Below are 116,467 nucleotides of genomic sequence, written 5' to 3' on the forward strand. Positions count from 1 at the left end.
ATAGTATACTAACTCACTCTTCCAGGTCCATAATGACTGTTAAAAGTGAAATTAAGCCAGTGGTATGCAGTCATCCCTGTGAAGTTCGGCAAATGTTGTATTTATACTTAAATTTGGCAACTGGGAGACCGTAATCAGAGCTACTTTCATTTTGAAAAAAAAAACAAAATTATTTTTATAAAGATGACTTAGCTATGAATACAAATGACTAAAAAGTGGTGCCCTAGTTTCGACTGGAGCTGCTTCAGGAATGCCAGCATCAGCGCTGGCACCACTCTGCAGCCGCGGTTTAATAAACATTGCGAAGTCCTGATCTTGCATCAAAACCCAGAGCTCTGCCACAGCTCTTTATTTTTACACGATTTGCATGTGAACTGACCCGACAAGTCAAGCCTGCACAACACCGGGGGGGGGGGGGGAAGAGGAAGCTTTGAGGAAAATACTGGAAAAAGAACGTTTTTTTCTGAGGTCGAGGGAGGGCCTGGTGCTTAGAGAAGCCCGAGGACTCGAACCTCCCCGCCCCGTGGGGTAACAGCAGGCCCGGCGGGAGGCCCTGGCCGCCGCCGCCGCCCCGAGGCCGGGAGCCGCCGCCGGCCGCCTCGCCCGAAGCCAGGCGCGCCGTTGCGTGGGCTTCCCGGGCACCATGAAAGCTGCGCTCGGCCGGCGCCGCCCTCAGCCCTTCCCGCCGCCCGGGCTGCACCTACGGCGCGCCGGGCTCCTCTCCTCACCTCAGCCCGGCCTCGGCTTCAGCAAGGTAGGCGGGCTGCGGGGCCGCCGCCGGGCGGCTGGCGGAGGCGCCCCGGGGGTAGAAGCGCGCCGACCCGCTGAGGCGCTGGGGCAGGGAGGCCGCGCCGCACCCAACATGGCCGCCGCCGGGGATGAGGCGCGGATAGTGGGGAGGGGGAGCGGCGGGGCACCGCCATGTTGGGAAGGTCGGCGGCGGGCCGGTTCTCGCGAGACTTGGCCGGTCGCTCCCGCCCTGCCCCGCGCCGCCGCTCTCGCCGCCGCCGCTGCTCCGTGTCAGTCGTTGGCCGGTAATGGCGGCGGGCTGGCGCCGCTGAGGGGGCTGTGCGCCGGCGGGTCAGCGGAGCCGGGCTCGGGGCGCCGCCAGTTCCCGCCGCCCTTCTCTCTCCTTCTTCTGCGGGATGTGCCGGGACCTGCCCCTGGAGCGGCGGGCGTCGATCGCCGCCGCCGCCACCAGGTGAGGAGGTGCCGGGAGCAGCCTGTGCCGCCGCTGCCGCCCCAGGCCGCGCTCGGCCCGGCGCCGCTGGCGGCTGCCCTCCCGCAAGGGGCCGGGGCGCCGAACGAGGTGGAGCTGGGGCGGGGCCGGCGGCGGGGGCCGGGTTCGGCTGCTCGCGGGGGCTCGGCGGGCCCGGCCGGCGGCCGGGCGGTGCTGCCGGCTGTCACTTGGCTCGGCCTCTGCTGGCGCCGCCGGGCTCCGACGTCCTCTGCTGTACCCGTCTTATCCGTTAAGTCTCTTTCTCTTTCTAGTTTTCATTTGTGTTCTACTGCTTGTTGTATCGGGGGGTGGCGGAGGAAGGGAGAGGGTAGGGGAGCTCTGGTTTCACTGTTGTCTTTTCGCCTTGTATGGGAAAACCGCCGAAACCGGGTTTTTGGGTGAAGCTCCGGCTCGCTGTCCGCCTCCCCGAGCTCGGGCGGGCCGGCCAGGGCTCGGCCGGGACCCGCTCCCCTCCGACGCCGCCGCGTTGTTCCGGGTCAGGCGACTGCCGGCGGTTTTAAAGTTTAAATGTACGCTCTGCTTGTGTCTCCTGCCCCGGGACCGGGGCTGGCCAGGCTGCGGGAAGAGGACTGGGATCGCTCGGCGCCTGTCCGCTGAAAGTGTTTCTTACATCCCTGGGTAACATCTGCCCCAAGCGTTTTCTGACTTCATTGGTGCCATTCATTTGGGCTGTTGCTGGCATAAAGGTTTTTATACTAGTGTGAGTGGGGCTTTTTTTTTTTTTTTTTTTTTCCTCTGGATGCAGTTTTTTGTGACATAATGCCTACTGTTGATGTAGTTTTTCTGGAATAGTTTGTCTCTTTCTGTCTTTGGATGGAAGCTGTATTTCAACAACCAAGTCTCCCTGGCACATTGTGTATGTACGTGCTTATAGACGTTTATGTGTCAAAGAGCTTAATCGTGTAAATGAACGATCCAGTGTCTCGCAATTGAAAATTTACAGCTTGACCGGTCAGTTCTGTATTTTGTCATCCTAAACTATTTCACAGGGCTACAGAATGTATGGGCTTGAAGACTCATTCAAGAGTCTATGGTGACCAAAAGTGTCGTACTTGTGGGACAAACATATGTCGAGCTGTAGGCTGTTGGATGCTTGTTTGTTGTGTTGCATCTGAGCTCAAAATGTGCTGTCAGACCGTCTGCATGGAGAAGCTAAGTTATGTGAACTGCTCACTCTTTCGTGTAGTTCTGGTTGCTACAACAGTTTCATTAGGTAGTGCTTTAGAAAATTAAATCTAACTGAAGGTGTGGCCACACAAACGCTGTAAACTGTCGAAGGCTTCAGTTTCTGTGGGTGACGCTACCTTAAATAAAGGTATGTTGCATCCACTAAATAGAGCAACTTAATTTATGTAGTAATGACACATTTCTACAAGGGGCCAGGGTACTGAAGAAATTACACTGCTGATTGATGTACATCTTCTGGTAGACTCCCTAGGCTAGGTGTGGCTGCAGCTGAAAGAACATGACTTTAAAAGCTGTAAAACATTTTGTTTGCGTGAATTTGTTTTACTCAGCTGGTGCATAGCTTAAGTTTGCCACTGTACCACTGGGAAGATTTTACAGATACAACAGTCCCGTATATGTTGACAGATACAACAGTGGATGCTGTCTTTAATGTCTTGAAATAACTTTATCGGCAATTTGTGCCACCATATTAAAAGCATCCCTTAAATGGATGAGAGTTCAATCTTGGAATTTCTTCCACTCTAAAGGTTTTGTTAACTCAGGTATGATGATTTTTCTGCATCTCCTTACCCCCCCTACCAGACCTACTGCTTGTTTCTGCTAGAAAGTTATATCAAACATGCTTGTGTAGAAAGCCATTGATGCGATTAGTCTCACTGACTTCAGTGTGCCCAGACGAGGCAGTAGTCCTATTAATGTCTTTAAAGTTAGGCATGTATTTGGCATCAGGAGCGTTAGTGCACATAGTGCTACATCTATTTTATATTGCTGTATGCATGGCAGTTAGGTGAAGCTGCACAATGTAAAGTGAGTGAGCACGATGTTTTGCTGCTGCTTCTTTTCCCCCCTTTCGACCAGTTCCAGCATTGACCATGCAGCAGCCTGATTCAATTTGATAAACCGGTAGAAAACTAACACACAAAAAAAAGAAAAAGAATTTTCTGCTGGGTTAGTGAGTTGATCTGGCTTGTGACTCAGTAGATGAGCACTGCATCTATCACAGAGGAGTGGCAAGATTGCTAGGGAAAGCAGGGAAGAATATAGGCATTCCTTCATCACTGTCAAGGTACTAAATCTGCTTAACTCAACCTTAGAAATTTGCATCAGGAGTGTGACTTTTTTATCAATACAGCAGCGCTGTTTGAACTGTGCTACTGATGTGCCTAAACTAATAAAATTCATGATATTCAAACAAATATGAGAACAGGTATAGTGGTATGATAATGATGACAGAAGGGTTTTGGTAGTTGGTTGCAGAGAGACGACTTTCCCAGTACAGTTAATATATTAGGCATGTGGCTGGATCAGAACATCTGAGTGTAAAATTTTTCCATAGATGTAAGTGCTTGTAAGATATATGTGTATCATTGTGCTAATGATAAAATAGACTTTAATGGACTACTCAATTGAGAATAGAATTACTTGTGTGCACAAGGCTGAAATCTTTGTCAATATACTAGAGAAAGAATAGAGCAAATAAATTAACTAATCAATTATACTAGGTCAATTGAAACTTACTGAATGCGAACAGAAATTCTGGCTGTGTTTTAGCTTTGTAAGAACACTCCTCACTGAGGGCTGAATTTCACACTAAGTCTGATCCATGGCAAAAGAGTATAAAAGTTTAAAAACCAGTTGCATTTTTCTCTGATATTTTCAAGTCATATTAACATGATGCCTTATGTTTGCTAATAGCAAATACATCATGCGGAATTGTCATACTGGAACAGAAAAGTCTGGATTTTTAGGGTTTAGGCACTTACAACATTTAATGGGATGGAATTATTTAAATATGAGAAAATATTCCATTGCTCTTTGTAGCTAGTTCAAGGAAAAAGCGTTCTCAGCAGAGTCCTGGTACCAGTCTTTGTAATGCCAGGTCAGAGACAGCAACTGGTGGTGACTGTTCTGCTTGTTGTGGGGTCTTGTTGTTTTTTTTTTTGTTTGTTTGTTTGTTTTTTTTTAATGTCTCATCTTGTTATTGAGACATTTTTCAGACACTGCTTCTGAATGCAGTTTCAGAGCAAAGGCATCAAACTCGAGGAAGTAACATTTAGAACATTTTCTCTTAAGTTTTCACACACTTTATTTTGCTTTGGAAGAAAATAGTCATCAGTCTGTCTGCAGTTGACACAGCTGCAGATGGAATTGGTGCTCTGCTCGTACACCCTTGGTATTGTTGAACAGCTGAAAGCTGTTGTCTTAGACTCTCAAAATTGGCAGGTCTGGTTCTTGTACCTGGCTGAGAGGATTGCCTATAAGTTCTAAGATGACTCCCGCGCAGTGTTCCTTGTGAGATCAGACAGGACTTGTTGAAGAATTTGATTATATTCTGATGAATGGATTTATTATGGGCTGCAAAAATTGAAATCTTCTAATGTGCAGTTTCTAGTAACTGGAAATAGAAGGAGTGAACTTTTATTTTGGAGGCCAAGGAAACAAATTCAGGACTGCACTATTTGTTCTTGAAACTAGGATATGCTGCCTATTTTCTTTTCTGTCATAAATGCAAAGATCTTTGAAGTCAAAGAAAATACAGAACTTCTGAATGGAAAGGCAAATCCTCATGTGCATCTCCTTAATAAATGGATGCATTCTCTATGCCTCTGTACTCTGATTTCTTCACGAACAATGAATCAACTTACGCTAGCTGTCACAACATTCATTTCAATAGATTTCCTCAGAGTACCTCCTAGCATGTGATGCAGCAGAAAAAGACATTAAATGCATTTTACTTTCAGTAAAACTACTAATCTATTTTTTTAATGTCAGGTGTTTTTTGTTTTTTTTTTCATCACTTTTATATCACTTGTGATGAAACAGAGATACTTTTGCAAGTTGCCATGTCGTCTCGTAGCAGAAGGGCTTTGTAAGTGTCCATCCTCAGCGTACAACTGGAGAGAATCAAATTCAGTAACGTTTCATTTATAGGAAAATCTTTACTATAGTTTGAATGCAAATTTAGTAGCTGACTGATGCCAGTGATTTAATCTTAGAGCTCATGAAACATATTTGTACTTTTCTACTGTATTTTCTGACATGTGATGGATATATGGCTTGATGTCATTTATCTTCCTGGTTAACAGTTAGAGGTAGTGACATGTGCTTTGAAATTCTTTACTACTTTTCTGTCTGCAAGTGTGTGTTATATCTTGATTGCTCTTTTTTTTTTTTTCTGTACTACCTTAATATCCCTGTGAGCTTTTTTATGGTTTTCTAGTTTAAGACAGGTAAAATTTTATTAGCATATTTCTTTTACTTTGGAAGCTTTTTTGGTTATAATTATTATTTTCCAAATTCATAATGATGGGAACGTGATTTCTTCTGGTATATTTACTGTTTCCATTACAAGACAAAATACTGAATATTATTTAAAATTTTACTCCTTTAGAGAGCTAATGTTCACAAGCCCCTTGGACATTGTTGCTGTTTGTTACAGCTTTACATAGTTGAATTCATTGTCATTACATACAGCCTCACTCTTGGGATGCAGCACAATCTGGACCAGTAAAATATTTCTAAGTCAAATCATATTAGCAGCCAGTCAGATTAAATACCTGCAAAATTACCTGTGAAGGCACTCTGAATAGTTTGAACCCATTGACCTTTTAGCTCACCACTACGAGAAGAAAAATCCCCAACTTTGTAGCAGAAATAATTTTGGAGGATCAAAGCAGAGATTCCAGACTCGAGATAATATGATGGAGAAGTGTTAAGATGAAGTTTGCGTCCATGAAGCATTGTGCAGTTGGAGTTGTACTTGGATTTTGAATATTAACTTCCTTTCAGAACCTTTGCCCCTGAAACACATTTCATTTGAAGGCTTATTATATAAATGAGCATGGAGAGAAGGTGTGGGGAGGACCTGTCTGATTCTGCAGAGTCGGCTGTAGATTCTGGAGATGTGGCGCTTTTTTGACAAATAACGTCATGCATTTGTTTGTTGCGCTGGAACTTGTCCTTAGTCCCGAGGAAGGTCAGTAAATCACCAGCGTGTACTTGCTTTCAGAGACAAAGTTTTCTCAAAATATGTTGAAGAACAAGAAGTTTGTTACTCTTGTATCAAAAAGATTTTTAAAAGCCTATAAACGTAACAAAAAAAAAAAAGCCTTAGAACAATGTAGTAGTTTTAGCTCTCATTTAAATGGGATAATGCAATATGGTAACAGCTCGGATTCCATAAAAATGAGTGGGTAAATGTATTTGTATTCCAGACTCAAGCATATAATCATAAATTGTATTCTGTGGTATTTGAGGAGACACAGAAAGTGTTTCTGGTGTCTTTAAATAGAAATTCCATCACTTTCAGTGGGGTGGCTCAGAAAAATAGTTTGCTTGACTAGGTCTGATTGTATGTCTGTTATTGCTACTAATGCAGAAGTGTAGCTGCACAGACAGGAGCTCCAGAAGGTCTTTAGGATTCAGAAGTCAACTTTGAATCATTTGTATATGGAAACTTAAAATATTTTTGTAAACGGGAAACAACATCCTTAAAACCTTTTATTTGTCTCTATGCCCATTTCCCCCACGGACAAGTTGTCTGCACTGTGCAAGGCGTGGGTTTAGCGGGACCCACTGCAGCAGGGCATATAGACTCCTGTGGTACCCTTGAGCTCCAGTGGTATCTCTACGGGTAAGAAGAAGGTGATGGGAATGGCTTTTGTTTTCCCTAGTCCCACTCACTGTGCTTGAGGTAAAGGCAACAGCAGCTTCAAGCGTTTGCTCTTGGGGCACGACTGTAGATTATGATACGTGACAGCAGCTAGTACAGGACTGGGGCTGATCCAGCTGTTCCCCAACGTTTCCATTCCTTCTCCTGCTTGCACAGAGTTTGTAGTTTATGGCACAACATAGCTAATACTAATAAAGCAAAAAGAACAAAAAAGCTACTTTCAGGCTTTACCACATTCCCAGTCCGCTTTGCTTTGCCACATAATTCTGTTGACTTTCTGCCTGAATAAGGCAAGAGAGACCAAGGCATAAAGGAAGGAAAAGATGGCTTCTTTTGTCGGCACTGCTGCCTTGTACCTTAAACTGTGTGAAGTGCTGGCCTCACGCACAGCATACCCAGTTTGTAGCAAAACCTGCCACTTTGGGGATTACACATTTTAAAATATCTCATAGAAGTCAATATTAATCATTTATTTCTTTCCTTACTCTTAGCAAAACTTCATCTTTTGTAGTATCCCTTTCATTTGGTATCCCTTGTATTATACAAAACAAAGTCTTGAAGAATACTGTTCCCTAGGCATACTGGTGTCGCTGGTTTTTTTTGCATAACCACTAAATATTAGTGAAAATAACAGTGGGAGATCTCTTGCTCACGTTCTCTGCCTTCTCTGAATCTGTATGATCCAGGTTCCTCTCCCGTTTCCTCATTTCAGTGTCATGACTTCTGAGTTTCCTCTTTCCTTATCTTACTGAGGCTGTGCTAGGAAAAAAATCATACTGAGGATGCTTGGAAAAACTTTACAATTGGACCAATATACCAGTTTACTTTCTTCCTTTTTGTCACTCTGTGCCAGTCTTTCTAACATTCATTCTATTTCTCTCCCCTTCCTGTTTTTCTCCATTCTCTTCCTTTTATATCCTGTTTCTCTCTCACCACTTTTCTTTCTCTTTTTCCCAGCCCTGCTTTTAATCTCTTTACATTTTTGTTGTACCTTTGTTAAGCAGATTCTACTTTCATGTTTCCCATTCCTTTGAAACGCTGTCCTCTTGCTATGTTGACTTGTTGTTTTATTATCTGTTGTACCTTTCAATGCCATCCTTGGTATGCTTGGTAGTAAATGTAGAGCTGGTTTCTCACCTTGCTTTTTTTATTCGGCAGTGGTTTTCTCTTTGTTTCCATTTCCTCCTTTCTGGTGTGTTTTCATGTGCTTTCTGATCTGTCAGTTCTCTTCAGTATCTTCCTGTAGGAACAGTGTGTGTGGAAGAGAGTGACAGTCATGTTCCATGTCCATCCCCACCCCCAGTTTCTTCCAGGAGTTTGGAGTATACCAATTCCTTACTCGTTTCCTTTTAGGTCCTTATCTGCAGCAGTTCTGCCGTGCCTCCTCTTGTGTGCTTTTTGGTTCTTTTGCCTTGGACAAACGAGTAAAGGATGAGATGGGCACTTGACGTGGGATTGAAGTCTCAGAACACAATGGTGTTTGTATCTTAACATTCACCCAAGACGAGGCTCGGCAACCAGCCTTTAACGAACACATGTAGGATGTCTATGCCTATCAGCGAGCAATCAAATAACCGGGAGATCAATTCTGCTGATTCTGCAGTCTTCCACCTTTTTTCAAGATCCTCATAGCCTTATCCAGCCTTTTGCCATCACTGCTGTCCCCTCAGTTCTTTGGCATTTCATCTGTTGGGCTCAGCCTCTTTGTTTAAGCTTCATATTATATAGTGGTGAGTCATATAGTTTAGCAAAAAAAAAAAAAAAAACCACCAAAACTTTTTGAAGCAGTCATTTCAGAATGTAATTTTTACAGTGTGTTTCTTCTTAAAGTTGTTCATGGGACATTGAGACAACTTTTATATTGACGTAAAATGAATTTTAAAAATAAGTTGGACTTCCATTGGATTTTTTAGTTTAGTATTATTTTCTGATCAGTAGTAATTTCAGTGAATTTTATTGTTTAACTGGTCCACTGCCCTGCATGCAAGTCCTATAAATAGACATGGCAACTGTGTCCTGATTTATTTCTTTTTTCTCCCTCATCCCCAAGCTGTACTCTTGATAGCATTAAAGTGTCTTATCTGTCTGGTTTAACTTCTTGCAGAGACAGGGTATTGAATTATACAAATACTTCCTTTTTGTAGGGTGCTGCTTATTCGTGTAAACTATAGCAATCCAAAAGAAGTTATTTTAGTAATCTGTAGGAATTCAAAGGTTGGTGGGAATCAACATAATTTTTGTTAGGTTTTGAAAAGCTGATAAATTTCTCCCACCTTTTCAAAGGAGGGGGAGAGGGACATCTAAAATCCAAACCCTTACAGTTACAGAGATTCTGAAGTCTGAAAACTACTGCAGTGTTGCCCTCCTGAAACTGCCGACAGCTCCAGAATGCTCAGTTCTTAACGTGTCTTTTTTTCAAACAGCCGCAACCTGAGTTAAGCAAAACTGCTGGTGGATCTCGGCTGGCTGCACTGAAGCCAGTAAGAGTAATATTGTACCCTTGGAGCCAGTGCTGCAGGTATTTGGTAGGAGAAACACAGCAGGATGCTTTGTGATTGCTTCCCAATTTACACAGAAAGGAGGAGAGTTTGAGTGGCCTCCTATAAACTATGTATATTGGTGTGTGTATAATGAGAACAATTCTAGTCCCTCACTAAGTTCTTCTATCTATAGTGGTAATTCTAAGGATAAGAATAAATCCCAGTTACCTGAAGAGGGATACTTAATCTCATAAGAAATGGTTGCTTGTCTAGAAGTTATGCTAAATGTGCATATTGAGCATATTTTGTTATGTTTTGTTATTTTTGGTCAAGAAACCTGATAACGGTATGATATGATGTTTCCAGCAGCTCTAAAAATTGGTTCTTTATGGAAAATCCCCCCATTATTGTTAATGCTTTTTTTCTACTTTTCTAGCACAGCAGCTTTTTGCTCTGGTGATGGAGAAGATCAATTAGATGATTTCCAGGGCAGGGCAGTGTTACAATTTACAGCATAAGTGATGCGAGGCAAAAAGCTGTGGTTCTGCATGAATGAGTTCTGCAGCACCTGTCCTAGAAACGGAATTTTCTAACTTCGCTTGGCTCACTGCCGATAACTAGATACTTAAAAAACAAGACACCCCCCACTTCTTTCTTGAATTTCTACGTGATTGTGGACTGCACTAAAGTGTGTGTATGCGTGTTTTTCTGGACCTACATATATAAGCTCACATACCTTTTCCAAGGTCTTTTGAACATTTATTTGGATTCTTTGAAGAGAGTCAGAACTAAAGGTCTTTTGAACACCTGTGTTCCTTATTGTTGATAGTCTTTCTTGGGGCATAAGAGCAATTTTGTTGGATAACTCACTGCTGTAAATACAAGCTATATGACCAAATGTGAGGACCAAACTTCACTGTTGTATCCTTAAAAACAGTGTATGATAAAAATCCTTGTCACAAAATGTACAGGCAATGATCTGTTCCAGTAAGTAGTATACAGTGTTAATTTTATGGGATGTTTGGTCAACTTCTATCAGAAGAATGACCTTTATATTTGAATGCCCTTTTATGTGGCACACTATGTAGGGAAGTGAAAGCAAAAGAAATTTTCAGAAAATAAGAAAAATTGTATCTGGGAGTGCATGAGAGAAGAGAGAGGAAAACGTGCCTTTGTGACTCTTTCAGAGGTCCAGAACTTCCTGTATGAATTCTGTGGTCACCTAATTTATGCTTTCTGTAACAGAAATGGCCTCATGTTGTCCCAAAGCAGGGTCATCTACTCCATGTGCAGAGGCCAGTACACACACAGAGTAGAGGTATTTTCTATTTATTGCATTTCTGCAGGGATGGGTGCTGGGTGGTAATCCACAAAGCTAGCACCCCAGCCTAAAAACTCTTAGGAATATTCATACGGTTCAAAACACAGAAATACACACCCTTAATTATAATTATTGGTTAGTACCTTATCTTAACAATTTCTATTGGTTAGTACAGTCTGTCACTTTCATTTAAAGTTACAAGGCCCTTTAATTGATGTGCGCATACTCCAGCACTGCGGCAGGGTAGTCCCAATTCAGCCCCAATTGAGTTGGTGGTCACGATCTCCCGCTGCCACCTTTACCTTTCCCCCAGTTACTGCAAATTCTTGTTGACTTTACGCCTTACCCAGCAGCTGTCTGGTTTTCAGCTGATTTCAGAGCCTTGTGTTGTGGAATGTTCCTTATTATCAGCATTCTGTTCTTCTACAAGGGTATATTCATTAGCAAGGCATTTATTGTTTATACCAAGTGTCTGGTTTCACAGGGCCTTGTGACTCTTTTACAGCTCTTCATTCTTACCTAATGAGAGGTTCTACCTTCTAAAATATATTTTACTTTTTTAAAAGTACATTCTGCCTTCTTAAAGTACATCACTCAGTCCGTTGCGAAGACAGCTCAATAAGCCCATGCCACCAGATAGGAGGTCCTTGGTGAGCGGGTAGTGGCAGTACTGACTAATCGGAGTTCTTGTTCACTGTGTGAGCTCCTCTTAGATATCTTAAACTGACTTTTTTTTTTCTTACATAGCACTTCTTTAAAGTCCATTACAACTTTACCAGTAACAGCCCATCTTTTGCAATGAATGTAATGAGAAATAACTTTTTGTGTAAATTACCTGCCTTTTCTTTTAAAAATTATCTTTCCTGATTGAGCTTTTTTTTTTCTCTTCCTCTCCTTTATTAAAAGCTCCTTTGGTGATAGTGTCTGCCTGGTTTGTTACTCAGAGCTCACACTTTTTCAGATTCACTGTGAGTCTTGCCTTTGAATTTCCCAGGAAAACAATGGCAGTTCCAGACTGATCTTTTTACCTGGCTGTAGCGTCCTCCCGTGCAGTTCTGTTCTGCCTTTTTCTTTATCAGAGATAGGCGACACATTCATCTGCCATTGGCACCATTGGGTATTTTTGCCAAACGTTTATAAGATTCAAGCCATGTAGTTCTGCCTCTATTGCCCCTTCACGTGCAATATTTCAGTGTGGTCATCTTTGGACTTGATGTAATACTTATTACTATGGTCTAAATTGCGTGACCTCTGGATTTCCTTTTATCAAATTCATTCTTTGTAACAAATAAGAACAAAAGCAAACCCCTCTATATACAAAATTAGGTGGTTTCTGAAAAACTGCAATCTGGAAACACATTTGTGATTTGGTGCAGATTTTCTGATCTTGTTCGTGATGTGCATTTGAAATCATCATATGAGGTGAACATTCATCATAGTGATCAAGGTTATGTTGTCTTTAGCATAAGATCCATGTGTTCCTACTTTATACCTCTTTAATTCTTACATGACTTTTTGTTTTTGTAGATAAATTGACACAATGTGGAGCAACAAGTCGAATGAGGTGCCTCTACAAAATCCGAGGCATAACCAAAACAAGGATTCTACCAGAGGTATGGATTTTCTCTGTTTTATTGCCTTGTTTTGGAGGATGTTTTATTCTGAGTTATTTGAAACTTTGGGGAGTTTTTACAGAAAGCATTCTTCTGCCTCAATTTGGAAGCTGAGACCATGTGTTACATGGCTTCCTTTTTGCAGAGGTAGCAGTTTCATACTCTGATCTGGAGAGTATTTGCTGGTCTGCATTAGGAATTGCCAGCCGAAGATATGGTTGCCAAGATGGCACAGAGACAGAATTTTTTTTTTTTGAGTGCTGTAGAGGAGCAGCAGTGCAGGAACAGAAATTTGGAACTGTAGGCTCTTGAATGAAGTGAAGAAGAGCCTGAGAGGCAGTTGCTCCTGACTCTTGCTCAGTTCCAAAGTGATGAAGGGCTAAAGACACTTGAAGAGCAGCAGTACATTATCACTAAGATGACTTGCAGAACTTTTGTCTCCCGGAACTGGAGAAAGCCTGTTAGCTTTTTACTGTCATGATTACTCTTTAATTTAGGAAGGAGGCGGGAGGAAGGGAAGTTAAAGTACATCCCTGAGAAGAGGAAAGCTCTAGTCTGTAGAACAGCTGAGTCGCATGTTAAGTCTGTGGTTCAAGATCAGTCTTATGATCTCCACTATGACAAAACTGGGCTCCAGAAGTTATTTTGAAAGTAGAGACAGATTTTTATTTTTTTCTGTAAGAGGACGTTATTGCTGATATGTTCAGTTTATTTTAAAATTACGTATCATGTGAAACTGAGGTGTTCTATAGACATCTCTTGGAGTCAAAGCAAAGGTGTTTCTATCCTACTTCCTTAATCCTCTTCCTTTGTGTTATCACATCTTACCTGAAATGAAATTGGCAGATTTTTTACTAGAAGGAAAAGACTTTTTTTTTTTTTGTGAACTCTCTAATGTTACTACTCTCCGTGGTTCTGACGCACATTAAGGTTTTGGATATTGCATTATGCAAACCATTAGATTAGAAGAAACCCGTTTGAAACCAAAAGAAGGGGGGAACTGATGGAGTAAATAGTTTTAAAGGAAAATACTACTGCATTCTACTGAACTGGATTATGCATAGAGCACGTGCTGTCTGTTTAGATTATAAGGCTGAAGTTGATTAGTGCCTCCTGTCTGTTCTTTGCAAACATTGCTTCTGTTTTGTTTATAGAGTGTAAATTCAAAAAGATTACTATTCAAAATTCACATGTTCAAAGCTTGGTTTTTAAGTAGAGTCTTTCAGTGACCATGTATTCATGCTTAGTTTATGGACGAAGAAAATGAAAGGGTTGGGGGGAAAGAAGTAGTTAAACCATAGCATGATGGAAAAATGTAAGATATTTGTGTTGGGGTAGATAACCAGCTTTATTTTATATTCTAAACATCTTCTATAATGTGTGGTAGATACAATTTCAAGTGTATTAATGCATTCAACCCAACTTAGTGAACTCATTAAATTTTACACTAAATATTTTATTGCTTTGTTAAGATGAGTCTTGACTAATAACAGCCTCTCATAGAGAAGATTTACAGGCTAAAATTGAGTCACTAAAAGAACTTCATTAGTGAGCCCATGAAAATTGTTTTGAAGCAACGTTTTATTTCCTTGTTTTCCCTGTACTAATGAGAAATTTTTTTCTTTGTTCTGCTCTATAAGATCTAACTGCAGCATGGGCTACTTTTTCTCAGACTAAGGCTGCTGTAAGTACTGATGTTTTCTTTTTTCTTTTTTTTTTTCCTTATTCCTTTTCAAATCAGGCTACAAAAGCTTTATCCAAAGTAGTATTTTGCTCAGTGATTGTATGTTAAACAAGTTCAAAATAGGGCAAGCGGGTGGAGTACATGCATGTTGAACATTGGATCTTGGAAAAAGTTTTCCACACACAGTCCATCACTGAGTCCAGCCTGGGACTTTTCCAGTGCCTGCCAGAAATGTGATAATGGTCCTGGGAGCTTGATATGGGTTGTATATATTGTATATATGTCATTGTTTTCTTATTAATATTATCATATTATTATTATTTGTTATTAATATTTCTCTCTCTCATTCTCTCTCTTCTCCGAAGGAAGAGAGGTTAAAGAGAGCATCTATCATTTGTCTTAAGGGCCAAGAAATTTTTGCCACAGCAAGCTTAGTCTTGAGTATAGTAATACCTGCTAAGTCTTGACTGTGATATTACCTTTCTATTTAAGAAAGCAATGACTTCTTATTTTTCTGAAAACTTGAAAAAATAAGTCTCCCCTGCTTGCCCAAACCAGTCAGAAACTGGATTAACACCAGCATATTTCATAATTTTCCATCTTTGAGCATTGCAATTGCTGTCTTTCTGTGGCAACCTAAGTGCTTAGATATCACACTAGTTTCTAAAACCTGGCTTCAGTGAAGTCAAACAGCTTGGTTTTTTGGGGAATTCATGTCTTTCCCATAGCTTTGTCCCTCTCTTTTATAATAGCTGAGCATCAGTGTGGGGTTTTACGCGTGGAATCTTGTATCATGCTCCATTTTGAATAGAGTATTAAGAATTTATTCCAAGTGGAATTAATATTTCATTCAGGCCAAGCGTTAAGACTCTGAATGGCATGTTATTATTAATTTTTTTCACAACAGCCTACTTATAGAAACAATACTACACAACAAAACCTAATTTAGATAATATTTTTAAACCAAACATCAATCTGATGTAGTTGCTGGCTGTAAGGCTATACAGTTTTGCAACATCAGCCTTGTGAAGTTGTTTTTGCCAGCAGTTTTATTCTTCATGAAAATGAGGAAGAATTTGTCACATTGAGGGGAAAAAATTGTAGCTTAAAAATTGAAAACAATATTCTAATTTGCATTACCTTCAAATTCTAGCTACGTCATATAGAGAACAAATTGGAAATAGCTCCCACCAGCACGGCTGTATTCGATTCTGTCATGGATGCCAAGAAGCCCTCTGCTAGCTCGAGCAGGAAAATAAGCAGAAAGGGTATGTATTATTGAGGCCACTGTGTGTAAGGCAGGATAAAGCCACTGCGTTCTGGGAAAATTTGATTTCTCTTTCCTGCCTCCCAAGTTGTCTCCTGCTAACGATCTTTATTTGTGAAACTCTAATTGCCCAGGATAAACTAATGTTTTCTTCCCTTAGCTTAGGAAGGAAAGTGTTCTATCATAGTCACTTGGTTAGAGGGAGTGACAGGACTTGCCCCGTGCTGTAAGTGAGCAGTGCTTATTCCATTCTGATACCATGTTTTTGTGGGGGTTTTGGATAACAATTGTATATTCCTATGTTTACACTGGACTAGCTGTTTATATTTATTAATGTTTGTCAACTGTTACACCCTGATAGAATGCTAAATCTGATGCTTCCTTTATTCCATTTAAGGAGTTCATTTGCTTGTAAGAAATAAGCCCTCGTTTTAAAAATTTAACTGTTTAGAGCATTCTGGTAGTGTGCTGCTGGGGAAGAACAGACAGATCGACCTCTAGTGGCAACACAGTCAAATTTCACAGATTTAATTCTCATTAATATTTAAGCATTATTATCTCTCTTTAAATATGATCATTGTTTCAAACACCTACCACATTGCTCCTAGTAGTTGAAATCAGCTTGTTAAAAAAGAGATGGAAATGCTGTTTTGGATTGCTGCTCAAACCCAAGAAAAACTGTGTTCTTAATTGTTCTGGCCCCGAGAGCTTTCTCTTTCTGGAGAGATAGGTACATAGAGGATTCTTTGGTTTCTCTTTCAGCTTCCCGGTCCTCCAGCCAAAATAAATCAAGCAAGGACAAGTCCTCACGCAGCCCTCTTCGAGCAACCACCCTTGAAAGCAATGTGAAAAAAAGCAATCGTGTAGAATTTCGTGAACCATTGGCTTCATACAGGTTAGTGCTTGGACAGTTGACTATTAAAAAAATATGCTAAGATCAGAATTAAGCTAATAGTGATGTTTTTGACAACTCCTCAAAAATTGATTTGCTCACCCACCTCCATGAGCAGCATGTGATGTTGGACAAAAATGTCTTCCTTTTAAAAAAAATTTTACAAATTTATTTTTTGTCCAATGAGTATGAGTTTGAAGTTGAATGTGTTGAAAAGGTCATCAAGTTGATGTGGCTGTGGCCTTCGTGGCCTGATAGGTTTGATAGGTATTTAGTTTCAGTAACAAGGACCAAAAAGGTATTTCCTCATCCTTTTTTGACTTTGTTTCATTAGTTCTTCAGCACATGCTCCCCAATGTATTACCATAAGACAGCGTAGAGCAAGAACATCTAGTACTAAAGATGCATTCAGTTTTTGTGTGTGTGAGAAATCCAAATAAAAACAATGGTATCAAAAAGAAAAAGTGGCAAAAAAGCCTTACAGGCCACAGAACATGGTGGGATGGGAGGAATGAAGGAAAACACGGAAAGACTCTTTTTCCTAGCCTGTGTTAAGTAATGTAGTGAATATAAGATGCCTCGAAAGCTTTCATAAAGAAACAGAACCTGCAGCAGAAATAAATGAGTTATAAATTGCTGTAATATCACAGCCTAGAAGACTTTTACCATAACTCCTCCAATTCCTTGTGTTTTATAAGCAGTGTGTGTTCTTTGCACAGGCATCCCTGATGAATAGCTTGGTAATATTTTTTTTTTAATGGGATTCTAACACACACTTTTTTTTTTTCTAAATGTTCTCCCAGTGAAATCAAATTGCTGTTGACTGATTAGAGTGGGACAGTGGTGGGTTTCTTTTAGTACCACTACATCTACATTAATAAATGTTATCCTGACATCTGAGTTTTGGTCATCTTTTCCACTTCTTGTGTCAGTTGTAAGGTTCTTCTCCTTCCTTGTTGCATGGGAGGCTGATTTGGATCAGTTGTGTAGTCTTGGGTAGGTTTTGTTAATTGAGTAGCTCTGTTGTCTACCCTGTCTGAAATAACTTACTTGCATCAGTTATTTGTTTTAAAAACATGTAGTAAATTTAACAGACTTCATTATATCCAATTATATCTAATTGAAAGAATAGCTTTCTTACAGTAAGAAGACTGTGTGGCATTGGGGAGATTAATTTGGCGATTAACATTAGAGCTGCTACGGTAACACGTTACTCCTTTACTGAGAACAGCATGTAGTCAATGCTTAAAGTGTACATAGGAAAGCAAAACCAGAATAATGGGTAGAACCATCTCTCTGTGTGTATATTTATATACGCTTTTGGTGAAATTCTATGCAATTAAACCACTCAACTTTTATGTGTATTGGTAATGATTACTACACTATATAAGAGGAGTGTGCTACTAGAGAGAGGTAGACGGTTTCGTAAGTACAATGTTATAACCTGTCTTAAATGAGTTCTTTAAACACGCTTGCTGAGGAAGCAAGCCAGGTATCTTAGGTGCTGGATTTTCACATCTTCAGCCCCTCATCAGTAAAAATATTAAATACATTTTTGTCCTAACAACATAGGTACCATGTGTCTATTCAAATATAGAGTCTGTTTGGTTTTTTTTTGTGGAAAAAATGCTAAGAGGTCCTTTGTTGAATTTCTAAGCTCTCAGTAAATTTTACATTTGTTGCAATACAGCCAGTTCACTCTGAAGTTCTTGCCAGGGATTGCCTCTTTACTGCTCAAATACAGGGCAGGAGGTTTTGGTGCAATTTATTTATTTTCCCAACTAATGAATGTGCTGTTGAGGAGCTGTGCTTGTGTGCATTGCTTTGTTTTAGAGCACATAAAATAATTATGCATCTTTTAAATTTTACATTTTGGTTTTTATTTAAAGCTTTTTTAAATTGAAGGGCAACATTACTGCTTGCTGATTTTCTAAATGCCCTAATTTCAGCTCTTCAACTTTATATATAGTCCTGTTCAGACAGAGAGTGCAGAAATTGAGATTTGGAACAGAAACCTTTCAGTTTCATCAGACTTGCACTATTAAATGTGTGGTGATCAGACTTTAAAAGAACTTGCTTTTAAAGTGGAGACAAGGTATAGGAAGTAATTCTTTTAGTTAATGAACATGCTGATTGCTGGGTTGGAAGGTCCTACAGTTGTGTTTCTGATGGTGGCTTTTTTTGGTTTTCCTTCTATGACATCAGGGATACATATAGTTCTCTGCCTTATCACAGTTCTAGCCAGCTTGAGGCCAAGCAACTGCTCTCTGGTTTGGACTTCAGCGAAGCAGAAGGGAAGACTGAAGTAACAGGCCGTATGATACATGACCAAGATGAACGGGATCTACACAGCAGAGATTTTGAAAGCCCGTGTTCTTCGGCTGCAGATGAGACTGTTGTTAGGTATTTGAATGACCGACCAGCAATTGATGCCTTGCAGAATAATGAGGCATTTCTTAAGGTTGCAATCCCTCCAAGATTGGAAGAGGAAAAAGCTAGTGGCTCCAGAGGAGATTCGAGTAGCACTAAAACTCCTCAGAGTAACACATCCCAGGACAGTGAACTGAAAGTGTCTTCCCCTTCTGCCACGAGTACTTCTAGTGCTCATAGGCTGGAAATCTTGAAACGGCGGCAGCATGATGCTAAGTTGGAGAAGCTGAAGGAGCGGATTCGAAAGCAGTGGGAGCATTCTGAAGAACTAGGTGGCAGAGGGCAGCGCTTGGGATATGCTGAGCAACCTGTCGTGATCACAAATGTGGAGAATGCGGTGACTCCCAAAGTCAGGAAAGTGACAGCTGCACCTGCTGCTCCATCATACAGAGGTACGGAGGTGCAGAATCCCTCTCCGTTGGTTATACGTGGTGGAGGAGTGGAGTTCGATTCATTGAGCAACATCTTAAAGCATGAACACGACTCATAGCTGTGTTTGGGCAACATGGGAGGGGATAGCATGGTTTGATAATAGATATGGGCAAGAAAGAAAATAAATTCTTGCCAATTTACAGAAGTGTGGATTATTTTGAAATTCTTCCTGTCTCTTCTTACAAATTACTATTAAAAAAGCAGCTCTCTGTATTAGTGTTTGGGTTTATTTCAATGTGGTTTTTTTATGGTCCCAGAGTTTAGTAACATTGTATTGATTGAGAAAGCCTTTTACATTTTTAATGATCTCTTCTTCACCCAGTCAGATGTTTTTCAACTATGAGCAATTGGCAGACTGGTATATTGCTTTCTTCTAACTTAGCATTAGAAATTCAAGTAGTTCCTTTCTTACTTGGCAGTTTCCCGCCCTGCCCACCCTGAAAAAGCTTTATTTACATTTTATGCACATACTTTAAACTGTTGAATTGTTTACTTTCAGGTTTCAATCCCACTGAAACGAAGATTCGCACTCCAGATGGAAAGATCTGGCGTGAGCAAGAATTTCACATTAGTCGGGAGCTATATAGAGATATAGCACTCCAGTTAACAGGTGAGACACAAACTGAATTGATTAAACCGCACAACCTTCTTGAAGAGGCAGAGAAATATATTTTGTATGAGTAATGAAAACAAAACATCGAAGCAATGAGTGTTAAATATATTGTACTTCTCTCCACAGGAGGAGTAACTTGTTGAACCCTAAAATTAATTATAAAAGCCCTTCTACCCATTCTCTCATTAAAATACTTTTAGTAGAAAGCCAATACTGAAAAGAATCAAATTAAGGCTTCTTTGAAACAAGAAAACAAAAAGTCTTCATTAGAACAATTTTTGTTTAACTTTGTAACATTTTTATACATGTTAGCATGAATGAATGCAGTTTCCTGTTTTAAAGGACAAAACCAAATCACTTTTGGCTTTGATGAAACCTGTATTATCCCATGGGAACAATTTAGGTATTTCTGAATTCTGCTTCTTTCAATATGGTGTTAACAAATTGTCGGTCCTCAAGCTTCTGTAGGAATTGTTAGTGATTTAGTAGGAACGTATAGGTAGCTAATTGGGAGATGGGGGGCATCTGCTGTGGAAAGTCTCTGGGAATACTTATTTAAAATGAAGCAGGTAGCCTGCAGTAAAGGGGTATGCCTTCAGCTATGTGTGGTGGTGAGACTCTATGGAATTAGGTTGGTTTATTATCTCTGAACTTGTAGAACTTTATTGCTTTATATCAGAATTATCCAAGTCTTGAAGTTCTTGGAGAAATCTGTGTCCCAGGGATTTGTACACATTACACATGGATTATTTTTTTTTAGAGTTCTTACCCACAGGAGGGGGAGAACTGGTAGACCAGAAGAAGATTGAAGAAACTTTTTAAATAATTTAGATTTCATTTCTTCTACAACTCTTTTACCTTCAATATTATGAGGCTTGAATATGATATGGGAAGGGAGACTGGGTAACTTTGCAGTGGTAAATTAACAGAACATTACATTTTGGGGTTTATTCTACGTGAAGATGTAGGAGGGGATGTTGAATGCTAGAAGCTCAGAAAACTGTTACTCATTCCTCTTTGCTTAATGGTCTTTTGAAAAACATTAAATATAGTTACTGCAAAATAGCAACACAGGAAAAGAGATCTTTTTTAGGTGATGAACTCATTTAGCAATGCTGTCTTCTGACGCTTAAAAGTGTGAGCAAAGATGATAAAAAAAAACCAAACTGTATATTTGCTTGACAGTTATGCTGCTAAAAGACCAAAACAGTAATACATGCTTTATGTTTTCAAACGTACTGCTTCAAGATACACTCTTTATTAATTTTTCACTCTGGAAAACTGTGGTACCATTGGCAGCTCCTTTCTCTGGATGATGTAGGGTAGAATGCCCAAGTGTGTTTTTTGATTTACTAGGCTGGTTACAGTGGAGCGCTGTAAGGTTGAATTGCTTTTGACTGACTGAGTTGGGGGAAGGGGAGGAGATCAGATGAATAAAAAGGAAGGGAATGGAAAATAAAATCCCTTGAGAACCTCCAGTTGTGCAGCTTAAGACTTTGCTTATTTAAAATAACATTTCTCATTGGTCAAAACATTTAGGATTGGAGGACAATGTGATGAGATTGTAAACCTGTAGGTGTCTTTGTTGATAGTATAGTGGCTGATATAGGAACAATATAGACTTCAGTTTTCTTTTGGTTATACAGCTTGACAAGGTGCTGAGGAATTTTTCTGGGATCACTCATTAAAAACGTTCAGAAAGAAGAGCCACTTCTTTTCAGTAAAAGTGTTTTTCAAATACTCTATTCAGCATCAGTCCATGACAGTAATGCTATATTTCTAAAGACTTTTCATCTATGCTAGCTTTTTTCAATTTTTTTTTTTTTTTAATTTTTATAAGCATAATGTGATTCATGAGCTCTTTATAGAAATCCAAATTTTTGAAAAATTTCATTGAAGAGGTCCAATTAAAAAGGTGTTTAGATCATGTGTTCAGTGGACTTCTATTTACAAAAGGAAGGAGCTGTGTGTGTGTGTCCAGCCGTACGCCTGTCCTGATGGCCCGTGTAGAACAGCTGTCATGGAACGTGTCTTCTTTCTGACCTGAAAAGATTATATTGAATAGCTGATTCCAAGTAATCAAGTGCTGGTGCTGCACATAATACATACTGTAGAAGTATTTTTAGGTTGTCAGATTATCTATCCATGTGTTAATTCTGTATTAAAGTTACAGCATGTGGAGTTTTGTGTGTGTACAGTCAGTTTTATCAAAACTGTTCCATGCTCTCTAGTGCTAAAATAAGCTATAAAATCTCTAATATCTACAGAAGCATTGTTCTCTACTACAACATGACTTTTACAAGGAGCGTAGACCATGCAGAATGTCTGTATCTTGGTTTAGTAGTTAGACTAAAAGATATTGTATGGACCTTGAGCTTCCAGTAATTCTGTCTTAAAGATATTCGGGATTTGCTGTACTAGAACAAAATTGCTATAATATGAATAGATTGAGTGGGAAGCAGCCTGCAGTTTCCTGGTATCGGGAACTGTTTGTGACTGAAAAGAGGCGAGGAGGCAGTCTAGATTTCTGCAGATGCAGTCACTGAGGCCTCTGGTACTTGATGCATTGATTCTGTCTTCCTTGTGCTTGTTGTCAGCCTCAAAGAGAACTGGAAAATTTGTAAGGGAAGGATATTGAGAGGGAGAAAGACTCTTAAATTTCCATTCTCGCATCCTTTAATACAACCTGTTATTTTGTCTCTGATATTTTTATGGGCATCCATCAGAGAGTGGATTCAGCTGAAATTAAGGGCTGTTAAAACTAGTATTGATACCTAAATAATAAAGCTTCAGATCTGTCTGTGGGGGGGTTTAGGTTGTCTAATCAAATTCTTTATAGAAGAGGAGCAAGCAAACAATGGTAACGGTAGCCTTAGCTTTGGGGGGATTAAGAATAGAGCATCTTCAAGGCAGGTAAATTAAAGTACTTGAACAAAATCTTTGAAAATATCTAGCATTGACTGCTGAGACTGAGCAGACAGCTTGTCTGTCCTTCTTGAGCAATGCTTGTCTCTGCTTTGTACCTTAGGCAGCTGTGGCAATTGAGCCACATCCCAGGTCTTCTTTTTGTTCTTTACCCTAACGTGAAAACATGGTAAATTATGACACTATCTTTGGTAAGTGTTCCTAGCATCTCTAAAGCCTAGAATCTAATTGTCTTGTAGATGAGGGCTTAGGTGATTCAGAATAATTCTGCATCACTGAGTGGATTCTGCGATAGGTTTTGCGGGAAGTAGAGCGCACAGGTATCCTGTCTTTCATGCTCTGGCATGGAGGCAACGAGTGAATGTGCTCTCATGCGTTAATGTGGAAGCAGCAGCCCGTGTGTTTCAGGAGTGAAGGGACTACGTGTCCTTGTGGAACATTAATACTGTAAAATGTAGTAGATACTACAGATAGATAGAACCAACAATTGTTCTTGTCAAACTGTCAACATTTCTTTTAAAACTGGAAATGAATTTTGTAAAGATCTGCTGTGGTGTTGCTGTGGCTTCTCTGTGTTCCAGTGCATAGGTAAACACCACTTGATTCAAAATTTTAATGCTATGAGAATTTTAAAATGCTGGACTGGAAGTAATCTATCTCAGTATTTGCTCTGGGAGAGTCAGTGAATTTTCATGTATTTCTCTGAGTTCTGCTTTTTCGAAGTAAATGTTGAAGCAAGCTTGTTATTCTGTGTTCTTTCCTGTGGGGTATCACTTAACAGCTTCTGTTTGTTTTTAGAGGATTCAACAGTGAAAGAAAAACCCAGTGAGAGAAACAAAGAGAAAAAAGCATCCAGACCAGTGCGGAAGGTGCAAAAACTGACACGGTTGTCAAGCTCAGAGTCCAAACAAGGTGACTAGCTCTACTGTAGAAGGAAGACTGTCACTTGTCCTTCAGATACGAGTTTTGTCTCAAGAAATAAAGAAAAATTAAAGCGTATTGCTTTCAAAGTCTTCTCCGATATGCAACAATGCTGTTGTAGTGTGTTTGTAGACTGTACGCTGCACTGGGGTTATGTATGTTTTTGTTGTTGGTTGGTTGGCTGTGTGTGCTTTTTTGGGTTTGTTTTAATTTTCTGCCTTTCCACTTGCTCTTTGTGCCTTATGGAAACTGCTGAAGAGTGTGTGTGTCTTTGCAGGGCCAACACAGACAAAAAGTAGCAGTAGCCCTGTTGTGGATCCTGCTTCTGTTTTGCTTGTGTTGAAGAGGGTTAGCGCCAGACTTACAGCTCCAAGAATAATGCTGAGAGGAGGAACGGAGATGATATTAAAATCAGTGCCAGTGAGACTTGCCGAGTTGCCCTCATCTGCGAGGAGGGGCTGCAGTGAAAGCTCTTCTCTTGTACAGTTTCTCAATGGGGAAGCAGAGGTTGTCTTTCTGGCTCTTCTCTGGCTGTTGTTCTTCTATGCCTTATGTCAAGTTGTTGCTGTCCTGCAACTTCAGTTATGGCTTGACCCATTCCTATTTTTTCCAGTTAGTAAAAGAATATAAAAGCACGTTCCCTGGCAAGTCTTACAAATCTTGATATTTATAAAGGAAAAGTTTCTTTCTTTTACTAATTAAGATTTTATGATTTTTTTTTTTTTAAATTTCCACTGTTGTATGACATTTCCACTGTCTATTAAATAAAATTAAAGTACTTAGAGAAGGTCAGGTGAGCCGATTACTGTAGAGTAGTACCTTATAGGAGAAAATCAAATTAACTGCAGTGGAATTCTCTCAGTGCCTCTTAGTTTTCCAGTCGCATTATTGTTTGATATTGTAAGTAGCAAAAGGATTGGGAGGAATTCCATACCTGCTTCATGTTTGGTTTTAGTTTTCATACAAAGTAAACATTTATGACTGCAGTCACACTACAGAGTAAATTTTTTTCCCCTTTAAATATCTGCAATGTTAATCTTGCACCCTTTAAGATTTTATATTTCTCTTTACATAAAGTGACCCATAATCAGTAAAGGCTTTGAAGGAGGCCTATTAAGGAAAAAAAAAGCTGCTTTTAAAAAGTTGCTGCAAAGGGTTTTTGAGAGTAAATATGCGCTTCTGCATGCTGTAAGTCATGAAGCTGCATGTAAATATTTTGTTCTGATAATGAATGCAAATATTTAAAAGTAAGTGATAAGCATGGATTTGCTCCTTCCTGTAAGGAACTCTACTAAACTAACTTATATTTTTGTGACAGTTCCAAGTGAGGGAGGAGCACAGAGAGCGTTTGGCAATGGTTATTCTCCGTAATGGATTAAATGTGAGGAGAATGATGGCCTGAAATCCCTAGAAGATAAGAACCAGATCTAAGTGGCGTATCCATGATGGTCTGTCCTCCTCCAGTCATAGCAATAATAAACTGCTTAACATAGCCAAGGCTATAAATAGCCACAGCTCATATTCTGCTCCGTTAGCGTGTTTTAGTTCAAACAGCTGACTTGAAATGGAAGATGAGACTTTACGCTGCCTTTTTAAACGCACACAGAAGTAATTGATAACAGCGGGTCAGGCAAGAGTACCCCTTGAGTTGATAAGTCTGTTTCAAAGAGGCTTGTAGTGATGTGTTTCAACTGACAGATTTATAAAATACTTACATAATTTACAATGCAAGCAAGGAGTACTGTTAGTAAATGAATGAATAGTGGGCTACAGTTCTGACTGAACAGGTTTCCTCCTCCTGATTTAAAATAACAAAAAGAAAATAAAGGTGGGGGCTGGGACTGAGGACTGGGATTACCAAAACACTGTTGGTCTGCTGTTCTGGATTTCACTTGAAGTTGCTTTGGTATCATGTCTTTGAAGTCCTGTTGGGCCCAGAATACGGTGCTCTGTTGTTTGCTGTGTTGTGTTCATGCTGCTGTGTCTGCGTTTGTGAAGGCAGTGCTGTCAGAGGTAGAAACTGAAACTGACTGGTTAGACATCAGCTGTCTAACTGACAGTTACTGACATCAAATCGGGTACTCGGCTACTTTTCTAGCAATAAAAATACTGCTAAATGGTCTGAATTAGATTTTTAATACTTTTTATATGATGCTTTTCTTCAAAGATCTTTAAGGTCATTATTTCCAAAAAAGATTAATAATATTGGAAGTTAGTGAGATGAAAGCTGAGTTGAATAAACCCAGCATTTAATCTAACCAATATTAGGTAAAGATGCAACTGTACCCAGTTTTTATCATTTAATTATATGTAGGATGATAAAATAATACTATTAACATTTTGATTGGGTTTCTGTCACCTGCAAGGTAGCCTGTTCTTGAATTAAGGGGTGTATCTTAACTATTTTCAGTTATGGTACAGAAATCCCAGCTAGAGGACATTGAGTTAGTACTGGCACAGAAAAACTGCTGCTTGGTATTTTTTTAACCTCCTCAGAAGACACCTGTCTCAACAACTAATGATCTGTAAAAAAATCTCTGAAGTTGTTTTTTTTTTCTAGAATATCATCTAATATTCTTTTAATATGAAGGTGAATTGTTTTTTCATCTCCCATCTTCATTTTGTTCTCCTTAAAACATTTTAGATACTTTTATCTTTTTTTTGTTTGTTTTTTAAGTGGAGGTGAACAGCTGCTTCTCAGACCTCTACAAATATTTCAGGTCTCCCCCAGTAACGTTTGCTTGTATGTTTTAGACCTGTATAACCCTTTTTTCTTTTTCTAAATGAGTTTTGTAGGGCTTTAATGTGCTTACAGTATATCTTGGATTTTTACGTTGTGTTCTGTGTAGGCATGAAGCACTGATAGTTGTGTGATTCAGCTGTTGAGTGGTACATCACTGTTACGACTGTTTTGTGTAACTGCAGCCATATGACTTACGCAGAACCAAATGGTATAGAAATGATTAACGGTTGCAATAAATGCTTCTTTTGGACATGTTGGAAAATCTCTCCAGTGCTTGACTTTTATTTATTACTTATTGCGCAGGTGGAAACTATGTAATAAGTGCATCCTCCTGGCGGGAGGGACAAAAGCTAGTAAAAAAGATACTGGGTCCAGCTCCCAGAATAGAACAGGACAGAAGAGCTGTATCTAGTGACAGAACGGGACGAGAGAGAGCTGCCAAGTCTGGTAAGTTGTACTTTTATCACTGGACTTTTTTCATTGTTCTTAATTTATTATATAACACTGCATGTCTGGAAAATAAAACAGACTTCTGAGGTAGAATGTAATCAGTTTCTCATTAAAACAACTCCTATTTTTAACCTAGGATTCGAGGGGGGATACTTTTGTTCACATCCGTGACTGGGATGCTTAACCTCTCTTCCTGAGTAGATTATGAACTTTTCTTGGTGTCATGGGAAGCCTGCCCTGCCCATGTGACTTGACAATCAGTACGTGCTTTTCCAGCGCTCAGGAGCTCTGGAAAAGGTGGGAAGAAGGTTGCAACCAAAAATATTGCGTCACCTGCAATCTCTGTTTGCCTCTTGAAGCCAGTGGGGAGAAGAACGGCTAGAAGTGGTCCACAGACCACACGAATTTTCCAGATGTGCTGCATATAATATGTAAGATATGGTTGGTCATCCCTGTTTTACAGACATTGTGGTTCTTCCAGATACTATGTAATGACATGCATGTGCATCATAAATCTTCATTGATTTCTCCACCAGCCCTTTTCAGAATTTATCCAGAATCTCAGAGAGGGCAATTAAAGGATGATGTTAGCTGCTGTGCTTATAATGCCTGTGAGGTGGTGAGGCTGGTAGGAGTATAAAGGATGTGAGCTCAGTCTAAGCAAAGGCTGCTATATTCAGACCATGACACTGAATGGAGCAAAAGCATGTTTACTGTGAGATCTGCACTCCTCCCTCATCCTCACTTTTGCAGCTGTTTCAGTGATGGCACGTGGTTCCTAAATTTGATTTTTACCTGAAATATTTGACAAATCTTATTCTTTAGCAGGCTGTATTGGAAGGACAGGTTCAGATTCTAGACTGGATGTTACCCGTAAAACCTCTTCAAGAAGTTCTGAAAGGCCAAGGATTAAAGTACGGTCTGAGAACAACCTGAAGAAACTGGAAGCTGCTCTTCCAGATGGTAACCAAGAAGATCATGGCTCTGTAAATAAGGACTTCCTGCCTGTGGAGATACGTGGAATTCTCGATGACTTGCAGTTGGATTCCATGAGTACAAAGCAAGAGAAAGATGTGGAAAAGCAGAATCAGAAATCTGTTTTGCCTGCTCAAAATGCCAGGAGCCACAGTCCAACCAAAAGGAAACCGGACAAGATAGCTGCCAGTGAAGAGCCTCAGGTGATCTCTAAGAAACGTCACTATGATACGGATGAGGTTCGTCAGTATATCATCAGGCAGCAAGAAGAGAGGAAGAAGAAGCAGAACGAAGAGAAGAAAGCACAAAAGGAGGCAACGGAACAGAAGAACAAAAGGCTCCAGGAGCTCTACAGAAAGCAGAAGGAGGCTTTTACTAAAGTGAAGAACGTGCCTCCTACTGAACCTTCAGCAGCCAAACGGTTACAGGAAACCTATTCTAAACTATTGCTGGAACGTACACTTTTAGAAGAGCCACCTCAGCTGCCTACAGTGCAAGAAGCACAGGTATAGCTGATTCACTAACTTAATGTGTTGCAGTTGTTTGCAGGAATAGGAGGTCATATGTTTAGGAAGGTCATGACTTGTTCTGGTCTGGCTATCAGTTAAGAGAAAGGATACAAAGAAAACTGTAATTTTTGCTTAAACGTAACGGTTTTGATCCAGAGCCTCTTTGCTAGTGGCCGCTTCTTGGCACAGCAAGGCCTATTAGAAAGGTGAATGGAAATATTTTTATTATAAATAGAAGTAAAATTATGGATATTAGTTAACAGTAGCTAGAAATGTTGGCTTTTAAGAAAACTGTAAATATCAGTAAAGCTATGAATGGAAGAGCTTTGTTTGAAGTTGCTTTCAATCAGTGGACAAAATTCATCAGCAGTGAGTTAAATAAGTTTGCTAATCAGAAACTGAATGTAAAAGAAGATTAGTGTATAGTAAAAGGCTAATATCATTTTGATGTGTTTGGCTGAACTCGTTCAGTATGTGAGCAAAGCTTTTTTTCCCAGTACATTCTGCTGAAGCAAAAGCGTGTCTTCTTTTTTTAAGTCTTCGTGTGGTAGGAAAGATGTGATACTACACTGAGACATGCAAGCCTTTTCACTTTTAATGAGACAAGAGCTTCTAAACTCCTGCAGACTTCTGAAAATGCGTTTTTCTGGTTGTCTTTGTTTCTAGCCCAGACCTGGTTATCAACCATCTGGGGAATCTGACAAAGAAAACAAGGCTCAAGAGCGTCCTCCTAGTGCATCTTCAAGCAGTGACATGTCGCTTTCAGAACCACAGCAACCGCTACTGAGGTGAGCCATTGTGATCCTTTTGAGAGAGAGGTGAAAATAGACTAGACTCTTAACGTTCGTGTTCTAGTGAGAGAGTAGTTACCTTTATGGCAATTTTAACATTTTCTGGCAGTAAAGAGGAATCTGATGCAGGAAAGCAGATGACAATTTTGGCTATGGGTATTTAATAAAGAGATAAAGTGAATGGTGGTTGCTGTTAATCTTTTGCTGACATCAAGGGCATGTGCATTTCATATTGGGAGACTGCATTTCCTCTGTCATTGCTATCGAGCAAGAGAAGCTGATCATACGAATACATCTGTTGATTTTTCTTATTTGTTTTGTTCAATGTTTCTATTTAATCTATTGTCTTGGATTCAGGCCTTTAGTTACTGTACCAAAACCCTCTGCTTCTCTTTGGAGCTAGCCTTTTCCTATTTCCTTTCATGCTGCTTTCCCCATTTTTAATTGTTCAGTGTATTATCAGTTTGTCTTGCTGTAAGTCAAGGTGCCTAACCAAACACTTAAATATAAGGTACTAAAAATCATAAAGTTTCTTGCATATCCTTAAGATCCCCGTTGTGCAAGTGTGTCTTCATTTCTAATTACATAATGAATGTCTGCTTCTTAAATATATACTTGCTTCATTACCTGTACCTTAACTTGGTCAAATCCATGCTGACTTAGAAAATTCAATAAGATCTGTTTCCTTTCTGGAAGAGTTCAAGGAAGCACTAGGAATGCTATGTGTACAGAATAGGCTGCTAAACCATATGGTAGTAAATATTGTTAGTGTAACATTACAAGGAAAAATTGTAAGTACTAATAGTAGGGGAGAGATGAGACTTAAAGGACTGCATAAGTTATTTGGAGAGCCTTATAGTAAGCAGTTTTTTGTGAGAGACTTCCCAGATTTCCTAGTATTCAGAATATGTGCAAGTGATATTAGCCAAGGAAGGTCTCTACAGAGCTCCTGTTCTTGCAAATGGGAACTATCTGGAAATAAAAAAGATGTCTTACAGAACTTCAAACATCCTCGTATTTCCAGTCCTCCTTTTCTCTAAGTGTTCTTTATGCCTAGCTTAAGTGACAGCTCCAGTGAAACATGGAGTGGTTTCATCTGGAGAGGAAGGCTGGGGCTAAGAAATTCCAAGGGGGGAAAAAAAAAAAAAGTGTTGCCTCCCTTCTGAACTCAGGAAACTTTTGGAAAAGGCTTACTGATGATGATGAAAACACTCAGCTTGTTACAGCTCTAAAACACAGTACACCATAAAAGGCATTTCAAATTTGGAAGGTGCTATGTTGCTTTATATTTCTTTTTTTTTTAAATAACATTCTGTAACTGTTTACTGTCCCGTTCCCTGCCTCTCTGACTCCACCAAAAAGTATTTCTTCCTGAAATATAAATTTGTGGCAATGATACTTTCATGTAAAATAACAGTACTTGTATAAGCCATCAACTTAAATGTTGACTTTTCATTTCAGGAGTGATTTGCTGGAGCCTCCATGGGTACAGCCAGACAGGTTGAGCCCAAGAATCCAGCTTTCTCACCCACAAGCTCTCATGGGCTCAAGTGGAGGCCCATGCTCCCAACACTGGAACCTGGAGCAGATGGACCTTTTGTCAAAGGAGTGTGATGCAATGTTGGCAGGCAGGAGGAGCCATCCTGCACCCGTGGGATCGCTGACCTTAATGCCTCAGCCATACCTGAATTCACCCACCGCACAGCAAAATCTCTTAGTAAAACCTACTGCTAACCAATATAAGAGCAAGTTAGATCGAATTGAAGCTTTGAAAGCTACAGCTGCTTCCCTTTCTAGTAGGATTGAAAGTGAAGCTAAAAAATTGGCTGGGGCTGGTATCAATTATGGTACCATGTGGAACTCAGACTATGAATTTATGCAAGAAAACCAGGATGATGGGCGGTGGGCAAAGGCTGTGAGTCCTCCTGTGAGAGAGGAAAATGAAGATGCTTTTTCAGCCAGAATCCAAAAAATGCTGGGTACCTGTGTGTCTCATACAGCCTTTGATGACAACCTTCCCGGGGTAGGCAACCTTAGTGAATTTAAAAAGCTCCCCGAGACCATCAGGCCTCATACTGCTGCAGTCAGCCTTGGAATGAGGTCCCCCGCTGCTAACAGGCATGAGGGGATACTAGGACATTTATCTAAGAGACAGACTGACTCCCCGGGGCGTGAAAACCAGGCTTATGGTCCAAACAAAGCTGTAATTCCTCATGAGTCCAGCATTGACTCCATCAGCGAAGGGCCTCTCCTGAGTGATGGAAGCCTCTCTGAAGAGGAAGGAGGCCACCACAAACAATTGCCACTGAAGATGCTGGAGACATTAAAAGAGAAGGATTTCTGTATGCGGGAGAGAAATGCTTTTGAGCCCATAAGGGAGTTTCAGAAAGAAGCTGAGAAGTATTTACCACTTTTCACTCAGACAAGTGGTGCACACAGCAAGGGGCCGTGGGAGGAACTAGCGAAGGGAAGTCCCCACAGTGTCATCAACATTTTTGCAAAAAGTTATCAGCTTCATGGAAAAGGTAAAAACGGAAAAAATTCTCAAAGCTCTTGTGAATTACTCTTTTCACAGTCTTACTACTCCTTACACTTTATACTTCACAGGTAATGAGTGTTCTTTTAGGTGTCTCAAACATGAATATGCGTAGGGCTTTCTCACTTTGCTTTTGGATGATTAATGTTTTGCCCTGCCTTCTTTTGCCTTCCTGTCGAAGGAAAAAATCCCCCACGCTTCTGGGCTGGAGAAGATTATTTTTGTATTGGATTGCTTTTCGTTTCTAGATCAGTAACCAATTCATATGCTGGGTTACGTGTATTAAGGACACCCATACTTACAGAATTGTAAATACGAAGTTTACATTAATTGAATCCAAAATTGCATACTAAATCTAAGTTGCCCAGAGTGCGTTTGGAAATGGTTCTCTCCACCATGGAGAACAGACCCTCTAGATTGGCACATGTATGTTCCTACTATCTATGCACTCCAGATCATCTGTAATAACACATCATTCCTCTTTCAGTTAAGGCAGAAAGATGAAATTCATGCTTTGTGCAGCACTTACTTCGTGACATAACCGTGAGTGCCTGCATATATCCTGAGTTCTTGCTACAGAAGAATAATACAGCTTTACTATGTTATTTGAAACATGTAACTTCAGTGGATGAATGATATGGACTTTCCTTTTGCATCTTTGCTTATATGAGTTATTCGACAATGTGTCAAAGTAGTGCAACAATTAAAACTCCAGTAACAGCATTTGATTTTGAGAACGTAAGGTTTTGGTGTATGGGTAGGGAAGTCTCTTGCTTAAACAAGCCCATGTCAAGTGTTAGTGCCTTAGGACATGCTTTACAAGTGTCTCCTGCAGGATGATTAATTTAATTTTCAGTTTTTGTACAAATTTATTCTACATTTTATGAGGACTGCTTCTCTTGCCTTGAGTTCCTCATTTTGAGGGGGAATGTTTTCTGAGAAGGTGGTTTTTATCTTGTGGGTTTTCTTGATTCTTTTTTCCTTCATTTAATTTCCCTTAAAGACAATTGCTTTTAAATATTCTGCAGATATCTCTACTCTCAAGCACTGTGTTCTTCAAGAATGTTTTAACTGGAGTGTGTTAATGAAGTAGAGTATTCAATAATTAACAAAAAGACCGTGTATGTTATATTGTGTTGTGTTAAAACTGCCATGGGATGCCTATTGTTGTTTTCCTGATGCTTTTGTGTTTGAAAGGAAGTTTTTGTAACTTGTGGTTGGGAGCATTTTAATTCCTGCAGCCTTATTACCTGCTTGATGCACATTTGTATTTGGTATCACTTTTGTCTCTTCCCGTCTTTGTCCACACTCTAGTGTTTGATGAAAGGTCGAGTGGAGGGTCTACTCTTCTGCGCCCTTTGCTCCCTGCCATGAGCCCTCCAGAAAGCCTGGTTTCTTACGAAGATGATTTTGCCTCGTCGCAGGGAAGTGGCACTTTAACAGACAAAAAAATTGCACGTGACCTCAGGTAACTGTGTGTTAGACTTCTTGTAAAAATCAAAATGCAGAATTCAACAGAAAATAGTTAATGCAAAATTTGTTTCATAATATGCTGGGTACCTTTTCTTTTATGCTGTATTGTAATACTAGTCAAAGTGATGAGGTGTTTCATCAGGACCTTGCAGTTAATATAGCAACCAGTATCGTTAAGACATAAAGATTAGAGTCACGTATTTCTGTTCTCTGTCTAATTTTTGTTCTTATTTAGTCTGGCAGGTAGCTTTAGGCAAGGTGCTTAGCCTTTGTAGTTAGGTGAAAATTAGTTCTTCAACTTGTGTGGCTGTTAGAACGCACAATTGGTTAGTCTTTGTAATTCAGAAAAAAAGAAAATATGTTTGAAAGTGTTAAAATACCTTCAGTACTCAAAATTTTGTAAAAAGCCTATAATTGCTTTCAGTGAAGATTCAGTAATGCTTAGTAATGGATACATAAATTGTCTGTAGGAACTTTTAACACCTTTTGTTCAGACTGAAATTTGAAGACTGTAAATCCCAGACCCCATGTTACTACTGAATTCATGTGGTTTCCTGAATTTCCTAAGACCCTTTTTTGTAATTATATATATTTACATCTTTTGGGCACCTTGGGGAAGGCCACAAGTACCGTGTTTATATTAGTGGTACTTTACCTCAGAAGAAAGGAGAGTAAAAGCACTTTGAACACTGAAAACGTTGGCTGCAAAAAAATGCTTTCTTACTGATTAAACTTCTTGATAGGTCTTCTGTTGGTATTATTTACAAATCTTTCGTAATCGTTTCTTGAAAATCACTCATATGTCTGTTAATTTACTGATAATATCTGTATGTATGCCCAGAGATTATCTAAAATGCAGCCATATTTGGAGTCATTCTTATGTTGTTCAAGCCTGTAGTCAAATACCTCTTAAGAGTTAGCATTGGAAAGTTGGTTGTTACCGATCTTTTACTGTTTCTTATTATCAGAAGTATGTTTCAATATGTTCAGTATCATGTCAAACTTCCTATTGTTTTAGCTGTCACAGTTTTTAATCTGAAAATCAATGCTTTTCAAGATGGGCTAATTAGTGCAGGTTTAGCCATCTGTCTCTAATTCGAAGCGTGGTGGATTTCTTGTGCACGGTGCAATGCAGGAGTTGGAAGTCCTTAGTTAATCACTGTCAATGTGCTCCTTTTTAGTGTTGCTGGCAGCAGTAATTCAAGCATTCAGGAAGAAGTTACAAGCAGGAAGTCTCCCCATGAACCTCGATCTGTAGAGCTTGCTTCTCAGCATTCATCTGGACCACGGTCTGCAGCATCCTCTCGCTCATCTGCTTCCTCTAAAAAGAGAGGGAAAAAGGAACGTAAGTACCATACTCAACTGTAGGGTATTTGTTTGGAAGGAGTTTTTAGGGTTTTCTTGTTAAGAAAATTGCAGTCTTTCTACATACCTCGAAACTGCAATCTAATACTGATCGGAGGATTTATGTATTTCTCCCGTGATTCCTTCCTAAATTCTTGTTGACTCTGATTATTCTCTGACCTTAAAATGCAGTCATCTGAAGTTAAATAGGCAAAAATATTGAAAATGTTTCCTTTCCTAAACCAGCCTTCTCACAAATAAGTTGATTTTAATAGTGCGTGGGAACTATCCTCAGATTCTATACAGAGAAAACTCCAATAGGCTGCCAAGAAATCTGAGTAATGCTACATTTATGAAGGCAACAATAAGTTTGCTTGTATATGCTTCATCTTTTGGATCGCTGGCAGTTTTCGTAATGTACAAATTAATGAATGCACTTCTCCCTACAGTAACTTGTACATTACAAAAACATGAAGAAACTTGGTATTTGGTACACCCTTACTATGTAAGGAATGGATGACATAAGGAAAAACTATTTTTAAAGTGAATAAAAAGGTGAGAAGAATAAGACTGAGCATGCCAAATTATCTCTACCCAAAGAAAGCTAGGCTTTATTCTAATTGTCAGTATTGAAGAGTCAAATGCTTGTTTTCTTCATTTAAACTGATAGTGTGCTGAAATGAAAGCTGAGTTGACAGTTTTGTTGGCAGTGGACACAATATACAGAAGAGAACTTAAACCTCCTGTAGAAAGCTGCCAAATTTATGTTTCTTGCATGTTGAATTCATAGACTTCTAACTCAAAGGCATCTTTAAGTATGGAAGAAAGTTCTCAATTAATTGTTTTGGGGCTCCTGGTGGCTAAGATATTCATACTTAGAATACCAAATGTGAACTTTTTGCAATGTTGTTGCTTCTTAGGGTTGGAGTCTTTCAATGGAAGTTCTCACCACTTTCCTGTGGAAGAAGATAAAATGTTATCTGAATTAGAATGGGGATCCCAACAGACAAAAAAGTCCTTATCAAGTAGCAGAATTTCTAGTAAAGATCACGAGCAGAACCCAGATACAGACAGCACATTAGAAAACTTGTCTGGACACTCCCTAATGAGGTAACATGAACCTTATAAGACTGTATGCAAGTATAACTAAGCTTGGTAGTGTTATGGCATGCTATAAAAATGGCTCTGTCTTTGGATATGCAAAAGGAAAATAACAGAAATGATCGAATGTTACTAAGATGGGCATGCAGAAAACGTTTCTCCCCCTGTATTTTAAATATGAAAGCCCAAAGTAGATGGCTGTAGTAAGAGAATAAACAAAACAGTGATTCCTCCCCAAATGACCCCTCTGTTTTTGTAAGGGTAACTGGCCAATATAGGTATCCTGTCAGGTTCAGTATCTTAAGCATTGAAGTACAATTTTGTTTTCCACTTCTAGAAATGGTCTGTAAGAAGTGTGTGTGTGTGGAATTGCTAGTCAACCTGTGCAGTCATCTTGCTCTTTTCAGTAGGATCCACAGACATTTTTGGCTAGACTTGTGTTCAGCTAATACTCATAAGCATATCCAGCTCTCTGAGTTGATGATTTTTGAGAGATGAACTGATCCTCAGAAAAGAGTGTAGAAAAAGAGAAAAAAATACTAATTTTCTGTTGTATCCTCTGTATGTCTGGCAGTGAAGATGGTTATGAAATACTCAACTTAGTTTTCACTGCACTTTTTCCTAAAAAGCAACAAATAGTACAAATGGTCTGTCACTCATTCTGTGTCAGTATAGAGCAGTTCTGAGGTAGTGACTTAGATTGGTGACTTTCACTGATACTGTCTGTTGGTTTGATTTTTGAGTTTTGGGTTTGAATGGTCCTGTGACCTCCTAAGATGTGCCAAGTAAAGCAGAATGTCTTCCTAAGGGATTTAAGCAGCCACTGTTAATCTTCTTTGGCTTAATAAAATCGGGATAGTAAATTTAAAAAACATCTGCATCATTTTCTGTATGTTTGCAAAGGAGTGTCTTCAGCTGTCTCTTAAGAAGAAATGTTTCTGTAGTATTTTACTGTTTAAGTCAAGTTTTGGTCTTCAAGTGTTTCATTGCATTTTGGTGAAAGAGATTGAGACTCAGGGCGGTGGCTCATCACAGTGGCATCCATATGCTGATAGTAACCTGTTTGCTTTTTAAAAATACTGTTCATCGTGTTCTGATATCAAAATATTGCCCAAATTTCCTGTGAGTAAAACAAAGTTCTTCACTCAGACTCTTAAAACATACATTTTTTGACACATGCAGGTGATTGCATCCTGCAAGGCCAGCTTCCTAACAGGAGGCATTGAAGCTCCTTGTCTGGCCATGTAGAACATGTAGATACTATGTTGGTCTTCAATTTTGTGTGTGTGTGTGCTAACAAGGTTTAATACTTGGGGCAAAATAAGGTGCTCTAGAAACTTAACCCTGAACTGAGATATAGATACAAAACCCATTCCTAAAGGCAGACTGAGCCTGTGCAAACCATAAAAGACTGTGCCTTTTGTGTGGTTCTATTTGGTGTATATAAATGGAAGAACTAGGTTATTGCTTTATTGTCTTCTTAAGTGGCTGGACTTAGGAGAATATTGACTCCTTTCCTTTTTCGTTTCGCTGTCAGTTTCTCAGACAAGGGAAGATCCCAGAAGACGCCAGCTTCTTCCCCATCTGGTTCCCAAAAAATGTTGCAGTTTGATTCTACAGGCAATGCAGCAGAAAGAGTCAAGTCACCTGCTGGCTCTTCTGGAAGTACAGCATCAGGGCTGAAGCCTAACGTAGCCTTCCCTGACCTGAGCCTGGGAACTGGCAGGTCCGTAGCAGGAGCAGCCTCAGCAAGCGGTGAGTTGTTTTGTTGAAACCATACTAATCTCAGAGCAGTTACATTATTTTTTTCTTTGTTTTTTGATGTGGGACACTAAATTCTATGGAGGTTGACTAGTAAGTCTTACCCTGCAGGATGTATGCGCTTCTCCCCTGCTGGTCTTCAGCATCGTTTATCAGCAGAATTGAACTACCTTAATGCTATTGAGGAGTCCGTGCGCCAGCTTTCAGATGTGGAGCGAGTACGAGGCATATCACTTGCCCAGCAGGAGAGCGTTTCTTTGGCTCAAATTCTAAAGGTAATGGAAAAATACTTTCTTGTCTTAACCTTCTTTTTTTCTTTTTTTTTAATTTGCAGGAAAATTAATGAAATTAGGGTGAGTTATGCTTTTGTTAGAAATGCAGAGAAATTGTAATGGACATAATGGAGCATCTCTGATAATGTCCATTTTTTAGGCTTACTGCCTGTTATCTTTCTAATTTTAAGTTGACAACAAGGAACTGGTGACTCTAGAATATCTGTCATTAATGTACCATTAGCTGGAGTCACTGCTTTGGTTGTGTACGTTAGTAAAATAGAAACTGGATTATTTACTGGGTTTGATTTTTGGGTCCCAGTGCCATGCAGTATAGTTGTTCAGGCTGAATCATTTGTCTTATTCCACGAAAAGGGTATTTTTGGTTGAAATTTCCTTATGGTGACAAGATTTCTTGTTCTAGTCTGTTGAATTAATTGGTCTCCTAAGTCCTCTTTCTTTTTACATTGTGGTGGAAGAGTATGGGGAGTGTGCATTGTCTACTGTGTACATAAAAAAGGAGAGGGTCAGCTGGTAGGCTGAAAATTTTACTTCAGCAGAAGAGGCACCACTAGTAGAGTATATCTAGATTTTTCAGAGGTAGTTGCAGCCAGTGGCTGAGGCAAAAAAAGGTCTTTACATTTAACTTGCATGATTAGAACTTGTTTTCCTGATCTGTAGGCACAGCAGCAGCGCCATGAACGGGATTTGGCTCTTTTGAAAATCAAGGCCGAACAAGAAGCTTTAGAAAGTCAGAGACAACTGGAGGAGGCAAGGCAAAAGGCAGCTCAGGTAATGCTGCCCTTCAAAAAATGTGGAGTGTGTAAGAGGCAAAATGCTGTAAGTAAATCGTGCCTATGAGTATTCTTCATTTGAAGCTGTGATCATGTGGAAGTGGTGAAGGGGTTTAATATAGCTGAAAAAAGCTCTTAGGTGCCAATTTTGAAATTTTTCCCCCAGATTTTTAGAAATAAAACTGTAGTTGTTATAGCCAGAAAATTTTGAAGAGTTGAACTGGCTGTGTTTTCTGCACAGGTCCATGCAGAGTCACTGCAGCATCTGGTCCAGTCACGGCAGGAGGCTGCACAAGAGACCCCATGCAAGTCTGTAGCCAAACAGGCGGAAACTGCACTTCTCGCTACAGATGCAGCTCACCAGATCCGGGAGGTGAGGTCCCGAATGAAAGGAAAATGCTGATCTAATTTCAGTATTTTGAATACTTTTTTGCCTCTAGGTTTTTCTCTGTTCAGTGTCATTCTCAGTGCAACTTCTTACTTTCATAATGTGACAAATGATAGGACTTTAAAGGAGCTTTTATGACATCCTAACTTAGAAGTCAGTCAGCAGCCTTAAATACCTGTTTGCCGTTCTTATGATCTTCCAGTTAGTGAACTGTTAAGAAGTTTGTTCTTCCAGGAGAGACTGATGATAGTGAACACAACATCTTTAATTTGTAAGAGTTGCACTCCATCAGGGATCGGTCCTGTATATGTTTCATATGCAAATCGAATTAGAGAAGCAGGGAAATTGCAATATTGCTTACTTTTGAAGGTAGGAGGCCAACAAATAAAAAAAAAAGAGTGGGGAGGATCTTCAGCAGAGCTTTTAACTTGGTTCAGAGTTTGAAGTTTTCTTTTTTTGAGTCTCTTTTCATCCTTCTTGTGGCATACAGAATATTTATCAGTTTTATTGATCAGTTTATTAGTTTTTCTACTTCTTGTTTCTAACATGTAACAGCTGTTTCACATATAGGTAAGAAGCACAGTAACCAAAAAGTGCTTTTGCTTCTTTGTAGTTTAGCAATCGCAGTAACTGTGGATTAGGGTTATGGGATGGAGTGCAGAAGGCTGACGGATATGAACATTACTGTTTCTTCACAGCTTATGCACATGCTAGTGCTTAGCAAGGCTGTTTTTATGATATGGGACTGATGTACTTGTTCTGGACTTTGCCAAATATGTGGAGTTTAAATCAATTTTTAATAGAGAAGAATGGGTTACATTAAAGGAGCAGAAAAGGTCAGGCATCTGAGATACATGCAGCGGCTGTTGATATCAGGTAGTCAAGTCTTGGATAAAGACAAAGAAATATTTATTTTTTTATAGTGCTGAAGTGGGTAGAAACCAATTAAGAAACAAGGTAGGAAAAAAAGAGACAGCTTTTATTTGGTGTAAGGTTTTCATCTCATGTCTTGCTTTAAGTTTGAAATCCAAGAGTAAGAGGTGCCAGTGGAGAGGTTGATGGGGATGACCTGGCCAGTGAAGACGGACTAGCAGAGTAGCTTTTCTGTCCTGATACTCAGTTGAATAACCATTTATTTTAACAGCAATGGAAATGCTGATCACCAATGTGCTGGGATATTTTTGGATGTACACTGAAATTTCTTATGTATAAAGGAATGGAGTTAATTTTCTGCATTGCTTTCAATTAGAAGTTTATCTTACGCAAAAGAGATAATATAGCATGCTACTATATAAGTTTGTTTGCTTAGAGTTTACTGTCGTAATAATGAAGGATAAGATAGTGGGTGATGTATACAAACAATCCTTTTTTTAAAAAAAATCATTCACTTTTTTTAATAAAATTTTATGCATTACAATTAATTTATACATTAATTGAAGAATTAATGGAGAAACTCAGTATGTGCATTGAAAGTTATTGAAATGCAGCTTATTCCTAGCTTTGAAACCCACCAGAGTTGCCTGCTCTGCAAGAAGCAGAGCTTTGAACAAGAAGAAAAATATTAAATTCTAAAGCTTCTAAAAATCAGTGTCCTCTGCTGTGATTCCTGAAGAACTACTTATTTCTAGTCAGGTACACAATGACTGCCATACATTAAAAAGGAGATATTTATGGCTATTTGTTGGTTTAATGCTGCCAATTTTAGACCTGGCAGTTTGCATGATATTGGAACTTAAACCTGTTGCCTCTTTTAGAATGGAAATAATATTTCTTGCTCTTTGGACAGAATGCTCTTTGAAATGAAAAAGAAAACATTGTTTCTGGTATTTGTTGGGTTTTTTTTATAATTAATTGTTATGGTAAGTCTGGAATGTCTTATTATGTGGGGATCATTCTATTGATCAGAGTTTGGTTAAGTTGATTAGAATGATACAATAAATAATATCTTGCATGTCTGTAGTTTCGTATCAATAATTCCACTCTGAATAAATTAAGGAGTATGTAATTACAGAGCAGTATGCACCTCCTACAACCTAAATCGACATGTATGTAATCACAAACCATCTCAAAACAGCATCTTACACATCTGTTCAATAAATCAGTAAATTGCCTGCGAGGATAACTATTTTCTCTTTCAAAAAACATTTTGAAGCTGATAAGCTTTGTTTTTTATTGTATCCAGATGACAGAGTTAGCACGAGCACAGATCTCGGATACTGTCAGCGCTCCAGCTGCTCCAGTCACCACCTTGTTTGACCACCAGCGGCAGCATCATTCAGAGTTCATGAAACAACTGAGAGCCCGAACTGATACAAACAGGTTTTGCCTTATATTTCACATCTTAGGAAGGGGGAAGTTTTGCTTCACCTATTCCTGAAGAAAATTTTAAGATGTCATAATGAGTGACCATTTAAGAAGAATTTAGATTCCATCTTTATGCCCGTAATACTGTACACCAAAGGTGACACTAACTGGTTCTGTGAAACTCTATACGTAGAAAAAGATGCTCTAAATGTTTTGTGGGATGGTATAACTAGTCTGAGCTTTAAGTGATCTTTTTAGAAATTTTAGCTGTTACATCTAGTAAAGTGATGAAAGCTTGTGCAAACTGTATTCCTCTTTGGTTTGAGACAACGCAGATTTACCCAAAACACTTCCATTTCTCAGGAAATGTGAGCCGTCTGGTGCCATATCACATGGTAAAGAGGAGAGAGGTGACTCAAAACAGACATACTCACCGATGTTTGATAGTTATTCAGAGTCCTCAAGATCGAAGGTTCATGATCAGAGGTAAGAAGAGATTAGATTACACAGGGTTTTTTCTGTTATAAATAAGAACTAAAGTACAACGGAATATAAAGATAATTCCTTCAGTGTATTTTTTTAAAAAGAGGGAAAGTCAGTATTAAACCTTCAACAGGTAAACTTGTCTTATTTTCATGAGCTTGAAGGTTTACGTGCCTACCAGGATTTGCTTTGTCTTTAATTAAAAATCTACTACATTGTGGTCCACAGTGTAATAGTATGTTGTGCGTTAGTATCTTCAGTTTTGAATTTGCTGTATTTGTTCTAATTGGACGCTTTTCTCTTTCCTAACTTAAGAGTAATTGAGTTCCACATCTGCTTTCTCATTAGCAAGAGTCTAGCAAGCAGGTGAAGGGAAGTGGTTATTCCCCTCTGTTTAGCTCTTGTGAGACTGTATCTGGAATACAGTGTCCAGTTTTGGGCTCCTTGATAGAGAGAAGACATGAACATATTGATGCAAGTCTGGTGGTGTAAAAGAGAGACTGAAGGAACTGGTCTAACTTAACCTAGAAAAGAGAAGGCTTGAGAGACCAGGGATCTAGTTGCCATATCCTAAAGGTGGGTTGTTACGGGACTTGAGGCTAGACTCTTCTTGGAGGTGCACAGTGGGATGACAAAAGGCAATGGTGACGTTCCAGAAAGGGGAAAATCATTGAAGGGGGAAAAAAGCTCCCTGTGAGAGTGGTCAAACAGTGGAATGGAGGGGGAGGGAGGTTGTGGGATCCTCTGTCCTTGCAAGTGTTCAGAACTTGGATGTGGCCTTCACTTTGATTGGATGAAATACCTCCAGAAGTTGTTGAGCTGAGATTATTCTGATTTCTGTGCTGTGGCCTACTTGTGTATTTCTGTTGCATCACCTTTGTAACCTAAAAGTCACTTTAAGTCTCTGTTTATCTGAGGTTTTTTTCCTTGTCCTAAATATTTCCATTTTGTCCCTTTCTCATTTTGCTCTGTGTCATTTTGAAATGGACTAGAGCATAGACTGGAGCATACATTTTGAAAACACAGTGCAGGGACCTGTAGAACTGCCTACTCTCTAATGTGTGTTACTTTCTATTCTGTTCTCTGTGTATCTGGCCATTTTGTTTGGGTTTTTGTTTTCACTGATGCTTTGCACTGGCTTGATATTTTACATGAGGTGCCTGGAACTCTGCTTGCCTGAGATTTTGATTCATTTCTGGTGTTACTTTTCAGTATCTTGCTTGTATTTAATACTGTAGTTTAGCTTTTTGTTTCCTTTTCACTTACCTTATCTAGTTAGGTCCCATGAAGTTTCTCACAGCCCTTCTCTGATCTTGACCAGCTGAAATGCTTTTGCCCTCTGTAGCTCTGCTGATTTAAAACAGTATTGCTGCCTTGCTCATATCCTTTTAAACACTGTAAAGAGAGATGTTTGCAATGGTTTATCATCAGTACTCATTGCCAGGTAGATGGTGTGCATACCTACAAACAACTTGCGTTCTAAGGTAGAATAAAAATAGCAAGTTCTGCTGTCATTCAGCAGCTCGATGAAGCTTGGAATTTTAAGGTAGCCAGGCTGCGTTTTAAAGACAAAAGAAAGCCTCTGCATGTCGATTATTGCTGGGATGTTAATCATGGTATGTACAGTAGTAATGTAATATAAATATTTTGAAATGTGCAAAGTAATTTTTTTTAAAAATTATCTGTTAATAACACAGTAGTACCAGCAGTCGCCAAGAGAGTCCTTCAGTTCCATCTTCTAAGGAGAATGAGAAAAAGCTTTCCCGTCGTGAGAAGATAACTAGCAGTATTGAAGAGCAGGCTCATACTGGTGTTGATGACTCCTTGCCAAGTGATAGTGTTTTGTCACTGCCAGATGAAAAAGGTTAGCTGTATTGTTTGTATGTGATGAATCTGAAGGTGGTGAGGAGGGAGGGAGGGAGGTGCCGTTTCAGAATTAGTTTCTGAAATAAATGAGGGAATGTGTGTGAAGAAAGCTGAGCCCCAGGTGAATTGGTAGCTTCTTAAGAGGTAACAGAGGATGGCACAGTGAGATGGGAACCTTTGAAATTCTGCACATCAGAGTGATGGAGTCTGTGGGCCATTCTACTTTCTGCTGTGCTAGCTGTAGCCAAATGTTCACTTGCTGAATATGCAGGCTGAATGCCAAATACTTTTGCAGCCCCAGAAATACGGTTATATCTGTGTACAGAATTTAAGTCTTTTGAAGCTAGACAACAGTATTTCATGATGTCTTCTACCTCAAGGTCACTCTTTTCTAAATGCCCATTTTTCTGCATTAGAGTAGTTATCTCCCTTTCTTTCCTGCCCCGGCCCGATTTTACTGAAATGAGGCAGAGTAAAACAGAGCTGATACATACCTGAGCGTAAAAACACTTCCCTGATTTCTCCCTCAGATTCCGCTTCTGTTGCAACAGAGTATTCCCTGAAATTTGATGAGTCCATGACAGAGGATGAGATTGAGGAAAAGTCGTTTCGTTCTTTGCTGCCCTCTGAGAGTCATCGCAGAAATAATTTGGAGAAGAAACGGGGTAATCGCGATGATTCTGATGAGGAAGTCTCCCCAGAAAAAACAGCTCTGTCATCTATCAAGGTAGGTCAAGCAGCTGTGGTTAAGGTAAATTAACTGAACTGAAATGACTGAGCTCATGAGCTTCAAGTGAGCTGTTTTTAGTTGTGTTTGCAAACTTTAGGGTTCTTTTCCTTGCTGTGGTTCTTTGAGCATCTCAAAACATTGAGTTGTATGAATCATGCTGTATGTCACTGTTGTACAAGTGCGATGACTTGACTTATGGAACAGTCCATCCAGGCCTCTACCTGTTCTATTGTGGCTTTGGAGAAGAGGAGTGACTTCTTGAGGTAGGTTATAAAAGCCCAGTGGATTACGTCTTCCTACTATGCCTACACACAGCTATGAAGATGCTTCATCTCTTTGGCCCAAGAGGGGACGTTCCAAAACTGTCATGCAGTCCAAGGCAAAAAAAGCTGGTCTGCAAAAAAACTCAGAGAAAAAACAGCTTTTATTCTTGTTTTTGTGTGTGTGTATATATATACACACACACTTCGTAATTGGAAAAATCCTTGGAATTTCTGTATTACCAAATCATGCCAAATTTGTCTTGCCTTCTAGGAGCTAAGCATGCCATTCTCAGGAGGGCAGGATAGTTTCTCTAAATTTACCATGGAGATGGTAAGACAGTACATGAAAGAAGAGGAAATGCGAGCAGCTCATCAGTCCTCACTGCTTCGGCTCCGGGAGAAGGCTCTGAAAGAGAAGACCAAAGCTGAATTAGCTTGGCTGGAACACCAAAAGAAGTAAGGCAGCTCTAAATATACACTGTTGCTGATTGACCATTTTTGTGTACTTCTACTTGAATTTTCTTTGTACAATTTTGCTTCTGCCTCCCCCCTCCCTTATTAAGTATCAATGGTTGAACTAATGTTCTGACATCAGTAATCTACACAAATGTTATTGTCACTTGGAAAGAATAGAACCCAGTTTGTAAGTGTGCTTTGATGTTCACATTGAATGTAGTTTGATAACAGCAAATTTCATTGAAACAGTAAAACATCAGATGTTCACTGTCAGTTAGAGAAGGCAGTTCCCAACCATTACTCTACAAGTCTAAAATCAAGAAGATATAAAACTGTCCGTTTGACCTTTATTTGCTTGATGTCTATCTGAGGTCTTTTTAGTTGCCTCAGGCCAAATTTTGTGAATCTGGATATGTGTTGTACTTAATGATTTGTTTCCAACCTAACATATGCTTTGTCCTGGAATGCCACTTGAAGTATGTAGTGATACTACTAAGCAGTGGTCACTCTCTGCGTGAGAGTACCATTGTTCACCAGATGTTTTCTTCCAATTTCTTGTCATTGTGGGTTTGACGTAGGATGTTGAGGTAGTGACTCAAGTGGTCCTTCCTTTTGTCTTTCTCAAATGGTGAGCGTGCTACCTCTGCAGAGCTTCTGCCTGTTCATGTGAGATCTCATATTACCTGCACTGGCCTTTTCACTGTGCGTGCCTGACTAAACAGTACAAAATATTCCACTATAGAGCATGCCGATGATGAAGTACAGGCATATACTCTTCTGCAGGTTAGGAAAACTAAACTCTTTTTTTCCACTTTATAGAGTAAAAGGCTTATTGATTTGCACTTTTTTCTTACTTAATTCTTTCTTTAATCGCAGGCATTTGCGAGACAAGGGAGAGGATGATAAGATGCCTCCCATTCGAAAGAGGCAGCGTGGTCTGCTCCTGAGATTACAGCAGGAAAAGGTAACTGATGCCCTCTAGGGAAATCCTGTTGAAACACCTGTGTAGCCATTAAATGTTTCAGACACTGTAAAAGCTAAGAATTGAGAAATCCATACTAGGCTTTTGGATAAGAAGCTAGCAGTATTTCTTGCCAATAAGTTATATTTTCATTTCAGTAGTATTTAACACATTGTTTTAAAGGGTCCTTCTGTATCAGTAATTTCACCGCTTGAGACTTTATGTCTTCTTTTCTGCTGAAGTTCAGGCTAGTTACTTCGCCATACAATTGCAGTAATTTTAAACCCATAGCAAAGACACTGCGGCAGCTTTAGGGTGTGTTCTTGAGAGCTGTCACGGTTCTTATGCTTAATCTTTTATACCTAAAAGGCAGAAATTAAGCGCCTTCAAGAGGCTAACAAGGCTGCTCGGAAAGAGAGACAGCTGATCCTTAAACAGCAGGCAGAAATAGAACGAATCCGTCAGACTACAATGAAACTGCAGGAAAAACTAAAGTCTGCAGGAGAAAACAAGCTGGTAAGTGTTCAGTACAGAAGCTGGAGTCTTCCCTCTTCGGCCATGCAGCTGATATTTTACTTCGGTGTTTATAAGAATGGAAAGCTGCTAGATTAGACCTATCACTTCAAAGTTTTGTCTGCCTCAAATGATCTCATCCTCTATCTCAGCAATTTTATGTTTAATTTCTTTAAAGGAAATGCATGTGGAGAAGTTATAAAATGTTTTAACTGGGCAGTAGATGATGTTTGTTAATGTTCAAGCTTAACTAATAACTTTGGAAATAACAGTTTTTTGATGCTTAGATCTCTTGGGCTCTGATTTTGTTTGATATTTGTCAGATTCCAAAGTATTAAATGTAAGTGCTAAACTCAAAACTTGCTGCTTTGTGTGCGTGTTAGATGCAAGAAACTTAGTTGTAATGACACTTATGAGATAGCAAGACAGGATTTTGGTAATGGTCTGCCTCCTTACAAAATTTTGAGGAGATACAAGTTTAATGACAGTAGTATAGAAAGGACTGGTTTCCTGTTTGGGTAACTGAATTCTGGTGGGTTTTTTTGTTCTAGATACAGTTAGGGGAGAACTTAAATTATGGAGAAACAGAGTGTACTAAAAAACTTTGTGTCAAATAAAAACGAAGTTGGAAAATGAAGTTAAATCTGCAGGTGGACAGACCTACCTGAAGTAGTATTTGATGTACTCTGGGGAAAAGTAAGCTAAATTAACAAAATTTTCAAAAAGATGGTGGAGTAACTTTTCCTACTTCCAGTATTGATTGTGGTTTTTTAACACTTAATTGCAGGAACTTCACAGTGAGGATGACATCAAGCAGAGCAATGGTTCTAGCCCGCTTCCAACTGATGCAGAAACACGCAGCCCTTCCCCAATCTCAATCTCCAGCAGTGAGACTAGTAGCATTATGCAGAAACTTAAAAAAATGCGCAGCAGAATGGATGAAAAGTAACTAATTTTCTTATTTCTTATACAAAAATTTATTATTTTAGTAGGATGAGTTGGTTTGGCCAGTATCTGCACTAACAATGGCCATGAGAAAAATTACAGAGGTAATCATATACACTTTGATCTGAGTTACCTGGAAAATAGTTGATTTGAAGCATTAATAGAACTATATTGATCTGTGAATATACTATTTTAAAAGCTACAGTTCTTGCATTAATAGTGAGAGTCAAACATTGTTAGCTGGAAGACCGTGTGGTCAAGGCTTTTTTATTGTAGAAGATTGGTTTTTAATGTTCCTTGTACTTTATCGATGGAGTCAGTAAAAGTAAAAGTTTAAAAGATATTCATGTTTGTACAAACAAGGAACTTGAACGGGCTCAAACTTGATGGTACATCTTGTCAGAGTTCCTCTTGCAATGAGAGACCTGAAGTCAAATGGTTAAAGTGGTGCCTGTATTTTGTATCTCTCCCTTTATTTTAAAGGGGAGAAAATACAGGGAGTGAGTCTCCGGAATTACAGTACCAATTTTTATCTTTAATTGAAGCATGAGTTATAAATAGCAAAGGTCTTATGCAAAACCTACTAACTGAGTTTGAGATTTGGCTCACAGAAAGTCATTGAGCTTGGTGGGTGTGTGATTTCTACCTTATTATACAGCTACTGAATTTCAATTCTAATTGCATTAAAATCAGCTAGGGGTGAGTTCTGTGAATATTTTCTTAATTAATGGAGATGGCATGTGTGTGACTGCAGACTGGCAGTTAAGAAGAACTTTCTTGGGTCTGAAAACTAAGACTGTATCTGTTGATTTCACCTATTAATTGTTTTGAATGAAAAACTTTTTGCATCTTTTCAGTGTAGGAATTGCTTTGTCTGCACGAAATATCCCAAATGCTTTACCAGCATGTGCTCAGTAGTCTAAAGTCTTCAATTCTTATTTGAGACTAATCCATTAAAAGTCTGGCCTCTGCCAGTTACTGCAAGGAATAGTCTTTGCTTAAACAATTTTTTTTGAACTTATAACCAAGGTAGTTTGCTATATTTTAATCCATATGTACTTGTATATGATGAAGATAAAAACCAGTAGTAGTAGTAAGGATTTGGTGTAGCTAGAATAAACCCAAAACCATTGTTCTAGTTACATGGTCGTCGTGTTCTAGCCTGAATTGATTGCTATTATTCAGACTCTTCTGATAGGATCTGGTAAACTCAAAAACCAAAATAGCAAATTCTTTCAAGTTTGTGAAGCGCCATATTACCAAAACTAGACTCTTGGCATTCCAAGTGATGTGAAAACCATGCCATTGTTACAGCATTATACTTTCTCAAAGTATATTCTGAGGTTGGTTAATGGCTTAAGATGGGGACTTAAGAAGGATGTGCTCCGTAGGCCATGTTGGTTTTTAGGGTTTCAAGAAAAGAAGATTTTTCTTCTGATCCTATTTATTTTTGTTAAAAAAAGGGTCTTTATCTTGTTTTTTCCACCCGAGATTCAGCATACAAAATTTCAAATGGTGATATAGTGTTACAAAATCAAGGTACAGCTTATGAATTTTGACAATTTTATTAATACTGTATTAATACTATAAGAGATGACAAGTACGCTTTTATATTCAAGACTTCCTATGCTTTTTTATCAAGTAGTGGTTTTGTCAATATTTTTTTTTAAATCTTATTTTTGCCAAGTACCTTCATTTTTAAGCAACACCTAATGATTGCAGAATGAATTACATATTAATAAAAAATTATTCTTACTATTACAAGGGATAGTAGTAGATATGAAGTATGTTCTGCTCTTAAAGATATTTTAATTGTCAGTCCAATATATTGCTCACCTGGAAAATACTTTTCAAAAGGTGGATACCAGGATTTGGGCTGAAACAACTGCTTTGAGGAGAAACAAGTGGACATTGTGTGTGATGTAATCTATGTGGTTGTGTGGTTTTGTTTTTATGGTTTTGTCTTGGATTGCTGTATATGCTCAAAGGAAGTAGTATCTTGTGTAAACATAAATGATTCTCTAGAACTAGATCTTCCTAATTGTATAGCTTTGGCACACCTTTTGCAGGTATTTTGACAATGATAGCAGTGCTTATGGATTGAAAAACAGTGCCAACTTGGTATCTTTTTTTTTCTAATGTCCTTATTTTTAAAAAAAAGCATAGGGATTACTATTAAGATAATGGACTAAGTTGTTTGGTTTGGGATTTAATGATAGGAAATGGCTGTTTGAAGGGAATCAGTCAGGTTGTGATATACAGCAAAAGGAAAGGAACTGAATGACAAGTAAACTACAAAGCAACTAGAGGAACGAATATGGAAAGCCTCCTGTGCTGGATTTGCTGTGCTCCATAGCAAGGTGGAAATCCTTTGGCTTTTTTACTTATGAGGCAGCTTTAATATTTCCCTTTTGCTAAAGGGGGAGTGAAAGAGTAGTTCTGTTTTAATTAATCGATCTGTGTAGCCTGCATGTGAACAGGAGCATGCTCTGTCAAAGAGAATTAACCACTTCCCCTTGCTTTCCTTGCATATGCAACTTTAATGATAATCTGAGCAATATGAGAACTGATTACACACTCATTTTCTTTTGCTTTTCCTTAATATGCTTCTTAGCTTGCGTTGTAGTTAATAGAGCTATATGGAGCATGCTATTTTTCTATAAATATGATAATTCGTTAGGAATTAACTTAAAATGGTAATTCTTTAGGAAATACCATTTTAAGCACAGCTGTAAGTTTATGTAGATACTCTTTTAAAAAACAATAGGCATTATCTTTCCGCAGTTAGTACTTCAAATGAAAGAGGCAGTACGTGAGTATTCTGAGACCGAAGTCTGTTGCAAAAAAACCAAAATAGCAGCTAGAAGTTGAATTACAGGTATATCTCAGACTTTTCCTGGAATTGGTCATGTTTTAAAAATACGATATTTAATCTGTTGGGTTTTTTTTTTTCCCCTTTCACTGGTGCTTACCTTTGAAGAAGTAATTTTACTGAGGTTTCGCCAGGTGAATGAAAACGTGTTTTAAGTTTCAGACTAGCAAAGGTGTTCATATTGCAAAACCAGTGTTCTATTTGATGCTAATAATATACTCTATCAATAGTTAGAATAGCAGGAGTTGCAAAAAGATCAGGTTGAGAAATGTCAGCTGGTGCATATTAAAGTCTGCATCAAAGTAATAAAAATCCTTCCAAAATTTAAAGAAAAATATAGCAGTGTGAAAGTAGCTTGCCTTTAATTAACAGAAAATAAAGTGTTATAAGTGTATGTGTTCTATTACCTTCTCCATAACAGTGTATAGTTTTTCTACTTCAGATGTTGGGTAATAACTATACAATGTTAAATGCAATTAATTTTAAAGTTCTTTGCTAGATGCTATCCTTTTCTCGTTCTTTCTGCCTTTTTTGCTATCTTAGTTTTAAACTCTTCCTCCTTATTTTGTAGACACTGCTCTCCTGTTCACTACTTCTTCTCTGTCTTTACGTCTCACCACTGGGCTTCTCTCAGTGTCTGTTTTCCCAACCTACACCCCAAATTCCAGCTGTATATCTACAACCAATTGGTCAGGTAACTGTATCTTTCTCAAGTGATAGACTCTTTGATAGAGCATGCTCTGTTCAGTCCTAGAAAGTCAAGAGGTTCTTCATCAGTGAAGGTTTTTGACACTTTCCTCACTGTTTCCAGATCTTTATTAATGACATGGACAGTGGGATTGGGTGCACCCTCAGCAAGTTTGCGGATGACACCAAGCTGAGTGGTGCAGTTCATTTGCTAGAGGGAAGGGATGCCATCCAGAGGGCCCTTGACAGGCTTGAGGAGTGGGTCAGTATGAACCTCATGAAGGCCAACAAAGCCAAATGCGAGGTCCTGCATCTAGATCAAGGTAATCCCAGTATCAGTGCAGACTGGGTGATGAATGGATTGAGAGCAGCCCTGCAGAGAAGCACTTAGGGGGATGCTGGTGGACAAAAAAATTGGATGTGAGCTGGCAATGTGCACTTGCAGTCCAGAAAGCCAGCTGTATCCTGGGCTGCATCAGAACAAGTATGGCCAGCAGGTCGAGGGAGGTGATGCTCCCCTTCTACTCTGCTCTCATGAGATTCCCATCTGGACTACTGCATCTACTTCTGGGGTCTCTAGTACAAGAAAGACATGGACCTGTTCAAGTGGGTCCAGAGGAGGGTCACAAAAATCAGAGGGTTGGAACACCTCTTCTTTGAGGACAGACTGAGAGAGCTGGGGTTGTTCAGCCTTGACAAGAGAAGGCTCTGGGGAGACCTTATTACAGCTTTTCAATATATAAAGTGGGCTTATAAGAAAAACGGAGAGGGACTTTTTACTGGGGCCTGTAGTGATAGGACAAGGGGTAACGGTTTTAAACTGAAAGAGGTCTAGGTTAAATATAAGGAAGAATTTTTTTACAGTGAGGGTGGTGAGACACTGGAACAGGCTGCCCAGAGAAGCTGTGGATGCCCCATCCCTGGAAGTGTTCAAGGTCAGGCTGGACGGGGCTTTGAACAACATGGTCTAGTGAAAGATGGCCCATGACAAGGGGGGGTGGAACTAGGTGATCTTTAAGGTCCCTTCCAACCTAAACCATTCTGTTATTCTAGTATCTTACTCCTATGGTGTTCTGAGTGGTAGATGGATGGTTCACTTTGCTTCTGCTATCTGGCCACTACTTACAGCTGCTGAAACTGTGTAGTTTGGGCTTAAAGTCAGTATGCCTTGATGTACAAGTACAGGTTAGAGCACCAGGTTAGTACTTCCAGCTTAGTATCTGGAATGGATGGATAAAACGTTTGATGTTAGCACCAGAGAAATAGTTAGACTTTGAAATCATGCTGATGTAATCTGAGTGCTGCTGCTTCCTCTTTGCTCCCCCAGATTTCCAGCTTCATAGATGCAAGATGTGGTTTTACTTTTCTTTTTTCTGTAAAGCTGCCCCTGCTTTTGAGGATAAATGTGTGTACCCTTGGTGTTGCAACTGGAACCCTCTAGACTGCAGTAAATATTAAGGCAGTATGTGTGCTACCTTGTGACTCTGACCTTTTAAACCCCAGGGTTATAAAAGCGTCCGCATCTTTGGCCGTGCTGCTTTAATCATTCTCTTATAGGTTGGAACCCTCTTTCTCTCCTATCTCTTCTTTTGACTTATCTTTCTTATTCAAAAGTCTTTGTGTGGTAATTAGTTTCATGGTCATTTAGTTAATTCTCCTCCTGTTTGTGGTCTTCTGGGTTAATTCATTTGACATCTGCTTTTAAGGAGTCCTCTTTCGAATCCACTTATTTCAGTCTTTCTCTTGTATTTGTTTCAACTGGACTTGCCTCCCTCAAGATCCAGTCAACTGTGAAGATTCAGACATTCTTATGAAATCAGTGGGTGAAGGAAGAAGAAAAAGTTGCCTTTTACATTGAGTTCATTGTAATAACAACCTCAATAAAGAGTTCCAAATACATGATCTGCTAGACTAAATTGGAACTGATGTGTGTCTGAAATTAAGGGTGGATAAATCTGATAGTGCTGGTGAAAGACACAACACAAGCATGTCATGCTGTCCATGTCATGTCTGTAGTGCAATTAATGTTGGTAGTCTAGTTTCTTAATTATATTAATCTGTCAGTTTTGCCTAAGAGTAGATGATGTTTCATGTTTTTCTATAGAAAGGGATAAAGTAATGCATAAAATCATGGAATCTGTCAGCTTGAAGGTGGCAGGTGTTCCAGAGGCTCTGAGGTGCTTCTGTTTTTCACCTGCTCGTGTTTTGACCATAGGAAAGAAGATTGTGGGCACGTCTTACTGGCTTTTGAAACTTTTATCTTCATGTCATAACTTGTCTACTTTATCTGATCTGTCTTAGAGAAGGACTTATCTGAATCTTAACCTTTCTGATCAACTGCCAGCTCACTTTTCCAGGGAGCAGAATGGACATTAAGTGAGCTAACAAGAAATGTCCCTTAGCAGGCAAGACCTGCAGATTAGCCAGTTGTTCATTCCAGTCTCTGTAAATAAAAGGTTTTTTGAAACATGAGAGATTAAAAAGCACAAATGAAATTATTATCTGCTTTGTAGCTTAAAAACTTTGATGCTAAGTGTTTTGGGTGGCTTGAAAATTACAAAGACATTTGCAAAGCAAAATATCACAGATCTTTGAAGACTGCCTTTTTAAGCATCACACCTCTTGTACCAATGACAAACTCTCGCTCTAGCTGGCAAACCATTTATCTTGTACAGAGTAATTCTGTGACATCTTAAAAATTCCAGTGTAGGAGATGAATGGATTGAAGTATGCTCTTCTCTAGACTTGTCATGTCAGAGGAAGTGTGTGCAATTGATGTTGAACTTGCTTCCATTTACTGTCTTAAAGATTAAATGCTATGGTCTTGGTTACTTCAATGTTTAAAAATAAAACCAGAGATACTGTTGTTCAGTAACTGGCAAAGAGAACTAGCATATGCATGTATGACAAACCTGTTCATACCTACAGAGTTATCTAAGAATTTCCCCATTTCTAAGGTTTCATGGATCACTTAAGAAATCTTTATCAGAAAGAAAAAAGTTGCTAATTTTCAGCATGATCTTTACTTTTTATCTACTCTTAAACTAGCAGCTGGATCTGTTAGTAGCTGTGAAAAACAGTCCTGCATCCTTTTTTCTTAATGCTGTCAGCTGACAATTAACATTCCAAGGGTGGCAATCCATAGAGATGATGCTTAAAGGAAGAGGGATAAAAGTTCTAGTAATTCAGGAGAACTATTAATACATGATCACCTTCTCTTATAATTATGTATTTGGAAAGAACTGTGGGGCAACTGGGGTTACAATTTTTCTGTCCTTGGGATTAGCAAAAAGGAAAGATCCATTTTTCAAACAGTTACTGCTTCCTTGGGGGTTCCAGTTTAACATCACAGGTACTTTTTACATCCTGAAACTGGGAACTTATCCTGTTCATTTTAGTGAATAATTAGTAGCACCTTTAATGATTTTGAAGATCTTCAAAGTGTAAGCAGTGTGTTTACAATATGTTGTAGAAATTACTTACTTTAAAGGAAAAAAACCAAACCTTTTGTCTGCTTATTTGGGATTTTATTCAGCAGCACATCAGAAGTCTAGGAGACATTAGTGTTGATATTATCCTAGAAAACAATTTGAAAAGCTAAAATTCTGGGAATTGTGGCAATAGAGCATCTATTGGGACCTTTGATTGTGGTTGGTTGTTTTACCATTGTCTTCTGCACTGTCAGGTTCCTAACTAAGCGAGAACAGAAGCTGATGCAGCGTCGACAACATGCTGAAGAATTGTTGGAGTGGAAACGCCGCCTGGATGCAGAGGAAGCAGAGATACGGCAGATAGAAAAGCAGGCTCTTGCTGCCTGGGACAAAGAACTGCTCAAAACCAAAATAGCCAAGAAAGACCTGGGAGATCAGAGAACTGAGCCCAAAGGTAGTAGGAAGTGGGGGGGAATTGTTGCAAATGACAAGAGTAAAACATAATTTGACACAATGGTTGCTTAGGTTTGTACTTCCTTTCTTTTGTTGGTGTTTTGGTGGTGGTGGTTCTTCTCTGGACACTCTTAGAATCTCGATTTCTGCAGTCTTCACCATCTTCTGTTGCCTTGTTCTTTTAGCCCTATTTTACACCTTAGTTATATGTGTATTCCTCTTTTTCTATGTATTTTCTCAAGTGAGGAGTGCCACATAGGCCCATCAGATGTTTCCACATACAATTTAAGCTATATTTCTGTCTTTTCAAAACAAAAATACTGCACGATCTTTTGCTGATCTTCTGAACTTACTCCATTAAAACAATTTTCCCCTGTAGTGCTGTTTGTCTATTCTATTAGCGTTATTACTATTGCGGAGGATGGCTCTTACCAAGGGCTGCTTTCCCCTCATCTGCAGTTTCAAAAAATTGAAAGCCTTTTTTTCTTCTCTCTGTTGTTCATGCAGTACAACTGTTTGAAATCTGCAACTGTGTTAAAGTGTGCTAGGATGTAATTAGTATAAATGATGCTATGGTGAGGAAAAAATAAGTTCTCACATGTTGGGAGCTACAGCTTTACTGTTCTGTCTTAAGTGGACCCTGCTTTCAGCATGAAGCACAGAGAACGGGATTGCACTGGGAGAAAATAATGAAACTTCAGGGATTGTTCTAAAAACAATCCATTTTCTTCTTTTTCCCACTTTGCTGAAAGCAGGCAGCACGTCCTTTGAATGTGCGAAGGGAATTCAGAATTATGCCCTATTACATTTGTTGCCAAAAAGTCATGTGGATTTTAGGCGTCGTAAGACATTTTAAAGATGGTATGTATATGAGTCATTAAGTTCCAATGAACAGAAGTTCAGCATGAATGCTGAATTCTCATCCACAGATGAGAAAATACACTTGCTTTCAATTAATTGTATCTACCAGTAAGCATTGGAGCACAGCCCTGCTTCAGAAGTGCCTCCCTCTCCCCCAGCCTTTGCTCAAATATTGAGTAGTTCTCCATGGCTGCTTCAGTAATGCTGTGACTCCTGCGGAATTTAGTAAACAGGAATATTGAAAACCCAACTTATTATTTTACTTGTTGCCAGTTGAGAGACTCATGATGAAATCATAACATTAAAATGTTTTCTGCAGCTACTGTAAAGGAAGCAATCAATTCTAAATTCAAGATCTGGCTTGCAGATTATATGCTCCTCCATGACTTCTTCAGACTAATAGTGACTCTTGCTGGGGTATGGTCAACTGGAAGGACAGGTTTCCCTAATAATCTTTTTGGAGTGTGTTGTCCGGAAAACGTTAGAATATCCTGAAAACCTCTTTATTTTATATATTCAGCAATCACTAAGAACATGTGGCAGTCTGAAATCATAGTTCTATACTAAACATGCTTGTTCTTGCTCAATATTCCACCCTTGGTGTCTAGGTCACTGAAATAACACTTAGAATTTGACATGTATTGGTAGCAATTACTCTTTTATATGCAGGCAGCAGTATCTCTGAAGGCATATAAGTCAGTGCAAGTTCTTACACGCTTTGTTTTTTCTCTCTTTATTCAATTTCAGAAATGGCTAGTGAAGAAGAGTCTCCAGTGCCTTCTTGCTCTCATCTAAACAGTGAAAGCTCTATCCCAGAAGATCTTGGCAGTCTACCTGCTGAGTCTGTCCCATCAGAGAATATGGGCCACGAACAGCCAGAAAGCCCCGGTCAGAGTACAGCTAACGAAGAAATGGTTTATTCTGAAGAGTTCAAGTCCTCTACCTCACCTGGCAAACTTGTGAGTGAGCTTTTTATGCTATATGTATTCTTAGAGTTGTAAAAGGCTATCAGAAAAGTAGTAAGTATAGCCATCCCAGTGGTCAAAGCAGAGATTAAACTATTCTCTGTTTGCAGTACCATTTGACATTACTGTGAGTAAACATTGCAATCAGATATGTTTGTTGAAGTCTTGAGAAAAAGTTGCTTCAGCACAGAGTTTAGATATTTTTAAACTTGTGGGTAGTCTTGCAAAATGTTTTGCGTATGTCACGTAGGTATGCAATATTAAGTGGTGGAACACTGACCCAGTTTACCAGTGTGAATTAGCTGTAGGCTAGCTGGTTACCATTGTATAAATTCTTTCAGGCCATGGAAACTATGCTCTGTTTTTCTGCTTTGCTTTATTTGCAAGTAATGTATCCCAAAGTATAGTTATAGGATGAAGAAGCAGAGCTGTAACTTCATGTGCAATCCTTTGGGTTTCAGATTATGTCTGCTTGCTAGCTAATTCTGCCTTGTTCTCTTCTAACTATTACTTCTGCTTCGTTGATAATTTTGTTAAGCTTCGTCCTGTTAACTTTGTCCTGTGCTCAATGAGACAGGAAAAGCAGTGTCTGTGGGGTAAAAGAAGTGCTCATCCAGATTTATTACAAATGCTTTCTTGGAAGGTTTGCTGAGAAGATCGTGGGGTAAAATGTCTAATATGTGCCAGAGGTTATGTTCAAGGTGTGTAAAAGGTTGTGGTATAACGTTGAAGCAGTAAGTAGCATTTTGGAAGAATATTTGCACTTAGAACTTTTTGCTTGGCCTCAGACCAATAGTGCTGTGTTGTTTTACTGATTGAGAATGTCAGCGTGCACCCTTTATGTGGAATGGTCCTTTTGATTTCACAGATGTATTTACTAGGAATTCTATTGCCGTGGTTGTTACCAAATAAGATTACATAAACTGTATTGAACACCTGTGAGTCAGAACCCTGTCAGTTCACTTAGGTGGTAACAGAGTAGTCTAAGCAGGTTTACTGAAATCTAGGCTCGAAATAAGCAGTCAGCTATTGCTGCTCTTTGTATTTTTGTTTTATTTTCTAGTGAATTAAGATTAAATTCTTCTTAATTAGCAGTGGATAGGTACCATTGCTTATGAGGTGTTCTCTAGTCATGCTGTTCTTCCCTTGTAACTAGCTCCTGATGACAACCATCTCCTACTTTCAAACTAAGCTTTACAAGCAATTACTTATTTGTCCTTTTCTCCTATAGTCTCCTCCCAAAAGCAGCATATCTGTATCAAAGCAAGATTCCAGCAAAAGTAGCCATAGAACTGGAGGACAGCTACGTTCACCTGTGAAGTCTCATCAGATATCTCACAACTGGTCTGATGAATCTTTATCTATGACACAGTCAGGTAAGTGTAATGCCTGCTTGGGTTTAAATTGCTTTTTCAAAGCTTTTCCTTTTAACGAGTAAACTTGAAATGAAGGCACAGATGTGGGGAGGCAGACAGAAATTCATGGAAATTGCCAAGGTTTGGGGATTTGTGGAAGTATTTTCCCATGATGTAATTTGATCACTTCAGCTTAAGAAGGTCTTAATAGTTAGGTTAGGAGGTCTATATAGAATTTCTTCTTTCAGAAAGCAACACTGGTTCCTTCAGACAGGTATGAAGAAGATAAGAGTCAAAGTTGAGGTAGTCCTAGAATTTAAACATACCAAAGTTAGCTGTGCTTTTAACAGGTGACATGCCTCCACCCTTCTCCTTGTAAGAAAGCAAAATATGGTTCAGCAGCATATGATCATCTTCCTCCTGAACACAACCTGGCTGCAGAAGCAATTTAGCTCTGTTACCGTGGCAATATGAGTGAGCCTGTTGGGCCTGCACTGGCGTGTGCAGAACAAATGGATACTTCAGGACATATGCTTTTATTTCTGAAGGAGGGTTTGAACTGTGTGCAGTAAAATAAAGCCTAAGCTTGCATTCTGAGCTATAAAATACAAGATCTAGTATACGGACTTATTATCGGAGGTCTTTTATCGAGTATCCAAGCTGGCTACCAGTAAATGCCGAGGGAGACAATATTAGAGGTGAACTGGTACAGAGCGGTCCTTTCCCTGGTGTGCTCTCACAGTCTGTTAGTCATGTGGATTGCAGGGCTTCCTGAGCCATCGTTCAGTGGGTCACCATCGTCAGCTCTGTTAAGCTGTGAAGTCTGTTTTGAACCTTTCTGTAAAGCACAGAAATCTCTGAAATGTCTTGTATTCCCAGTGCAGTTGATACAGCATCATAAAATACTTCTTAGCAAATGACATACCATTTTCCTGCTAGTTTGGATTTTTTTTTTTAAGTCCCTAAATGATCAATAAGTCTTTGATGGAAAAAGAATTAGGTGGTTCTATTGTATGTACTGGCTGTTGTTTGTGATCGGTGGATAACTTACTGGCATGTGTACATATGCAGTCTTCATGGTGCTTGATGTAGCAAGCTTAATAATATTTTATGTTGGTTTTTTTATTTGGTTAATATGTATGTAAGTGCAATAGAAACTCAGTAATTTTGAGGCAGCTGTTCTCCTGCTGGATGGAGAAATGAATATGTAACACCTAGATATTTGCACTGAGTAATTTGTATTGGGGTTCTGCCTGGTGAGCAGTTTGCAACGCAATGAAGCATTCACCAACTTGATAAAGTTATTTTCAAATTCTGACTGAGAAACCACGTAAGGAAGCCATTATGAAAAGTCGAGCAGGCAACAGTGGTTATGAAAATAAAACTTTTTAGAACTAAAGTATTTGATTTCAAATGCTGAAGAAAGGTGTAAGAGGTGGGAAGTCCAACAAGGTGGTGCAGGTTTCACAATAAATCATTCCATTGTAAAGAGACAAATCTTCCAAGCTGCTGAGTAGTCATGAAGTCATTGCTATGTCAGTCCAATGCATGCGTACACAAGATCGTCAAAGATGAAAGCATGTGCAGATCTTTCCCTTATGAGTTGATCAAGAAAAGCTATAATTACATAGTGGTCACTTACTATTTGGGAGGAGTTGTTAATTACAGTGGCATCATAAAGTACTTCTGATTAGCAAGTGAGATTCCATTGTTTTTGTGCTGTGTTGTTGTGGTGGTGTGTTTGGGTTTTTTTAATTCTCTAAATGGTTAACAACAGTTGTTAATGGAAAAAGAGTATAGTAGTTTGATGTTATTTACTGGCTGTTGTTGATGGTGAAATCCTTCACTATCGTGGTTTGTTGTCTTGAGAAATTGATTAGCAAAATGTCCATCTGTTCCTGCCAGCTGACCAAATAATACTGGTGACTTACTTTCTAGGATGTTCAGTAAAGCAATTGGTGTTTATCAGCATCCAAGCCTTTTGGTCCAGAAAACATTATAGGTAATATTGAGCATTAGAAAAGCAAACCAGCCAAGATCCTTCTCTTTAAAAGCTGCAGCTGCTGCTATAGAAGAGGAAGGGGGACATCAGCCGCAGGGAGGAGCTCCAGTAAGACTATGACAGATAAATATTTTGAAGAGTTTTTGATACTTAGTTGTGGTAGCACCAATCTGGGAGAAGAATCTTGTTTTGCACTGTGGTGGTATACATTTAGAACAAGAAACAAGTGGATATGATATGGGTGGAAAAGAATAAGTAATGAGACGCTAAGGCAGTCTCTCTATAAAGTCTGAGAGATCAAGAGTTTGTCACAGCAGAAATAATGAAATTAGCAGAGTTACTGGGAGAATGGGGTTATCGTGCAGAGAATGGATCTAAGTATCTGGGGGCTGTCCCAAGGGAGAAAAGATGCAGAACATCATCAGACAGGCTGGAACACCAGGTTGCAAGGAATTCTGGGGATGGCGAGTAAAGGAGGAGATCTTATTAAAAACTACTAAGGATAATGATTAAGAAGAAAATTGAAAGATATTGGAAGATAGCTACAGTCAGTAATGGCATCATAGGAAGGTCTGTAAAATTGAACTTGGAGGAAAGACATGCCAAGTAACTTTGCATAAGCTATTACTGAGTAGTTTATCAAGTTCAACACTACCACCATTCATCCTGAATAAATTATCATCCTGAGGCCTGACAACAGTGAAAATCTCCGCATTGTTCAAATTGACTTTCCTTCCAACTATTGACCAGTCAGCTCTCCATTTCATAGATGTACTTAGTCTAGGTGGTAGGAAATCTAAACAGGCCAGAAACCTAAACTGTTTTTGGAGTCCACTGTTGCAAGTGAAATTCTCATCAATGAAGTGTACCTTATAGCTTGAAATTGTATATCATAATTGTAAACAAATATTTCAGATATATTATATATTCATCTTTGAGTTGTTATATTTTTAAATAAGTCAGAAAAAAATTAATTTCTGCAACAGCTAACGTGGTGAGCAGTTAATGAGGTAACAGCATAAACATGGGTGGTTGACGTGAACAAGTTTGGTAACAAGTTATTGTATGTATCACAGCCTTTCTCTTCTAAATTAAATAAGATGCAACACTTTTTCATATACACCTAGTAGTGTTGTGAATCTGAGACCCCACTTCAAGAGTCTTACTACGTTAAGATTAACATGTTGATGTTAAATTCTTTGATATTTTGCTTGGACCATATTTTATATTTACTAAATAACTGCTTATTGCTTTGCATAGAACTGCTTTGTGAGGTGCAAGCTTACAAAGACTAAACCTAAACTTTTTCAGAAACCACATCTGATCAAAGTGACATTGAAGGACGGATCAGGGCCCTGAAGGATGAACTACGGAAAAGGAAGTCTGTGGTTTACCAGCTGAAAAAGGAACAGAAAAAGAGACAAAAGGAGAGACTGAAGGCCCAGGAAGCCAGTCTGATCAAACAACTGGAGGTTAGGAACAGTAGGAAGAAGGGCGAAGTAGAAGATTGTTAGCCTTGGCTCAATCATTATAGTGTGGATATTGTTGGCAGAATATTGTATCAACAACTGTGAAAGACACATTATTGTGAAAGAAGTGTGTCTGTATTCTGGCTATTTAACTGTTTTCAATAATGAACTAGAGCCTTGAAGCAAAAATAGTATTCCCTTTTAAAATGGGTATTTTTAATGGGTTACTAGCAGCGTTCGGGCAACTTATATATGTTTATACACATGAGTACCCTAGCTTGGACTAAAGAGTGATGCATGTGTACTTTGTTTTTGCAAGTAAAGTCTAAAATTTCTAGGATTCACAACTGTAGAGCTTTAGGAAGTTAAACAGATTGCTTTACAGAGAAACCAAGTGTACCACTTATTCATTTAATAGGTTTGGATTGCTGAATTGTAGTTATGGTTTAGTAGACTAACAGTTTTAACTGTTCATGTGCAGTCGTATGATGAGTTTATCAAGAAGACTGAAGCAGAGCTGAGTCAAGATCTGGAGGCATCACCAACAGCCAAACCTCAGATTAAAACTCCATCCTCAGCTGCTGCTGAAAAACCTAAGATCAAGGCACCACCGCTTCACAGGTAACTGGGATTTCTTTTTGAGATTATTTTGAAACTGTGCTAAACGCTGTCTTAGCAGAAACCATGAGTGCAAAGAAAGCTGTCGACTGCTTTTCCTCAAAGCACTGGGCAGTGGCAGTATCTTGTTGACCTATTTGCTGATCTCATCAGTCCCAAAACAGCTAAGATGTACTGTCCTTTTAATCGTATGCATCTCACTCTTGTCCACTTTCAGTTGTGCAAGAACTGTGCTAAATAGTTGTATGGATTACAGACCTGAAGGAATTTTTGCCCATTTTGGTCATTCATTATGTCTGCCACACTGTGTGAGGGAAATCATTCATCTCTGCAACTGAAATCTGGTTTAGATCTTAGGTTTTAAAACGTAGAGAATTCAACTGATTTCTGCACTTCCTACTGTATTTTTAAGTGTTTCATTTTCTCCAGCAGATGGTGCGATTTTTAGTGCATTCAAATTAAAAAAACAAAACCAAAAAAACAAACATTTTTTTCATTTGACTGCAAAAAAGACTAAAGTTTGATTAGTCTTTTTAAAAATTACTTTCCAGGACTCTACAAACTCTCCTCTCTGTCCCAATTCCTATTTTCTAAGGTCACAGTATGTTGACAAAGCAAACTGTTTATGTTATCATTGGTGTGGTATTATAATTATAGATGGCTGTATTTCCATTTTTATCTATTTAAAAAAACCCAAGCCAACACACTCTGGTGTAACCATGATTCATGCAATTTGATTTTTCAAATTTAGGCCTGAGACAGCTAAAAACTGGAAATCACTGGCTGAATCAGAGCGATCCAGAGCATCTTTGGAATCTATTTCAGAACATGGAGGTATGTAACTGGAAGAATCTATGCTACAGATAAAGATCTCGAAGACTGACTGTTTTAAAATTCTTTAATCTTTTCCTTCTTGAATCAAGAAGAGGTTTTAAGAGAGGATGCAAACTTCATAAAGCCGTAATGATCCAACTATATTTTTTACAATTGTTATTTAGTAGGCTTCTGCTTTTGCTTTCCTGTATATTCAGTATTTAGTTTTACTCTTGGTGATGTTTGTGTGAAACCATAATTAAGTGACAACCTTTTTCCTTTCTTTTGTTTCTTGTTCCCTTATCACTTGAAGAAAGTAAAGAAACCAAAAATAATGAAGAATTTAGGAATGGGGGGGTGTTAGATACTTTTCAGTGTTTTGCTGTTGATCATTATCTAATTATTATCTACCATTCTAATCTTGGTTTTATTTGCGGCTTGCAAACAAATAACTGAGCCCTTACCTTGGCCTCAGTATTGCATGGGATTATGAAATACTGGTAGAAGGAACAGAATCTGAAAGAAAGCTTTAAAACACTGGAACTGGAAGAATGTTGCTCATGTTCATAGAACACCTAGAAATACATGTTTCCAAGGAACCAGTTTGTATCTTCTTTTAGCGTAGAAACCTTGATGTTAATTTTGTTGCCTGTGGTTGCAGTTTTCAATAAAACAATGCAGGCTATACAGTCTGCTGTAATTAACTTTTTATTTTCCTTCTAGATGCTCTGTCATCAAGAACTGAGAGATCTGTGTCTGTGCACACCAAGAAGGTGATAGATGTTCATGCAGAAGAACCTTCTGGAACACCTTCTTCTGTTTTAATGTCACCAAGGATTTCCAGAGCAGGATCTGGTGATTCCTTAGATAATGTACCCTCATCGTCTCTTCTCAAAGACATGAAAGACATTAGTAGGATATTCCATGGGTCAATGAACAATGTGGTAAAAGCATCCAATGATGAGGCTGTCTTCAGTCATAAATCTGAAATACAGGAAGACTTGGAATACATAAAGTCTGAGGAATATGAGACTGAAAGTTCTCATGTTAAGCCTTTCGAGAGTTCTCATGTCTTGTTGACATTAGATAAAGAACAGGAGAGCTCACTGGACATCCTTCCAAAGAAAGTCCTCCATTCTGAAGATGAACATCCTCAGAAGGAACTTTTTGGTTTGGCTCTGGCAAGTCTTCATGCTTCAGAAGAAATCTTAGAACAGAGACTGGCAGATAAAGATGCTGTAACTGGCCTGAGTGTAGAAGAGTATTCTCACAAATCAGCAGAGGAAAAAGGTTATCTGCTTTCAGAACAACTTTTAAGTCAAAAGGAGCCATCATACCTTGAAGACTTTGAAGGATCTTCCTCCAGAAAACAAGCATCAGTTGAAGAAACACTTCCTGAGCAATGTTACAAAGATGACTTTGAAGCACCTCTTCTTTCTCCTAACGGGGATGCTCAGTCACTGACAGAGCACTCACAGCACACACAAACCAGCAGAAGTAGATCCACTAGCCTTGGCAGTGATGGTGAAATCAGTGAATACCTCAGTGACAGGTCTTTCTCTCTGTCTGGCAGCATGCATTCAGAGAGGTTATTAGAACTTAAGTCTCCAACAGAACTTATAAAAAACACTGAACGTAGAGATGTGGAGCAAGAACAGGCCCCTACTGAATCACCGCTGTGGGCTTCTGTTTCAATCACAGAAGAAACAGATAGTTTGCCAAATTTCAACATTGGTGATAGAGTACTTGTGAGTAAAGTCCAACCAGGAACATTGCGATTCAAAGGTCTGACAAAGTTTGCCAAAGGGGTTTGGGCTGGTGTGGAGTTGGATAAACCTGAAGGGAACAATAATGGGACTTATGATGGCATTAAATATTTTGATTGCAAGGAAAAGCACGGTATTTTTGCTCCTCCTCAAAAAATCTCTCACATTACAGAAAGTATTGATAGCCATTTAGACACAAATAAGGATGAAGACTCATTCTTTGATGATAGACTGGAGAAGCAACACAAAGCTGAGCAGAAAGACAGAAGAAGTTCCAAACCTGGCAAAGAGGCTGAAAGCCAGAGCAGAGACGCAACAGAGAACTATTCCCAGGATAAAGCTCCTGCAGACACAGCTGTTTCAGATGCCTCAGCTGGTGAAAGGGTTGATGAGGAGTCATCTTCTAAAGTATGCAGCATAAAGGAGATTTCTGTAGCTACTCAATCACTTGCCCAAGAACAGTCAGTGGTGAATTATCTGAAGCATGCTGTAAAAGAGGAGACCAGCCTTGCTCCTCTCATTTCTGGTGTTGTGGATGAGATTTCCACTGTTCAGTTGGATGACATCTCAGATTTCCTTTCTGAAAAACTTGAGAGGCAGAAGACACTGGGGGAAGAATGTGCTGAGAAGTTAGATGATCTCTCTCCTGAAGTTGTGGAGAAGCCTGCAACTCCACTTCTGGATTTGCTGACAAAGGAAAAGAACCAGTTAGAAGCCCAGCTTAGACTACCAGTTAGAGAGGAAGAAAAGTCAAAAGACCAACTGGAAAAGGTCAGTTTGCTGACAGACAGTCTACTTAGGGATTTTGTGAAAGACACAGTCAATCAGTTACAGCAAATAAAGAAGGTCAGGAATGAGAAAATCCAGCTCAGCAACCAGGAGCTCTGTGATGTGAAGGAGATATCCAGTACCTCTTCCCAGCAGGTAGAAAACCAGATTCCCAATGGACTGAATAACTTTTTTCTAAGTTCGGATTTGGAAGATGAAAGAGAAGAACTTTCCTCTCCAGACATGTGTCCCAGACCAGTGAGTAACACACATCTTGCACTGATTTTAAGAGTTGATTGTTCCTTTGGTGATTGAATCTGAGGAATGCTGTGTGGGCACCAGTTTTTCTCACAAGTTCTATTTGGTGATGTGGAGGTTGCCTGTATGTATGTCTTTTCCATGTGTGTTCTTGTGTATCCTAGTTCACAGCTCATTTTGGTCACCTTACAGGCTTAAAGACACATTTTGGCACATGAAAGTGAATAATACTTCATTTAGGTTGCATTTTGCCTACGTATTCAATTTGTATTTAATCCTTACCCCCAGTTTTTATTCTAAAAATGGCAAAATACAATAAACTGTAAACTTGCCTCTGTCTATTCTTGGTATGAAATAATTATCCTCAAACATAGTTAGTTGCTGTGGAGGTCAATAAGGTGTCAGACTGCTGTATCCACTGAACTAATATATCATGAGTAGTGGAAGTTTAAGCTTCCTCAGAACAACCATTAATGATACAGATACAGGACTGGGCCTTTCTGCTGAAGATCCCAGCAAACCTGTCTGCTTTGCCATTGATCTCAATATATTATCATCACAGAAAGCTTCAGCCCGTTTCATCAGTGTGGGCACTGCTTAGTCACTAAAACAGCCATCATCTGCTAAAAGCTTTTAGGGGGTTGATTCAGATCTGAGACTGCTGGTAAGTGAAGTGAAAAGTTATATGTCACATTATCAGTCTTTAAACCACTCAGCCTTTCATAAACATTTGAACGTTAGGACAGACAGTGGGCAGGATGCAGTCTCTCAAGATCTGCGGGAATCCTCTGAAAGCATTCATCAGTAATGGTAGAAACCCCAGGTATTTGAATCAAAACATTTCTAATTTTACTGTGGGCTACTTATTATTTTTCTTAGTATTTGTGCATATATTGCCAGTTACAATAACGGAGCATTTAAAAATATAAGTTGAGTTAGACAACAGTATGACATTGCTTTTATATTTACTCTGTGGCTCTTAATTCACAGGAGAGTCCAGTGTTTGGTGCCAGTGGTCAGGAAGAGCTTGCCAAGAGACTGGCAGAGCTGGAGCTCAATCGGGAGTTCCTGAGTGTGGTGGGAGATGATCAAGACTGGTTTGACGAGGACTATGGCCTGAGTTCCCATAAGGTCCAGCACAAGCAAGCTGAGGAACCAGCAGTGCTGCCCAAGGTAGAACCGCAGAAAGTGCCAACAAAGCTGTGTGAGGAGCCTTTGGCGGTCCCTCATACTGTGGTGGAGGTGGAAGGTATGGTACATGCAGCAGCTGAGGAACTCTGGAAACTGAAAGAGCTGGGTCATGATCTGCAAAGTTTCAGCCTTCATACAGATCTCAGCAGTACCCTCAAAGAGCAGGACACAGACACGATAAACAAGCAGGTTTATAAAAAGGTACAGTCTTCAGGCATTTTGTTCTTGCCCTTTGAATGTTTACCACGAACAGCAGCAGCCTTAACTTTTACTTCTTTCTTTAAGGTGGTATTTGATTTAACGAGAGAGATCTTTGGGGAAATCTTTGCTGAGGATCCTAATCTAAATCAGCCTATTTGGATGAAACCATGTAGGATCGCATCTGCCTACTTTCGCCGAGTGAAAGATCCAAATGATCTAGATGAAATCAAGGTAGGAAGAAATCTTTGTTGTGCAGGGAAAGAGATGAAAAATATTGTACTGGCACTTGCCTGAGTCTTAAAAGATCATAACAGGTGTATCCAGCAAGAGATGAGTTGAAAAGACAAATAAGATTACAGACCTGAAAGGGAGTTGGTCAAAATGGTCCTTTTTTAATTCAACAGTTTTGCCTCCCTGTCCTTTTGGCTGATACTGGTTGCTTTTAAACCTTAGTCCTCTGTGCAGCATTGCCAGGATGACCTTGATCTTATACAATTGGTGTGCTGACAGACGGCAGCTTTAGCAGATTTCAGTGGAACTCTGTATGGGTGTATTGGTGTGGATCCAACGGTAGGGTTGGGCCAAATGGGATGAGCTGGATTTTTTTATTCGGACACACCTGTGCCAGCCTCACTGACGACAGCGGGAGTTGCCCAGAGGGACCCAAAATTTGACTGGTGAAGGCATTGTTGTATTTGGCAAGCCAGAGAAGGTCTCCTGTTAATGGTGGTAGTGTTCAAGAAAGGACAAAACCCCGAGAAGCTGGAGTCTGACTGGACCTAGGTTAAACTTGCAGGGCTGGATATTTGGAAAAAAAAAAACTGTCTCCCTGAAAGTGCTCAACAAAAAACCTTTCATACAGGTCATCAGGGCACAAATGAAGACTTTCACCTGTATTGTTTCTTCTGAAATTAGGAGGTTTTTGACTGTATTTCTGCATTTTGATTAACCTGCTGAAGATACAGCATGTTGACTGTCTAGAAAAGACAGAAATACCATCTAGATGACACTATTAGTTGAAAAGACTTTCAAAAGTGTGTGGCAGGGGAGAGAGCAGGGGCACAGGACAAGGACACCAAACTCCCACCCTGCTTTTTTTTTAATATTCTCCCATAAAATGAATTGTCATAATCTCCTGTTTGCTGTACTGTTTAATTGAAGGTTTATGTTTTTAAGATTGTTTGAGCAGTGGGTGTCTTTTTTTTTTTTTTTTTTCCCCACACACTGCTGGATTTAATAATTGTTCTGCCTATGTAACGCTGCCTCAGAGATTTTCACTGTAACTTTCTTGCATGCACCGCATGTCTCTCAGCTAAACGGAAAGCATGCTATTAATGTGACTTTTGAGGGTAGGTACTTTGCATGTTTCGTTTCTTAGCTCAAAATGTGATAAATCTCACCTTTACCTCTGCCTTCTGTAGAGCTTCATTGCAGCTGAAGTTCTGAAGTTGTTCAGCCTGAGGAAGGAGCCTAATCACAAAACAGACTGGCAGAAGATGATGAAATTCGGGCGGAAGAAACGAGACCGAGTGGATCATATACTGGTCAGTGGATGAAAATAAGCAATTGACAGATACTGTCCACCAGACTGAAGTGTGACATACAATTGTATTTTTCAGTATCCAATCATGCTGTTTAAAGAATACAGTGTGTGTGAGGTCTTGATAAAAGTGTTTAGTTTAGAGAGTACCCTGTTGACAAAAAGAGAAATCCAGTGCCAGTGAAATAAGGTGACTCGAGTGAATTCTCTGTTCATGGCTACTGATTTGACTGGAGTATGAATTTGCCCGCTCCCAGAAGGTTAAAGCATGAATTTACAGACAGAAACACTGCAATATTTGACTAAAAGGAGAGTAAACTTTTACTTTGGGATGGGAATATGTTTTTCTTCTTACTTTTAATTTTTTAAGTAATATTGTGTAACTTGGAGACAGCAATACTGAGAACTTAATAGACCAGATTGCTAACCAGATTCAACTGAAAGGCTGCAAAAGTTGTTGAGTTAGAACTCAACAGTATGGGACATGATGATCCCTAGTACAAGGTAACCAGTCTGCCGGACGGTACCCACACCTAAGCATTTCCTCAAAGCTAAGCAACCAACAGGACTTCTGCTCCTCTAGTACTTGAGGTGAATGCAGCTGCTGATGGGGCAGAGGCAGGTCAGCGTTAAAACTGCTTAAGATAGAGCATGTCTGGCTGTGTACTAGTTTTTGAAAGTTACTTGCTGGCTTGTATTGCGGGATGATTAACATCTTTATTGGCTATAATGATAGTGAAGGTTCTGCTTGGGAATATGAGTCGTCATTAACACCATGCTTCACTTAATTATACCTGAAATTGATTCCACACACGCGCACATATAAGTAACTTCGAGTCATGGGTCGTGTGGTCTTTTAATTGCCCATCAGTGGAAGGCTTCCAACATAGGTTTTTTCCCAGGGTTTAATTTTAATTGTATGTAAATAGAATATCTATGTATAGGACCTCTATATGTACTAGGATATGTCCTAGTACACTTGATTCTGGGATACACTCGATTCTGGGATATCAAGGCTGTTAAAGGATGCACAAAAAATACATGTTTGGATCCCTGAGAGAACTAACAGTACAACTTCTGTGCTTGTGTACAAATTTCCTGATTTCTTTGAACCATACCTGGAAAGAAAGATTCCTGACTGGGAAAATTGTTCTAGTTGAAGGCATTCAAAGTGCTTTAGGTGGAACGAGTTCAGACAGTCTGGTCTGTGATTTATATGCAGCCCCAGATATCAAAGGTTAATGGAGCTCTGACAAGCTTGGCTTAATAAATAATGCGTTTAATTTTTTGTTCTCCCAAGAATATGGTAATAATATTTTAGCTGAAGACTCAGAATAACTCTGCGAAGATTGCAGCATGCCATGCTTTATGAATAAGGTAGTCTCAGTGACATCTGCTAACAAATTTATACTGTAATGTGAGACACTATCAGAGAAACTTCTAACTGAAAATCTAAAGAGTTAGTGTTCAATTTCTCTTACCTTGTTTTAATAAAATCTGTACAAAACATGAAGTATCTCGATAGCTTTCTCTGTCTCCTAGTTAGCCTCCAACTTGTGCTTAAGGTCATGATAATGTAAATCCAAGATCATAAGTGGATATACAGGTCTGTGCTGACTACCCACTAGTAACTCATGGTGTAGCCCTGAGAGGTCAGTCTTCGAGTTTTCCAAATTTTGTTTAAAGTATATTCAAGTAGTGCAACATAGCAATTTCCTGAACGAGGAATCAAGACTTAACTTGGTAGGCTTAGGTGCTCTAGAAGCTTCTTTAGAAATCTCAATTGAAAGTGCTTTGTGAAGTTTTCATGAAGATTTAGCCAATATACACTTCTTGCAACGTGCAGGGGGTGTCATTGTGAGTACATATATGAGCTGTTTGATTCTCCACATTCTTTTGCTGCTTATAAAGACAAAGGCTGTTAAAAGAAAACATAATCTTCTTAAAGCAGAGGTAGACATTCTTAAGCTCCTGTTATTTGTGTTTAAGTAACAGGTCCTTCTAAGTTTCTTCATTTCCTCTTCAAGTAAAACCAGCCTTCAAATGAAAACATCCTTTGATAGTTTTCTATTGAGACAGCTACGTAATTTTAGTCTCTTTGAGAGGACCGAACACATCTGACTGTCCAGTACGTTCTGACCTAGGATCTAGGCATGACTAAGGGCGAGAAGGGTTTTGATACAGAGGAAGCGGATGCTGTTGTGTGCCGCCTTCTCCAGCACATTATTAACAACTGTCAAATAGTGGCATCAAGCGGCTCTAAAACCAGGAGTCATGGCTGTTTGCTGAATTCCCTTTTATTTCTTCTGAAGGCACAGAAGCAAGTGCCAAGCTATTCTTCCCAGCTTAATCTCTTCCTGATTAGCCCTGGATGTGTCCTTCTTGGGTTTATCATACTAAACCCAGTTCCTAGGGGTTCTTGTCTCCACCAAAGGTTCATGCTTGTGGGGAAGAGGCACAGCAGTAGAAGCAACCTGTGCTGCACTGGTGCTCTCTGTGATGCTGGGTCCTGTGGGTGACTACAGCCAGCCATCCCACCTGCTGGAAACTAAGAGGAGAACAGGATGGATTAGCGCTTCACCTTCTTGCTCTGCCTTGATCTTTGCTGCTTCCCCCAGTCACTGCACCTTTAGTTACATTTTCACTTTTGGCTGTGCTTTCCCAGCACTTACATCAATATAGTTAACCATGTTTTCCTGCCAGTTACAAAAAAAACATTTTCCTCTTCTACTTTTTTTCAGCACTGTTAGCTTTGATCAGGCATCTCTGTCCTCAGAAAGTATTGGTATTGGGATTTCTTAAAAGACATCTCTGATCTGCTGGATAGTTGCTCCAGTTATTAACATTTACAGTAAATCTTGGCTTTTAGTAAACAAATACAGGAGGTTCACGTTTATGAAAAGCTCCTTTGTTTAAAATCAAGTTAAAGGAGTGTTTAGGTGTTTACTTTCTTCTCGTGTCCCTTCGTGTTGCCACCTTTATCACATGCATGCTGTCTGTGCTCTGTGGGAGAATCCCAAATATACACCTAGACTGAGGTGCCACATTTTGGTACATCAAGGCTGCCTGCACCTTTCAAAAACTCTTTTTAGTTTAAAAAGCAAGAGCCCTTGTATGTCCTTATTTAAGTTCGGGTGCTAACAATAGACTGTTTGCACTACTTTTTTTTTTTCCACTTGGGTCTTCAGCCAAAACTCCTTGTGCTGATCTGTTTGCACAAACTCTGCCATTGCTTTCCCTGCCACCCCCCCCTTCCCTTTTATCCGGAGCTTGAGAAAGCAAAGCTCACATAATACTGCCAACCCTATGTGTTTATCTTTCACACCTGAGGAGCCTGCCAACAGAGTGCTGAAAAGTACTTGATCTACTGACCTGTTGACTTAACGGCTAGTGTGTTTCTTTCCATGCAGTTTTGAACTCTGCAACAAAGCAAAGCTGTTCCTGTCAAGCTGTCTTAATTGGAAGGCCCACTTGTGTGGCGCTGGAGACTTAAACCCAAAAGGAGCGCAGCAATAAGAAGAGAATCGAAGCCTGCCCGTATGCACAGTCATACGTCTTAAGGTTTCCAAGCACTCTGAGGGTGAAGGGCTGTGAGAATGCACCTGCCTGCCTTCCTCCGACTGGCATTCTTCCAAGGCAGTAGTTTATTTCTAGATTTCTGTACTTTTCAGTCTCCAAGTGATCTACTTACACCTTAAATGTAGTTAATTTTGCAGATATTCGTGGTGTTGAATAGGAACCTTCAGAAATCTAAACCTAATAATTTACTTTTTAAAGTTTCCTTCAGATTATATTATTTTCAGTGTTACTTTTTGGATACTGTGGCATTTATTACATGGCCAGCAGGACCATGCTTCCTCATTATCTTCTGATTATTTTTTTATGTGTGTGTGTGCCGCCTTCTTTCGAGTGTTTAAAATAAAAACAAACCAAAGCGCACACAAACCATACTGCACAGCCTTCTGCATTGTGTCGCTATTTATCTTTTCCTATAGGATTGAATCCAGTTTCATTAGAACAGGCATTCTTTTTCCTGACTTTGCACAAATGCAGTTTCTCTCCGAGTTTACTTCCTGGTATCAAATACGTAATTTTTTTCTTTTGTCATGAGGATGTGCAAGAACTTAAATGCTGTTCGTGTACTGAAGACAATGCAAAGCCCGCTTCCATGAAAGCCGTGATAGTCACCAAACGTAAGCCAAATATAAGCAAACTGTCTCCATTGATTAGAAGCAGTTTGAAATACTACAATAAATGGATAAAACATTTCCGAGACAAAGCAGTTGCAAGTTCCTTGGCTCAGATGTCTGCAGCTAGGGCTGCGAAGCAGCATGGCAGTTTCCACACATGTTCTGAATACTCTATAAACAAGACTTGCCTGCAGCTGCAAGTTGCACATTCTCTGAGTTTTCCAAAAGTATGCTCGAGGAAGTCCTCCTAATGTCCTAATGCCAAAGGAAATTGTGCACTGTGCCTCTGAGAAAAGGGGAGTGATACAGGCAAGAGAAAATTAATCACTGATACGGTTTTTCTTTCTTGATCTTTCTGTTGCTATTTAACATCCAGCCTTTCTCTGCCCGTGTCAAGTTACCTTGCGCTCTCTCCTTTGCTTGTGTTTCTTTATCCTGTGAATCTCTCTTTTTTTTTTTTTTTCCCCCCTTCTCTTCCCCCCCGCCCCTTCTCCTGGAGTACAGTAAAGGAACTGTCCCATCACATAGTTGCAAGTGAGACAGAATAAACAACAGCTTAGTGTGGATCTGGGTATTAGGGTTTGTTTAAGGGCCAGTGAGATCAGAGCTTTTAACCTGCTTGGTTATTTTGCTGACTTGCTTCCTCCCACCCACAGTGTTACATTCACTAGGTCTCAACTTTGCTTCCCAGCAGTGAGGTCGCTGCCAGCCTGGGAGGGTCGGGCAGAAAATTGCATCAGTTGGTATTTTACAGCTGCTCCAAGTTACCAATCTTGGATGTCATCAGTCAACGTTCCTGAGCGTCCCCCAGCATTTGTTTCCACCCGCCTCCTTCATCACCAGGATCTTTCCTCCAGCCAGGATCTTCACCTTCTCCCTTTGGAGCCCCTGTTTTCTCTCCCAGACTCCTTCTGCTTTTTGGGAACCCTTCTTTTTGGCACCACCTCCTTCTTTTTGTGATGCCTGTCTCTTGCTTTTCCTCATCTAAATAGTCTGTGCTACAGACACACAACACATGATCAGCTTCTAAATTGGTGCTTCTATCTTATGCCTCTTTATTGATGGGAGGACTTGGGTCACACTGCTATTGTTTAGTCCAGGGTTTATCAAAATTTATAACCAGCATATACCAGTTGCAGGCAGCAAGCTTCTGCTTCAGAGAGAGTGCAAAAATCTGTTTCAGACATTCGCTCCTACACAAACTTACAGCCAATTATCAGCAGCTTGTTAGTGTTCTATTTAAATTATTTTTCACCTACAACTCTTGTTCAAAGTGTGATTGCCAGTGTTGTTGCTTCTTCCTTATTAGTAAGAAGCATAATGAAACCATTAACACCTTGTCTTTGACAGCAGAGGAGCACTTGCTGTGCTAGCACAGAGATTTGTAAGCATGTGGCATGACTCCTCCAAAGCTTTTTGCGGGATGAGATCCCTGCCCCTCTCCCCAGGCGCTCTCAAGAGAGGGAGAAAGGAGCTGTCAGACTGAAACCCCATGTCTAACTGAAGCCTTATGAATGGCTACAAACCCTGAAGCAGTGCCGGTTCCCTGGGGTTCCCATAGCAGCCTGTTCTTGGACTTCACACAGTGTTTGGGTTATTGAATCATCATTATGCTACAGCAGCTGTCATCTTCAAAACAGACAAGTTTCTGGGTGGTTTATCTTCAGGCAAAAAAAAATATTACATATTGATACTGGATTAGTGGATTTTGAGTATGTTTTAACCTTGTTTTGGCAGTGTCTAGGTGTCTGTCCCACTTGTAAATGTACAGTGTAAATGTATTTTGAGTTCAGAGCGTAGGATTTATGGTCAGAGGAGCTTTCTGCTGAAGCTGAGAAGAGAAAGCGCTTTCTGCAGGTTTACTTTCTCATTTTAAATATGAGTGATGATTGCACACACTCTTTCTTTTCTCAAAAGTTTGAACTTTTGGACTTTTGTTTTGGGTATATCTGTAATACTGAAATGGTCACCAAGACAAATTTTTAATAAGTTTAATTGGAGATGCCCAGTCTGGAGAGACTCTCCGTAAGACTTGATTTGCTGAATGAAATTATATATTTCTGTCTGTTACTAAAACACTTATTTGCCAATGACCAGTAAAACAGGATTTCACATGTCAACAATTCAGGAATAGAAGGAAGTAAATACTCATGGAGTTACTCTTTTGGCTGTAATGGCACAAAATTCCATTTGCAATAATGCTCTCAAATCCAATGAAGCATGGAGTATTCTGTGCAAATGCCTTGTAGTACTATCATACAACACATGCAGCATTTTGTCTTCTTATATAGAAGAATTGGAAAAGTTAGTTATTTCCTTTAGGTTTTCTAATTCTTACTCAAATAAAATGAACTGCAGTAAAGTCTTTTCTTTTTCTTCTTCCCCCGTTCAAGGCCTTTGCACGATTTCTTACCAGTTTAAGCTTCATGGAATCAGCTTCTTGCAAATATGCAATTAGAGGCCTTTTTAATGGAGCTTCTGCTGTTGGCTAAGAATATCCCATTAGCTGAGTTCTTTTAAGTGAAAAACTTGTGCAGGAATATGAAATCCTTTGAAATAGATGCTAAAGTGAAGGGCAGAAAACGTTCATACAGTAAAACAACCTGGTTCAAATAGATCTGTGTTCATTTTGCTATTGCAAGCATTTCCTGTAATCTCTTACAAAGACAGATGTGCTGTTGGCAGATGCACACTGTTTTGGACTCGTTCTGGAACTTTGCAGGGGATATTATCCTAGAGCAACAGAATTGTGACGTTTGTTTTGGTTTTTTTCCTTTCTAACCTTCAAGGTGCAGGAACTTCACGAGGAAGAAGCACAGTGGGTGAACTATGACGAGGATGAACTGTGTGTAAAGATGCAGTTGGCAGACGGGATCTTCGAGGCCTTAATCAGAGACACTGTTGATGTACTGAACCAGATAAATGAGAAACAGCGGAGATTGCTGCTTGTCTGACCGTGCTGAAAATAAACTTACAGCTGCGTAACCACTGAGTCACCGGCCTTTCTGACTCCTGACGTACTCTCCATCCTGCAAGCGCTGCTGCTGGACTTCCATGCGTGGAGTTTAAAGGCAGTTCAGATGTGATTAAAGGAACCTGAATTCGCATCCGCTGCCACTAGAGACCTCGCACCAGATTTATTATTTGGAACAAGCTGATCCCTCGCTCGAGGCTGTATTGTGGAGTGCTCAAGACTGTTCATGTGCCAATGCACTTATGCCACATAACTGTCAGCAGCCATTTGGGGCCCAGGCCTGGGGCTTTGACATGTTCAGCTTGTGGTCTGAAAGGGTTGGGTTAAGTTGGGATACTGGATGCTTTGCTGGAATGGCTGTCAGCCATCAGTACTCAACTTGTCTTTAGAAATGTGAGTAATTTGGAGAAGAAACGGTTTGGTCAGGTTTTAGTCATAAACAGAGACTTACCATACTGAAGAGTGTTATAATCTTAACACCTCTTCTCCTGCAGCCCTAACAATGTGCATCAGTTTTTTCTGCTCCAGAGCCCATTGAATTCCCTTCTCTGTGAAGTTGGTTTTCACCTTTCTTCTGTGATGTGGTACCAAGTATGGTGCCGGCCAGTCCAGGGGAATTAGATAATGTTGCTTTCTGCATTCAAGTAAAGAATTCTTGCTGCTTTTCCTATGTAACTTGCTTCAGTCCCAAGGTGGAGCAAGATAAAGGCCACCTAATATCAAGCATGAAAGATGAGCCCATGGACAACTTTCCTCCTACCATGTAGCACTTCTCTTCCTGGAGCACCAGCTGCTCCCAGATAATGGATACTCAGGACTTTCTCAGGCGTGAGAGATGCAGGAGTGGAAAATACTTCCTCCCGAAAATTTGGCCTTCAGTCCCTCAGCTTCCTCCCTTACTGTCACCTGATAAATTTGAGCAGCTGTTACTTGAACAATTTAGAGAACAGAGTGTATTCACCAAAGAAAGCAGTGTCCAGTGCTTGACCGTCTGCATGTTTTGTGCTTGTGGGTTTTTTATTTATTTTCAGATAATTTATTAAGTGGGTTATAGGAGAGTGTCCTGTGCAGTTGGCTGCACTGTCTTAGGTTTTGAGACAGCTGAACTTGAGAAGGCATCTGTTCTGGAAATTTCCAGAGCCCCATACTCTTCGCACAAAACCTCCAGCTTCTTGAGACAGACTTCCTTCTGCTAAGTGCTCCTGCCTAACCTGTCCCTCCCATTCTTGTGTTTTTATTGGAGGAACACAGTCTGGGGTCAGACGTTGATGCCTTAATAGTGGATGTCCCTGTTTGCTAACCTGGGACAAGACCCAGAGGAGAGTCAGATTCTCCAGACACACTGAAGCGCAGAAAGACACTTTGAAGCCCTTGGAGGTGCCCCAGAGATGCCGCAACCCATCTATCGATGTGGCGGGGAGATCTCTACTGTCTCTTTCATCTGCTTGGTTCTTGGGCTTCCTGCTATGCATACCTCTGCTACTGCTCCATTTTGTTTTCTCTTTTCCACCTTCTTTTTTTTTTTTTTTTAAGCTATCATTGGAGTATTTGCATTTTGCACAATGACACACAGCTGGTAACTTCTTCAGGGACAGCACTGGGAAATGTTGGATTTGTCAGAGGTCCATGCAAATTCCCGGATACAGTATTGCCAGCAAATGACTTATGAGTTAATGGTGAGCCATATTCATGGGAGTTTAATGAGTGGAAGAACAAGGAGGAGGTCATGTTGTATAGGAACACCTCCAATGGGCATATGCCACGTCTGTTCCGCAGTAGTGGCCCTGGAAGTCAAATAGTCTTGGTGGAGTTCAGCATTTTTTACCCTAAGTGATTCACTTGTCCACGTAAAATGTCATGGTGCTGAACCAGGAAACTCTCAAATGCTTAAGTTAGAAGCAAACTAAAGCTGCTGCATTTAACCAGCATGGTGTCACTGATTGGGTCACCGCCTCAGATTCCCTTTCCTGGGTGTATCTTCTTCAATAGCGAGGATCGTTATTTTTATAGGTAGCAATTAGGGAGAGAAGGCAGAAACCTGCAGCGTAGGTTTGTGGCTGGAGTATCACAGAAACAAAGTTAGTTTCTGTTCTGTAGATCCCATGGCCAATATTGAGAAGGTTGCCCTGCAGCACCAAGGCTTTTCGTCTGGTCTGCGGAGCTGGCATAGCTTTTCTGGTCTGTCCACCAGCAGGGAGAAGGTTGTACAGTTAGCCTGCTGAGGTGCTGGGGACCATTGGAGATCATATGCCTGTTGTCTTGCTGGCTTGGATAGCACTAGTTGAGTACCCTCTACAGAAGTTGTAACTATTTTTACAGCTGTTTGGGTAGAAGGAGGCTGTGTCGAAGTAATGGCTTTATTCCTTTGTAGACATCATGTTTATTTTTGGTAACAATCCTTGATAGGAGCAACCCTAAAAAGACTTGAACGTACGTGAATTTATCTTCTCAATACCTCAAGTGTGTTGAGTTGCTTTGAGCTGAGTGTATACTCAAAACCTCGAGTGTGTTGAGTACTTGTGGAATGATGATTGCCGCGATGAAGCAACGGTCTGTCTGTGTCGTGGCTGGTGGTGAGGAGGTGTGGGGAAGCCTGGAGTCTCACAGAGGCCGAATTCTCTATTTCTCTCCTCTCCCCAACCTTCTCATTTTACTAACAAGAAGATATTTCTGGGTCCTGGTTAAAAGGTTCAAGGCTGAGACATTTTTCTGAGACCCAAAAGATGTTTGGGACAGTGGCTGTCACCACTGGGGAGATGCGGTTCCCACTTCGGAAGGATCTCAGTGCCAAGTGGGAAAGCCCAGGCTTGTGAGGAGAAGGAGCGTGAGTACCTCTCTCACAGCAGGATGCTCCCTGAGCCGAGCTGTGGAATATCAGTGCTTCTGCCTTTCAGAAAAGGCTTGTTGCTCACAAGGTGGAACGAGAGATTGAAAAATCCCATCTTGTTCACTTTCCTTTCTTGAAAAAGTGGCCTTAGCTTTTTGCAATACTTGAATAAGTGTGTACCTGCAGAAGATCTTCAGTAGCACAGAGATAGAGACCTTTTAAGTGACTATTCTGCGAGGAACTGCGTGCAGTTCCGACTTTCGTATCCCTTTGCTACCTTAAGAATATTAGGAAAATAAAGTACTTTTCAGCAGAGAAACAGTTGAATCTTATAAGGTATTTAGTGCATCTGAAGTGTTTACAAATCAACTAAAATGGAGAAAAGCAAACTATTGAACTTATTTGTAATTTAAATGTTAAATGCAAAAATATATACAGATGAAAGAGGAATACTGTAATTAACCTGCATTTACTAGTTTTTTCCTTGACTTTGCAGAGCCTTTTGATACACATTTGCAAAGCCGCCTTCTGGGAGGCTCTGTCTCCCTGTCTACTGTGTGTGGAGATGCTGAAAAGAAACCCTTTTACTGTGTACGTGTAAATAACCTGGTAACTTGGTTTTTGGGCCAGTTGCAGCTAATGTTCACATCCAGAGCAGCTTTGCACAGTAGACAGATCCAAGGATGTGGAGGGGTGGGGTTTTTTTTTGTAATTAAGAATTGTAAAATAACCAGGGTGGTCCCTGTGTACACCAGTGTAAATATCTTTGGTAACTGAAATGTACTTTAAGAGAACAAAATCTGTAAATAAACTGATTTATAAATTAATCTTGTTTTCTGGTTCTTTATAAAATGGACCTTTATAATTACCCAAATGCTTGCTCATTCTGAAGGTGTCCTGGAGATTTGTCCCTTGTACGTTCCCCTTTCTGTCTGATGCTGTAGTTGGGATGCCAATCACAGTCCACAAAATCCCATTAGACTTGCCTTAATTATAACCATAACATTATTAGAATTTCCTTATTGTTAAAGCTGGGTGTTGATAAAAGCAAAAATAGCATTGTGTAATCATTGCAGGAGTGCACTGCATGATCTGCGGGACAAAAATTACTCCTTGCATATGTTTATTTAAAATAGGTTTAAAAAACTCATGGTTTAAAACATTGCTGGGGGAGGGGGAGCTATTTTTAATGCTAAATAGCAGTCCTGGAATTAAATTATTCAGAGCTTCAGCCTTGTTTTGGATCCCTTAATTAGACTGAGTTGTTACAGCTGCTGTTACTGGCTCTCTAACTTCTTCACTGAGGGAGCAAACCTTGTTCCCTGGAAGCTTTATGTATTGGTGAAACTCTCCTAAATCTTTGATGTTTCCTTTCCAGAAAAAAAAAAAAAAAAAAAAAAAGCAACAACCCAACAACTCCGCTTTCACATGTGAAAGGTCCTGGAGCTCCGTAAGCGAAGGGCTGAACAGGCGCAGTGCCAAACCACAGGCGTGAGGGCACGTGGCGAGCGAGCGGCAGCGGGAAATGCGTAAGACCAAGCGTGTTTTATCGAGCCTCCTCCAGCGCCTACAGCCGCTCCTGCGCCTCTGCTGTGTTTCGGTGCCATTTATTACCGTACAGCCCAGCAGGAAAGGCTTCGCTTTCCATTTAGCATAAATGTCTACAAAACCCACTGTTGGTCTTTCCAGCTTGGAGGATGCTGTGTGGCAGCCTACACCTCACCACTCTTTTCTGCCCGGGAGAGGTGTATGCATCAAACGGGGGGGACCTGTGCGAACAGAACAGTTGCAAGGGTTTTGCACTGTGCTGGGTGGTTGTTTGCTCTTTCTTTTTCCTTAACCAGAGGTACCTCGTCCTGGAGGAAGACTTGCTTCACTCGGGTTGTCACGATGGAACCAGCTTTGCTGCGGTCCCGCCGTGCCAGCGTGCGGTAGGAGTAGCCCTCAGCGGAACCCGCCGGGAACACCCTCCGCTGCCCCTCGTGCGGAGAGAGAAGCACGTCGCAGCCCTCTGAGCTGGGGCGGTCGAACCGGTCAAAACGCAGCGGTAGGTCTTTTGATGTCCAAAGGGCCGAGACGAAGTGGTGCTGCAGCCTCTGTGCTCTCATTACTGAGCAGCAGGAGAGCATCCCTGTCGCTGCTTTCCCCACCTACCCTGCAGTGATTTTTGCTCCGCAAGTCTTGTATTTTCGGACAGTGATCTACTTGCAGCTATCAACATCATCCCTGGAAGTGGCTTAGAGTGCATTTCACACTGAAAAAAATAAATAAATAAATGAAAATTGATCCGTGCTCCTCTGGCAAAAGAACTGGCTTCCCTTTAAAATGGCTCAAGCGATGGGAACGCTGCCACGGTGCTCTGGCGAGTGACACAGCAAACTGCTGCATTGCTACGGCTGTCCTTGCCCAGGATGCCCAGTAATCAGCTTAATGAAGGCTCTAATTCCTTCATTTGCAAGTCTACATTGCTTCACTTTGGCACTGACTTTCTACAGTAGTGTTTGTGCAACTCTTCCCAGAACCCTCCGAGCGCAGTTGCCTTCAACAGCCATTTCACCCGTGGACCTGGTGAAACTCCCGGGTTAGGCAATGGCAGGCAGCCGCCTTCCCAACTGCACGCTGGGTTGAGTGGGACTGTTTTGGTGCCTCCCTTCCCGGGTGCCACCCGCTCCCAGGCGCCTCCCCAGGGCCGTGGTGCCAGCTGCAGCCGTCCCACATCCTACAATGCCTGGCAGAGTTGCTGGAGCACTTGAAATGTTGACACTGCTCCAGAAGTCACTGCGCCCTGCCTAGCACAGGGGCTCCTGCAATGTCCGGGCTCTCATTAACGCAGCCCTCGGAAAAAAACGAGCTGCTGGGGAGCTGCTGAGCCCCAACAGCTCTCTTCAGCACGCAGGAAGGAGAGGAAGGGGGGAGCTGCCCGGCCGCTGGCATCCAGCCTGGAGCACGGGCCATTGGTGGGCAGGAATGCAGATGAGATGTAATGGAGTTTGAAAGCATTAGGGCACTCTCGGGATGTGGGTCTTGTGGGGGAGGGAAAGGCATCCTGCAAGGTCTGGAAACTGGGGCAAACAAACCCCATAGCCCCAGACCTGCGCCTTCCTTCCTCCTCCTGAATAAGATCCTGCAGAAAGTTGGGGAAAAGGAGGAGAATAGAGCTGTTGGGGGGCAGCAGCTCAATTCAGGAGGGTGAGGGTTAGGCAGGAGTGGGGCATAGGGGAGATATTTGAGGTCAAGATGCCTTCTTTTGCCTGCCAAGTGTGCTGTGTGAGGGTGGCTTGGAGCAGGTCTGGTTGGTTTGAATGCTTCTCTTGGCCCCAGTTTTCCAGCCCTTTGCTCCAGCTGTGCACAACCTGTGGTGTCCCTTGGGCTGCGTTCCCTCCCCAGTGTTGGTCTTCCGGTGGCTTCCTCTGGCAGGCTGACTTGTCTGTCACTGCCCCATGAAATCTAGGCTGACTTGAACTAGAGTTTTGTCTGTGAGTTCGCTGGAGGTGGAATTAACACCGGTTCCATTGGGTGTCCCAGAGATTTTATTTTCTTTTATCCCAGCAAAATTGGGGAACACTTCACGTTGCTTGGCTTGAGGAGCTCAGCGAGGAGCCTGGTCCAGTGTCCATGTCCTGCTGCGTTGCTCCGCAGAGGTGATGGAGCCAGTGCTGCTCAGTGAACCTGTGATTGGGCACACTAGTCCGTGGTAGGTGAGACCTTGCTTATTTTGCAGGACTACTGCCACAGAAAGAGATGAGTGCTCCGTTGTCATCCGTGTGGTATTCTCAGTTTCATGTGCTGCAATTAAACCAGCTGCCAAATAATGATGTGGCGAATCTGGGCGGTGTGGCCTCCTCCGATCTGCTCCTGGAAGCTGGGCAGATGAGCTGGAGTGGAAAAAATCTGCTCTGTGCATCCTGGGTCATGGTGATGATTTATGACTTTAAGTAGATCTTAAATTTGCAGGTAAAACGTTTCCTACCCAGACATACCAAAGACGGTACCAGTTCCTCCCGGTTCCCCGGGTCCCTCCGAAGAGAGCGAGGGCAGCGTTGCTGCTGTCCTTTCGAGCAGGGATGAATCAGCAGAGGGTGAATAGCAGAAAGGGGCTGGTACTGCCGTAGTCTCTCTGCAGACACAAACTACGTGAATGCATTCATCACATCCTGAGAATGCACCCCGGATTTTCTTTTACGTCTATTGTTATTATAGGCTGGTTGGGCTTGAAAGGTAGAAATCGACTGTATCCGACCAAGCCTGTCTCACGCAGTCGGCGATTCCCAGCTGCCAGTGGGGGTTACATGGGGCTTTCCTGGCCTTCGTAGGTGTGAGCCCAGCTTCCCGGTGTGGGAAGCAGTCGGGGTCCACATCCACTCCATACGTTATTCCCTGTCTTGGCAAAGCCGCAGAGGCTGGCAGGTTTATCGCACAGGCGCTGCCAAAGGTCTTGTCTGAAATTGTGTCTCAGCAGAGGTGTGACTGGTGCCACCAATGGAAAAGTGCCACCTGGATTGGAGTGTCCCAGCTGACTTCAGCTGGCCGGGAGATGGCAGGTGGCACGGTTTTCACTGGTTTTCTGAGGCTGTTTGGAGAAAGCTAGTCAGGGAAATGAGCTTTTTCTTTTATTTAAAGAAAGACCACATTTTAAGTGGTGCTGTGCTCCATGTCAAGAAGAGCTTCATTGAGTTCATCAGTCCCATCTTGCGAAGGCTGGAGAGAGAGGAAAACTCTTGAGCCTCCTCTGCGACTGGTATTTCTGAGGTGCTCGCAGGGGAGTTGGATGCGAACTTCTCCAAATGGCTTCCGAAATGCCAGGGCCAGGTGACGGAGTTGCCATGATTGTATCATGAGTCTTGCATTGGTTGCGTGTTTTTCTTGGAGTCAGTTCCTGGAATCACACAATTAGGTAGGAACGTGTTCTTTAATTTTCAAGGAAGAAAGTCTGTTTCAGGATCTCCCTATCCCCAGACCTTCACAACTACAGGGAAGTAAGAAGGTCCTGGGTCAGCTTACCTGGCTGTTTTGAGCTATTGGTGTCTTGCAGCCAGGTTCATGCTTTTAAAAATGGACAGTAAAAGCCTTTCTCCATTTTCTGAAGCATAGTCCTTTCCAGCACTTCAAGGCTGAATACCTAAAAACCCAACTGCTCTTTCCTCGTCTCCTCTCTAACCCAGCACAGAGGCGATCAGAGTAACTCTTTGTGTCTGCAAAAATGATCCATTTTGGGTGCACAAAACAAGTTCTGCAGGGCTTAAATGATTTTGGTGAGATCTTAGCAGCCTTTGAGGCTCTCAGCCTGTTGGTGTTGCCCACACCTCATTGACTTCAAGGAGATTCCTGCTGGCTATTAGCCTGGGAAAGGAGATTTGAGAGCTGATGAGCTTAATGAACTAAAGCCACAGCTCAGCTGCTGAACGGGGACTTGTGCATCGCGAGAACCTCTATGATGGTCCTTAGCTATGACTTTGCTATGTATGAATGAAATACATCTCTTTCCAAAGTTAAGGATGCCAAGGTTGGGCGCTGAAGGCTTTGCTGTGCAGTGCAGCTGAAAACCAAGTAATGTGCCACAAGAGCCTGAAGCTGGGCTTTAGGGCTGGCTGGAGACTCAGCAGCCGGGCATCCAGGGTCATCCAGCACCCATCCCCTGTTGCTTTGCTTACAGGATCTGCTGGCAGTGAGGGAATGCGAAGCGAGAGAGGACAAAAAGGCAGGCAGCGCTGGGAGGGCATTTCTAAAACCTTCCCAGGCTCCTGCTGCTTCTTGCTATATTTTTTTTTTTTTAATTCGTCTTCGTTATTCTCAAGTCCATCTTAAAATGGGTTGTTTCAAAAATCTCTGCTTCATCTTTGGCTTTCCCTGCCCTTGCCCTGTCTAAGGACACTCTGTAATGAAAATCCTGCTCTTTCCAGTTTGAGGTGGAAGAAAAACCTCATTTCTTCCTTTGCATCAGTGTTAAAAGGAAAAAAGGCTTTTTGGGCAAGTCCCTGCCTGGAAAGCCCCACACCCTGCCGCTGAAGGAGGCTGTTCCCTGGGGAGCCGTGGGGATGGGATGTTCCAGCCTGGCAGCAGAGTCCTCGGCAGCCCCGGCTGTTCCCCGGGCAGCCGGAAGCAGGAGCATCCCCACCCCGGGGCTTCGGTGGATGAGCAATGGCGTGGCTCACCTCAAAAGGAGCCGGAGCCCCAGGGTGCGGGCTCTTGCCCATCTGCCTTTGGGTTAGATGCCGCTTTTGCATCTAAAAAAGGATTCAAGGAATTTGGGCTCCCTGGGAGGGAAGGGTGAGCCGGATGGGGAGGATAATGGTAATTACACTAGTGCTGAGCACCTCTCCTTCACTGTGATAACCTAATCAAGCTGATGAGCCCTTAGAATAAGGACTTTAGCCCAGGGTAAAATAACGGTGATGACATCCCTAAGCACAGGGAAGGATCTTTGGCTGGGTAAAGACAAGTTGTGTCTCTGGTAATAGTGAGGGACCCCCTGCTCGGAAAGAGCAGCCCCGCACCATGGGATGGGCTGCGCCTCTCTCCCTCCTAGTTGGCCAGCAAGGTGTGATCATCCCTTAAGCATTTAATTACAGCTGGCAGGGCTCGAAGAAACTATCTTCTGCCCCGTTTGCATCAGCCTGGACCCACACAAGACGCATGGCAGCAATGCCACGAGGGTTGTGTCTGACAGGCTCTATCCCCCCCCCAGCCGGGCTGTCTTGGAGAGCCCTGTAACTCCCCCAGACCTGTGCCCAGTGTGGAGGACCCTGCCCTCCACTGCCACGGCAAGGCTTGGCTCTGGCAGGCTTGTTTTTCTAGTGTGGCAAGTCCGCCTCAAATACCTAGGTGGGGCCCAGCAGGGCTAATGGCCTTCCTGGGGACAGAGCCAGCAAACCAGCCCTCAAGAGCGATAGGCACCCCCAGTGCCGGGGGACACCTCCCCCCCGGCCTCAGGGGGCTGGGAGGGAGCAGAGGGCTGGATTTCATGGCGGTGTCCACCCCGGCAGCGCCTGGCTCTGCCCTGGGGCGCTGGGCAACGGGCACCTTCCTCCCCGGAGCCCGTGACGTGGGTGTGTGCGTGAGCAATGGCACGGCGGGGAGGCTGTGGCCAGGCACGGGGCAGCCGAGGATGGAGGCCTGCTTATTTTGGGGCGGAGGAGCTGGGTTTTGGGGCCTCGCTGGGTATCTGTGTTGCGCATCCCTGGCAGGGTTTGGGGCAATGGCAGCCAGGTCTCTGGGGGTCCCCATTCTGCGGGGTGTCCTGGCAGGCGCTGCCCGGTGACGCTGGCTCACATCAGGGCAACCGACCCGGGCGCTGCCCTCGGGCCCGGGGCTCCCATCAGGGATGACTGTAATGGTGCAGCCGCCGCAAGTTTTGGGCCTGAATCAGCCGCCTTTTGCCTTTCGTCCCTTTATCAGAATTTTATCATTTTATGCTCCCCGTCCCCATCAGGGCAGCGCTGCGGCCTCGCCCCGTGATGCAGGGCAGAGGCGAGGGGAGGCGGGGGGGCTATTTTGGGCACCCCCATGATATGGGGATATCGGGGATGGGGGGGCGTTCAGCGGTGCCGCGGGGAGCGCCCCTTGCGCCCGACAGGGGGCGCCGCGCTGCGGGCGGCCTTGGCCCCGCCCCCCGCCCGCCCCCCCCTCCAGTGGGCGGGGCCTGAGGGCGGCCGTAAAGGCGGCGGGCGGCGGCGGGCGGCCTTGGCGGGCGATGTGGCGGCGGCGGCGGCGGGCGAGGGGCGGCGGCGGGGGCGAGGGCGGTGGGGGCCGCTGGTGGCCGGCGGTGGTCCTGGTGCTGTCGCTGCCGGCGGCGCGGCCTCGCGAGCTGTACACGGCCGCTGACCCTTTGGAGCTGCTGGGGGCGGGGGCGGAGGGGCGGCTGCTGGGCTCCCCCAGCGCCTGGGCCGTCGAGTTCTTCGCCTCCTGGTGCGGGCACTGCGTCCACTTCGCGCCCACATGGCGGGCCCTGGCACACGACCTCCGCGGTGAGTCCCCGGCCCGCCCGCCCGCCCGTCCATCCGTCCGTCCCTGACCCTGCCCCGCTTCCCCTCCTTCCCCGCATCCCTGCCCGCCTGCCCCATCGCCACCCCTAGACCTGCCCTGTGCCGTTGCCCTTGATTCCTCCCCTGTATCCCCCTCTCTGTCTTCTCCCGTCATCACCCCCTAAATCCGCTGTGTCTCTGCTTTTGCGTCCTCATCGGCACTCTTAAATCCCCTCTGTATCCCTGCCCCTTCTCCTGTCAGCGCTCCTAAAATCCTCCCCGTGCTCCTGCCCACCCCCTCAGCGCTCCTGAATTCCTCCTGCGTCCTTGTCCCATCATCCTCTTTTCCATCAGCGCTCTTAAATCCTCCCTGCATCCCTGGCCCTGTATCCTCAGCCCCGTAAGCGCCCCTGCGTCCCCTCTGCCCTCTCCCCATCAGGACCCCTAAATTCCCTCTGTCCTGCCCTGCCCTCTTGTCAGCACCCCTAGACCCCCCTGCGTCCCTGCTCCAGCCCCCCTGGAGCGTCGGCCTGGTGGGAAAGCCCAGCCCCCTCTTCCCCCCCGTGATGCCCAGCCACCCCCCCCCGCGATGGCCAGGCCCAGCATAGCAGCATCCCTGGAGCCCCTTTGGCTGGGAGAAGCTCAGGCTGAGCCTGCCCCAGGCACAGGGGGGTCCCGCTCTTCCCCCCAGACCCTTCTCTGTCCTCCTTATTCTCGGAGCCTGCAGGGAGAGGCTGGCAGGGTGCTGGGGGCAGCCACTGAACCCAGCTGGTTTCTTCCCGGCTTTGACCTTGATGCCTGGTCTGGCCGGTGCCCAGCCCTGCTTGGGGACCTGCACACCCTGCTGCTGAGCTCCTCGCCCTGCTGGGGCTCATCCTGCTCCCCCCCCCGGCATCCTGGGGTGCACACGACTTCTCCCTGTTATTGTGCTAATTGATATAGCATGGTCGCTGTCGGGTGAGTCAGGGCGCCAGCCAGGGCGAGCATCCCATCCCTCCGAGGGGATGCCGTTCCTCCCAGGGGATGCCGTCAGCGCTCCCCAACGGGGCAGGATATGAGGAATGGGGTGCGTGCCCGGGCCCTGCAGGGGAATGCCAGCTCTCCTGGCCCTTCTCCAGAACGGGGTCCCCCCAGGGCTCCCTGCTCTGGAGCCTGGACTGCGGATGAGGTGCCCACTGAGGCAGAGCAAGGAGGCCGCCCCCCTACCGCTCAGCATCCTTGCTGCTGTTCCCATGGGTGGATTTTTGCAGGAGTGGGCTGGACAGGGAGGATGCTAATGCGGGGGTGACCCACAGGCACCACATGCCCCACGTGCTGATGAGTCCAAGAGCATGTCTGGCTCTCAGCTGCAGGACTTGGCACCAGTCCTCCTGTGCCACTGGTGCAGTGGCAGTGCGAAGTGGCTCACCTGCCCCATCCGACACAGGACGGTCCCAGCGGGTCCCCACCTGCAGCAGGCTCCCACCTAGGGCAGCACGGGCTCTATCCCTGTGCTGGAACCATTTCCCTCCCCGTCCCCCTCAACGGAGAGGCTGGGCGTTCTGTGGCTTGTGTCTTTGACACTAAAAGAAGCTATTTCAGAGCTTTTATCTCTATTCTGTTGCTGGCATTCAGAGCCTGTCGCTTGAAATACCTCCATGTCCCCTTTTCTTTATCTGTTTTACCCCAGGGACTTACTGGTCCTCCCTGGGGAAATGGTGGTGGAGAGACACGGCAGGGGAGAGGATGCTCAGCACCTGGGCGGGCTCCGCCGCAATGTCCCCATCACTGATTTTGAGTAGTTCCCTCTCAGTTATCGACCATGCCCTTGATCTGGGGTGAGACGAGCTGGAGCCTGTGTTCCCTGCTCTCCCCGAGCCGCGGTTAGCCATCCCTCCCCTTCTCCCGGCGGCCTCTTCCCACTGGGGCAGAGGCTGGGCAGGCAGAACCAGACAGGCAGGCAGGCAGCCGCGGGCAGAGCTGCCTGCACTGGGGTGCCGGCGAGGGCAGGGCGTGCGAAGCCTGGTCCCGCCTCGCACGGCTTTCCCCGTGCTCTTGCTGCCCGAAAAGTAGGGCGCCAAACGCCAGGGCGGACCGCGGCTCCGCATATTCGGGGCTGGGAAACTATCAGCTGGTCTCCTGCGAGGGGCGAGCAGCGATTCCAGGGCTGGGAGGAGCCATGCCGCTGGTGCGGCGGGAGAGCCCTGCCGTCTCTGCAGCGGTGGTGGGGAGCCGGGTGGTTTTTGGGACCGCGGAGGGTCTGAGCTGTGCTGACTGCATCTTCTGTCCCCGCAGAGTGGAGGCCTGCAGTGATGCTGGCGGCCATCGACTGTGCTGACGAGGCCAACCAGCAAGTGTGCACCGATTTTGGGATAACCGGCTTCCCCACACTGAAGGTAAGGGCCTGCTTGTGCTGGGCGCGTGCCTGGTTTCACTGTGCTTTGCCTTTTGGCCTGTCCTTTCCTTGCTCAATCAGACCGACGGGGCTGTTGCACCAAAACACTCCCTTTGGGGCCTCGCGGGCTGGAGCTGTTTCACCCTTCCCCAAAACATAGCTGTGGCCGGGCTGCAGCCGGTGCAACTGCTGGCTGATGTAGCAACAAGGAAGGGGAACCAAACTGCTGCTTTGTGGTGAAATGTAGAGGCTGGATCTCTCCTAGGACAGGGAAGAGTCCGAAGCCTGAATTGGAAATGCCTGGGAAAGGTTGCCGGAGAGCAGACAGCGGTTGCAGACACGGTTTTTGGAGGAGGGAGCAGGGATGCTGCGGAAGGCTGCATAGGCCTCAACTGGGAGCCTCCAGCGGTGGCTGGTGAGGTGCCCTCCCTCCTCCTGGGCCCATGCCCGGTCCCTTAGCTGTGTCAACACGCCGTGTTTCCCACTGCAAACAGCCTCGCTCCAACACAAGCGATATAGGTGAAGCACTCCTAGGTGCAGGCAGTGAAAGCCAGGATTGCCTTGAGATGGAACCAGAGGGATAAGGGTTTCGTCAGACATACCTTTAGTCCTTGCTTACAGGCTCAACCCAAGGTGGGGTCAGATTTGGGCAGGTTTGCTGGGCAGGTTGGCTTGTGCCCCAGCCCCGCTCTGGGGTCTCACCAAGCACCCACTGCCTGAGCAACCACCGCCCATGGGATATGGATTGAGACATCTCCTGGGGCAGGGAGACATGCTGATGTGGCGGCGCCAAGAAGTCACTTGCTTCGCATCCCCTGACCCCACCAAACACCTTTTGCAAACAGCTCATGCTCCCAGCCCAGCCTGCAAAGCAAACACTAGTCTGACGCAACCCAGTTTCCCTGTGCCACCAGCACCGCTGTGTGAGGCCAGGAGCAGGTGCAGTGGGGATAAACTCCCTTCTCCCGCTTTGTGAGAGCTCTGGAGCAGGGAGACAGTGGTTTGCAGGACCAGGAAGGTCCCAGCTGCCTCCTTGGGTCCCCTAGTAGTGCCTGCCCCACCTCAGCTGGATGTGACTCCCGCCCTGATCCTACATCCCTCCCGTCTAGGGATGCCCCATGAGATGAAGCTGTGGCCGGGAGCTCCCTCTGTGGTGGCTGCTGTCGGTCGGCATGCTGTAATGTTGTGGGGAAACTGAGGCAGAGCCAGTCTAGGAGGAGCCTCTGCCTGCTGGGCCGTGCTGCCTACCTGTCCTCCTCCAAAAGCTCTTGTTCCAGCTTCCCCACATGTGGCTTTTTGTTCCCTTTCAGTTCTTCCGAGCTTTTAGCAAGAAGGCAGAGGATGGGATAAGGATTACCAGTGAGTATCGGAGCCACAAGGGCTTTTTGCCCTGGGTGTGAATGGCCCTGCTGCCCGCCTTCCCCATGTGTTGAGAGCTAGGAGAGCCTGGGGGGGGAAGCTCTGAGCGGCTCCTCTTGGCTCAGCCCATGGGACTGGCTTCACCCAGGACTGACCTCTTGGTATCCTGTTCCCCTGCAGATCCCAGTGCCACCGTCGAGGACCTGCGTCATGCCATCATCACCAACCTGGAGCAAAGCCAGGACGCCTGGCCACCCTCCTGTCCTCCGCTGGAGCCAGCGAGGTAGGGGTGGTGTGATGGCAAGGAGAAGGGATTCCAGCAGCCCTTGTCCTGCCAAGAGCCAATTTCTGGGAAAATCGTGATCCAAAAATGAGCACGGGGGAGCTGCTGCGTCCCAGGGAGACAAAGATGACTTCACTGGGCTAGAGCCATTTACATGGTTGTCCCGGAGGAGGGTGTTTGGCTTTTCTAAAGTGATCGTCAGGCTGGGGTTGTGCTTCAGGTCTCCTGTGCTTCCGTGTCCTAGCCAAAAAACCAACAGCCCTAGTTCAAGTTCATTACCATTTTTTTCCACCTGGGTAAACATGCGGCTCCCTCCTGCCCTGCCTGCGCTTTGTTTTCTGCCTCCTTGGCTGACCCTGGTGGGTTTTCTCAAAGCCTGTGAACTAGAGCAGAAAACTGGGCTGGGGATTTCAACAGGGAGGAATCGACCGCTTGGTGGGGCTGAATCCACACTGGCATCCCCTGCCGAATCCCCAGGGATGAGGGATGAGCTCCTTTCGGGCAGAAGGGCAGAGCACCCAGCTGATGCCAAAGCACCTGCTGCCACCCTCTTCTCTCTTGCAGCACAGAGGAGGTTCGCAGCTTCTTCCAGAGGAACAAGGACCAGTACCTGGCACTGATCTTTGAGAAGAGTGACTCCTTTGTTGGCAGAGAGGTGAGTACAGTTGCATTTAGCCCCCATTTCTCTTGAAGCCCATGTTCTTCGTGCCAAATAGCTCCTGGGCACCTTTGGCAGGAGAAGTCCCCTGCTGGCAGCCTCCCTGCCTGCACACCCTTTTGCAGGCCTGAAGGGTTATACAGGGTGCTAAATAGCCCTGCTGCATCCCTGGTGGGACTGGGGCTCTTGCCACCCCTTCATCTGACCCCGGAGCCTCTGGGCTTGTAGGTGGCGCTGGACATGCTGCAGTATGAGAACGTGGCAGTGAGGAGGGTGCTGAGCAGCGAGGAGGAGCTCGTGGAGAAGTTCGGCGTCACCACCTTCCCCTCCGGCTACCTGCTCCTCCGCAACGGCTCCTTCTTCCGGCTGCCTGTGTGAGTGTGGGACATGGAAGGGGGTCTGGGGACCCTGGTGGGGTGCCATGCTTGTGCCCCATCTCTCTGCTCTTCTCTGTAATCGTGGGAAAGTTCCTCAGGAAGGAGACGGTGGCTGGGTCGGGCAGGTTGGCAGGGGGCTGCTGGTGGGCACTGAACGGGGCTTCCAGCCCTGCCTGGAACTGATGGAAGGGAAAATGGTTTGTGACTGTGCCATCCCTCCGCCACATATGCCTGGAGGGTGGCATGGCGTGGCTGCCTGGGGCTCAGCTCTGCTCCAAGTTGCATGCCATGATACCTACTGCTGGGGCAGGTGGAGAGTACGGACCACCCCGCACTCATTCCCCAGGTCCAAGTTGCTGGTCTGGCTAAGCCTTTGGTCTCCTTTGCTTCCTCCTAGGGGACAGGGAACGTCTGGGAGGGAAGAGGGTCTTGCTCACGGCTGCTTCTTCCTTGCAGGCACGTCGAGGCGCGCTCCTTCTACACCTACTACCTGCGCACGCTCTCGGGCGTCACCCGTGGCTCCTACAAGCTGAACACAACCCTTGGCACTTCCAATGAGACCAACACACCCCAGCCGAAGCCTGCTGACCGGTCAGACCTCCCCTTCCATCATTTTGTGGCTGCGGGAGGCTGGGGCTGGTTGCAGGGAGGAGGTGCCGTGGTCATGGGTGGGCAAGGGGCTAGGATCATGCCTTTCCCCTGGGAAGAACCCTGAATTGTGGCTGGGTCCCTGGGGGTGCGGATTAACGGGCGGATGGACCATCGTGTTTCACTGCTCTCCCCAGCTCCAAGGTGTACATGGCTGACCTGGAGTCTGCGCTGCACTACTCGCTGCGGGTGGAGGCTGCCCGCGCCGCCGCGCTGTCAGGAGCCCAGCTGGCCGCCTTCAAGTGCTACGTGGCCACGCTCGTGAAGGTGAGGAGCTTTCCATGTCAGGAGGGGAACTGCCCACGCCTCCACGTAGCTATTTATAAGGTGAAATGTAAATGCAGGGTGTGGGCCACCACGTCCCAGTGCTCACAGGTAGTGAAGCGTGGCGGTCTCGGATGTGAACCCTGTTGGCCCAGTGTATCCCATGGCCACTGAGGATCTCCAGACTCAGCCCAGAGTCCCAGTGGGAGGCAAGAGCAGGTGCCAGAGAATTTCAGATGAGATGTGGGGTGCAGGTGGGCAGAGCAGGATTGGCACTTGCAGCAGGTGTCAAGACAGTCAGTCTTTTCAGAAGAGACGCTGTCACCTGCTGGGGTGGCAGAGATGATCAGAGAGGTTTGTAACTCTGATCGCCTGACTTGGATGCTCAGCCCGGGGAGCTGATCTCTGCGGGCTCCTTTGATAGTCCAGGAAAGGGACTCCCACCCTGAGTCAGGCTCTGGAATAATTTAATTTAAGGTCTCCTTTTTTCTTCTCTCTTGGGCTTGGTGAAATTGAAGTGTGTAGGAGATTTGAGCCAGCAGAAGCAGGGCAGTTTAATTTCCTGGTGTGATGGGAGTGCTGTGTTTGGCTGAAGTTTCCACCACTGGTTGCAGGAGCCCTGTCCCCATCCCCGTCCCTGTCCTAGCTTGGGCTCCTTGGCCAACCTTCACCTGGCCATGCCCACCTTCTTTGCTCGCTCCTTTGCCTCCTCTGCTTTCCCCAGCTATCGCCCTCACTATTTCGCCCTTAAATGAGAACCACAGGGTTAGGGAAGTGAATCCCCCATCGCACCAGCTCCCTGGCCAAGGGTAAAAGTGGGGAGCAGCAGTGGTTTTATTTGGTCAACTTCTAGTGCTTCCTGCAAACCTTCCCCTCGCTGGCCAAGAACAAGCCACAGCAGCAGACCCGACAAAACTGCGTCCCCGCCACAGGCAGGAGGCACCGGGGCGGTGGGTGGTGGGTGCCTGGACTTGCCCGAGGATGCGGAGCCGGTGCTGCCATTGCTGCGCTCATCCACAGGACGGAGCAGCGTCCCCAAGATTGCTGCCAGCCCCAGCCTTGGGGAGCTCAGCCAGCGGGTCCCAGCCTTAACTGTTGCCTTCCCAAGAGGTTTCTAAGGCAGTGAGGGAGGAGAAATCCTAACATGGAAAAAAGTGCCTGGAAAGTGGGGAATCGCACAGCAAAGCCTCTTGCTGATGGTGCAAGGGTGGAGCTGCATTGTGCAGCAGAAGCATCGGGTTGTGGGTGAATTCCCCTGCGAATTTGGGACTTTCTGTGCGATTCCCCATAGGCCCAAGGAGAACAGCTCAGACTTAGAAAAACACTCTTTCCTTTCGCTTCCCTGTCACTTTCCCGATGTGCTGCTGGTCTCGTCCTCCCCATGGGTCAGTCCCTCTGTCTGTCCGTTGGTCTGTTGTCAATGGCACACACTGGCTGGCTGCCCCCTCTCCCTAGAGTGCCTGTGGTTTTAAAGTGCTGCTGCTAATCGGCTTTGCGCTGACTTATGGTCAGAGTAGCTTTTTGCCTCCCTCAGACGGGGCCAAGGTTCCAAGCCTGGACACACACACAGGAGCCTCGCCACAATGGGGGGGACACGCCGCAGCCCCCAGCCCCTCGGGGCTGGGCACTGAAACCTTGCTGGAACCACGCTGCTCTCCAGCACATGCTGCTGTAGAGGATGCTGGTGCTGCCCAGTGCCCATCCTGGTGAGCTGGGGGTGCCAATGAGCTGCCCCGCTGGTCCCAGGGTGAGGTCTGGGTTTCCTCACCCCTCTCTCCCCTCTGCAGTACTTCCCTGGGCGCCCCTGCGTGCAGACCTACCTGCAGTCCCTGGACAGCTGGCTGAGGAACTGGACGGAGCCTGAGCTGCCCCGCAGCACCTTGAAGGAAGCCATGAAGAATAACAGAGATGTAAGGCACCCACAGGGACCCTGGCCCCTGCTCTCCTCAACCCTGCCCCTTTCCCCCACCCCTCATTATCTGCCAGGTCCATCATGCCATGTCCATCTATCCTCCAGGCCTCCCACCGTGCTGTGCTCCCCACCAATGTGACTTGGGTGGGCTGCCAGGGCAGCGAACCCCACTTCCGTGGCTACCCCTGTGGGCTCTGGACTGTCTTCCACCTGCTGACTGTCCAGGCTGCCCAGAATGGTCCTGACAAAGGTACAGGTGTCACCAGGGGTGTTCAGGTCTTGGGGAGGGGGTGTCTGGACAGGTTGTGGCATGGGGCACGGATGCTGTATGTGGGCAAAGGTTGTCTCATCCCTGAGGCAGGTCTGTGGGAAGGGCAAGAGCCACAGAGTCGAGGTGCAGAGCTGCCACCACAGCCATGGGACTGTGGCAGTGGCACTGCAGGGTCTGGACATGCCCTCCCAGCCCCCCGCTATCCTCTGCCTCCCCCCAGAGCTGCCGCTGGAGGTGCTGAACACCATGCGCTGCTACGTCCGGCACTTCTTTGGCTGCCAGGAGTGTGCCCAGCACTTTGAGGCCATGGCGGCCCAGTCCATGGACCGGGTGGCGAGCCGAGAGGAGGCCGTCCTCTGGCTCTGGTCCCACCACAACGAGGTCAACGCTCGCCTGGCAGGTAAGGGGGACCACGAGGAGGGGACCCAGGGCGAGGGAAAAGAGGAGGCAAGGTGGAGGAGCATCCCTCCTCCTGGATGGAGCTGGCAAATGGCTGCATTAGGATGCAGCAGTGAGGACATCCTGTTGTCATCGTCCCCCATCACAGGGGGACAGCAGCTGGTCGCATGGCATCAGACTGCCCCGGAGACGCAGTTGGGTCTTACACGCTCCCCGCAGGGAGCTTCCCAAAGCTGCTGTGTGCCCTCAGAGGACCCCTACTCCCAAGACAGCTCCTCCAAATGTCCCCATCCCCAGCTGCTGAATGCTCCAGGGTGTTTTTACCAGTACAGGGGGAGGGCTGCGTCGCATGTCCCCTCTAAACCCCTCACTGACTCTGGTCCTTGCAGGAGGTGACACGGAGGACCCCAACTTCCCCAAGCTGCAGTGGCCTCCACCGGACATGTGTCCCCAGTGCCACAAGGAGGAGCAGGGGGTGCATGCCTGGGATGAGCAGGCTGTGTTCACCTTCCTCAAGGCGCACTTCTCCCCTGCCAACATCTACCTGGACTATACTGAGGCTGAGCCTGTCCCCATAGCTGGGGAGGGGACAGGCACCAGGCTGGGTACTGGGAGCCTTCGAGAGGAGAGGGAGAAGGAGAAGGAGGAGGAAGAGAAGGAAAAGGAGACAGAGGACGAGATGAGGGCTCTAGGGCGACCGGGCTCCTCTGAGCCACGACGCCCCAGCATTGTGCGGCGGAACCCCAAGCTGCGGGAGGCAGGCGAGGACATCGTGGACCTGGACTCCTTCAGCGAGCAGCACTTCAAGAGCCAGGCACTGCGAGCGGCGGCCGGCCGGCGCAGACGGCTCAGCAAGCGGGACACCATCGCCCTGCCCCGGGATGCTGGGGTGGGCCGGGAACGCCGGCGGGCTCCCGGTGTCCTGGTCCGGGAGGAGGAGGAGGAGGCTGGGGAGGGTGTGCGGAGGACCCCCTGGCTACGGGTGCTTGGCTTGGGCTTCTCCCGCCTGGACATCAGCCTCTGCGTTGCCCTCTACTTCCTCTCCTCCATGTGCCTCCTGGGCATGTACACCTTCTTCCGTCTCCGCACCCGTGCCCGGAAAGGCCGCCCCGGCTTCCCTCTGGCCTGAGAGTGGTTGTGGGGTACTGGGGGCTGCCCTCAGGGTGGGTGGGCTGCTGAGCCAAGGCACCCCTGGGGACAGTGTTTTGTCCCCCAGGAGGAAGGGGTTTGGTGCATCCCCTCTGGGAGCTGCCCTGCTTGCAGCAGTTGCCTCACCCAGGGTGGAGGGTGGAGGGCTCTTTTTAGGGCGGAAGGAGGTGTCAGAGCATCCACCTCTTGGGTCACACTGCCATATTTTTGGGTGCACGGGAGCTGGGACACCGACAGCACTTTGTGTCTCGGCACCCAGGTGCCCTTGGGACCTCCCTGGCACTAGGCTGGTTTCAGACTGGGAAGCCCAGTCCCATGTTGGGGAGCAGCCCTTTGGGATTAAACCACTAGTGGGGCCAGGAGGGTGGAGGTGTAGCCCCCAAAAAAGCAGACACTGCTGAGGGGGGGTGGGGGGGATGGCAGTCATGGGTTCAGCTGCATTTTGTGTGTTCTCCCCCTCTTTGAGAAATGGACCAGGCCGCCCCTGCCTTTCCTTACCCCCTCCCCTCACTGTTGCTCGCTCTCTGCATGTTTTAGTGGAATAAATTATTTTTGCCGACGGCGGCCCCGCTGTGTCGGCTGGTCCCTGCTGCACGGGCACACTGGGGTGGCACCTCCCCTCCCTGCCATCCCTCCGACACTGGCTGTCCCCACTCTGGTCTCCCCCATCACCCTGGGAAGAGCACTGGCTTAGTTTAAATCCTTTAAGTATTTTAAATTGTTACTATTGTACATTTTCTCCTGCTTTTCACTTCTAGATGCACCTGTGGCCAAGCTGCCCCCCATACAGCCAGTGTGTCCCCATGGTTGGGGTGGCTCATGGTATGTCCTCAAGCAGAGTGATGGGGAGGGAGCTGGGGCAGGGGGGGCAAGAAGCTGCTGGAAAAAAATCGGCACGAGCCATGGAGCTGCAGTTTGGTGCTGGCTGTGCCCGTGGTCCAGAGCAGGGAGACATCCGTGAGCATCCTCGCATCCCCCTCGGGACTGGGCCCTCCATGGGTGCGGGCCCCCTACGCCTGTCCCCGATTCTCTCTGCCCTTTTATCCTTGTTAGGAATCATTAAGGAAAATGGTTGTTTTCCAGAGCTGGGGCCGGGGCCATCTGCTCTCCTGGCGCTGCCTAAATCCCCCTGTAACAAATTCATTGGGATTATGCTGCCCTCCCCTAATCCCGGCCCTTCCCCCCGCATGGGGGATTTAAAAGGATTAGAGCCCGGCCGATAATAAACTTTATTAAGGGGGAGGGGGGGTGTCAATCCGATTTGGAGCCTTTTTCTTGATATCTTCACTTTGCCCAGGTGGGAGGCGAGGGCCGGTGGGATGGGGAAGCAGGATGGCCAGCTCCGCTGCTGCCTGGGCATTGGGAGCTCTGGCTCCTCTGACCCTTCCTCCCTCACCTGCCCTTAAAATAAATTTTCTTCCTCTGTCTTTCCTTCTTTGGTGTCTGTGCGTGACAGAGATGGTGTGCATGGTGTCTGTCCTCTATGGGACATGGAACTGCCAAACCTGCCCTGCCACCGCTGGCTTACTTGGCCTTGGCCATGTCCCTTAGCTGGGTCCTCAGTGGCCTCATCCCGGCATGGAGGGCGGCTGCATCCCCCCAGCCGAGTGCTGGTCCTGCCCACCAGCGGGTGATGGATGGGGAAGGTCTCGTCGCAGCAGCCCTGCTGCCTCCTCCTTGATTTCCCTGGGGGAGAAAAGGGGGGAGGGGGTTATCCCCAACATCAATAACCCCCTGTGCACCCCCTCCCTGCCAGCTGCTCCCCTGCCTGGGATTGGGATCCAGCGCTTGTGATGAAGGGCTGCCTGTGGTTACCCCCTGGCCCCAAAATATCTTGGTGGGGCTGCCGAAGCCAGGGGCAGGCTGGGGGATGTGTTAGGGGGGTGCAGGGGATGAGGGCTGGGGAGGAGGGAGCTGCTGGCAGGGGGGGTTAGCAGGCAGCCGCGGGCAGGGCTGCCCAGATTAGCATCCCCGACAGGCCCGCCGGGGAGATTTACAGGGCCGGGGAGCTAAAGCTGCCGTGCACACAGGAAAAAGAGAGTCCAGTAAATAGACTTTCCGTAATCCTGTTTGGTGCAGTCCCAATCCTCCCAGCCCCGGCTCTCCCGGGCTGCAGCACCGGCGTGTCCCCCCTCAGCACCCAGGGAGCCTTGGTGCAGGGCACAAGTGGACCAGTGCAGGCAGGAGGCTGCTGCAGGGCTTGATGCTGCCCAGGGGGTGTCTCCCACCCTGTCCCCCACCAGGATGGTGACCCCAGCCCTGGCACAGGGGGAGCATCAAACTTTGCCATAGCCATGCTCACGAGTGGGATGGGCTGTCCTGGGAGGGGCTCTACTCCAAGTCCCCCAGCAGCCCTCCCTGACGGGGGTTACCCCTTCCCAGCACGGCTGTGAGCCGGGGCATCCCCGGGGCTAATTACCCAAATGGCCGTAGGCTGGCGCGAGGCAGGCACTATTCCCTAATACAATTTACCCTCAAGTGCAATTTAATTTTCCCTGAGGCCGGTGGCCGGCCCCCTGCACACCCACCCACCTTCCCACCCCTTCGGCACTTGCTCTCTCCTGCCTTGCCCCTCTTCCCTTTCGCTCCTCAGTGTGGGTAAGATTCTTTCTCCACCGGCATCCCCGTTCCGCACATGCTCAAGCCATAAAATCACCAGGGGTTCTCTTAACGTCGATTAATTTTCAATTACAATTAGCAACGCCCCGTTCGGCAGTGCCTGCGAGGGGAGAGGCTTTCTCCAGCTGCCGGTGAGTACCCAGGTCTCGCCATGCTTGTCCTCGCTCCAGGCCACCCCTGGCAATAGGGAGTGTATGTGGGATGGGGTCACGGGTAATTATTAGGGTAATTAAGAACTGGGGAGCAGTGGGGGGCTGCTGGTGGGCTGCGCACCTGGGGGTTTGGGGCACTGCCTGGAGGGGAGGTGGCCCCATGCTGAAGGGTGGCTACAACAGCTTTGGCCCCATAATGATATGTCCCCCCCCTCAGGATGGGGAACTGGTTTCATCTTGTGAGGGGACTCTGGGAGCTGGGCTGAGACCTGGAGAACTCACTGCATGGGTGGTATGAAGCCCGGCTGTTGGCTGAGCTCCCCAGGAGCTCCAAGCCCGCTCAAACTTTACTGATGGGGGACATGGCTGTGCTCACACCCCCCAGGCATGGGCCAGGCGTGGGTTTTCCTTGAAGCCCGAATTTCACCTTGAAACACCCCTGTTGAACCTTGGAATGATGCACTGACATCCCCATCATCCTCGGTGTCCCCAGTTCCTGTGCACCTGGGACTGGAGGCACGAGGGGAGGCTGGGTCCAGGTCCCAGCAAGGGTTCTGGAGTTTATCTGCTTTTTTATTAATAATTAATACCAGCAGGGAAGGTGTGGGAGCACCATGCCCACTTGTCTGCAGGTTTTGTGTCATCGTGTCGCTCTGCTGGTGTCTTCATCTGGCTTCAGGGCCAGAGGAGGTTCAGGCAATGTGGAGGAGGGAGTGGGGTATCTGTGCGGGGCCAGAGCCCCCCTAAAACTGCCCTGGAAATAAAACCCTCTGAAAATTGTGACATTCACCCTTTTGCAGGCTGGTCACCATTGATTGATCCTTAGCCCTGTTTTAGCTTTGGGAGGAGAAAGCTTGGGGGGTGGGGAGGGAGATTTCACACCCTTCACAATACCCTTCCCCCCCCTCCTTGGGTGCCACCAGGACCCGGGAGCACCTTAGGTAGCACAAAGGGGGCTTGCTGGGCCAGTAGCTCATGCCCACCTCGATCACCCTCTCTTCCCTGCACTCCGGGGTACCAGGGTGTGCTGGGGAAAACAAACCCAAAAGAGACCAAAACCCCACCAACACAAGGAACAGGTGGACAGCAGGAAGGATGGAGGGGGACAAAGCAATACTGCAACAATGGGGAAGGGACGAAGGCTCTACTGGGAAGATGTGTCAAGACGAGACCAAGCAGCAAGGAAGATACTCGTGGGGTTTTTTTCAGTGGACACTCGTGGTGGCAGCTTCCCCAGCAGCATGATGCTCTGGCTCGGTGCTGTGCGATTCCCTTTCCCTGCTGACCGCTGCCATGAGTGACCCAGAGCAGGGCAGAGGGGGCTGGATCAATCTGGCAAAGCAGAAAAATGAATGAAAATTGAATTCCCCGAGGAGAAGGGGGTGGGGGGAGCTCTTAGCCCAGCTGAGAGATAAATCAGAGCGTGCCGGAGAGGGAAGACTGAGATGACTCCCATCAGTGGTGGAATAATTAGGGAAATAGGTTGGAAATGCAAAGTGGTGGGGACAGGAGGCCACAAGATGCTGTCTGTCTGTCCCTCTGTCCGTCTCTCTGCCTGTCCGGCTAAACTTCTCCCATAAATCTGCCTTAGGGACCTGCCTTTCTGCATCTCTGGGCGGGGAGCCATGCTCTGGCACTGCCAGCCAGCTGGGGACCGCATGGGGGGATAGTGGTCCCTGCCCCAAGGGGCTGGGGACCGCAGGTGGCTGGGGGCGGTGGGAGCCTGGACATGCTTAATGCACTTAAGAACCAGTGCTTGATTTAGCAGAGGGGAGGGGATGGGGTGGGAGGGGATAGGATTCACCTCCCCTGTGGTGGGGAGCCGATTTCGGTGCTCACTGGACTGCAAGGGTGGGGGGCTCACTCCTGCAATGAGTACAGACAGGTCTCTGCCCAAAGGTGTGAGATGAGCTGGCTGGGGTTTTGCTGGTCAAATGAAGCTTTGGGTTAAAAACCAGCGGCTCATTGTCCCACCCACACATTTCCTAAGGGGCTGCTTCAGGTTTTTTCAGGTGGGAAAAGCCTCTTCCTTATTTGCATTTCAGCATGGAAACAAAGGCACGGGAAGGGCACACGTGAGCCAAGGGTGGCTGAGCTCTCGGCTGGGTGAGCATCCTTCCCTCCCCTCCCACTGCTGCCATGTGTGCCTCCAAAGGTTTCACCCTGCTCGGACAGGCTCAGTGCTCTAAGCCCCCATTAGCTGGGCAGAGCGGGATGTCGTAGCACATTGGGGCCATTTGGCACCGTTGTCCCCAAGCCAGTGATGAAGTGAGCATCAGGAAGGGCAATGCTTGAGGCACCCACTCTGGTTAACTTCAGCTGCATTTCGGTGAGCTTCCTTGCTTGGTGCTTTGCCACTGGGTGCTGCCACCTCTTGATGCATCAGTTTTGCAGCGGTGCCATAGGCTGGGTTGCCCCAGGGGTTTCCCTTGGCAGATCCCCATGGAGATCCCTCTGGAAGCCATAGTCACACTGAGTTGTTGCCCTGTGACTTTGGCATTGCCACCCTTGTGCCACAGAAGCCGAGGAGCTGTCGGGCTGGGTGTGCTGCAGCACTGTGGAATTGGGTTGGCTCTTTCCATGTCCAGATGTGTCCCTGAGGGAGCTGCCATTGGGATGGGTCTCGGGGTACAGGCACGTTACAGCACCCTGTCGAAGCAGAGCTTCCCGTGGCCATGCCCGGTGCTGGAGTTGCCCATCGGGGTTACCAGCCACTGGGAAATAACTCATGTTGGTGTGGCGGCAAGGGCATGGTGATGTGCCGGTGTCCACCAGAGCCAGGGAAGGCGCCCAGCTGGCTGAGGCCCCGTTCCCGGCAGCAGGAGGGTACAAGGCTGGGGCTGTGTGCCCAAAGCAGGGACCCGCCACCCCCTCCGATGGAGCGGGAGAAGGTCCCTGAGCCCCGACAGCAGAGACTGGGACCTGTGGCTCTTCGCTCTCTCCCACCAATGACACCGTCGGACAGAGCTCCTTGGCACCGGACAGCGCTTCTGGTCGCGACAGCGCCATGTCGCGACAGCGTCAGAGGCTGGAGGCCGAACCCGCCCCCCGGTGCGCTTCGCGGCCGCGGGGCGCCCTTAGCCCCCGCCCCTTCCCCGCAGGCCCCGCCCCCGGCCCTCAAACCCCGCCTCCCCCGGGGACAAACCACGCCCCCGCCGGCGCGGGGCGGGCGGCGATTGGCCGCCAGGGGCCCGGCCCGCCCCCGCCCCCCTGCGGGCGGTGACGTCAGGCGCGCTCCCCGCAGGGTGAATGAATGGGAGGCGGGCGGCGCTGGTGGGCACAGCTGCGGCGCCGCGCCCGGGCCGGCACCGGTACCGGCACCGCCCGCGGGACCCGGCGCTGCCTCCCGCCGCGGGGCTCCGCCGGCCCGGGCCGCATCTCTCCCTCCCCTCTTCTCTCCCCTCCGCCGCCCCCCGGGCCAATAAAATGATGCAAAGCTCCGCGCTCGCTGCCGAAGGGGCTGTCAAGGGGCTTCCCGAGATCCTCGGTGTGCCGGTGCAACGTAAGGACGCTTTTCTCTTCTCCTTCCTTCGCTCCCTGCCGCAAAGGCGGCCCCGGGCCGGCGGGGCAGGGCGGGCAGGGGCTGGAGAGGCAGCGCCCTGCGGGCTGGGCAGGTGCCTCCCGCTCCCCTACGGGCGTGTTTCTTTTCCTCCCCTTTATTTTTTTCCCCGTGTTAATAGGATGTAAAAATTAGGAGCGTGCCCCGGGGCGGGCGGGCAGCGGCGGGAGCCGTGCGGGGCGATGCGGGCCCGGCCCCGACGGGGAGGTCGGGGCGGCCGCGGCTCCGGTTCTGCGTACGCAAGTGCGTGTGGAAGCGTACATGTGTGTGCAAGTGTGCGTGTGCGTGTGGTGCCCCGGTTCCCGCCTGCCCCCGCACGGCCCCGGTCCGCAGCACACGACCCCCCCGCTTATATCGTTTATCGCGACAGGCAGCGCCTCGCGCGCCAACGGCGGCGGCGGGAAGGGACCCGCGGGCGGGCGGGCGTGTTATGGGGACGGCGAGCCCGGCTCGGTTCCGCGCTGCCGCTGTCTCTGCGTCTGTCCGAAAATCGCCTATATCTCTATATGTGCGCATACTTACTCTATAGCTACAGGTAGCGTGTTCCTGGGAAAGCACATGCTCGCGCGTGCAGTGAGGGTGTCTATAAGCGTGTCTGGGGGGGGGGGAGGGTACACGCACCCACGTACGCGTGGATGTGTATGGAACCCCACGGGCGTACGGACCCCAGCGTGTTTCAGCGGGACGCACACGCCAGCCCCCGGGTGGGAGCCATAGGGGCCGTCAGCCTCCCCCGTTTCTATAGGGCCGAGCCCTACGCGGGGGGAGCCCGTCTGCCCGCACACCCCCAGGGATGCGGTGCCGGTGCGGGGGCGGCCGTGCCCCGCTGCGCCCCCGACCCTTCTCCAGGGCTGCTCGGGAGGGCGGCAGGGGCGCTCCGGGGGCGGCCCGGGCTGGAGCTGCGCGGGTATTATTATTATTATTATTGTTGTTATTATTGTTACTAATGTTATTGTTATTATTATTATTATTATTTTCTCCTCCGTTTGCAAACGGTTTCCGAGAAGCGGGGCGTCCCTGCGGGCCCAGAGTGGGGGGTGACCCGCTGGGGGCAGCCGGGTGATGCTCTGCCCCCCTCCCCGGGGTACCCGGAGAGTTGAAGGGAGGGAGGGGAAAGGGTGGGGGGGAGACGGCCCCGAGCCTCGGGAGAGCCCGGCCGGGGCGGGGAGCTGTGCCGAGGTGCCCGGCTGGATTTCGGCGGACACACGGGGGTAGGGGGTATGCGCAGCGCGGCCGCCTGTTCGCTCCAGGCCGGGCTTTGCCCCGCCCCGCTGGCCCCCAGAGCCTCCCCCGCCGTTCCGTGCCCCGCACCGACACCCCCCCCCCCCCCCGGGCGGTTGTAATTCGTTTCCGTGGGTGTTTCCGCGGGGAGTGAAGCTGGTGCCCCTGCCCGTTGCTGCCCTGGGGGAGGAGGGGGGGCGAGCCGCTTCCCGCATCCTGCTTTTGAGGGGGTTATCCCCGTTATCCCCCGTTTCGGTCTGGTCGCCGGGCACCGGGGGAGTGCAGGCGGGGACGTTTAACCGTATTTCACCGGAGCAGAGGGGACGAAAAATCCCGGTGAGGGGCACACAGCCCGCGCCGGTGCGGGGACAGCCAGGGTCTGTCCCCCGGCCGAATCCTGACCGTCCCCCTGCGTTATTACGCCTCCGGTTCCCGGCCGCAGGGTCACTTTTACGGCCCCCGAAGCCACAAAGCTGGTTTAAGGAGAAATTGGGTGCCTAAATCACCCTGGAGCAGCCACCACCCCGGCAAAGCTCCCTGGTTTGGCCCTTCTGGGTGCCACCAAACTCTCTTGCCCGTGACGTTGCCATTTCTGTACTAATTGAGATCTATCGGAAATAATGCAACGAGATATTATTATTATTATTTATTTAAACGCAAAATAAAATAAAATAAAATAAAAAGTGTCAGGAACAAAATACGTGAGGGTGTGCTGCCGGAAAAGTTTCCGTCGCTCTGCCGTTCCTCCGCTGCTCCAGCGCCGAGCCCTGCGGCCGCTGCGACCCCCCCGGCCACCGGCTTTCACGGCGCTACACGTTTGGGGCCCGATCCTGCACCGGTTACGCGCGTGCACGGCTCCCCCGGGGCGAGAGGGTATTGCCCCCCCCCCCCTCCCCCCCAGGGCAAGGAATATCTTCCCAAGGGGAATTCAGCCCCGCTGCCCGCGCCGGGGTCACTCCCCAGCAGCACCTCCATGTTTCATCGCGTGCGTGATGAAAATTGCGTGCTATTTTCATTTCTAACCACTATTAGATCGCAGATTTTTCTCCTCTCTTTAACCACTCCGCAGCCTCCTTATTTTAGCAGGGACCGTGTCTTAGAGCATCCATTTCAGCAGGATTTGGGGGGAGCAGAGCCCGGGGGGGAATCTCCCCCCACCCCCTCACCCGACAAAGCTATTTCTAGCTTTGCAGAGGGGGGTTTGTTAAAACTCTAATTCCCAATATTATTTATGAATATTGTTTTGTAAATCTCACCGAAGTAAAAAAAAAAAAAAAAACAAAACCAAAATCAAAACAAAAAACCACCAAAACCGAAAAACTTCTGCCAAAGCCCGTGGGACTCGTCCCCGCGTGTCGCCAGCCTCTGGCCAAGGGCCGGGGGCGGGGGGGGGGGATTGATTAATCGCCGCTGGGAAAGTCGTTTGCAGGCTGCAGAGAAATGAATTGGAGGATTTTTTATTTTTTTAATTTTTTTTCGCATGTGAAGGGATGAGGTTTTTCTCCCCGCAGAAAATCTTTTTAAGGAGTCCCCGGGCGGGTGTTTGCTGCGGGCTCCGGTACCGGGGGGGGGACCGGACCGCCTTTGTGCTTCGCTTCCCACCCGCATTGCCGAGGCACCGATTCTGCAGCACCTTCCTCTCGGCGGGTGACGATCCCTTCGCCTTAAAAGAAAAGAAAAAAAAAAAACAAACAAATCCCAAACCCAAAGAAGGGGGTGGTTTGGCAGCTCGGTGCCTGCCGCGGTCCGGAGCCGGCGGGGCTGGGCTGCGGGGTGCGCGGGGGAAGCGCATCCTCCGCGATGGCTGTCCCGGCATCGCCTCCCCCTTCGGGTTGGGAGTTTTTTGCGGTCTGAGGGATTTCGGAGGCCACCCGCGAGTTTGTTTCGTTTCCGTCGTTATTTTCTTTCTTTCTTTTCCGTCGGGGGAGCGGTAGGGATGGAAAGGTGGACCCGCCGCTAATAAATCACCGTAACGACGGCCGCGCTGCTGGCGGGCGGCGTGGGGCCAGACCTCGGCACAGCTTGTCGGGCCGTCGCTCGGGTGCCACGGTGCGTGGGAGGGTGCTGGGGCCGGGGGGGAAGGGGGGGGGGGGGGGGCGGGAGGGGGAAGCGGATTGCAGAGCTGGCTACGGCTTTTAATGGGATACGGCCAAATCCTGCCCTGGCAGCCGCCGGCGGGAGGCAGGGATGCGCACCGGCTGTGCGGTCCCCCTCCCGGGCACATCACCCCGTGTCGGGGGGTGACCCCCAGCCTTAACCCCTTCCCCCGGGGAGAGGTTTACATCCCTGGGGTGGTCCCCGGGGTTGCGAGGAGGGGACAGCGAAGCTGTCCGTCCCCCACGCCACCCCGGTCTGCCTGCCGGAGCATCCATCAACCCACCCTGCACACAGAGCCGGCCCTGAGACGCTGGTGGGCAAAGACAGCAACGGAGGGCGTAATGCCATTAACATTATTCCTATTATATCAAATAATTTAGTTAAGACAGGTGAAATAAGCGCCAGGCTTTCCGCGGGCGGGGAGGCAGCGCGGAGACGGCCCCGGCACAGCCGCCTCTGTTGCAAAGCACAAAGCAGAGCGCAGGGGTTGAATTTAAGATATTTTCTCTCTGCGGGCACCAGGCAAACCAGTGGGTTGGCTGGGATACCTCCTGGTACCTGGCATCTCCATTATTATTATTATTATTATTATTATTATTATTATTAAATTTAGTACAGGGGAGAGCAGCCAAGTCGATGTGAGTCCTGCACATCTGTGTGCAGGCACAGACCTGCGTGCGTTTGGTTGGTGCCGCACATCTACGGACAGATCGGAAGCAAAAAATAGGTCTCTTGTTAAAAAAGAATATTTTTTCCTGCGGAAATTTGGAGGAAGATATTGTGTTATCTGCCGCAGTTGTTTGCTCGTTAAAATTAAGTTGTGTTGCTGCTTTTGAGACGGAGAAAGCTGCGTTTGTTAGCTTGTGAGTATGTATATATACATGTGAGTATGTGTATATACATACACATGTTTATATCAATAACCATTTATATATTAAAAAAAAAAAATGTTTCGTACGTGTGCATACGTGTTTATGAAATAAATGAGAAAGATTTACTCTGCAACAGCACCAAGTGTGCCTCCTCCCGGGGCTGATGCTGCGCTGCCATCGCCTCTGCCAGCGGCTTTCCCATTGCTCTGAAATAGCTTTAACAAATGAAATGTGGAAAATGTGGCTAGTGCCGACCTGCAACCGTGGGGCCGTTCTCAGCAGCACACTGGGGGGATCGGGAGGAGAGCAAAGCATCCAGGTGTTTTCAGAGCAAGGAGGAGAAGATCGACTTACGGAAGCTGTAGATACATTTTAAAAAAATTTATTTATTCTGCTGTTGTTAATGCGACACAGGCTTAAATGCCAGCAATAAATATGGTCTGAAGGGCGCTGGGACTGTAACTATCTAACCTTGTGAACGATAAAATAAGCTGCCTTCACTTCAGATACGTGTCAGTACCCCTAAGTATTTTTAAATAACAATGTTTAAGGCTGTAACAATACCATTTTCTTTTCCTCCTTTTCTCCCCTCTTTCTTTCCTCTCCCACCCGCTTTCTTTCCTCTTCCCCTCCCCTTTTTTCCCTCCCCCCTTCCTTCCCTTTTTCCCCTTTCCCTCCCTTTTTCCTTTTCCTCCCCTCCCCCCTTTTCTTTTTTCTCCCCCCCTTTTCTTTTTTCTCCCCCCCTTTTCTTTTTTCTCCCCCCCTTTTCTTTTTTCTCCCCCCCTTTTCTTTTTTCTCCCCCCCTTTTCTTTTTTCTCCTCCCTTTTTCTTCCCCCCCTTTTCTCCCCCCTTTCCTCCCCCCTTTCCTCCCTTTTTTACCCCTTTCCTCCCTTTCTCCCCTTTTTCTTTTTTCTATCCCTTCTTTTTCCCCCTTTCTCCCCGTTTTCCTTTCCCCCCTTTTTCCCCTTTCCCCCTTCCCCTCCTTTTTTTCGTTTTCCCCCCTTTTCCCCCTTTTTTCGTTTTCCCCCCTTTTCCCCCTTTTTCTCGTTTTCCCCCCTTCCCCCCTTTTTTTTCCTTTCCCCCCTTTTCCCCCTTTTTTTCCTTTCCCCCCTTTTCCTCCTTTTTTCCTTTCTCTCCTTTCCCCCCTTTTTCTCGTTTTCCCCCTTCCCCCTTTTTTTCCTTTCTCTCCTTTCCCCCCTTTTTCTCGTTTTCCCCCTTCCCCCTTTTTTTTCCTTTCTCCCCTTTCCCCCCTTTTTTTCCTTTCCCCCCTTTTTTTCCTTTCCCCCCTTTTTTTCCTTTCCCCCCTTTTTTTTCCTTTCCCCCCTTTTTTTCCTTTCCCCCTTTTTTTTCCTTTCCCTCCTTTTCCCCCTTTTTCTCGTTTTCCCCCCTTTCCCCCCTTTTTCTCCTTCTCTTTTCATTTTTTCTTCCCTTTCCCTCCTTTTTCCTTTCTCCCCCTTTTCCCCCTCCCGATAGCATCCAAGGAGGTGGTCGAGTGCCCCCACCCCAGGCACACCCCTGGACGGGGCAGGGCGGCTCCCGGACCCCTCAGCGGTGGGAACCCAGACTCGGGTGCGGGAGGAGCGCGGGGGCGGGTTCCTCCCCCCGTTCCTGTCCCTTGTCCCTTGTGCCGAGCCGCTGGGTGCGGGGGCTTCTTTTACCGCGGGTCAGCGAAGGAGCCACCCAGCTCTGCCGCTTGGGCTGGGGACGAGAGAGTCCCTCCTGCGCCTCCCCAGCACTTCCAGCTTAAAAAAATAATAATCAAACTCTCCCCCCGCCCGCTATTTACTGTCAGCCGCTCTCCGGCGGGAGAGGGAGGCAGCCCTTATGCATAAACATCTCTCCTGCTCTTACGCTCCAGCTACGGGCATGGATTGTGGGTTGTTATTCCCCCCCCCCCTCCTAAAATCAATCTTCTTTCATGCGTGTGTGTCAGCACGATGTGCCTGGCTTTTACCGGGCAATCTTCTCCTGCAGACTTTTACAGCACCTCCCGTTTATTCTGAACTGTGGGCAGATAGAGAGAGAGATAAATAGCCTGCTCTCCAGATCTATAGAAGCTGCCCGTCTATAGGCAGACATTGTATAGGAGTCTAGTTGGCCAGGTGTATATCTTGCCTTAGGAAAAGCCCTCCTTCTCTCCATCTCCAAGCATTCTCCTACAGCACGAGTGCTGTAGGGGGGGACTGGATGGGGCTGGACCTGCTGTCCCTGGTTCCTGCTGCTGTGCTCCAGCGTGGCCTTGCTTCAGCCCGCATTTTCCGGGCATTTCCAGCGACAGGGATCTGTAACACCCTGGCTGGATGGGAGAAAGCAGGCAGAAGCCTGCTGTCCCCAACACAAGAAAACTGGTGTCCTGGAGTGTGGGGGATGCAAAGTCATCCGGTGCTCTGGCACTGCAGGGAGAGGGGCACTGGGCAGCTGCTGGTGGGGCCAGCGTGGGTGGCTCGTGGTCCGTGAGATGCAGTGGGAGCAGAGGGGAAGAGATGTTTGCCCATGTTGAGAAAGCCTCTGGAGGTGGTGTGGAGGTGGTTGGTGTCACAGCTGGGATCCTGTGGGTGAACCCACGGGTGACCCTGGCAGCCTGGCACTTGGAGAACGGGGAGAAACGAGCCGTGTCCCTGGTCGGGGGTTGCAGGATGCTATCCCAGAGCGATAAACAGGCAGGCAGGGAAATGAGTGGCTGGGAGCGGGATGTGGCCTGGAAAAATGGGGTGCAGAAGGGAAAAGCATCCTGTGTTTGTGTCTGTACATAGCAAGGCCATGGGCTTTGCTACCGTGGAGGGTTTTAGCGAAGGTTAGCAAAGGAAGATGTCCTGGGACACCGGCAAGGCGAGGGGTGGCAGCTCATCACCCTGCAGAGCACCAGCACGAGCCAACCCGGGGCTTTGCCAGCCACGCTGGTCAGGTGGAAGCACCGCAGGGGCGAGGGGGCTGCGGTGGCTGATGCTGCTCTTCTCTCCATCTCTCTCCCCCCACCCGCCCCCACCCAGAGATCCCTCAGTGCGCCGGCTGCAACCAGCACATCCTGGACAAGTTCATCCTCAAGGTCCTGGACCGGCACTGGCACAGCTCCTGCCTCAAGTGCGCCGACTGCCAGATGCAGCTGGCTGACCGCTGCTTCTCCCGGGCCGGCAGCGTCTACTGCAAGGAGGACTTCTTCAAGTGAGTACCACGCCGGGGCACAGCCTCCCAAAAGCAGAATCTCCCCACCCGCGGAGGAGGCAAACACACAACCCATTTTTAAGCATGATTTTTTCCAAAATCTTCATCTATCTTCCTTTTTTTTTTTTTTTGTTTTTGTTGTGGAAATAAAGGAAATGCTGGTGGTTTACAGCTGCCGCAGGCTGGATGCTGGTTGTTGGGATTTAACCTTCTTCAAGCCCCAAATCTCCCTGATGCTCCTGTCCCTCCCCTGTGCCAGTTTTCAGCCCCCATGGGACGGCAAGCTGTGGCGGTTCGGCAGTGGCCCCGGCTCAGCTCGGAGCTAGAGGGCAGGAGAAACCCGTGCAAGGCAACGGCAGCGCTGCCTGCTCCTGTCTGAGCCCCTCGCTCAGGGATTTGCTGATCCTGTTTCTCTCCCCTCATCTTTTTATCCTTTTTTTTTTGATTTTTTTATTCTTTCTTTTTCTTTCTCTCCCCCTCCCCCCCTTTTTATTTTTCATCCTTTTTTTGCTCACAATGGTGTGAAAAGCTCATTTGATTTCCTTGGCAGCTGCCTCTGAGCTGTGCGATGCCTCAGCCTGGGCATTTTCCCACTCCCGTGCAGCAGGACAACTCATTTCCCGTTAAATTCCAGCAGGGATGCTTTAGTCCCTGGCTGCCGACAAAATCTAAGAGCTTTCTAAAGGGATGGCAGAGGGTGTTGCAGTGGGGTTGGGCACAGCTCTGCCAGTGGTCAATCACCGTGAAGCGGGGGAGGTGCTGCTTTACACCTCCTGCAGGGAAGAGGGCTTGATCCTGGCCAGTGGGTGCCTTTTCCTATCCGGGTAGAGGTGATGAGGCCCAGCCAAAAAGGACCTGCTGCACCTTGGGGACCGGGACTTTACTGAAAGAGTGGTCAAGCACTGGAACAGCCTGCCCAGGGAGGTGGTGGAGTCACCATCCCTGGAGGTATTTAAGAAATGTGTAGACGTGGCTCTTCAGGGCTTGCTCTAGTGCCCGGGATTGTTGGTTTGTGGTGGGGTGTTGTGTGTGAGGTTGTGGGTGTGGGGTTTAGTTGGTGGGTGCTTTTTTTTTTTTTTTTTTGGTTGGTTGGTTGTGTTTTTTTTGTTTTGTTTGCTTGTTTGTTTGTTTTTGTGTGTTGTGGTTTTTTTCGTTTGTTTGTTTGTTTGTTTTTTTTAATGTGGTTGGACTGGATGATCTCAAAGGTTCCTTCCAACCACTAAGATTCTGTGATTCTGTGATTCTGTGACAGCCTCCCCACACCATCATCTCCTGCTCATCCCTGGCTGTGCTGGCTCTCCCCGTCACCCCCTGCCGCCGGCCAGCTAACCCAACCGATGGCGATTACCCTCCGTGCTAATCCCTGGGCAGGACTTTCCCTGCCTGCCCATCCCTGGGCTCTCAGGCCTCCTATGTGTCCCCCCTCACCAGCCATCAGGGCCAAAGATACAGCTCGAATTTCTCCTTCCCAACTGGGGAGCCTGCGATGGTCAAAGCAGCCAGTACAGCCTGGGTAATAACACTTCACTTCTGATATTTTTCAGCCTATTAATCTCCAAGTCATTTAAATAGTTGCCCAAAAGGTGCAGGTAATCAATGTTAATTAGAGTTGAAAGATCAGCGACTTTCTTAGATGAGGTCCTGCCTGGATTATTTGGTGCCAATCAATAGCATCTCAGCGCTTGCTCGGGCACTCGCCTCACCTTTATTTCAACCGCTCATTGATTTCGGGGTAGGTAACCTGTGGAGGACGTGAGGATTTAAGGCCAACTTCAGAGGCAGGTCTGCAATGCAGGAACTGCTTCTAAAAAGACCAGATTTTTTGATTTTTATCTTTTTTCCCCTCCTTCAAATTGCAGCTCTTGGTCCCCGGTCATGGGTAGCTCTGTCCTGGGTCTGTCCGTCTCCAGGTGATGCAGAAGCATCCTGGGATGCTGCGGGGGTTTAAAATGGCTTTAACAGTGTTGTGTGGGGGTGGGAGTGTATGGACAGGGGAAGGATGAGGCTGCAGAGTGTGTACTGGCTTAGCCTTGGGCACAGAGAAGCACTGCCTGTCTGTCTGTCCTATCTCTTCCTCCATTCCCTCCATCCCTCCCTTCATCCCTCCCATGATCTCCCATCCCTCCCTCCATCCCTTCCTGAATCTCCCATTCCATGCCTCCCTCCATCTCTTCCTCCTTCCCTCCATTCTCTCCATCACTTCATCCCTCCTCCCCTCCATCCCTCCCTCCCTCAATATCCTATCCCATCCCTCCCTCCATCCCTCTCTCTCCCACCCTCCCTCCCAGTTGACTCCAGGAGAGCTGAGGTCTCCCCAGCAGATGTCCGGGGACTCTGTTTAGGATACAAGCCCAGAAAATGAGACAAAACAGGTTTTCCCTCCTTGCCTTCTACTTCCCAACACCCCTTTGTGCAGCTGCCGAAATTGCGCTGGCTTCGCTCAGGCTCAGTGCCTGCCACCTTTCCCTGGGTGACACCTGTGAGACTCGGGGACAATCTCAGGGACCCAGTTTTGGTGGCCGTGCCCCAGCTTTCCAGATAGCATGAGGGCACAGGCAGCCGCAGGGCTCACAGGGTGATTTTGCATGATTGGGGGGGGGTGTTCTGCCCTCGGCGGAGCAGCGAGAGGTGCCGGGGGGGGGCTGTACCCCCTGGGCACCCCTGAATGCCACCGCCTGCCCTTGCAGCCTTGGGGCTGGGGGCCGAAAGGCTTGGATTTTCCTGGGCTGCCTCCTTCGAAGCAGATGGCTCCGCTTAAGGCGTAAGGGACGGATTTATTCTGATAGCTTTGCTGCCTGGGCTGCTGCTGCAATGCCTGGGGAGCTCCATGGGGTCCCGGCACCCCACTGATGGGGTGCTGGGGGGAGCAGGGGAGACCCAGCAGAGCCCTCGTGGTGCCGATGGGAGGTGGGGATCTGCCCCATGGCAATCCCAAAGCCCGGCCCCCATCTGTTGCTGAAAACACCAGTGGAATGTCCATTTATTTTCGACTTTCTCCTGTGCTGCCAGCACCTCGTGGCTCGTGTCGCCCTCGTGCTGTTAATTCAGTTGGCGCCGGGTGTTATCGGGTGTTTTCTGGGTGTTATGTGGGTGTCATGTCTATGTAGAGCAACTGCACCCCACCACAGCGCACACTGCTCCTTGCACGCTTCTTGCACCATTCTTACATGCTCCTTGCACGCTCCTTCCATGCTTCTTGTTGCACCATTCTTGCATATTCCTTGCATGCTCCTTGCACACTCCTTGAATGTGCCTTGCACACTCCCTGCATGCTCCTCGCACACTCCTTGCCCCATTCTTGCATGCTCCTCCTGTGGTTTTTGTCCCGTTCTTGCATGCTCCCTGCGTGCTCACTCCACACTTCTGGCACGATTCTTACACGCTCCTTGCATACTTCTTGCACGCTCCTTGCAGCCGTGCTGGTGAGCTTGCTCGGGCCCATTCCTACCCCAGGCTGGCCCATCCGACGCACCCGTCGGGCTGTCATTATGGTGTAAGAGCCCCATCATTCTGCATTAATCTGGGATTCATCATGCTGGCGGGGCGGCGTAATTAATTTATTTGGTATTAATGTGGATGAAATATGTACTGTCCTTGCAGGGGAAAATCAGGCAGCCTATAAGCATTAGTTAAAAGAACCATTAAAATCAAAGCTTCCTCAGCTCCATTAGGCTGGTCTCTCACACTGAAGAAGATAAACCCCTGCCGTGTGAAGTGTCATGCATAATTAGGTTGATTGCTGGTTTAAACTCTGCCCCGTCTCCTGGTCCCCCACCCAGCCTCCGACTAGGCCCACCTCATTGGGGAGCTCAGCGTTGCCCTCTTCTCCTTGCAGACGTTTTGGGACCAAATGCACGGCGTGCCAGCAGGGCATCCCTCCCACCCAGGTGGTCCGCAAAGCCCAGGACTTCGTCTACCACCTCCACTGTTTTGCCTGCATCATCTGCAGCCGGCAGCTGGCCACTGGCGACGAGTTCTACCTGATGGAGGATGGGCGGCTGGTCTGCAAGGAGGACTACGAGACCGCCAAGCAGAATGGTAGGCAGCCCGACAGGGCTATAAGACAGGACATCGTACTGAGGGGTGGCCACGGGTCATGTCACTGGCATTGTAGCTATGGGAAGGGGTTGCCGAGGGCTCTGGGGCAGCTGGTTTTGGGGAGCTTCTCCCCAGCAGCGTGGGCTGGCAGTTCAGGGTTGCTCACGGTGCTGTGGTTGGGGCTGGTACAGACTCCTTCGCTTGCAGATGACTCTGAGGCAGGTGCTAAGAGGCCCCGGACCACCATCACGGCCAAGCAGCTGGAGACACTGAAGAACGCCTACAAAAACTCCCCCAAGCCTGCCCGGCATGTGCGGGAGCAACTCTCCTCCGAGACCGGGCTTGACATGAGGGTGGTGCAGGTGAGTCCGTGGGGATGCCCCTCTCCACCCTGCCCCTAGTGAAGGGGGGGACAAGGGTCCCGCAGGGGTGCCAGGCTTCAGGGGATGCAGAGGTGCCAGTGTGCTCGGGAGCTGGGTTGCAGGGGTGCTGGTTTGCATGGCTGTGTGGGAGCTGGCATGCAGGGGTGCTGGTGTGCCGGGATGCAGGTGTGCCAGGGTGCTGGCCCGCTGGGGTGCAAAGGTGCTGGCACATGGGGTTGCGGGGGTGCTGATCTGCACATGTTCTGGCATGTGGGGCTGAAGGGCTGCTGGGTGGCAGAGGTGCAGGGATGCTGGTATGCTGGCATGTAGGGGTGCCAGGCTGCTGGGGTGCCGGGATGCAGGGGTGCTGGTATGCTCGGGTGGCAGCAACGCTGGCGTGCAGGGGTGCTGTGGCACCATCGATATCCCCATCTCTCCCCAGGTGTGGTTCCAGAACCGCCGGGCCAAGGAGAAGCGGCTGAAGAAGGACGCGGGGCGGCACCGCTGGGGACAGTTTTACAAGACCGTCAAGCGGAGCCGCGGGGGTGGCAAGCTGGAGAAGGAGAGCTCGGCCGAGGACTGTGGCGTCAGCGACAGCGAGCTCAGCTTCCGTGGTGAGTGGGGTGCTGGTGTGGGGCGGGGGGGGGGCCACGGGGCTTCCCCCTGCGCTGACCCCCCCACCTCTGCTCTCCCTCCTCTCCCCGGCAGAAGACCAGATCCTCTCCGAGCTCGGCCACACCAACAGGGTTTACGGCACCGTGGGGGACGTGGCGGGCGGACAGTTGCTGAACGGCAGCTTCTCCATGGAGGGGACGGGACAGTCGTACCAGGACTTGCGGGACGGCAGTCCCTACGGCCTCCCCCAGTCGCCATCCTCCATCTCCTCCCTGCCGTCCCACCCGCCCTTGCTCAACGGGCTGGACTACGCCATGGACGGCAGCCTGGGGCTGGTGGCCCACGGGGCGCAGGGGGTGAGTCAGACGCTGCGGGCCATGGCCGGGGGGGGCCCCACCTCTGACATCTCCACCGGGAGCAGCGTTGGGTACCCAGACTTTCCCACCAGCCCGGCCTCCTGGCTGGACGACATGGATCACCCCCCTTTCTAAGCGCCGCTCGCCCCCTGCCCCGGCCCCCCCCCTTCGCTCCCCCCCAGCCCGCAAGCGCAGCACCGAAGGCGCCCGCCGGCGGTTGACCTTTCCAGGACTTCCCATGGGAATCGGCTCCGGAGGGCTGGAGGGAGGGGGAGGATGGCATCGGTGATGGCTGGGGGTGGCTGTGCCCGGGGCCGGGGGCAGGCGGGGGGGCACAGATGCCTTTGGGTGTAAGCACAAGAGAGGTGTCGGCACATGAGGCGCACAGCGAGGACCCCGGCGCAGGGCTGGGGCACGGCGGGATGTGCGACAGCGCGAGCCAGCGGGAGGGAAGGACAATCAGGGATGGCAGAGCCCGTCCCAGCGCCCGCACCGGCCCCAAACCGCTCTGGCCAAGCACCGCTGCTATTTTCAAGAGTTATTTTTCGATACGGAGTTGAAACCTGACTCGGCACTGCCTGGAGCCTCAGCGGAAAAAAAAAAAAAAAAAAAAGTCTATATTGTAGATGGGTTTATTTTAGTGAGGCCGGGGACCTGTCCAGGCAGGACCATTGCCCGCTGCCCGGGGGTGATGCTGCTCGCTCCAGGAATGGAGCTGTCATGTGGAGGCTACGGGGCTGTGATTTATCCCCGGGCGGGCAGGAGTGCTTATGGTGCATCACTGCAGGTTTTACTTTGGTCATGCGACGGGGAGGAATTAAAAAAAGAAAAAAAACCAACCCCTCTAGCCTGAGATGCCCAATGGCCAAACTGGGCCGTGGCGGGGCCGGCAAGGATGCTCGGGGCTGGCACATGGAGAGCAGTGGCTGCAAGTGCCGGGGAAGGGTGGGTGGGCGGGCGTGGGGAATGTTTGCTCTGAGGGTGTTGCAAAAACCTTCCCAAAACCAAGGGGAAAAAGGACATTTCATCGGCTGCAGGAGCACCTCAGATGGTGCGGTGAGACCCCTGTCGTCAGCCACCCACCTCCTCTGGTGCCACGGGACTGATGGGATCGAGGGTGGCTGCAGGCAGCCAGGGAGGACCTGGGTGGTTTTGACACAGCCTGAGTGCCCCATGGGGTCT

At 45.6% G+C, this 116,467-nt stretch overlaps 3 protein-coding genes across 3 annotated transcripts; all 3 read left to right on the forward strand.

The window, feature by feature from the left end:
* Window positions 1–12,441: 12,441 nt before the first annotated feature.
* CEP350 (centrosomal protein 350) lies at window positions 12,442–76,143 on the forward strand. Its single transcript, XM_074151769.1, has 37 exons — window positions 12,442–12,514; window positions 14,155–14,198; window positions 15,352–15,466; window positions 16,192–16,360; window positions 18,563–19,179; window positions 19,719–19,821; window positions 23,539–23,669; window positions 26,725–26,868; window positions 27,697–28,352; window positions 29,022–29,143; window positions 30,608–31,671; window positions 32,997–33,150; window positions 34,349–34,500; window positions 35,420–35,609; window positions 37,138–37,326; window positions 37,447–37,636; window positions 38,315–38,425; window positions 38,669–38,800; window positions 40,998–41,134; window positions 41,483–41,605; window positions 43,300–43,466; window positions 43,999–44,195; window positions 44,733–44,917; window positions 45,794–45,881; window positions 46,248–46,394; window positions 47,179–47,336; window positions 54,581–54,780; window positions 56,388–56,599; window positions 57,837–57,981; window positions 61,274–61,434; window positions 61,913–62,052; window positions 62,801–62,883; window positions 63,586–65,654; window positions 66,645–67,046; window positions 67,131–67,277; window positions 68,468–68,590; window positions 75,566–76,143. The coding sequence occupies exons 1-37, from the start codon at window positions 12,442–12,444 to the stop codon at window positions 75,728–75,730; spliced, it is 9,405 nt and encodes a 3,134-aa protein (XP_074007870.1). The 3' UTR covers window positions 75,731–76,143.
* A 10,124-nt stretch (window positions 76,144–86,267) lies between these two features.
* QSOX1 (quiescin sulfhydryl oxidase 1) lies at window positions 86,268–96,212 on the forward strand. The gene is made up of 12 exons (XM_074152401.1): window positions 86,268–86,541; window positions 88,813–88,913; window positions 90,223–90,271; window positions 90,452–90,554; window positions 91,119–91,209; window positions 91,441–91,586; window positions 92,046–92,180; window positions 92,375–92,504; window positions 94,289–94,411; window positions 94,519–94,663; window positions 94,905–95,084; window positions 95,473–96,212. The coding sequence occupies exons 1-12, from the start codon at window positions 86,268–86,270 to the stop codon at window positions 96,210–96,212; spliced, it is 2,217 nt and encodes a 738-aa protein (XP_074008502.1).
* A 6,040-nt stretch (window positions 96,213–102,252) lies between these two features.
* On the forward strand, window positions 102,253–115,420 carry LHX4 (LIM homeobox 4). Its single transcript, XM_074152125.1, has 6 exons — window positions 102,253–102,505; window positions 109,743–109,914; window positions 113,750–113,952; window positions 114,160–114,314; window positions 114,757–114,928; window positions 115,023–115,420. The coding sequence occupies exons 1-6, from the start codon at window positions 102,253–102,255 to the stop codon at window positions 115,418–115,420; spliced, it is 1,353 nt and encodes a 450-aa protein (XP_074008226.1).
* The last annotated feature ends 1,047 nt before the right edge of the window (window positions 115,421–116,467 follow it).

Source organism: Numenius arquata, chromosome 8 (genome assembly GCF_964106895.1).
Source record: "Numenius arquata chromosome 8, bNumArq3.hap1.1, whole genome shotgun sequence".
NCBI classification, from domain to species: domain Eukaryota; kingdom Metazoa; phylum Chordata; class Aves; order Charadriiformes; family Scolopacidae; genus Numenius; species Numenius arquata.

Coding starts and splice junctions, on each gene's coding strand:
- CEP350 (XM_074151769.1), top strand. CDS start 12,442: ATGTGGAGCAACAAGTCGAATGAGGTGCCTCTACAAAATCCGAGGCAT. Junction 19,180..19,718: donor TGCTGCTCCATCATACAGAG/GTACGGAGGTGC, acceptor GTTTACTTTCAG/GTTTCAATCCCACTGAAACG. Junction 62,884..63,585: donor ATCTATTTCAGAACATGGAG/GTATGTAACTGG, acceptor TTTTCCTTCTAG/ATGCTCTGTCATCAAGAACT.
- QSOX1 (XM_074152401.1), top strand. CDS start 86,268: ATGTGGCGGCGGCGGCGGCGGGCGAGGGGCGGCGGCGGGGGCGAGGGC. Junction 90,272..90,451: donor GGATGGGATAAGGATTACCA/GTGAGTATCGGA, acceptor GTTCCCCTGCAG/ATCCCAGTGCCACCGTCGAG. Junction 90,555..91,118: donor CCTCCGCTGGAGCCAGCGAG/GTAGGGGTGGTG, acceptor TCTCTCTTGCAG/CACAGAGGAGGTTCGCAGCT.
- LHX4 (XM_074152125.1), top strand. CDS start 102,253: ATGAATGGGAGGCGGGCGGCGCTGGTGGGCACAGCTGCGGCGCCGCGC. Junction 109,915..113,749: donor TGCAAGGAGGACTTCTTCAA/GTGAGTACCACG, acceptor TTCTCCTTGCAG/ACGTTTTGGGACCAAATGCA. Junction 113,953..114,159: donor CGAGACCGCCAAGCAGAATG/GTAGGCAGCCCG, acceptor CTTCGCTTGCAG/ATGACTCTGAGGCAGGTGCT.